The following is a 136870-nucleotide window of genomic DNA, read 5'->3' on the forward strand; positions in this document are numbered from 1 at the left end:
CCACGTCTACTAAACACTAAGAAACACTAAAGGAAAAAATACTATTCAGTAAGTACCGCGTCTACTAAACAGTAAATCAGTAAAGGAGAAAGGACTAAACACTAAGGAAAAAGAACGGCAAGACCGCGTCAGCTGCGGAGCTCAGCTCGGAGCGAAATGAAGTGAATGAAATGAGGTGAATGGGAGGGGAGATGATCACGTGACTCCAACACCCGCCTTAACTCTCCATCCCTCCACAAACACAGTCTCTTGGATCCCAACTCTCCTTTATATATATAGATTGTATTTTGGTATTTGCTCACTTCCAGGCAACTCACTTTTATTCTTAAATCAACTTTTTATGTTTGTTATTTGTGAAATACTCTTCTTTATAAAAATTCTTTTCGTGAAATCTGTCTCTTCAATCAAAAGTTTTATCACAGTTTCTATCCCTTGAGAAGCATCCAAGATGTTTTGAAATTTTAGCCAAAAACATCTTTTTTAGGCTTATGAAGGCCAAAGCCAACGAGTACATTTTGAGTTCAGGCTGCCAGAGGTGATGTCTTCTTGGTAGGCTAGGGAGTCTACTAGCCTTTCTTTTTTATTTTTTTTTGGGGGGTTGGTGGTGGTCTTCATGAGCTGTCACACTCTTTTGCCAAGTCTGAGACTCTACATCATAACAGAAAGTTTTTAATAAAAAGGATCAGGAGATGAGACAGAGTTTTTAAATTGAGCCAAGGGCAGTGCCAAAAAAAGTCAACCCAGTCTTTCATCAAATTTAAAACCCTAATGAAAAATCAAAGTCAAAAGTAACTTCTTTAATCGTGGTAAAACCAAAACTTGAAGAATTGTACACCAACACTAAGTTTATCCAAACATCAGATAATCTGGGAATGCACATGCCAGCCTTCATACTGTTGTTCTAATGATGAAATGCATCCTGCATCCCCAGGTGATTATGGGATGAATCACTGTAGCAACAATGGACTGTTATGAGATGCTGGTGCCAGCACAAAAAGTAATCAAGAGAGTTTAGCATCAAATGATGGTCAAAAGAGAAAACTGGACGAACAGGCAACCAAAACACAATGGCAAAAATGTGAATCTGAGTCAGAGATAAAAAAACGAGTTCAAAAGCGAAAATAAATCTTAGCGCTAGGGCCTACTTGTTATCCATGCTAACTATGCTAGAAAGAAAAGCACAAGAGTTTTATTCAATTGAGAGATAACGTGTGAAAAAATTGGCAGCTTGTTTACAGTGACAGAAGCCAGGATGAAATCGATGTGCAGTGTGCGGTAATGGAACACGTACTCTGTGTCATATAAGCAAACAAACAGAATGGTAACAAAACAAAACTTTAAATTTGATGTCATTTTTTTTTTATAATTGTAGTGGAAAGGTGGGGTCTGACACAGAGAGAGACCAGCTGACGTCACCTGGAGGCGCACCAATCACAGTGTCCAGAGACAAGCTCCGCACAGCTCCGCATCTAGCTGCCGACAGCAAATCCTCAAACTTAAACAAATTTCCAGTTCAGAGGTGAGCGCCTTGCAGCGTGAGCTAAACGGAGAGCTCCTTTCGTCAGAGCCCATCTCTCAGCACTGTGAGTGGTACGCCTCCTGGTGACATTGGCTGATCTCTCTCCATCTAGCGCAGCATTGCCACCGCATTAATTAAAAAAAACTTTAAATTTACATGAAAACAATAAACAACCCCCCCCAAAATTCACTATGATAAAAAACTATATTGGGAATCAAAATACAAGTATAAAAAGAGGCGATTACTACACCGGCCAGATCGTTAAAAAATGGCAGTGGCCATAACGAAACCAAATGGCTTTGTGGATTAACTAAAATTTTTCCCTTCTTTCAAAATGCCAGAAACAAATTCTTTTAGTTGTGAACTTGAACCTGGACACAGACAGACACAGACACCAAATGTCCCAAAACACACACCTTTTATTCTCAGTTCTTTTCTGCACAACACAATGAACATAGTGCACCAATCAGCCACAATGCTCAGTCCTGTCCTTTTCTTCTGCCACCTCCACTCCTCACTCACAAGCTCTGTCTTCTTCCATCCAACTCTGGCTCTCCGAGTGGAGTATGGCGGCCTCCTTTATACTGCGCCTGGACGTTCTCCAGGCGCTTCCCGCTTAACATCCGGCAGCACTTCCGGGTGTGGTGGAAGTGCTGCAAGTGAATTCAGCTCCTCTTCTGGCAGCACTTCCAGGTGTGGCAAAAGAGCTGCATGCCGAGGCTCCGGAGCTGTCCAGGCGGCCCCTGGTGGTGGCCATGAACCCCCACAGGGTTGAGCTTCTAAGCTCCAGTTCCGTGGCCCCAATGTAAACCGGGGGGCTGCCCTCTTGTGTCCCGGGAGAGGTACTGTTGGTGATATGTCCATTCCCCCGGTCTTCTCCTCAAAAGGGTGTCTCGACCAGTTAAGATCCCCGGCCGTCCATCACACAGTCAAAAATCACAAACTCCATTAATACAAGTCCACTAAACTTTACAAATGACCAATCACGTAATGAATACACATAAAGACACAAATTTGTCTAACAGACAGCAAACTATTTTGAAATTGATTAACATAAATAGAACAGAATAAAATCAGTCCATTACCATTATCATTGAACTATGGTCAGTTGACACCAGAGGAGAGGAAAACAAAAATTCCAGTCAGCAGCATCTCCTGAGAAAATACACTTCTGGGGGGTCCATGGTTAGTTATAACAGACGAAGTGAAGCACAGTCACAGTCCAGGAGAACTCGGCCAACTGGCCATCCATCTCTTCCTGGACATTCTACAGTAGTAGTCTGTGCTTGGCAGTCTGATATGACAACAGAATCTTTGTGTCCATTGATTCTGATTCCCCCCCCAGTATCTCAGATGTCTTTCCATGATTAATGCTATGTATTAACTCATGCTCATCAGTCCCGGCTTTCTCTTTTTTACAGAGGCTTCAAATCCTGCCATTGGCTGCATTCTCTCTCAAGTGAAGAGTGACAAAGCAGATGTTGTGGTAGCTTACAGCAGTCACGATGCTAGTCAACATACCTCCCAAGTCATCCCTTTAACATTTTGACAGATCACAAACCCTTACTTAGGTCTGAGAAAGATGGATTTTGATTGTGACCCAACTGGACAACAAGTAAGATGGCCACTGGAAATAAACCTTTATGATTGGACTGTTGAATACTGAGTAAGACAAACAGACACAACAATACTGACCTTCACTGACATTGTTCTGACAATGGCTAGGAGGACAATTAAATACATTGTGCTCTAAATCTGTCCAGACAGACAGAAAACCTCAAACAAAACAATTTGCATATGAATGAATCATCTGTCAGACAAACACAATCACTACTAGAAACTGCACTTCCTAAATTTAACACTTCAGCAGACTGGGCTGTTCCTCCTGATAGACTACAAACATCAAACTTCTCTCCGCTTAAGTCCAAGTTGAAATGTGCCGCAGTAGTGACGAGCCTAAACAAGCCCAAATTAAGGACTCTAGTTTGAGAACTGAAATCAGTGGGTAAAAGCAAACGATAGCCCACCTTTCTATTGCCTTAAGGGTCAGCCTGCAATACTTCATTATTACTGAGAAGAATTTTGTAGACGTACCATTTCTGATTCTATTTTGAGTCACAGAGTATGGCCTCCTCCTGGTGACTGCATTTTACAGGTTCTTGTTGTCCAAGGCAGTTTAACCCATCCTGTATTGGAAAGTCTGCCTGGTTACTCACTTTCAGGACATTTTAGCTCTTGAAAAATGAAAACAGGCAGTTTCCTGTTCTTATTGACCTTTGATGTTAGAAGACAGTAATCTTTGGTGCCGGCAATGTACAGCACATGAAGCTTGAAGGCCTCAAACATCAGTGCCAATATGCCATTTGAGAAGATAGCAGCAGACATGGCAAACTTACCACCAAGAAGACAAATCACTTCATACTATTAGTGACAAATTATTTCACAGAATTCTCTAGCCTTTAACATTAAAATTGCCAGAGCCTACGAAAAAACTTGCAGATCCGGCCCACCTTAAATCCGTTTGCACCTCTCCCTCAGCGTCTTTTGTCCTATAAATGTGCCGATTAAGACAACCAGCAAGCAGCCTGCTATTCCATCCCCCCACCGACTTAGAACGAGCACAAACGTCTCCCAGCTCATGCCTTGATTGATTATCTGAGAGTGAAGTGCTGGAGTTTTAGAGTGGAATAGATCGTTACCAGCAAGCCCGCGATTCTCGAATGAATCGCAAATCCAAGAATGGCAATCACTTTCTGTTCCCTCCGATACTTGGAGGGATGAAATATCATGGAGGGTGGTTGCGTCCTGGGAAAGTTCATTTAATTAAATAAACATATTTGTACTAAAGCGGTTTCTTTTTGGAGCTGTGACTCAGTTGTAGGCGCCTTCGTGTATTGTTTTTAGCCATGCAGTCTCGTTTTTGTTTTTCTATGGCTGTGTCGTCAGCGAGAAGTCGTTTGCTGACGGCGTCGGATTCGCGTGCTGAAGTGGCCATGGCGGCGGATCCGGGCATGAAGGGCTACATCACTAAACGAACGTGGTATATGCGGTGGTGTGGACGGTCGCGTTCGGGGCGGCTGTACAACCTGGCGTGCACGCTTTACCTCAGGTTTAGTTTATAGGTCGTAGCCATGGTAAAGTTTTCATTTAATTAAATAAACATATTTGTACTAAAGCGGTTTCTTTGTGTGGGCACCTTCGTTCATTCTTTTTATCCATACGGGCTCGTTTACAGGTCGTAGCCATATGGGCTTGTGTTTGTATTTAGTTGAGCTCTTTCATTATGGAGCCGTGACGTCTTTGCTTCTGGTGTGTCTGAAGCGTGTCGTAGGAGCCTCCGTGTATTGTGTTTATCTATGCGGTCTCGTCTTTGTTGTTCTGTGGCTGTGTCGTTAGGTAGAAGTCGTTTACTGTTAGGAAGCATACTCCAACCTATACTGACTGGTGGCACAGTGGATTATTCGTTTTGGATCTGTGCTTCTCTTGCATGTAGTGTTTCAGAAATGTGTTGTAGGCGCCTTTGAGCTCTGTGTTGTTGGAGCCGTGACTCCTTTGCGTCCGCTGTTACAGAGGCACGTTGTAGGGTTGTGGTGTTTGGGCGGTGTTTGGGCACCACCTACTGACTCTGGGAAGCCACTGCGTTTGACTCTGGGGCCCCGCGGCGCACTGCACATGCATATCAGTGCATCCGTGCATAAATTAAAACTGTGGTTTAGTAATATAGATTTAGAACACATGCATTTACAGTAGGCGGTTGATACAACAGCTTGCGTGGTGGAGTCAAGTACACGTCTTTATCTGAAAACAGCCTCAGATTAGGGGTTTGGGGGGGCAGGGATGTGTTGTGGGACTATTCTGTCCTCTGCATCTCCTGCTTATGCCCAAAACATTAACATTTATATGTTACTTACATAAAAGCCAGATCGAATGTTATTTATTTGGATTTAGTTACTTACTTCCTACAACTTAAAGTCACAAGTAGACTGCAGAGCTTCCTGTGTTTGATCAACACGGGCATGCTCAAAAAGTATATGTGAAATGTTATGAAAGTGCACGCTGACACTTCAGTACGTGAGCAATGGTGCGAGAATGCTTGTGTACTGAAGAGTCTATAGCTGCAGGTGGAAGCTGCCGTTGCTGTATTTTGTATATAAGAGCCAGATCTGGGGGTTTGGGGGGTGCAATCATGAACGCAACTGAGAGAATAAAACTGAATAAAAAAAAACAAAGCTAAGATAGTAAGAATAAGAGCAGCTCACTTCTCAAAACTGACTCGTCCGGTCTCGAACCCATGAAGTTTTGATTATCAGTCAATAGTTGATACCTTTGCGCCACTGAAGCAGTCATGGCAAATGCATACCTTTTGTGAAAGTGTTTATTTGATATTTGGACTTCAGGCTTCACATATTATATAGTTTATGCCAACATTTTGTCATTTACTGCTAAAATATAAAAAACGTTTCTGTTTTAACAATGTGTTTACACAGATTATTGTAGAAACGGAACACACTTGAAATGCATGTGTTCCAAATAACAATCTATTCCACTCTAAAACTCCAGCACTTCACTCCCAGATAATCAATCAAGGCATGAGCTGGGAGACGTTTGCGGTCATTCTAAGTCGGTGGAGGGATGGAATAGCAGGCTGCTTGCTGCTTGTCTTAATCGGCACATTTACAGGACAAAAGACGCTGAGGGAGAGGTGCGAACGGATTTAAGGTGGGCCGGATCTATGAGTTTTTTCGTAGGCTCTGGTAATTCTAGTGTTAAATGTCCTGTCAGATCAGTGAGCAACTACAGTTAATAAGTGCTTTTTTGAGGACTATATTAAGCAACATGGGTTGCTTCAAAGCCTGCACACCCATGAGGGGCATTAGTTTGGTGTGTTTAGGAATCTGACGAACTAGAAGATCTCCATATCATGCTATGTCAGAGAGTATGGTGAAAAGTGCCATTCAGTCCATGTTGAAGCAGGCAGACAATGCAGGGGCACCCCCAGCCCCAAAGAAAGCACTCGGAGTCCTCAGGACAGGTAGCAGAATCAGGCTTTATTGTATGGCGCACATACAGGCTCAACTCATTTGGAAAAATGAGCGTCCAGCCATAAGCACCTCTTACCTTTATTAGAATTCTGTCATCATTTTATCATTTAAGCCATCATTCTTTCTTATCTGACTCTTAACATTCCACTGCTCTAATCCTGCCTCTAATTAATTCTTAGTTGTCAAACCCCGCTCTGTCTATCTTATCTGTTTGATGAGGACTATTCTTGCTTGCTACCATTATTTACAGCCAAACAGTTCACATTCCCTCCCTAAGCAAGGGGGCCCATCCTTTGGCTCCCTAGCACTTCTGGCCTTTGGCTTATGAAATACTGGTGTTTTCTAGCTCATACAAAATAATAAAGAATTAATCTTTTTAATCCTAACGCTCATGTGTTTAATGTTTAGTATTAAACAATAAAACAACACTGCTCTCAGTGCCGGGTAAGGTCCTTGCTAGTGTCGTCCTCAATAGGATCCATGATCACTTGGTCACCTACCAGCGACTGGAACAGTCTAGTTTTACGCCTAAGAAGTGTACCATCGACCGCATCCTGGCACTGAGGGTTCTCATGGAGTGCAAACGCAGCGGAGTTACTTTGCAGCCTGTATTGTTTTTCGCAAAGCGTTCAACTCAGTTGATCGAGCTGCCCTGTGGGACATCCTGAGGGTTCGCAGGATCCCCTCGAGGTTGCTGGATATCATGGCTGGCCTGTATACTGGTACTGTGAGTGCTGTGCAGAGTGGAGGCAGAACCTCTGCATTTTTCCCAGTTGATTCTGGCGTTTGTCAGGGGTATGTTTTTGCTCCTACTCTGTTCAATGCCTGCATGGACTGGGTGTTGGACAAGGTCATGGAGTTTAGCGGCTGTGGGGCATCTTTTGGTGAAGAAAGATTCATGGATCTTGACTTTGCTGACGATGCTGTGATCTTCGCGGAGTCAATGGAAGCGCTGATTGGGGCGCTCAAGAAGCTGAGCGAGGAGTCTGAATGTCTGGGCCTTTAATGACCTCTTGGGCACAGCCATCAGCAGTGTGTCTGTTTGCGGAGAGAGTGTCGACCTTGTCGAGTGGTTTACTTACCTTGGATATGACATTCATGTCTCTGGTGACTCTTCCTATGAAGATTGGGAGAGCATGGGGGGGGTCATGAGGTCGCTGGAAAGGTGTGTGTGGCACTCCTGATATCTATGCAAAAGGACGAAGGCCCAAGTTTTTAGAGTTCTGGTGCTTCCTGTCCTGCTATATAGTTGCGAGACATGGACGCTATCCAGTGACCTGAGATGAAGACTGGACTCCTTTGGTATTGTGTCTCTTCGGAAAATTCTTGGGTACCATTGGTTTGATTTTGTGTCGAATGAGCGGTTGCTCAAGGAGTCCCAAATGAGGCACATTGCCTGCATTGTGAGGGAGCGTCAGTTTCGACACTACAGCCATGTGGCGCGTTTCCCCGAGAGTGATTTTCCCTGGTGCTTAAAATACTTTTTTATATCCATTAAAGATCAACTTGCCAAAGGGGATGATCACCATCACCAAGTGGAGTTGGCTTACAACACAAGCATTCATTCTAACATTAAATATATCCTTTACAGTAGAGAAGCTCGTCTTTCCACTGATGTTCTCCTTGGAGATGTTCCTGCATTATATAATGCCACCTGTAGATGTCTTGCTGACTATGTCCATGCATTACTTTGGAAGTTATTAATTTGATGCTGTATCTCGAAATATTGAGATGGGTCCAGCTACAGACCTCCACAGCTCCGCTATTCAGTAGCTCCACTGGATAGCCAATTGGACTGCAGGTTTTTGTTATGTGGTTTGCTTAACTTGTGTCAGACAACCCTCCTCCAACCCTATTCTTAATAAACAACATAACGTATAATATAAAGTGATAACCTCCTCAATGGAGAGGAGCTCTGGAGGTTCAAAGCTAGAGTCTATTGAAAATATGGCTGCTAAAGCCCAGCAAATGACTGCCAGACCTGGTGCACTCCATATGAACCTGGCGAGCTTGTTTGAGTAAAACTTCCAGCACAGGCCCAAAATAAACTTTCTCGTAGATGGAAATGCCAATAGAACCCCAACAGGGTTGCTCAGCAAAACTACAACACCTGTTACAGCCCTGCGAGTGTCCAATCAGGACCCATAACAGATGGATACTGCCACCAGGTGTACTCGGGTCACACATAGCCCTGGGAGGCAGTCACCCTCTGTCCTGCCCTCATAATGGCCTCCCAACTGGTAAAGGTACCACTAACCAACCCACTCAGGATGCCCGTCCATCTCTATCCTTCCTATATTATGGCTTCCTAGCTGGGTAAGGCCGGGGATATACTTAACAGCACGTGACGTGCCACGCAAGCAGTGTACTGACTATACTTGTGCATGTTGGGACCATGCGCTGATAGAGCGTTGCTGCACCCACCACATGCTGAACCACCTGGATTGGGACTCGAGTGTAGCGGGTGACACCTCAGCACCACATGGAACAGTGTGAGGTTTTTTACAATGGCTGGAGTGCCAATCCTGCCACCAACCCAAGTTTTCCTCGTAAGTTGGAGGACCTGCACACAGGGCAGGATGCAGATTAACGTCATACCCAGGACAGAGCAATTGCAGTTTAAGGATCTTGCTCAAGAGCCCAAAGGAGTAGAGTCACTTCTGGCTTCTTTAAGTAAATCTGGAGGATTCCACCAGGTGGCAGTGTGTTGTAAATTGAGGGAAGAACGATGTTAATGATAAAAATTCATAGTATTCTGATGCTGTTGCGAAGGTGCATAAAGGAAAAATAGACAGCAGCACAGAAGACACAGAAGATAGTATGTGAGACCTTTAAATGTATCGCATCATTACAATGGGGAATATGAGACACTTGTATTGCCTATACGAGAAATGGATGAATACTTTCGCATGTCAGCATTTAATTTTGATGATTTACTTCAGCACATTGAACCATTCATCAAATATCAAAGCACACAGATTGGTCCTGTTGGAGCTGCAGTGCAGCCTGCCATCACATGTTGATAGTAAACAACAATGCTGACATCACGTACCAAAACTTGAATGTGCATGCCACTCAGATTTTTGCTGGCACTGCAACTTGCTCATGTGTTGCGTTAATTTCTGACGACGTGTTTAGAGGACGCGTCAAAAGAACGCTGGGATAGTGTGGCAGCCATGATGTGTGCATGTAATCGTTCTGAGCGTAAAGTATAATCTGGCCCTAAGGTACCATCCAACCCGCTGGACTGCCAGTCAGCCTGTGTCTTTTATGACAAACCATATATTTCAGTGTGGACAGCTAGTTGCATATCCACTTCCAATGTGACCCCTTTTATTCTTGAATCTAAAGTGGACCCCCTCCGCAGCTTACTGACTTATCTACTTTTGATCCCCTGTAATTTTCAGTTGCAGCTTCTGTAGAAGAAAATAACAATTTGTAAACTCCACCAGTGCAAGTTACAGAGCTGCCAGCTGCAGAGCTAAACACAAGCAACTGCTAATCTTAGGTACGTGATTCATTATTAAAAAAATACAGTTAGGTCCATAAATATTTGGACAGAGACAACTTTTTTCTAATTTTGGTTCTGTACATTACCATAATGAATTTTAAATGAAACAACTCAGATGCAGTTGAAGTGCAGACTTTCAGCTTTAATTCAGTGGGGTGAACAAAATGATTGCATAAAAATGTGAGGCAACTAAAGCATTTTTTTAACACAATCCCTTCATTTCAGGGGTTCAAAAGTAATTGGACAAATTAAATAACTGGAAATAAAATGTTCATTTCTAATACTTGGTTGAAAACCCTTTGCTGGCAATGACAGCCTGAAGTCTTGAACTTATGGACATCACCAAATACTGGGTTTCCTCCTTTTTAATGCTCTGCCAGGCCTTTACTGCAGCGGCTTTCAGTTGCTGTTTGTTTGTGGGCCTTTCTGTCCAAAGTTTAGTCTTCAACAAGTGAAATGCATGCTCAATTGGGTTAAGATCAGGTGACTGACTTGGCCATTCAAGAATTTTCCACTTCTTTGCTTTAATAAACTCCTGGGTTGCTTTGGCTGTATGTTTTGGGTCATTGTCCATCTGTATCATGAAACGCCGCCCAATCAATTTGATTGCATTCAGCTGGATTTGAGCAGACATTATGTCTTTGAACACCTCAGAATTCATTCAGCTGCTTCTGTCATGTGTCACATCATCAATAAACACTAGTGTCCCAGTGCCACTGTCAGCCATGCACGCCCAAGCCATCACACTGCCTCCACCGTGTTTTACAGATGATGTGGTATGCTTTGGATAATGAGCTGTTCCACACCTTCTCCATACTTTTTTCTTGCCATCATTCTGGTAGAGCTTGATCTTGGTTTCATCTGTGCAAAGAATGTTTTTCCAGAACTGTGCTGGCTTTTTTAGATGTTCTTTAGCAAAGTCCAATTTAGCCTTTCTATTCTTGAGGCTTATGAGTGCCTTGTACCTTGCAGTGCACCCTCTGTATTTACTTTCATGCAGTCTTCTCTTTATGGTAGACTTGGATATCGATACGCCTACCCCATGGAGAGTGTTGTTCACTTGGTTGGGTGTTGCGAAGGGGTTTCTCTTCACCATGGAAATGATTCTGTGATCATCCACCACTGTTGTCTTCCGTGGACGTCCAGGTCTTTTTGCGTTGCTGAGTTCACCAGTGCTTGCTTTCTTTCTCAGGATGTGCCAAACTGTAGATTTTGCCACTCGTAATATTGTAGCAATTTCTCACATGGGTTTTTTCTGTTTTCACAGCTTAAGGATGGCTTCTTTCACCTGCATGGAGAGCTCCTTTGACAGCATGTTGTCTGTTCACAGCAAAATCTTCCACATGCAAGCACCACACCTCAAATCAACTCCAGGCCTTTTATCTGCTTAATTGATAATGACATAATGACGGACTTGCCCACACCTGCCCATGAAATAGCCTTTGAGTCAATTGTCCAATTACTTTTGAGCCTCTGAAATGAAGGGATTGTGTTAAAAAAATGCTTTAGTTGCCTCACATTTTTATGCAATCGTTTTGTTCACCCCACTGAATTAAAGCTGAAAGTCTGCACTTCAACTGCATCTGAGTTGTTTCATTTAAAATTCATTGTGGTAATGTACAGAACCAAAATTAGAAAAAAGTTGTCTCTGTCCAAATATTTATGGACCTAACTGTATATAAAAATATTTAAAAATATGTATTTTGTTCATGTTTAAAAAAACTTTGCCCTAAGACTAACATTATGTTACATTTTTTAGGAGGGAAGTCATGAGCTAGAGACATTTAATACTGTAGATGGGTTTGATATAATGGCAACAGGATTAATTCAGTTTGCAATATAGCATAGACACACACCATTTTGTTATTTTGAATAATTCAATCCATTTGATTGGCACACTGGAAATGCATTAGTTGGGTCTTGACTGTTAGACATGAGGATAGAGAGGACTGGAGGAGAGTGGAAAGTTCTGTACGCTGCATGCACCAAAGAGAGTAAAGGTCTAAAAGGAATTTGGAAGCCCTGGCTAGAGCGCCATTACTTTATTCATCTTTCTTTTAAAAACCTTACAGCTGATTTGGACTCCAGCATTGCGGATGATACTTAAGGTGGCAATGCCGGTGTGCAAGTTTTTGGAGTCTTTCTTTCAAAAATAGGTTGTTTGTGATCTTTGTATTAGGAGAGAAAGACTCTTAGAGTTACAGTCAGGACCTTTACGTTGACTTACTTGGTTTCTGATTTTTGATTAACATTTTGACTTTTTCACTCTGAACATTGCTTTGACCTACTGTAAAACAGCCTTGCTTTCATCTCCTGGTGCTTGCAACATATTAACACTTTTTTGGGCAGACTTTTCACTTGTGTCACAGTAGTTGACAACATCATGACTCCGTTATTTCAGATTATTGTTTGCTATGACACCATACTTCGATATGGAGGAGTGCCATACATGGACTTGGCCATTTCATTTAGGTGTGAGCCGCATGCTCAGTAATTGTGTGCACTTTAGTCCAATGAATACCTTTTCCCAGTAATTCTTTTCCATGTTTTGCCCCTTGTCTGATCTGATTGAGCCTGTCTGTTCCTTCAATTTGGCTGCCAATCTTTATGCCGCCAGTGTTGTGATCTGAGCTCCTCTTTCCGTTTCACTTTAAATCACCTCCACCTCACTCCTGTCCTTTCAACCCTTTTGATCCAAAGTTTTTGGAAAGTCCAACCCAGTTTTGACATCCCAAAACACCATGAAATTTGTCTTAACTTGTTAACAATTGTTTGCTTCACTTCATAACGATATGCTTATTTTGAGAACTTATTATCATTTTCTCAGTGACGTTTTAAACTAACATGATTAGTGACGTTTTGTTTAATTTTCTCAGGGTCTTTGCCATTTTATTCACTGTCACCATGTTACTCACTCAACGTGCCATCTGATATCACAACATTGACAGCATGCTATTCCAAGCTTCCACGTTTTTTGCATTCCTTCTAAAAACACAACTAGCAGCAACTTGCATTTCTTTTTTTTGATTTAGGAAATATATTTTCTAGTAATGGTTACAACGTTTGGCTTAAGTTCAGTATTTTTTGTACTTGTTATTTTAGTAATTTCAAAACCGCTGCTTATTTTTTAACTATTGTTTTGGATCTGTACTACTTCTTTCATTCTCCTGTTTTTTTTTTTCCAAACTGTGCTTTTTAGGACAACCATTTTCTTTGCCTAGGCCTTCATACCACTGCTTTGACAGTAATGATTCCTGCTTCTAGTGATACATACAGCAATTTGTCTGCATTTCTTTTAGCAGTCTCAGTGTGGCAGCTGATACAGAAAGTGAACAAATTAGGTTACACCATGTTGTCCACACTCCACAGAGCTCTCTGATGTGGCCAACATGAAGCAGACCTGTGAAAGTGCAACAATATTAGCAACCTACAGTAACTCTCTGCTGGCAGAGGCTGTTTCTCATCTTATATCACAGCTCCGGCTGATTCAAAACGCTGCTGCTAGAGTCCTGACAAGGACCAGCAACAGCAAGCACATCACACCCATCCTGCTTCGCCTTCATTGGCTCCCAGTGTCCTCCAGGATTGAGTGTAAAATTCTATTAATAACCTACAAAGCTTTAAATGGCCTTGCACTGGACTACATCAGTGACCTTCTCCATTGCTATGCTGCTGTTTGTCCACTAATGTCATCTGATTCTGGCAGTCTTGTGGTGCACACTCTAACCCTACGCTCCATGGGAGACAAGGCCTTCAGTGCCCAGACTTTGTGATCACCCAGAATTAATTAGATCAGCTGAGTCAATTCATTCTTTTAAAAAGCAACTTAAAACTCATCTGTTCAGGAAGGCATTCAACTTAACCTAACACTCTGCCCCCTCTTTCAGTTTACCTCTCTGTCCAGATGCTCAGGATAACGTATATGTGTGTGTGTTATTTTACAAGTTATGTTATTTGTTATAACCCTTTCTTTTAGTATTGAATTTAATATTTTACTCTGTCTTATTGTCTTTGATTCTATTTAAGGCTTTCTATATCCTGTATTTGTGTTTTAGTGTCCTATGCAGAAAACATTTGCATGCAATGTTACATACACCCTGCTGTTCTTTCTGAGACTCTATGAAGCACATTAAACATGGAAAAGGCGCTATATAAATAGAATGTATTATTATTATTACAATAAACAACTTACCTTTTATATGTTTCATATATTTATTCGTTCAAATTTAAGACAATGACATCTTTCTGTGGTGGCACAGTGAGCTGTTGCCTCATGGATCCGCTATGTTTAAATTCTGTTCTCTCCTTCTCTGCAAGGGTTTTCCTCTCATGTCTCCAAACACATACAGGTTAGGCTACCTGGTGATTCCAAACAGACCCCGTGTGTAAGTGCGTGAGTGGACTCTGCAATGTGTTCACTGCTGCTGTCATGGCTCCATCCCTGCACCGTCACCCTGAATTGGATCGGGCACGTTTCAGAATAAGCGGAATCCTGCTTCTGTTTTAAAGAAGTCATGGTTTAAAGATGGCAGAGCTATAATACATTAGATACAAAGAAAACAATCTGCAAAAGCATGAGTGGACCAGTGCATGGCCCCAATAAACTGGACTTGTGTTGTCAGTCGTGTGCTTTAACACAGAGCCTAACAGTTTTTAACCAGTGGTCAGCTGGCAGTGACCAAGCTCTGGTGTCCTCCACAGGACTCGCTGTGAGTTGTGCTGTAAGTCCTCCAATTTGAAGGCAGCTCAGACAGGTAGCACTAAAGATGAATGCCAAAGACATGGTGTGCACTTTTATGACAACTTTTCTGGACAACAATGCAATGCATAGATAATGTATTTGTTTTTCTATCAAAGACAGTGGAAACAAAGCAGGAATTTACTTTAATGGATACTTAACAAAAATAATGAGAACATTTGCCTGCCTTACACATTAAAATGTTATTAGTTTTAAGATTTATGACTTGTAACAACATGCCTGCTCCTTTCATAGCTTGTGGATGCCTTCCATACAGGTGTCCAAATCAAGTATATCCAGCTTAATTGCCACAAGCCATGGCCAATACAGATATTTAGAGTTCTCATCTTCTGCTGCACTGGGACACATCATCGGTAATGTACCCTGAGATCATCAGGGGTTTCGGGTCCTCAAATATTAAACACCCAGGGGACCCCATTAAGGCTGATGGGGTCCTGGCATGTGTCCCAGTAGCACTCACATTCCATGTTTCACTCCGGTAGCCATCTAGAACCGTATTTCTCAGCCTTTTTTAGATTAGATAAGATTAGATTTGATAAACTTTATCAATTTTTTGTTTCTTGATCCTTTTTTTCCTATGTAAGTGACTTTGCGATCCATGTCGGGGAGATCTTCCTTGATGAATGGAGTGCAATCATCAGAGTGGGGAGGTGGTGGTCCCCCTTGGTGAATCGAGGATGGTTGAAAACTGGGCGGGAGGAGAGAAACTAAGTGTAATCTTCACAACAATCTGCCACAACCCAATACCATTATAAACAATAGTAACACATGAACAAAAAGTGGGTCGCAACCCAGTGGTTGAGAAACAGTAATCCAGAAGAAGGTTCTGCTATCTCTGTTGCACTATTCATGGCCCTGTTCTTGTTCACCACACCACCACTCCTAGTAAACTGCAGACTTTACTGAGGAACTTGCCCACGAAACCCCTACAGCACTCCTCTACCGGCTCAAAGTGGCCCTTCAACCTCCACTGCTCCTTGTACTTAAACCATGTTCCTCTCGTGAGCCATCTCAATTCTGTCATCCAAGAGGACAAAGTTATAACATAAACCTGCCTTGTCAACTCAGACAAGAAGGAATTGTCAGGTATCAAGGTGGTCATGCAGATGTACTATGGATGTCTCAATTATTTCCCTAGGACAACCATCTGCTGACAGTCCTGTGCAGATGCAAGGATCATAAAAGATGCCCACTTCTGGGACTAGGGCAGCTCCCCTTTAGTAACAAATCAGATAATGAACTTTGTTGATTGGAGGTACCTGCTGTTAGCAATAGCATTGAAAATGGTTCCAGCTAACTTCTTGAGCACCTGGTCATGTGACACCAATAGCAACCCCTTTCCAGTGCCTTGTGGCAGCAGCAGAGTGTATGCTCCAGTGTTCCTCTTCTTTGACACAAAGGGGATACTGATGCTTCTTCAGGTAGGCTGGACTAAGTAGAACATCATAAACAACTCAGATCAGGAGAGTGAAATGCTGGAACGCTGCTTCCAGAGCTCAGGCCATGTGACCTTATGCTCCACTGTTACCTTCCATCTCATCAATCTCATGGTGAGTACCTTGCTAGCATGATCGTCTTTGACTCCTACTCACACTTCTTCCTGCACCACTCACCACTAACTTTTGCTAACTTCAGCCTGTTCATCCCACATCACCATGCCCCTACCAAGACCAGCCCTTCCACCAACCCCTATACTGCAGATGAAATTCAGCCAGCTTCACCACTTCCTGTGCTCTCCACATCCTCACCTCAATGTTGACATTAGAAACTCTATGATCACTGGAGTCCTCATACTGCAATAACTCCCTTACATGAACCACCATAAACTCCTCACACAAGTTACCAAAGGGGAGCCCACGCTTGACTGTGTGGCCATACAAGACAGGGCTGCTAATGTCCTGGGAAAGACGCAGCCACCTGCAGAGATAATAGTTTACCTTCCTCTAAAGCCCTCCACAGTTGTTAATGGGAGCTCATATCTCAGCAATGGCCAGAGGATGTGTGCTGTAATCCCACACTGAAAGAGCAAAGCAAATCTGATATGACCACCACTTCCAGCCAGGATCTGACTTTGTGTGAGGGAATTGGACATAATGTGGCATTATACATTGCACAGTACAATTACCCTTTTATGAGCATGGTTTTGTGCACATTGCTTCTCCTTGCATCATATTTATGTTTTGCCACATATTCTTTTTTTAACTTATTATTTTTGTAAAAAATAATCCTTCCAGTAAATACTCCAGTGTTAAAATTGCAATTCAAGAGAGGATGACATATCATCATTTATATTGTATGGGTTTGTCGTGTGATGATGAAACTGTAACTTGCATATTTTAAGGAGTAAATACAAGAAAATAAAACGTCTAATATAAATGATGTGGGGCATACTAATCGCTGTATAATAGCTGTAGCTACAAAGAGAGGCTTGAACTTTAGAGATATGAACAATTAAAACATGCAAATGGACTACTGTGAAATGTGCGTCCATCATGCTTACCATATAAAAAGATATTTTTGGCGACCATTCAAAGCAATTAACACAAGAGCATACACTCAGTAACATGTTATATTTGGTGCTCTAAGAAAGACTATACTGTATAAATCTTTTATCATACTCGAATGAGGATGTAATGGAGGAATAATACCAAGGTGGGTTTACCTTACCTTAAGTGTTTAAACATTATTGAGTGCATTTGTCATTGAGTGCACTTTTCCTACACACCTGTGTTGTGCATTTGTAGGTGTCCTGTGATTTTCATTATGTTACTATTGCAGAGGTTCAGTTTTCAGTTCAACTGCTCTAATGGTGAGTTCAGTGGTTTAACATACTGTATACCTTTGTGTGTGTGTGTGTGTGGGTGTGTGCGTGCGTGCGTGTGTGTGTGTGTTTTTAAAATAAGCGAAAACACATGTCAGGGTTGGTGTAGTTTCATATGAACCACAGTGACATACTTTGATAGTTAAACATTAAGTACATTAATGGTGCTATTGTAGCAGCCATGTTAGCTCCATGCAATGGTACAGCTACAGAAGAGTCATTCTTGAGTGTTTATGACTATGTTATAAACATTGTTTCATTTTATGATCTTCCATTGTGCTCAGGGTATACTCGGCACCATGTGTTGGGTTTTCTTCACGCATGGGCCTATGCACTTACGGGTGTCTCATTGATATATATATATATATAAAATCCCTATGTGCGTCCAGGTGTCCATGTGTGGGTGTCTTCTGGTGAAGTGCGCATGCGCGGGGCACAGTGCGATGCGCGATATTACTGTCAGAGAAAGTTAGAGGCGTTTTACGGAAATACAAACCAGTATTACTGCGAGAGGAAATTAAAGGTACACAATACAGTGACGCATATTACAGCCACATACAAGCCAGTATTACTGTCACAGGAGATTAAAGGCATATTACCGACGTGCATGCCTGTATTACCGCCAGAGAAAATTAAAGGTATATTACGGACGTACGGACGTATATTACGGACGTACAAGCCAGCGGACGTACAAGACTGTATCCTTCAATAAGGGCGCGCACAAAAAGGCGAGCCTCAAAAGGACGACCTCAATTGGGCGCAGCGAATAAAGGCGCACGTAAATAAAGATCTGCACCTATTGCTCTTCACATATTCCAAAGCTATTTGAACTAAATTATCTACGCGACCTTATTGAATAGAGCCGTACAAGACAGTATTACTGTCACAGAAAATTAAAGACACACAATACACGGCGGCAGCCCACGAAGAACGGTCAGCTCAGCAAGTAAACATCAACAAAAGAAAGGCTGAAAGACAAAGAAAAATACGACCAACAAAAAGAATGAGGTCAAAGTCCCTTGCCATTTAATATAGACTGTTCCTACTAATGTTTATGCACTACTGTTTTAGCGCCCGTTATTGTAACGGGCTAAATGACTAGTAACCTATAATGTTGCTTCATGTGGGATGAAGTCCGGTGGCTCCAATCTGTTCCATATGCACTTTGGGACATAATTGTTGTAAATCCAAAGTTTAATGGGTTTTATCTGTAACGTAATCACATATTCACCCCAAGTGTGTAAACCCAATGTTCTCCTGCTATGGTCATTCTGACGTGAACCCTGCAGTCACCATGACTCTACTTTAGCACATCTCTCTACATTGGTTACCTGTGTCATTTAGAATTGACTTTAAAATACTTCTTATGGTTTACTAATCCTTAAATAATCTCGCTCCATCTTATATTACAGAAAGTCTTACCCCTTACACTCCAAATCATAACCTTAGATCTTCAAATGAGTGTCTACTTATTACTCCAAGAGCTAAACTTAAAGGAAGTGGTGAGGCGGCCTTCGGCTGTTATGCACCTAAAATCTGGAACAGCTTGCCAATAGGAATTCACCAGACTAATACGGTGGAGTACTTTAAAACACTGCTAAAAATATTGGCTTTCTCATGGCTTCATCTTAGTTTAATGCTCTGTATGCTCTGTATATTCAATTAATTATCATTATCATTCATGGTGGCTCTGTGATCCGTACTAAACCCTACTTTCTCTTCTGTTCTTTTTCCAGTTTTCTGTGGTGATGATCTGCACCATCACCACCTAATCAAAGCACTGTGATGTCCTTACATTGATGGATTAAAGGCCAGAAGTCCACATGACCATCATCATCAAGTTCTTCCATGAGAACCCTGAATACCATGAGGACTGACTGAGGTCATTTATGTTAGGTAAAATGCCTAGAGGGGGCTGGGTGGTCTCGTGGCCTTGATCCCCTGCAGATATTATTTTTTCTCCAGCTGTCCGGAGTTTTTGTTTTTTTGTTTTTTCTGCCCTCCCTGGCCATCGGACCTTACTTTTATTCTGTTAATTAGTGTTCCCTAATTTTAATTATTTATTTTGTCTTTTTTCTCTTTCTTCATCATGTAAAGCACTTTGAGCTACATTGTTTGTATGAAAATGTGCTATAGAAATAAATATTGTTGTTGTGGTTACTGTGGATTGTGTATCTCCAGAGCTCAATCTACTTTTAGGCATATTATAATTTAACGCTTTACAGGGAATACTGCAAGAGTGTCTTTGGATGCAGAAAATGGACAATGCAAAGCATGTGGGAACACGACACGAGGCTCGATGCCTGGATGGGACTGCAAATGTGGGTATGGTATCAACATGATTGATAATTAGCAATGGTGAGTGGCTAAGCAGCTGGACTCTAGACTGTGTGGGTAACAATTCGATCCCACTTGCCATTACCACTTAAGCAATTTAATCAGTTAATACTCTATCACAGAAATACATTAACAACTGTTACTTTCATGTAAGTGTCACCTAAATAAAAGGACTGATGAGCCGACAGAGCATGCAGGAGAGCACGTCTCATATCTCCACCTCGATTATGAAGAGCGCTGCTCTACCTGCTATGGATAAAAATAAACGAAAACCTGAAATCTATTTATTGCTTTGCATCTAGAAGAAGCAACTCTCAGACAGACTCTAGGGATATTTATGTAAAAATACAGCTGTGCACTTTTGTGTTCTTCTTGCACGATTTTAAAAATAGTCAGCACTGTGCAGAATGTCAAAATAGAATTTTCTTTAAATAGAAGCCAAGCAGATCTCAGCCCAAGACAAGAAATTTCTTTACAGCTACAGCTACATCATTTCTTTGTTTGTGTCCACAGAGTTGCTTAGCAAACTTGCACATTTAAGGGGACTCCATGGTAAAAAGTCCACTATTACTGAATCAAAACCCGCAGTCTAGAGATCAGGCCCCACCGGACAACTGGTGGCTGGTCTCTGTGTGTGAAGTAAACAGAAGGTTTATATGGTTATTGTTGTCATGTGCAAAAAATACAATGAAATTCTGACTTGCATGTGCTAAAAAACATGCAACACGATGCCAAGATTAGTAAGTATAAAAACCAACCTTCAAAACTTACCTTCAATAACTCCTCACCTAAGTAGATTCTTGAGGATAAAATGATAACAGAGTGTTCAAATGGGCTTCAATGACCTGGGGTCTACACTGGAACGTACGACAGCTCCTGTAGCTTTTACGTGTTCATGCTTTATTTTCTCCAGCCATCTACCATCCTACTTAAACAAATTTCAGGGACTTTGTCCACTGCAGGACACCTTCACCGACACACCATTGTCCAGTTTAGACTCACCAAGTAATCTAATCTACCCGACCGTTAGAATATGAAGAGAAAACAGAGACAAAGACACTGGGAGGACAAGCAAACTTCACACTGGCTGGAACTAAGCCAGGATTTGAACCTGGACTCCTGCAGCTGTTAGGCAGGAGGGCTCATCTCTGTGCTAATATCCACCACATCAAATTTCTTCTTCTGTTTTACTTCAGTTTCTCCCAGCAAATGACATATTTGACAAAGAGTGTGTTTTAAAAAATATTGATTTGATTATTCACATATGACTAAGTGCAATATATATAGATAGATATATTGAGGTCACATTAATAAGTAATGATATTTATTAACATTCAGTATGCTCTGACCACTTAATGGTGCATCTCCTGTCATGATTTCCTTTTTATCCATTGCCAGAACCGTTGTTTCCAGTACAGGGGTCATTGGGAGCTGGAAGCCCTCCCAGAAGTAGCATCAGGCACATTCAGTCACTAATAACAGATCACTTTAGATAGATAGATAGATAGATAGATAGATAGATAGATAGATAGATAGATAGATAGATAGATAGATAGATAGATAGATAGATAGATAGATAGATAGATAGATAGAAGACAAAAGAACAAAAATGAACAGTTGGGGAATCCACCCCGTATAATATAACAACAAATTGCAACAGCAAAAAAGAGAGTAATCACAGAAGACTGAGTCAATAGTGACTGAATAGGAGAGTGAAGGCTTGGGTTTTATAGGTGGAGGACAGGAAGGGGTGGGATCTCAGATGGAAATGAGGTCTGCATGAGGGTGTGATGAAGCAGCAGAAGTGGGCGGAGTCTTAGGAAGACTTTCCTTCTGGTGGTCTGTGGAAGAGGGAGAAAAGGTGCTGCAAGTGGGAAGTGAGAGTACAGTGGACTATTTACAGGAAGGCTCCCAGGCTGAAGGCTGAGGCGAGGTCCATGGGACTGTGAGGTAGCCTGTGTGCTACCATCAATCATCTATTCACAGTGCTCCACAGCACAAAGGACTATACAAAGTGTAATAGACAATAATAATAAAAATAAATTTAACTTGCATAAATGCTGCAGATATAAACCACATTTGGCAACAGAGATGGGTGAAAAAAAAACTCTGACATGGTGTGTGTTGAACCCACAAAACTGAGTACCAGTGAAGCAGTTCAGAAGGACTCCAGTGAGACATTATAATGGCTGACAGGCTGATCAGTCAGGTAAGGGCAGTTTGGAGGAGCTTGAGTGAAGTATGTGGGAGGCGGTCGATGAGGGCAAGTAACTATGGACACTTGGGATGGCTCTGGACTGATTATGGAGCCTAATGTAACCCCATTGCTAAAAGGCAGAAGAAGAGTAGCCTTCAAATATGGAAATGAGGATGGAAGTAGTAATTAATTCAAAGATACACAAAATGTGATTTGTTTTGACAAGAATAAAGCCCTGGAGCTCAGGACGCTCTTTGTTTTGCTCTTGTGATTGCTATCGTCATATACCTAAAGCAATCACCGCATTGACTTCACTTGTTCCAGGTGTGGGCTGAAGTCCTCTGAATGTCGGTGTCAGGTTCATGCAGAAGGAAACTTTGTTCTTCACTGTCTACGCTACGTCTTTAATCTTTTCTTCTCATTTCTCACTGTGGTAACACATTGATGATTACTTTGTAAATACTTTATGCTAATTCTGTTTTCCTTTGTCCTATTTTTAATTCTTGGTGTCATCTCATACAGTGAATTCATGAATGTATACAAACCACTTCACAATCTACACATTTAATTGTGTTGTATATTTAATTTTAAATGCATACATTTGACACTTTTGGCAATCTACACCCAGTAACCCACAGTGGCAAAGTGAAAACATGTTTTCAGAATGGTTTTTCAAATTTATTAAAAGTCAAACACTGTAATCTCTCACTTATATAAGCATTCAGACCCTTAATTCAGCTACTGGAATTCATTAATGTTTTTATTAGTTTCTTTCCATCTCTTAGATTTGCAGTCTATGTTTCCACCACAAATCTACCATTTTTAGATATCAGTCTTTCTATTCACTTTCCAGAACTTAAAACCTCTGTCTATTACAAGTCAAGTGACTCCCACAGATCCCTCTCTACTGCTCCTTCCATACCTATCATACTTTTTACCTTTATCATAGCTCCTTAGACTCCGCCGCCTCTGCAGTGATGAGGATGACTTCATTAATGAAGCACTCAGAATGAGGAGTTTCCTTCTTGGTTGAGGATAATCTTATCATATTGCGGACAGGGCCCTCAGTCAAGCCAAGAGCAGATCTTGTAACATCAACTCTAGGAGATGCTCCGATAATGAAGCCCTCACCCCACTGGCTCTCCCATTCCACCCTAACATTCTATCTCTTCCACTATTTAAAATGCACAATTTCCCAGTTTTGTAGACAGATCCTTCCAAGGGAGCCATTTTTCCCTAACCAAAACGCCCACCCATCTCCTGTTGACCACATAACCTATGCAAATGTAGATGCAGATGAGAGCCACATTCCTCACCAGGCACTTTCAGTTGTAACAGGAGTCTCCTACAATACTCTTGTTTCTGGTCCATCTGGTAAATTCAACATTAAACAATGAGCCTCTTGACAATCCAAAATCATATCTACTGCATTTCTGGTAGGAAGTGTCCAGCCATCCACTTAAATTAAACAGGAAAACAGCGAGCGGACCGTTTGAGGGAGCAAGTTTGAGCCATTAAGGTCAAAGACTTCACAAAGCCTATTTCAGAACTCTTCACATCTGTTGATCATAGCCATGCTGATCTTTTGGTTTGTGTTCGTTCCCAGATCTTCAAAGACACTTTTCAAAGACAAACAGAAGATGCTAAGCTCATTCTCACCTTAGGATCACACGTTTCTCCAGGTTTCAATTACTGACTAACTTTTTAATCTCTCCTGCCATCCTCTATAAATGGCAGCTTTTTCTCACCTACTTTCACCTTTTCTCCTTTCATCTGCCCTGGCTTTGTCCCCTCCTATGTATGCTACTTGCTCTTTTCTTTTCAGCTGCACACGGAATGAGGGCTATATGGCCGAAATGTTGTATCTTTAACATTCTTTCCTTTTCAGTGTGGAAATAACGTTTTAACTTTTTTGTATTTCATGTTGATGTCCTCCCCATGTGATGCCCAGGATAATCTCACCAACATGCTGCCCAAATGCATTCACATGAATCCTTTCTGCATAATTGTGTAAGGTGAACTCCACCATCGGACTGCTCATTAACAATCTCAATGTCCTCAAGAACAGATAATCCATGTAAACTGGCTGGAAAATCCTGTGTGATAATCAGGATGGTCTCCTCCATGTCTATTACAAGGGACCTGCTTGGAGTGACTTTGCCTGCAGAGCACCTGGTAGAGCTTCTAGTTCTGTAGAAGCAGTTTAGCTGCTCATGGTTGGAGGTAAGATCTGTTTCACCAACGTAACACAGGCAAGCAAACTCATCCAATGTGCAACACACCGATGGGTTGACCAGGATGATCTCAGTTACATGCCATTTGGGTCAGAAACTTTTCTGAAGTCTCATTGCTTGGGTGATCCTGACAGAATGTTCTCCATGTGTAACGTTCAGAACAGACGCTCATGGGATTTTCACTTACATGGTACCCAGATAAGTTGCTTAAAAATCTTCTTTGATAGACAGACAAATAGTGCTACCGGGGATCCAAACCTAGAACTCCAGAAATGTCAGGCCACCGTGTAGTCTACTGATTGAATGGTAACACATTTTATTTGTTCAATTTGAATTAATTTGTTTATTTGAATGCAAGTTCCACACCCAATGGTTTCATATTTAGAGTTTGCATGCTCTCCATGTGTTTGCATGGGTTTTTTCCTCTGGGTATTTTGGTTTTCTTTCCAGATCTCCAAATACATAATGGTACAGTTATTTGGTGATTTCAAATTAGCCCAGTGTGGCTGTGTGTATGAGTGGGCCATCTGATGGACTGACCAGAACTGCTTCCTGCCTTGAACCCAGTGCTGCCAGCATAGGCTCTGACCCCACCACCATGTTCCTGAACTGGACTAAGCTGGTTTGAGAATATTATATTATCTTTTGCTCATAGCTTTGCTGTTGATAATGTCTCATCTGGTCCAGGTCATTTGGTCAGGGGGAATCACTTAGTACCCTGAACAGGTGGTTCGGGATAATCTTATTATCACTGTATTCATGCAAACTCATCTTCACATCATTGTGTGTGTGGTATCCATATTAGCTGGTTAGAAAGTCCTCCCCTATGTGATGCTCAGGTGTAATGGCCAGAATGCTTTGATCCACTTTAGAATGTCTTTGCCATCATAATGCCTAGCTGAGCTAATAAAGATGCTCTCAATGAGTTGGTGCACAAGACAGCTTCCCTCATGTGGTGCCCAAGCAAGATGAGAATTCATAATGACCACATCTACAAGCTACCAAGGAGAGTTGTCTGAATGAAATGGTAAGTCATAGGACGCCAGTTCTGCTGGTCAAGGTGACGTCACTTAATTTGGTATTGAAACATCAAGTGAGCCGTTTGAAATCTCCATGTCTGAATTATGCTAAAATGAACTAACCAGGATGTCCTCTCCAGTGTCTCTTGCCCAGGGAAATTGCTAAGGATGATCTTTCCAACAAGCTGCTATAGAATATTAAGTGACAAAAACTTCACTAGATTGAACATCTTCTTCCATGTGATTCCCAGATCACCTGTTCAAGGTGACATCATCTGCTTGCTGCCCAAGTGAGCTTTTTCAGGTCTCTTTGCATGTATTCTGCCAAGGGCAGATGGCTACGACACCCAGGTTGGCTGCTCCTCATATGTTTATGCAGTAGCTGTTTTGAGCTTTCAGTGCACACAATGGACTGAAATCAACTGGACATAATGTTCTCCACATGATATCCCCAGATGAGCTGGCTGGGACAATGTTACAAATAAACTGCCCACATGACTTGACTGAAATCTCCTTGGCATCAGCAGTCAGATTGCTCCGATGATTTGCAGAGCATGTTGTATGGGCTAGGTGTCTGCACTCACTCTTTATGTGGATACTTGCAGCAAACCTGGAGGGATCGCAATGGCTAACCCATACAATGCCTTGAACAGCTGGTCAGGAAGATCTGACTTGATGAGCTGTCTGAGAAGATCTGATTACAGGCATAGATAGATAGATAGATAGATAGATAGATAGATAGATAGATAGATAGATAGATAGATAGATAGAGTGCATCCGGAAAGTATTCACAGCGCATCACTTTTTCCACATTTTGTTATGTTACAGCCTTATTCCAAAATGGATTCAATTCATTTTTTTCCTCAGAATTCTAAACACAACACCTCATAATGACAATGTGAAAAAAGTTTATTTGAGGTTTTTTGCAAATTTATTAAAAATAAAAAAATTGAGAAAGCACATGTACATAAGTATTCACAGCCTTTGCCGTGAAGCTTGAAATTGAGCTCAGGTGCATCCTGTTTCCCCTGATCATCCTTGAGATGTTTCTGCAGCTTAATTGGAGTCCACCTGTGGTAAATTCAGTTGACTGGACATGATTTGGAAAGGCACACACCTGTCTATATAAGGTCCTACAGTTGACAGTTCATGTCAGAGCACAAACTAAGCATGAAGTCAAAGAAATTGTCTGCAGACCTCCGAGACAGGATTGTCTCGAGGCACATATCTGGGGAAGGTTACAGAAAAATTTCTGCTGCTTTGAAGGTCCCAATGAGCACAGTGGCCTCCATCATCCGTAAGTGGAAGAAGTTCGAAACCACCAGGACTCTTCCTAGAGCTGGCCGGCCATCTAAACTGAGTGATCGGGGGAGAAGGGCCTTAGTCAGGGAGGTGACCAAGAACCCGATGGTCACTCTGTCAGAGCTCCAGAGGTCCTCTGTGGAGAGAGGAGAACCTTCCAGAAGGACAACCATCTCTGCAGCAGTCCACCAATCAGGCCAGTATGGTAGAGTGGCCAGACGGAAGCAACTCCTTAGTAAAAGGCACATGGCAGCCCACCTGGAGTTTGCCAAAAGGGACCTGAAGGACTCACAGACCATGAGAAAGAAAATTCTCTGGTCTGATGAGACAAAGATTGAACTCTTTGGTATGAATGCCAGGCGTCACGTTTGGAGGAAACCTGGCACCATCCCTACAGTGAAGCATGGTGGTGGCAGCATCACGCTGTGGGGATGTTTTTCAGCGGCAGGAACTGGGAGACTAGTCAGGATAAAGGGAAAAATGACTGCAGCAATGTACAGAGACATCCTGGATGAAAACCTGCTCTAGAGCACTCTTGACCTCAAACTAGGGCGACGGTTCATCTTTCACCAGGACAACGACCCTAAGCACACAGCCAAGATATCAAAAGAGTGGCTTCAGGACAACTCTGAGAATGTCCTTGAGTGGCCCAGCCAGAGCCCAGACTTGAATCCGATTGAACATCTCAGGAGAGATCTTAAAATGGCTGTGCACCGACGCTTCCCATCCAACCTGATGGAGCTTGAGAGGTGCTGCAAAGAGGAATGGGTGAAACTGGCCAAGGATAGGTGTGCCAAGCTTGTGGCATCATATTCAAAAAGACTTGAGGCTGTAATTGCTGCCAAAGGTGCATCGACAAAGTATTGAGCAAACGCTGTGAATACTTATGTACATGGGATTTCTCAGTTTTTTTATTTTTAATAAATTTGCAAAAACCTCAAGTACACTTTTTTCACGTTGTCATTATGGGGTTTTGCGTGCAGAATTCTGAGGAAAAAAATTAATTGAATCCATTTTGGAATAAGGTTGTAACATAACAAAATGTGGAAAAAGTGATGAGCTGTGAATACTTTCTGGATGCACTGTAGATAGATAGATAGATAGATACTTTATTAATCCCAAGGGGAAATTCACATACTCCAGCAGCAGCATACTGATACCCGGGTCACAGACCAAAAATGATCTCATCAACACACTGACTAGATGAGTGGTTAATAATTCCCTTGTGGGTGTTTTGCTGTGTTAAGCTGGTCAAAATGTTCTTCGCATGACCAACTAAGTTATGCTTTTCACAATGACCTTACAGTACCTGTATGTTGCACTTCCACAGGTTGTCTGAGTTCTCATCACATGCACTGAAATGAAGAACTGGCCAAAATGTCCTCTTCGTGTGATGCCTTCATCAGCTTTCACACTACCTAAATGACCTGTTTGAGATGATCACATTACATGTGTTGAACAGAATAGAATGTCAACCGTGTGATTATCAGATCTGTTGATGAGAATCACCTCACCTACTTGCTTCCCTTGTAAGATGTCTGAAAAGATTTCATTGCATGCATTAAGCTGAACTGAAATAGAAAGTTCTCTCCCTGTGATTCCCAGATCAGCTGGTCTGGATTGGCTCACCTTCATATCATCCAGAGGGGCTGTCTGAGAAGATATCATTAGCATGCTGTGTTAAGAAGAACTGGTCAGAATGACCCCCATGTGATAATCCTTTTAGAATGACCTCAACTGCAGCATTTAAGTATGAACTCCATGGAATTCCCAAATCAGCTGCTCTGGATTGTCTCACCTTCATATTACCCATAGAGGCTGTTTGAGAAGATCTTATTAACATATTGTGTTAAGAGGAACTGAACTGGTCAGAAAGCTCCCCATGTGATAATCCAATGACCCTGTCAGAATGACTTCACCTACATGATCCCTGGTTAGATAATGTCTAAGAAGAACTTACTGCATACATTGAGCTGAATTGAACTGATCAGAAGATTCTCTCCATGGGATTCCTAGATCAGCTAGTCAGGATGGTCTCACCTTAATATTACCCATGAGGGGCTGTCTTAGAAGATCTCTTAGCATGCTATGCATCTTAGAAGATCTCCTTAGCATGCTATTTTGAGTAGAACTGAACCCAGTCAGAATGTCTCTTACCATATGATAATGCAATCAGAATTGCAGAACTGATCAGAATGACCTCCCCTACGTGATGCCTGGGTAAGTTGTCTAACGAGCATTCATTGCATGGACTGAACTGCTCAGGAGGTTCCTTCCATGGGATTCCCAGATCACCTGGTCATGGTGTTCTCCACCACATGCTAAGCAAGTCCCTGTATGTGTTCTCCTAAGGTGAATTGGCTGCAGTACTCTTTCCATTTGTCAGTTGACCTTCATGTTGCCCTCAGGAGCGAATCGACATGAGTTAAAAGTGGTTGGAATGTCCTATCCTCATGTGATTCACAGGTGACATGCTTGGGAATGATGTCACCTGCACGTGTACCGGTTTGCACTTTTGAGATTTCCTTGCATGTATTAGTTATGAACGCCCTCTCCCTGTGACAACCAGGTGAGCTGGTTGCCGTGCTCTTGTTCTTCCTGGTGTGCTGCTCTTTTAAGCTACGACCGCGAGTTTTGCTGTGTAATGAAGTTTTCAGGGGCGGGCCTCGGTTTTCCTCGCGCCCCTCATGAATATTCATACAAGGCTCATTAGCAGGCCGACTCGGTAGAACAGAACAGGGCAGGGCAGGGGCCGTCTCCTGTGCCGCGGAGTTTGGGGAAGCGGATCCTGCGAGCACTTCCTGCCGTAGAGTTAGCCGCCGCTGGCCGCAGGAGGCAGAGCCGCTCCTGGGCGGCCATCGAGCCAGGCGCAGCCGGGATCAAACGAGCGAAGCAACATGAAGAAGCAATTCAATCGCATGAGGCAGCTGGCCAACCAGACTGTGGGCAGGCAAGTTGCGGCGGGGGCGCGCGGGGCTGGCGGGGCGCGCGAACATCGAGTCGCTCGTCACCTCTCCGAGGCCGAGTAGCGCGAGCACTTTCGCTTACTTTTTTCTTTATTTTGATTACTTTGCCGTAAAGCCAAGTAGTTTGGCCTTTGCCTGGTAACTGCGGTCGTGTCACGGAGTTACAACTGTCGCGATAGAGAAAGTGCGATTGGAGCGCATTCATGGCACTGAGCTCCTCGTAGGTCCAGGTGAGGGGCCGGAAGGGTCCCGCCGTCTGACAAGCTCCTGCTTTGGCCGGGGCTCACTCTCCGTCGGAACGGGACAACTGGCCGTCCACACCTTGACCACTAGGGCTGGTGCTCACCCACTGCGGTCGATCCTGTCTGCGTCTTAGAGACGACCGAAGCTGTGCAGAGCTATATAGTGCCTTTTGTAGGAAAGAGTCGAAGGGACGGCATTTTGATGTTATATTTTGCTAATGTTGTGCCACAAAGTGGGACTTAAGTTTTGCTTTATTTTCCGTTTGTTTGTTTGTGCTGACCTCGTTTGCCCCCACTTTCTGGTAAACGGGAAACCAGTAAAAGTAAGAACATCTGTTGGGGGGGAGGGGGCATGGCTAGACATCGTGAATACAAACAAGAACGGAGCTCACATGTGTCAGATTGGGACATCTTTAAAGTTGTCAAAGAATGAGACCACCTAGACAGAGTGGAGAGGGGCAACTCAGTAACACTGAGACTGCTAGAATTGAGGGATGGAAAGTACGAACAGGCTGTCTGTGCACAAGTGAGGAGGGCAGTAAAGGGACAACAGGTACTTTGGAGGAGCGGGGTGTGGGCACACGCACATACTGAGGGGAAACTGGATGGCGGATTAATACACCTGTGAGGAGGACAATCGGGACAAAAAGTAGTGAGGAGGATCAGAGTGCAGGCCGTCAGTGTGACACGAGAGGAGGACAATCGGGGGACAAAAAATAGTGATGAAGAGCAGGCCATCTGTGTAGACCCAAGTGAGGACAGTTAGGGGAAGAGAGTGGAAAGTGCATCTCGCTAACCTTGAGACTGTGTGTGGTGAGGAAGACAAAAGTGACAAAGAACAGGCCGTCTGTGCACATCCAGGTGAGGAGGATAGTAAAAGTAGTTTGGAGAAGCTGGATGCAGGCACAGACACCAGTGAGGAGGAGATGGACGTGGGCACAGACACATAGTGAGGGGTAACTTGATGCTGGCACCGGTACCAGTGAAGAGTTGAACACGGGCTCATAATGAGAAGTAACTGGATCCGGGTGCAGACATTACTGAGGACGAGATGGATGTGGGTGCAGACACTAGAGAAGAGAACAGTTAGAGGGACATAAAGGTAGTGAGGAAGAGCACAGAGCCGTGTGACGAACAGCAGGCTGTCTTTGTGACAACGTGAGGAAAATCAGGGGACAACAAGTAGTGATAATTAGAAGGCTGTCTGTGCAGACCCAAGTGAGGAGGACAGTTGGGGGAACAGATACCTGCCTGGAGAAGAGCATCTCTCTATACTTGAGACAGTCAGTGGTGAGGGAGAGGAGGACGAGGGGATGGAAAGTAGTGAGGAAGAGCTGGACACGGACACAGATGCGTAGTGAGGACTTTCTGGATGCACAAGTAGACACCAGTGAGGAGGACAGTAAAGGGACAAAAAGTAGTAAGGAGTTGTTGGACACAAGCACAGATCCCAATGAGAAGGAGCAGGCCTTCAGTGTGGACACGAGAAGAGGACAGACCGGGGGGTTGCATGAAGTTGTTGAGCTGCAGACCACCATAGTCCTGCTCCATTGAACAGCTGCCTTTGCATTTCAGTTCTACTGAGAAATGTAGTTTTCTGTGAAGCTCCTCTCAAAAGACATTTAGCTGCATATCTCTTCATTTGTTCTTCTGTCTTTCCATGTCGGACTGATGTGACATAAACCCGCACCTCCAGACTTCTGTAACCTCAGGGTGAAGTTTCTGCTGTCTAAATCTAAATCATGACATTAACATTTAATCCAACTGGCTGATCAGCATAGGTCCACAATTGCAGAGTTTCTTCTCGAGGATGAGTGCAGACACAAATGAGGAGGAAGAGGAGCTGGACATGGGCAGGCACACGTGAGGACGACGGTCAAGGGACAAAAAGTGGTGAGGGGCAGCAATACATGGGCAGAGCCACTAAAGAGTAAATGCAGGATGTGGGCACAGCCACACTCACGAGTGAGGAAAACGGAGCCAAGGACCAGACGCTAGTGAGGTAGACGGGGGCCTCGGGGCAAAATGTACACTGACACTGACTTCAGGGAAAGAGGCACATTCTTGTACAGCCATAATTAAACGGAAGAATATTCTGGGAAGTGAGCACTGTGGGGAGAAGAAAAGCAAACTGAGTGACACAAGAACAACAATAAAGAAGAGCTGTTCCTGTGGTGGGCACAGGTGTCGTGACCTGAGTGTTGGTTCTAGTTCAGCATCACAAGACCTCCCTCAATACGAGCATAAAAATAAAATAATCAGATTGTGTAGACACACAACTGGAATAAAACGTACAGAAGAAAGTCGGCTGATTTATTGGGCATCTTCTGAGCATATGGCACTATTTAAAGTGGACTTTATGTTACAAAGCAGCACACATCCTGATGATATATGAGGATTAGTAAAGTGACGGATTTCATGTTTATACATCCTTTTTACAAGTATAAATTTAAAGAGATAAGGCCATCCACTCATCCTTTGAACCCCTTGAGTGTCATCGGTGACGCAGTTTCAGTTCACTTGTTTTCCAGATGGAGGTCCTGTGCTCATCAGGGGGCTTTTGCTGGGTTGAGTGTCGAATGTGTTGTTCACGATGGTGCGGCCTGAAGATCAGCAATGAAGAAGCAGACGATGACTTTCCTCATTTCTTTTTTTGTTATAAATCAGTGTAGCCGCTTGCAACTTATAACTTGATGACATCTTTTACTAGGGAACTGCATCACTGTTACAAAATGGCTACATGATGTTACCAGCAAAACGGATGGAAATATGATTAATAAAATGGCTGCAATAATTAATAAGAGTAATAATTGTGTTCATAAAGATTGCAGTGAAATGCAAAAGTGTTCAATCCCCTTGAAAGTCATAATTTTTAGCATGACAGAAGATTTGCACACATTCAGTATTTTTATGTGAACTCTTATGCTGTAACAATACATTTCCAAAGTCAAAATAAACCATCGTCTGTAGATATTTAACTGAAGAAGCAAAACTCCACCATTTGTGTTTGCATGCGTATTTAAACCTCTGTGCTTTGGAATGACAAATGAATCACAAACAACACAAAGGTGACAGTCATAATTAAACATCATCAGGTACTACTTGTGAGTCCTTTACATCTCTCTGGATAGAAAAAGTCCTCTTTGTAAGGGCCATAGTCTTTGTTGGACAATCACTGCAAAAATGAAGACAAAGGAGCATTCTGCTGATGTGAGAAAGAGACTCCTTGGAATGCACAAGGCAGAAAATGGCTCCAAAAAAATATCGAAGAGTCCATCACAGCACCCAAACTCTTACTAGAACAGGACAACCCCCATAACTAAACATCCGAGCAAGACATTGACTGGTGAGTGTGGCTACTCTGAAGTCTGCAAAGCTCATTGGCTGAAACTGGAGTGAAAGTGCAGGGGTCCACAATTTCAAGAGTTTTTCATAAAAAAGGCCTCTGCGGGAGGGTAGCAAGAAAGAAGCCATTCCTGAAGAAGCTCCACGTATGACATTTGCTACACAGCATGAGAAAGGCTCAGTTAAGATGTGGGAGGAAGTTTTATGGTCAGATGAGACCAAAATAGAATTTTGTGACCAGACGTGAAAGAAGTATGTGTGGCGTCAAACTAACAGTGCCCATTCCTCAAGAAACAGCACACCTACGGCGAAATATGGTGGTGGCAGCATCCTGCTCCTTGTGTGCTGGGACTGGGAGTCTTGTCAGAGTTGAAGGGACAATGGAAGGACACCAATCTTCTATATATTTCTCTTCTGGTTCGTCCTGCTTCCACTTCAAAACCAATCCCACCCACACACAGCCGACATGGCATTTCTTGATTCCTATTCATCCTCTTCCATGTCATGTACTATACTGGCCTGCTGAGCATAATACATCCAACAAGTACTCGAGGTGCTGACACAACAGTGAAGTAGCTTTACCACCCTTGCGGGAGCCATCTGTGTCTTTACAACAGCTTCTTACACAGCAAACATCAGAAGCTAAAAATTATCGTGAACACATTCGAGAATACAACTCTTCTCTAGCGTTTGATTCCACAGATAACTCAACCTCCTGGCCACGGACCATACTGTTTTAAAATACACGGGCAAATTTATCACCAAATCTCTCCACTATACGCTAACACTTCTACCTCTCCAGGATATGGACAGTTGTATGTTTTTGACACAGCGCAAGCTACTGAAGTACGCTTACAAAATAAAGCAAACTCTGCATGCAGCGAAAATGTACTTCTCTAGCTAGATTCCATGCTCAGAACCATTAACCCCTTCGCTAAATCATACAAACACATGCATGAAATCGCTCAGTCCAATCCAACAGCATCTGTACGAATGGTTTTCAAGGAAAACCCTGGGCAGGATTTACGATGATACAATGCCCCGACATTGCAGCGATTTTCGTCGGAGAAGATGGCGAAACGCCTGCCGAAAGGGACATTTGCATCTATCCCATAGGCATCCCATATCCCATCAGATTTCCACGCTCAATATGAATTGCGATCCTATGGTTTACCCACTTTTATTCCCTTATGGAGACATTGGCTGGCACAAAGATTTACAACGTTCCCGATAAAAGAACCGGCAAGCGAATAAGGCTTACTCAATGGCAATTTTACACATACAGATTAGCAATGAGGAATACATTTAGTATTTTGCACTCCAGCGGCAAAACTATTCCAACAGTACGTCATAGATGCGTATGTTAAAACAGAGGGCGCTCGTCTCAACTATCTCAGATTACATCAACAAGATCTGCACGTGGAACTATCAGCCGCACTACAAGCAAACGCTGAAAATAACGTACGTGTAGGCAAAATGATCATATTACCGTCCACATTTCAGGAAAACCAACAAACATGCAACAAAACTATCAGGATGCCATGGCCATAATACGTAAATTCGGAAAGCCTGATTGATTTATCACTTTCACATGTAATCCTGCTTGGCCGGAAATTCTACATGCACACTGCGTCTTTCAAGAAGTATTTATTTCTTCTTGATTTCTGAATTCCTTTCTCACCGTTTTCCGTTCCTATTCTTACACCGGGCGTTGGCTAGTACTGTATAATACTACAGGAGAAGTTGTTCCAGTCTGCTATGAACCTACAGCTCGGGCGAAGATTTGTCTTTTCAATATGACAATGACCCCAAGCATAAGGCCAAAGTGGCACTGGAATGGCTCAAAAACAGAAAAGTGAATGTTTGGGAATGGCCAAGTCAAAGCCCTGATCTTGGCACTATTTGAGAACTGCTGTCCAGAAGCTCCATCCCACCGCCTTAGAGGATCTCTACAACATCTGCCAGGAAGAATGGGGACAAATCACTCCTGAACAATGTGCAAAACTGGGAAATACATACTGTACATCCCCAAAAGAATGAATACTGTTATCGCAACAAAAGGGTCCTCAACTAAGAATTTATGTGTAGGGCTTGAATTACGCATGCAAACACCAACTTGGGGGTTTTGTTCTTCAGTTAAATATCTACAGAAAATGGTTTACTAGGACTTTAAAATTTATTGTTGCAGCATAAGAGTTCACATTAAAAACACCGAATGGATAAATATGTCTACAAATCTTGTGTGAGGCAGAAAACTCTGATGACTTTCAAGGGGATTGAATACTTTTGAGTGCCACTGTAAATATAACATCATGTCAGTCTTTGTGTCTGGCACCTCTTAACTCATCAGTACCAGAAAACCCCCACATACGATACACCATTTGACTCGTCTTGTTGTGTAGTTATGCAGGACATCGAGCTTTTAGGGGTCCTCCCTGTTTTTCGCCCATTAGACCCAAATAACCCTAACTTTAAATGCCATTTTTAGACCCTATTTTTCACAGGAGGTTCCAGCATTATGATAAACCAACAGGCGTCTTCAGCAGAAATGGTCAGAAGGACTTGAAGTTGTGCAGGTGGCAGCAGCGGACCCCTGGGGTACACCCCTAATGAGATACGAGGGTCCAAGTTATTCCTTTACGCAAACCTTTGGGGGAAAAAATGGGAATTGGCAATACAGGCATGTGGAGCGTCGTGTGGTGCTATTTTCGAGGTTCCAGATTGAATATAATATAACGTTCTTGATATTTCACTCTTTGCCGTTGGTCTTAGCCCTCTAAGAGCCTCTACCAGATGGTTAAAAATAACAAATTTCAAACTTTGGCATGGGGGGGATCGTGTTCGACTATTTCAAGGCATGTCATTCTGAATATATTTCTGATCCTTTATTAGGGATCTCTAACCCCCTATGGACCTCCATCAGAGGGGAGACAATAACACATTTCTGTTACAGTTGAGGATATTTAGACCTATTAAATTGAAGCACACATTTTAATATTTCAATTGTTGGACGTATCTATTCTTGTTTATTATGTACTTCTACCTCACGAAGTAAGTCATTACATTTCTTATGAGCATTCGGCTTACCCTAATTCAGACCTTTAATAATAAAATGACTACAATAGTACGATAGGTGTTCGTAGAAAATGGCTCTTTTTGATAAGATTATTAATAATTACTAATACATGGTAGTAATAATATTACTGTAATATTAAAATGGCTGTAATAATTATTCATAAAATGGCTCTAATTGATGCAATTAATAACTAATAATACATGGTAGTAGTAAGTACTGTAGTACAGTAATTTTAAAATGGCTATATTAATAAGATGTCTGGAATTATAATATTCATAAGAACTACCTGTGCTACGCATCTAAGATGTGTTAAGATCCAAGTAATCAGCATAGACTTCGGTGTTAACATTCGCAGTGCAGCATCTATTGGAATGTAATTTGTAATGCGTGTAGTAGTAAAAATTTGCTGCCTTTTTCATTCCAACAGATGGCGCATCTCAAACAGTTACATGTCTCATACCAAATCAGCATTCATAAAAGGTTCAAGTGTCTATTTGTGTGTCCTTATGAGTGCTATGTCTCTGTTATATGCTATGGATTTGTAAAAGGGTGAATGTTTGTGGTGCGCCATGTGTTGGAATGGCACATGCAATGCATTTTCTTGCAGATTTTTGTGATGCACCATCTGTTGTAATGACATGCAATACATTTTATCACAACATGCTTTGCAAAATACATTCCAACAGATGGTGCACTGCAAAGGTTGCTGCGCACTATCTATTGGAATGTAATTTGTAATGTGTGTAGTAGTAAAACTTCGCTGCCTTTTTCATTCCAACAGATGGTGCATCACAAACAGTTACATGTCTCATATGAAGTCAGCCTTCATAAAAGGTTCAAGTGTCTATTTGTGTGTCCATATGAGTGCTACGTCTCTGTTATATGCTATTTGGTATGGATTTGGAAAAGCAGGGTGAATGTTTGTGGTGCGCCATCTGTTGGAATGGCACATGCAATGCATTTTCTTGCAGATTTTTGTGATGCACCATCTGCTGTAATGACATGCAATCCATTTTTTCACTACGTGCTTTGCAAAATACATTCCAATAGATGGTGCACAGCCAACACTAACGTTGAGGTCTTAGTTGGTTGCTTAATTTTCTGCCCATTTTAGACGGGTAGCACAGCTAGTGACATAGAGCAGTGAAATGGCAGCCAGATGGATACGCAGACACACACGTATCCTTTTATTAAGATGGCTGTAATGATAAAATTAATAACCGACATGATGATGACTGCAGTAATAAGATTAATAGCATCAGTAATAATCTATAATAATAAAAGGCAAAGCCCTCACTGACTGACTGACTGACTCACTCATCACTAATTCTCCAACTTCCCGTGTAGGTGGAAGGCTGAAATTTGGCAGGCTCATTCCTTACAGCTTACTTACAAAAGTTAGGCAGGTTTCATTTCGAAATTCAAAGCATAATGGTCATAACTGGAACATATTTTTTGTCCATACACTGTAATGGAGGAGGCGGAGTCACGTATCGCGTCATCACGCCTCCTACGTAATCACGTGAACTAAAAACAAGGAAGACATTTACAGCACGAGTCACACGCGGGAACGAAGGTAAATGACGTTAATTTTTGACTGTCTTTTAATACTGTGTAAGCATACATATTAACACGTGCAATTAAACGTGTGCATTTACGGGGTGATTTCTCAGGCTTAAAAGCTCACCTTTTATCAAACGCGGGAAGAAAGGTAACTGACGTTGTTCACTGTCTTTTAATACTGTGTAACCATACATATTAACACATGTCCAATTAAACGTGTGCATTTACGGGGTGATTTCTCAGGCTTAAAAGCTCGCCTTTTACTAAAAAGGTAAATGCAAAACTATTTTCAATCAGTTTATTGAAACGCTTCCGTTAAGGATTGCAATAATATATTTGCGAGATAAAAGAACGAAGTAGGGGGAAATGGAGGAACAGCCGCAAACAGCGAAGAGCAAAAAATTAATTAAACAATTGAGAACGGAGCGAGTTAAGCATACAAGCATGTTCATAAGGGAAACAAAGCACGGTGTAAAACGTAAGTTTCAATTAAGTTTATAGAAACGCTCCCGCTGCGGATTGCAATAACATATTCGCGAGATAAAAGTTTAATGAGAAGACACGAGGTATAAACGAACCACACGCCGTGGCGCAACGTTAGGGGCAACAGTTTCAACCATTCTATGATCTGCTTCTCGCAACTGAAAGACGGCACATGGCGGATGTTAGCCGACTTGCTGACCGCAACGTTAGGGGCTTCAACTATGGCGCTGACGCCACATCTCAGTGCCAACACTTTGCAGACTGTACTTAAAAGACACGCCCTCCTCACTGGACAGTTAAAAACACCAATCAAACTAACGATGACATCAAGTATTACCCAATCAAAAGTTGGAAAGGAGGCATCTTCATAAAATGCGTGTGGGATGATTTGCATGAGACGCTGCTTTAAAAAAAAATGATAAAAAAAATACGGGATAAATCCCGTCCAGTATTGATTCAAAACGGGACGCGCAATTTCATTCTCAAATGCGGCACGATTCCGTATTTTAAAGGACGGGTGGCAACCCTACAGTGCCAGGTAACCACCCATACAATCAGATTGTGATTCAGACTAGGAATGCAATGAATGTAATTACCCCGATCTACATACAAGGCGAAAGTCTTGCAACATTCAAAGATGATGGTTTGGGATAAGTACACCATACAACATAAAAGAGCTTATGAAGCCTTGAACCGAAAAAAGCAACATCTCACAGATCGTAAAAAAAAAAAATAGGAGGCAATGTCGTTTTACTCGCTGTAGATTTTAGTCAAACATTACCAGTTATTCCACGAGGGAGACCAGCAGATGAACTCAACGCGTGTTTAAAATCCATGCTTCTCCCACGCTCGGTTATATGTCGCGTGTTCTCGGGTAGGTACACCCAAAAAATGTATACATTTAAGCATGTAATGGACAAACAAAAAATGAGGTATACCCGAAGGCACTGCAGTAGTACTTAATGTAACTTTACTTCTTAAATGTTAATGTTTTACTGTTTAATAATTTATACGCTTCTTATATGTTGTTCAAATTCTTTTATCAAAATACCAGTGACAGCGCAATGCACGATAACATGGAGTGAATACACCATACGCATCTGCCCACGGCTGCCCTGCTGTGCGCAGATACGAGTTGATTCTACAATAAAATAAAATAAACATAAAAAGACTAAAACAATCATCACCCATAAAGCGGATAGTAGACGTGACGTACTATATGTGTACCAGATTTCAAGTCAATAGGTGAAACGGTTTGCGAGCTACAGGTGATTTAAAATCCTGGACAGACACACAAATTGCCACGGTAGCAAATTACAGAAGAAGATTTTACTGTTTAATAATTTATATTTATATGAAATGTGCTTCTTATATATTACTTCATATTCTCATATGATAATGATGTTAATATTTATATTGATTTCTATGTTATTGAAACTGCATGTATGTGTGTATATGTATGTGTATATATATATATATATATATATATATATATATATATATATATATATATACTAGCAAAATACCTGCGCTTCGCAGCAGAGAAGTAGTGTGTTAAAGAGGTTATGAAAAAAAAAGGAAACATTTTAAAAATAACGTAACATGATTGTCAATGTAATTGTGTTGTCATTGTTATAAGTGTTGCTGTCTTTTTATATATATATATATATATATATATATATATATATATATATATATAATATATATATATATATATATATATTATATATATAATATACACACACACATAAACATTTATATACATATACAGTACATATATATACATATCTACATATACACATATCTACATATATATACACACATACATAAACACACACATAAGACTTATTGACTGAAACGGGCTTTCACGAAAACAGTTAGGGCTTTGCTACAGGATACACCCTCCACAAGTTAACCAAGTAAAAATAAAGGTATATATTTCTGTTTTATTTAAACCTTTTAAGTTCATATGCATAGCCCCATTTGGCTGTTTAATTTTTTTTTTCTTTCTTCAGTAATATTTAATCTCCTTAAAGAAAAAGAACATATCCATTTTACTTTTTTTGTATCTGTGTAGTAATATTTTAGTGTAAAAGAATAACCAGTATTTAAACCTTTTATGTTACTTTATACATTTATTTTACACAATGTTGAAAAATTAATAAGAAAGCTACATATTTTGGCAGCTGCTGCTTTCATTTTCAATGAAATGAAAAAAGCTCTCCAAGAGAAAACGTCAATGAAGAAGAAACAGTTTGCACTATCTAAAAAGGAGAAACCCTCATTTATAAAAGTTTGCTGCAGATGACTTAACTGAAAATAAATGAATAGTTCCTATGTGTATAATACATATTTATCTATTTTATTTATGCCTTTATTCCAGCAACTTACAACATCTGAGGTACAATTTGTTACATTACTTTTGTTTTTTGCAGTACAGGCAGGTGAAGTGACTTCCTCAGGGTCACACAGTGGTGTCAGTACCAGGATTTGAACTGACAAGCTCCGGGTTTGCTGAAATATTACTGAAGAAAGAAAAAAAACGAAAACGGGCAAATAGGGCTATGCATACAAATGTCCGTCCATCCATTATCCAACCTGCCATATCCTAAATACAGGAGCCAATAAGTAGATATGTATATATACAGTATATATATATATATATATATATATATATATATATATATATATATATATATGTGAATGTATGTATGTATATATCTATGTCTATATATATATATATATATATATATATATGTAGATATGTAAATTTGTATATGTATATATATGTTTATGTGGATGTGTATATACGTATGTATATGTAGATATGTGTATATGTAGATATGTATATATATATGTTTATGTATATATATGTTTATGTGTGTGTGTGTGTATATTATATATATAAAAGACAGCAACACTCATAACAATGACAACACAATTACATTGACAATCATGTTACGTTATTTTTAAAATGTTTCCTTTTTTTTTCATAACCTCTTTAACACATTACTTCTCCGCTGCGAAGCGCGGGTATTTTGCTAGTAATATAAATAATTGTAAGATGACTAATAATTGATTATATGATTAATGGTAAGATGACCGTAATAATAATTGTAATAAGATGGCTGGCTTTTGGTATTTCGGTTTCTTCTTCAAGTGCTGCTGTCCATCTTCACTCCTCTAGCAGATCCTGCTGCTTTCATGTCAGCCATGCCTTTCACTCTGTCGCCACGCTGTACCAGAGCACACTTGACGTCCCGAGCGCCTGCCTAACAAACCTGCTTGTCCTTCTCAGGATTCAGGGGGTTTGTTTAATGTTAATGTTATCTGCACATCAGCTGAATTTGCTTTGAAAGTGGAGTGTGACCATTGAACCTCTGAGTCTCCACCTTCAGGCTTCCCTCGACCCTCCTCTGTCTTGAGCAGCTGCAGGAGATGCTCGCCATTTTGTATCGCACTATGGAGGTATGCGAGAAGGACCAAAGCCTGTGCCTTGGGCAGGAGAGCTGATTTTGTGAGAGACACCATTGAGGCAGGGCAATGGCAAACCCTATAATGGACAATGGTGGGCATTGTAAGAACGGGATAGTGAAAAGCTGGCACAGTGGCGAGGCAGAGCCAGTCCTTTGAGTGTTGTAGCTAATGCCATAGAGAGAGACAGCGTGCTAGACAGGCACCAAGACGGGCCAAGCAGCAAGGCAGAACAGGTTCTATAACACAACACAGTGAAGAAAAGTGGGCACCCTTAACAGGTGCTGGCAATGGTAGGGATTGGCATAGATTCACAAGACAGTGCAAACTCCATTATGCACATCAGTAAAGTTAAAGATAACAAAGATGGTTGACTGGCATATTGGTGAGCAAGAATGAACCCTGTGAACGGCATACCTGCCACCCCTGACACTTAAAAGCAGTGTAGCAGATAATAAAGTGGGAAGGGATGGGCACAGGGTAGAGAAACGGTGAACCCCATGATTGGCACTGTACTGAGCAAAAGGAAACCCAACCATACACTACAGTGAGGAACAGTGGGCACTGGAACAGTTGCCAGTAACAAGGAGTGGGAAGTTGGCACAATACTGAGTAAGTGCAAGCCCCATGATAAGCAACACTGAGGAATTGTGGGTACCATAACAAGTTGCAATGATGGATAGTGGCAGACTGGCACAGTGTGGCCAACTGAATCCCATGACACACAACAGCTAGTACAAATGGCACTGTAACAGATACCTAAGAGTGGTAGTGGGAGACTGGCACAGAGGTGCTAAAAGGGAATGGGCACAGCAGTGAGAAATATCGAGCCCTGTGACACACCATGATGTGGAAAAATGAGAAATGTAACAGCTAAGAGTGGAAGCCAACTCTTTATCAAGGCAAAAGGACCAGCAACGTGATGGGTACCATGGAGAGACAGGGGGAGACTGGCAGTCGGGGATATTGGAGAGGGTATTGGTGAGAGAGAGTGAGCCATGTGACTGGCCAAAGTGTGAAACGGTGAGCTAATGACCACATTATCACTCCAGTCTGGCCTTGGTGCAGGGTAATGCCAAGTGAAGTTGGGGTGGAGCGATAGCAGAACCCATAAGGGGTACACAGGCAAGTCATAGCAAACCCTATGACCCCCAATAGCAACATAACGGGTGCAAAAGTGGGTAGACGGGTACAGAGACAGGACAGACTAAGGCACTTGGCACACCATCGCAACATAACAGTGGGACAGTGATAGACTGGCATGATGGCAAGGAAGAGCAAGATGCCAATATGAGCATAAGGGGAAAGCCCATTGATGCAAAACAGTGAGAGAAAATGGGCACTGTAACTGATACCAGGCCCAGTGGTAAGGCTGAGCATGACTATTGAGGGGCACAAGGAGAGCCCTTAGAATGGGCACTGTGTTGAGTCAGAGCAAGCCCTGTCGTATACCAAAAAAGTGGGCACCCAACCAGACAGTGAGAAATAAGCACAGTGGCGAGGCAGAGAGACTTCTGTGATGAGCACAATGGTAAATCCCCCTCATGATACTCCACGCTTTGGAGTGGGCACAGTAGCAGATAAATAACAGATTGGCATAGTGGTTAAGTGGGACAAGCCCTTAGATGGACACAGTGACAAGGCAGAGTGGGCACTATAACAGATGGCAGAGAGGGAAAGGCAGAATGGCAAAGCAGAGGGCGATGGCTTCGGTGTAAAGCACAGAGACATGGAGCAGCAAAGAAACGTGGCACTCTTAGTAGATACAGTAGGAGACTGGCACCATACTAGATCAGAGCAGGTCTTTTGAGGGGCAGAATACTGAGGAAGTGCTAATCCTCTGACAATAAAGAAAATGGGCACCATAACACATTGGAGGCAAACAGAAAATTTGTGATGCACCCGTGAGGGAGTTGAAACCCTTAAAGAGAAGCTTGGCAGGGATAATGGAGAACAACGAGGGTGTTGGGGAGTCATGTGAGTGGCAAGCTAATGACCACATTATCACTCCAGTCTGGCTTGATTGACGTGGACTTCGCTCTGGAGCAGGGTGATGCCAAGTGGAGTTGGGGTGGACACCCCTCTGGTGCAGGGTGATGCCAGGTTGTCACATATTTCCCTAGGAAGGATGTTAATGCTGTGTTCCAGGTTGGCATAGGGTCCCCTGCCATGATAAGGGGTCTTGTTTTTCTGCTGTCTGCCCACCTTGATGAGTAGAGTGTAACACGTGATGTGTCCTAACACTGGTCAAGCAGAACACTGGAGTGCTAATGATGTTGTGGTGGTGTAACTGTGCTGGGCACCTTTAGACGCTCAGAACTTGTCCATCGTTTAGTTTGGTTGGTCAGGGCAAATCACCCAGGTTTGGTTTAAGGTGGGCTTGGTTCCAGTAATATGGGTGATGCTGAGCTGGCCGGGCACTGCAGCTCCTGTCGCATAGTGGTGCAGGTGCCCTCAGTGACGGGCATGTGACAGCTTTATGTGCCTGCTGGGCGTTTATGTGGAAATCACGACGAGGTGTTTACAGAAACATTCCAGCGTGAGGCTGAAGGGAGGCATGATGTGTGGGGCGCTGTCCAGTCTGGTGTTGCTCGTAACTTCGATGGAATGAGAGGAATGCATTTTTCTGGGTTATCCTAATGCCTGATGGGATTGCTGGCCATGCTTCTAGAGGTGGAGAGATGATCTCTGACCTCAAGCTGGTAGTCACTGGACACTCCAACAGACAACAGACTGCTCTGGTAGTGAGGGCCCACAGCGGTGGGTAGAGAAGTGTGCTGTGCCCATGGTCGTGTCTGGGGTCAGATGTACTGGATGCTACAAGAGTGTGGAGGTGGACTGAAGTGGACAAGATCTTGAAGGGACAATGCCTGTAGGACTTTTTGTGAATATTGTATGGATTGAAGGTGGAGTGGACTGTCAAGCCTTAAAATTCCCCCAAACCCCCCCAACCCAAAACCTGATCTCTGTTTGCAGGCAGGTGGGCTTGCGTGGACAGGGTAAGGCCAGTAGAGATGGCCTCTGTAGCTGAAAAGCTTTGAAAGAATGGCTGTATACTGCTAGCCCCCAGTGCTGACCACCATGTCTGCCATGTTTCTTCCTCCTGTTTCTCCAGATGGTTTCTGAGTAGATTGCTGTCTGCACTGGGAGCTGCTGTTCAGGGTGACCACCCAGGAGACCTAGCTGTGTGTCCACGCTGCCCACGGCTCGTCTGTCTGCTCGGTGTCTATCTTGGCGTTTTGTTCACTGGTCATAGCCTGGGTTCTCCTTGTTCTCCTTGTTTCGGCTGCTGTCCAGTCAGATGGGGATTCTGCTTGTGGTTGCCACCACTTCCCCCTGAGGGACCTTCTGCCATTTTTAGAGCTTCTGAAACCTGCCATCTTAGCTGAGAAAGAGGAAGCCCGACTGGCCCACCACCGTCCTGATTCATTTCGTCTGACGGGAAGCTGAAGCTCACGCCGGTGTGGCGGGGGCTCAGTTCCTGTCTTAAAATGACCGGCTCCTTGCAGCCCAAGGTCCTTCCTGCTTCTGCAGCGTCTTTGGAGCCGTGCACAAGCTTGGCGGGAGGTTGCGATGAGGTTTGCCGGCAGCCACGTGCGTGTCGGAGCCAAGGTACCCGTCGGACCGGCTGTGCAGTGCGTCTCGTTAGCGTCACGTGTCCCTACTGACTCTGCAACCCTCTTCGACGTGTCATTTGGATTGGCCTCCCCTTCCTCGGGCCTTGTCCTTCTCTCACTAATGCCCTTTAACCTCCATTTTCACCCTGCAGATGTCCCTTTAGGTGCCTCTGTCTCGTATGACGGATTTCTCTTTCTCGTACGAGACCATCCCTAATTTCCACCTTTGCCTCGGGCCTCCTCTTTCTCATTTTGGCTTCATAGTTCTCACTCTTCAGCCTACTGCTCTTGTCTTGTGCCTTCTCTTCCTCGCCCTGACGCTCCACTCAGCTTCGCTTTCCTCATTCTGATGCCAAGAAGCTGCCAGTTCTGAACCCTCTTGACTTCTCATTTCTCCCTCTGCCATGTCCTGATGTTCCTCTTCCTCACTCCACCACCTTCCTCTTTTCTTCCTGTCTGTCTCCTTTTTATCCTGCAGTACCCCCTCACCCTACCCATGTCTCAGTCCTTTATTTAAATCTTTGGCCTCCTCTGCCGGCCTCCTCTTCCTCACTCTCCGCCTTTTTATTTGCCTTGCAGCCTCTTCCTCATCTGTCTCTGCAACTCCACTCAGCTTACTCCCATTGTCCTCTTCTTCCCAATTTCCTCATCCTATGTCTGCCTATTCTCCCTCTATAGTTTCTTTGTGCCATCCTCCTCTTCCTCATTTTGCAGTGCATTTAGCCTTCCTCCTCTTGTCCCTATGCCTCCCTTCAGCCTCCTCTACTCCCTTCCCTCCTTGTCCTCCTTGTTTTTGAACACTTAGGGTTGGCATTCGGGTGCTGGTTGGTGTTCAGGCCCACTCTCTGCCCATTCTCTACCCGCTGTCTTTGACCTCTACCAAAGTCTTATCAGAAGTGGAGGAGAACAAAAGGCTGGAGGCGGAGCTTCCTGTGCTGGGCTCCAGTTACAGAGCTGACTTTTGTGTGGTGGGTGTTTATACCAGACAGAGTGGGCGGGGTCCCCCTCCCCTCCCCCACCAGCATACCTTCAGCGTGAGGCACCGCAGAGCCCAGCGAGCCCACCCCACCCAGGCCAGTTACCATAACAAACAGGCCTGACGAGGTGACAGCTCAGTGCAGCGTGAGGGTGACCAACATCTGCCAGGATTAGGACGGTGCCCACTTTGCCCTCCCACTGTGCTGTAATGGGTTTTAGTCAGATTGACCCCCTCTTAGAAGTTCTGACTTTCTAGTGCCTGCTGTGCCCAGGAGGTGTCAACATGTGGGCTGTGACATCTGCCACTCCTATCTTTAGGGATGGGCATCACTCTAGATCCTCTGTGTCTTACTGGCTTGGACGGGCACCACGGTGAGGTGAGGTGGCAGGTGGGCTTGTAGTGCCAGCTGCACCTACCAAGGAGGGCTGACTTGAGCAGATGGCTTTGTGGTTTTGTACCAATGCCTGCCAAATGTGGTGCACACGGTGTGTGGCATCAGGCAGATTAATTTTTTTAGGACTTGCCAGTCACTGATTCCTGCTCTCTCGTTTCTTTCAGGGCAGAGAAGACCGAGGTGCTCAGCGAGGATCTTCTGGTGGTGAGAGCTCTCTTGCCTTCTCTGTTTTTTCTCCCAAAAGAATGTTGCCAAAACACATGACGCTCAGTGCCCTAGGGCCATGGTGTAGGGTTACCCTCCTCGGAGAGTATAGCGCCCCTTATAGAGCTAAGCGAGGCCCTCCTAGGAACCACCTGAGTGGCACAGTGCCCTTTGAACCACGGGTGCTTGTTGAAACCTCCCCAATCCAGAGTTGTGCAACGCCACACAAGCAGTAAAAATTCTTCAGGTGCTGCCAGGACCTGCCTGTGTGTGTGTGTGTGCAACTGGCTTGGATCCGCCCACTTGGGGCGGGGCCAAGTGTGTGCTGCGGTGCTCTCAGTCATGTCCTTTACTGAGAGATGCAGAGTGCTGGTCACTCGGTCCATCGCATGGCCAAAGTTCAGTCACATATACAGGTGGGCTGCACCCCTCCTCCTCAGACTGTTCACCAAGCAGCCAGAAAGAAATGTGGCCTCGGTGGGAGTGATAGGTTCTGATACTCTGTGTTTGTCAGGCAGTGGACCACCAGTGCTAAACTGGACAGAGAAGTTAACTGTGGAGCAGCTCGCACTGTCCATCCTGGTGTAATCCTGGGCGCTTTGGACTCAAACTGGTCAGACTGGCCTCTGACGTACAGCCAGTAAGAGCCCTGGCCTTGGGAAGCTGGTGGCCTCTATCCATCAGGTAGAAGTCCTCGGAGGAGGGTGGAGTGCTGGACGTGTGGGCTTATTGGCCTGCTCATATGCAGTGGTCTTCAGAGCTGGGAGACATCCACTCTGCAGTGGCCCACCCTATGCATCATTTGTTGGTCCTGCTTCCTGTGGAGAGCAGTGGCTTTAAGTGCTGGTCGCTCTGTCCACCACACTACTGAGGTAGAGCCAGGAGCCCTGGACTGGGTTAGCTGTTTGTCTGAGTAGCCATTTTGGTAACAAAGAGTTTCAGATTTCAGGACCCTACTGGCAGGCAGAAGGTCCTGAGCGATGGACAGCTAACCATCACTTCCATCATGTAGCAGTAACTGGGATTCAAAAGCAGGTCCCCCCCCGTCCAGCACGCTGCTGACCCAGACCCATTTATTTGACTAGATGATGGACTGGATGACCAAGTACAGATGAAGCACCAGATAGAGCTGTCATTAAATGGAGTGAGTGACTGCATTACAGACTGGCCTGAAAGCAGGACAGAGCTCTCGACTTACCTGCTAAACATCATGGCCTTAAGGTGCTGATCCTGTAAGATGGACAGGGCACCGAACGTATCGTGTGGTCACTCTGTCCATCAGGGATAGGTCCTCTGAGCTGGGGAGAGCAGTGAGTCCAGGCAGCCCTGGACTCCGATGGCTGCTCGATGGAGTGACCACTTGTCCAAAAGCACCTCACTCTGTCGTGTAGTTGAAAAAGTGGCCTTGTCAGCTACTTACCCTGGGCTGTGGAGAGTTTGTGTTTGGCATTGTGCCACTCTGCCCATCAGTGTTTAGTAGAGAGCAGAACGGAGTGCACTGTCCATCAAGTAGTGGACAGAAGGCTGGGCTCAGATGTGGAAGGTAAAAGGCTTCAGTCTTGTGCTGGCGGTGCCCACTAGTGGCCATTTAGTTGCCTGAGATTTGTGCCCTATGTGTTCCTCTCGAGGTGCCCATTCAAGCAGGCACACGCCAGGCTCCCTGTGCTCCTCCCACTCACCTCCAGCAGTAAACACGCACTTGAGGAAAGGGAAACTGCCGGGAGCGGCTGCAGTTGTTCCTTGTACTCGTGCCAGCATGGAGTAAGAGTTCCCAGGCTTTGTGAAGCGGGTAGCACCGAGTGGAAAATGTGACCTCAGCATGACTTTTATCTGGGGTGCCATGTGGGTGGGCAGGGATAGTCTTTTTCATGGCTGCCTGAGGTAGTGTAAACTTTTTTGCACACTAGTCTCTCGCTGCTTTTTATTTCCAGATAGAGAAAAGGCTGGAAACCATAAGGGTCGTGTGCCACAACACCCAGAAGCGTCTTGCGGCCTGTCTGCAGGGTCAGATTGGCACAGATGCTGACAGGAGACATGTGAGTAACCCGGGGAGAGGTCCGGACTTTTGTAAGAGAGCTCTGTTCACTTTGATGCCCGCTCTGCCCTCTGACCTGCAATTTTGCTCCTCGCTCTGCAGAAGAAGCTGCCGCTGACCGCGCTGTCACAATGCATGCAGGAGGGAGGAATCCAGCTTGGCGAGGAGTCTCTGCTTGGGTACGTGCCAAAGCGTCTGGTCGGTGCCGCACTGCCTCTTCCGTCTCCTGTTTCATATGGAGGCTTCAGCTACACCGAGCTTGCCCTCACCAGTCTGCTTCTTTACAGGAAGATAATGGAAACCTGCAGCGAAGTGGAGAGTCGACTTGCCATGGACCTGTCTGCCCATGAGGTCCAGCTGGAGAGGGAGGTCCTGGATCCCCTGAACCAGCTGGCAGAGGTGAGCAGGGCCAGTCTGATATGGAACCGCAGATTGGAGAGAACCCTCCGTTTGCTTTAAGACTTGTATTGTCTTCTCTGTCATCACAGAGGTCGGGGGCAAAGGGGCTGGACTGAACCAGCTTGGTATGTGCGTGTGATTGTACCCCTCCGGACTGCTCACCCCACCTTCTTAAGTTTGGAGTCTCCATTTAGTCTAAAATATACTGCTCTGCTCACCCTGACTCCCCAAGTCTGCCTCTTAGTGCTTTATGTTTTCTGGATCTGAGACTTGCTGCTTATGGCCTCCCTATCCTGTCTTCATGAATCTGCCCCCTAGTGGTGGTCACAGCCTAAATGTGTTCTCCATACTGACCTGTTCACCCTGCCTTCCCAGGTCTGCCCTCTAGTGGTGTACTTTTCTGAGTTTGCATTTTGTTTTAGTATTTGTATTGGTCTCCCATTGTGTCTTTATGAAACTTCCCCCTAATGGTAGTCGGAGCCCCCCTCTTCATGCCACATGCTGACCTGCCCACTCTGTCTTCTTAGTCTGCCCCCTACAAGTTTATTGTTTTGTATTTAAAATTTTATGAAGCTCCCTCGTTGTGGTGGTCATAACCAGACTTCATGCCCCCTACTGATCTGCATCTGTTTTCCTAAATCTGCCCCCTAGTGGTGGCTACAGTCCTGTTATTTAAATATACACTTTACAGCCTCCCCTTCCTGTTTTCATGCGTTTCTCCATAGTGTTCTGTCCATCTTGTCTTTATGAAACTGCCTCCTAGTGGTGGTCACAGCCTGACTTCATGCCCCATACTGACCTGCCCACTCTCCCTTCCTGAGTCTGCCCCCTAGTGGTATATTTATTTATTTTTTTGTATTTGAGGCTTACACTTTCCTCTTCTGTATTCATGAATCTGCCCTCTAGTGGTGACTACGATCCAGTGTGTTGAATCTGCATTTGAACAGACTTCCCTTCCTGAGTCTAGTGGTTTACTTTTTTCTATTTTTGAGACTTTTTGCTTATGGTCCGTCCATCCCGTCTTCATGAGACTGCCCCCTAGTGGTCCATCCATCCCATCTTCATGAAACTACCCTCTAGTGGTCTGTCCATCCCATCTTCATTAAACTTCCCCCTAGTGGTCTGTCCATCCTGTCTTCATGAGACTGCCCCCTAGTTGTCCGTCCATCCCGTCTTCATTGAGACTACCCCCTAGTGGACCGTCCATCCCGTCTTCATTAAACTTCCCCCTAGTGGTCCGTCCATCCTGTCTTCATTGAGACTACCCCCTAGTGGACCGTCCATCCCGTCTTCATTAAACTTCCCCCTAGTGGTCCGTCCATCCTGTCTTCATGAGACTGCCCCCTAGTGGACCTGCTCACTCTTCCTTTCTGAGGTTTACTTTTCTGTACCTGAGATGTTGCTTCTTGTGGTTTCCACGTCTATTTTCCTAAATTTGCCCCTAATGGTGGCTCTACACTTGAACAGCCTCCCCTTCCTGTGCCTGTCCTTCACGGTCTTTCCATCATGGCTTCATGAAAGCGCCTCCTAGTGGTGGTCACAGCCTCATTTGTTTGCGCCCTTCAGGTCTACTTACTCTCCCTTCCTGAGTCTGCCCCCCACCCCCCCAAACATTTACTCATATTTTGTATTTTACTTCTAGTCTGCCCATTTGTCTTCATGAATGTGCCCCCTAGTGGTCTGCTCACTTTGCCCCTTTCCAGTCACATAGTGTGTTCCAGAAATGAACAGTTTTTTTGTGTGTTTTTCATTTTAAGGTGGAAATTCCAAACATTCAAAAGCAAAGGAAGCAGCTGGCCAAACTGGTTCTGGACTGGGACTCTGCTCGTACAAGGTAGGCTGAGGTTGGCTTCTTTGGGGTGGGATGCTGTTACCCAGGGAGTGCCCTCATTCTCTCATGTGTTGCAGGTGGAACCAGGCTGCCAGGTCGATCATTTCTGGTGCCAACTATCTAGCCCAGACGGCCAAAGTAGACTCCCTTAAGGAGGAGGTGGATGAAGCCTCCAACAAAGTGGAGCTCTGCAAGGTGGGTCTCCTGGTGCCCCTGTGCCCCTTAGGAGCTGGTCCTCTGTAAACTAACACATCTGTCTTCTGCAGGACCAGCTGGCTGCTGACATGTACAACGTTTGCTCCAAGGAGGGTGACTACGTCTGTCATTTTGTCATGGTGAGTATAATGCCCTTCTTGCTGCATGGGTGCAGCTGAGCAGGGTGCCCATTCTTGCTCATCCACCAACCTCTCTTGTGTTTCTCTGTTTATTCCATGTCAGTTTCTAGAAGCTCAAGCAGACTACCACAGAAAGTCGCTGGCCGAGTTGGAAAACCTCCTACCAGTGGTGAGAGCCCAACAAGGTAGGCGCCAGCTGTCCATGCTGTTTGTGCCATCCTCCTTGTCTGATTCTGCTGCTCTTCTCCTCCTCGCTGTGGTACCTATAATAGTGCCCCTCTTCCACACCCCCTGATGTTACACGCCTTCGGGGTCTCTGACAAGCAGAGTTGGTTGGCAGCAGTCTTGGCCATCGACCTTCTTGTGAGGACTGATGGGGTGGGGCCGTCTTTGGTCTGAATGTGCAGTTTTGGGGGGCTTGTGTTTGCTGCTAACTCATGTTGTTCTGGATTTGCCAGAGTCCTGGGCAGAGCGGCCAGCGTTTGGGACAGCCCTGGAAGACCACCTAAAACGCAGCAACCGGGAGATCGCGCTGCCCATCGAAGCCTGCGTTATGATGCTGTTGGAGACGGGCATGAAGGAGGAGGTAGCGATCACCAAAGCAACTACTGTCTCATGTTAATGCATTCTGTATTTGACTTGTCTCTTGATTGGCATAAGTGACAGTCAATGTCCTTTAGGCTACCCATCAAAATGCCATAGCTGTTTGCCCAGAATGGCAGGCAGGAGCAGAAGATGGTGCTAGGATGCCAACACTTGGGCCAGGGTGTAGCTGGATATAGCGTCTCGCTCTGTTCCCAGTGTGCCAACTAGTATGCCCCAACTGCCTTTTGAACTTGTCTTTGCTTTCTGCCAGGGTTTGTTCCGCATAGCCGCTGGTGCCTCCAAGCTGAAAAAGCTGAAGGCCGCACTTGACTGTTCCACGTCTCAGCTGGAGGAGTTCTACTCAGACCCTCATGCAGTAGCAGGTATGTATCTCACCTGGGGAAAGAGGGCACACTGGTGTCTTCTTCACCCACTGTGCCAAGCTTGTGTCCAAAATCTGAAGTGTTGTCCAACTGTGATGTGTGTCACACATGTCCCTTCAGGCGCCCTCAAGTCCTACATCAGAGAGCTTCCAGAGCCCCTGATGACATTCCAGCTATATGATGAGTGGATCCAAGCGTCCAGGTAGGTGGCACAGCTCAGGCCGCCGCTGCTAAATCATTGTGCCATTGTGGGAAGATGGGCACCCACTGAGCTCCGGTGTCTTTTTTCTTGTAGTATCACTGACCACGACAAGAAGATGCAGGCCTTGTGGGTCACCTGTGACCAGCTACCAAAGGCCAATAAGGCAAATTTCAGGTGAGCCCCCCACCCCCCAACCCTCCATGCCTTCTTGTAGTCTGAGAGTTGGTGTCTCACTGGCAGTGACCCCACTGGACAGGGTTACTCCTCTCACCTGTGCAGTGGCCCATCCAGAAGGGCACTTGTGCAAGTCAAGAAGTTTAGTGCTGTGAGAAAGTATTTGCCCCCTTCTTTTATATTTTTGTGTATCTATCGCAATGAATGGCTTCAGATTTTTGTAGACAACATGCAATATTAGATAAAGGGAGCCAGCGTAAACTTATAACACATTTCAAAATTACTACTTCATATATTTAAGTAAAGACGTTATGCAGCAACTGTGTTGCTTGTGTGAAGAGATAAGTTCCCCCCTAGTTGCTCACTTAAACCAATCGACCACTGTTAATTAGCAGAGTCATCTAACTGAGCATGGCCAGCCATGTTGAATCTGAACCTCACAGTTTACTGGCCCTTATGAGAGTGAGGCAGTCGCCACAAGGTCTCTGGAGTTCCAGAAGTGACGAAGAAACAAGTTGTTGAAACTTAAACAAGGAGGAAATGTTACAATTTTAAGGCTTTGGGACTCTACCACATCACATTAAGAGCCATTACAGTAATCCCTCCTCCATTGCGGCGGTTGCGTTCCAGAACCCCCCGCGAAAGGTGAAAATCCGCGAAGTAGGAACCATATGTTCATATGGTTCTTTTTATATATTTTAAGCCCTTATAAACTCTCCCACACTATTACAAACATTTCCCGCACAATTATACAGCATAAACCCTTTGTATTCTCTTAGATATTAGGTAAGATTCGTTGAAATCATGTATGTAAACACAGTTTATATACAGTAAAACCTAAATATTATTTTAAAGATATCGAGCGTCTCCGATATCACATATGTTACAGCCATTACGACAGACAGGCCACCAGCAATAAATACGTACAATGCAAGAAAAATTGTATACAGTAAAATGTGTGTACAGTGACACTAAACTATGTACATGTAATAAGTACTGTACGTAGATAATTAATTATGGTTACTCACCAACAATGACATGACGACTGTCCGATAACGATGCGTTTAATTTTACTGCACAACAAAGGAGAGTGTTACAGTTCTTCTAAAGGAGCCTCTTCAGGCGACTGTGTAGCACCGCCGTTGTTCTTCTTCCAGCAGTCTTCAATCCAAATCCCTAAAGCAGATTCCATCCAGACTACTGCCTTATCACATCCACTTGCAACTCGTTTTGCGCCCTGGTTAAAGGACACTGCGGCTGTAGATCTTATATGCTTTTCCTCCTTTTTAAATAAAAAGAATCGTGGACTCATTGATGCTGTAATGGTGTCCTGCAGCGGTGTATCCAAAACTTTTACCTTTTCTGCAATCATTTGCATCTTCTGTTGGCGCTTGGACACGGCCCCTGAAGCAGTAGCAGGAGCACATTAATGCTGAATGAGTGAGATGAGACTTCCTGGTTAATGCAGCACTCCGTCGCTGAGCCAATCAGCACACAGGAACTTTAACTGTGTGCTCTGATTAGGTAGCTTCTCAGTCATCCGCCATTAGCGTCCCTTGTATGAAATCAACTGGGCAGACCAACTGAGGAAGCATGTACCAGAAGTAAAAAGACCCATTGTCCGCAGAAACCCGCGAAGCAGCAAAAAATCTGCGTTATATATTTAGATATCCTTACATATAAAATCCGCGATAGAGTGAAGCCGCGAAAGTCGAAGCGCGATATAGCGAGGGATTACTGTATCTCTTCAATGTGGAGCTGGTGAATCTTCTTAGGAAAGACCAGCCTGTCCAAATTACCCCAAGGGCACAGCAACAGCTCATTGAAGAAGTGATAAGAGGATCCTAGAAGAACATCCCAAGACTTGGAGGCTTCTCTTGCCTCGGCTAAGGTCCATGATAAGAAGGACTGAGTAAGAATGGGATTCATGGGAGAGAAGAAAGGAGGAAACGTCTGCTGTGCCAAGAGGTCCATCAGTGCTCAACGCACAATTCAAATAAAACACCTGGATGATACTTTGGATTAAGGTTCTGTGGTCGGATGAGTCCATATTAGAACTCTCTGGATGACACCAGTCCCGCTATATCTGGCATTTGACATTAAGAACATCGCACCTACAGTCTAATATGGAGGGGGCAGGGTGATAGTATGGGGGTGCTGTGCGACCTCAGGACCTGGGAGACTTGGCCATTGTTGAAGGAATTGTGAATTGGGCACTTGACCACAATTTTTTATGAGAATGTTCGGTCATCTGTCAGTGAGCTGAAGCTGAAACATCATGCAGCAAGACTATGACCAAAAATAAAAAGCCAAGTCCATAACTGGATAGCTCGGGAGAAACAGAAGTAAAGTTTAGGCCTGACCAAGTCAAAGTCCTGACTGGAGCACCGACAGTGACAGGACCTGACTAGAGCTTTTCACGTATGCACACCTACCAGTGTGTGTGAATACGAGTACATAAGAAGCCTGAAATAGTCATTTTGGGTGGTCTGCTTGTTGAGCGCACAATGCATTTTATTTCCCTCCTATGCCAAGTCCATGATAGATTTTGACCTGTCCAACCCAGGGGCTTGGCTCTACTGACCACTGCTGTCCAGTTTCTCCTGTCCACAAGCCCCAGAAGCACACAGATACAGTAGGATGCTTCTGGTAAGTTGAAGGTCTGACACCAAGCTTTCCCCCCCTGACAGTACATTGGCATTTTTCAGAACATCAGCTGTCCTTGGTCAGCATTGTGTGGGTGGGCTGGCAGGGTGGTCGAGTTTATCTGTGCAGCCTGATGAGACAAAGCTCCTACTTGAGATCTGTCTCCATACTTGGAACACCGTGGCCTCTATGATTGTGGTCATGTCTGTATTTCTTTCTTTCAAGGTACCTGATTAAATTTCTGTCCAAACTGGCCAAAGAAAGTGACGTCAACAAGATGACTCCAAGCAACATCTCCATTGTTCTGGGACCAAACCTTCTGTGGGCCAAAAATGAAGGGTAAGTTGGCCAGGGCTTGGCATGGAGGCTAGTGGCTTACCGTGGTGATCAGGGTGACATGTATCATGTCATGGCAAGGACATCGCCCGTTATCTCAGTGAGCATTGCTTCTGGCTGTCTCACTGCTTCCCCTCTTCTCTGTCTCTCTCAGGACTCTCGCTGAACTTGCAGCCTCCACATCAGTACACGTGGTGTCCATTATCGAGTGCTTTGTGCAACACTCAGACTGGTTCTTCCCTGAAGGTGAGTCTTGTCTTGGTGCCCCCTGGTATGTCAAGACTCCATTGTCACAATAATGAGGTGACAATGAATGCGAGTACTCGGCCTCAGGTCAGCTTTGTGGTACAGGCAGTGATGTGTACCCTTCAATCTTGGTCACTCATCCTCCATATGAGACCAGCAGTGATGGGACTCGAACCCAGGGCCTTCAGGGTACAAAGCAGACTTCTCTTGTCTCTGTACAGAGGAGGAGTGAGGGCCTGGGTTCAAGGCCAGCCTTATCTGTGTTAGGACAGCAAACACAGAGGGGTTTCTTGCTGGTGACATTTGTGGGCTAGGCGCTTGGATGAGGGGGGCTGACGCTGTGTAATACGACATATATGAGTGTGGAAGCCAGAAGCTGCTTATTCACTTGAGCCAAAGGACATCTCCATTGTGTTGATGGCTCTGGGTTCGCAGCCAGCATCTCCATGTAGGACCATGTAATGGAGAGGGGTGGGACACGGGAGGGTACAGGAGGCTTTTGGTAGTCCTTTCAGATGAGGTGGGGTTTTGAGGAGGTGGGTAATAAAGACGAGGGCGGAGCTTTAATAATTCTTTCAGGTGGGTGACAGGAGGTGTGACTTCAGAAATGCAGGAAAGGCACATACAGTAACTGGGGGAGGCAGAGCTTCAGCCCTCTTCAGGAGGGGGTTCAGATGGGGGTGGAGCTTTATGAGCCCTCCTCCACAGTCAAGGGGAGGGGCTTCAGCACTGGGGCAGGCTAAAGTGTCTGGTAACTGTCCAGACTGGGGTGGGTGGAGAGTTTCAGGACTGCATTCAAACAGATGGTACAGATGGGAGTGGCGTTTCATGAAGGGGGATGATGCAGATGGGGTGGGGGGGGGGTCTTTCAGTACCATTTCTTTTTTTGAGTCTGGTTGTTGAGACGGAGGGTGGGGGTTGTGTTAAAGCTCTGGATTCAGGCAGGTCAGTACAGGCAGGGAGGCTTCATTGCTGTTTCTCCTTTCCGTTGTGCATGGGTGGGATGGGGCTGCCATACTTGACAAGCAGGTTCTACAAATGAGGTGGGCTTTCAGCACTTTACTGCTACTTTAAAGTATGTGGTACAGATTAAGTGTGGGTTTTCAGACTGGTGGCAACATGTTATGGAATTCCACTACTCTGTTGAGGTAGGTGACACCACTTATGGTATAGGTGGGCTGGCTGCGGGGTTAGTATACCCTGGGGGTAAACTAGACCTGCAGTTTGCACTCTTGCTGATTCTTCCCCATGACTTAATTTGTTTTCCTCCACAGACATTGACTTCAACATCTCTGGAGTTTTTGCCCCTGCTGTACCAACTGTGCCTTCCAACCATACCAACCATGTGTCTCCACCAACAAATGAGGTGGAACCCAACCCAGCAGAGAAGAAGAGGCCTGTCAGTATGGCAATTTCTGAGGGCAAGGAAAGGTGAGCTGCGACATCATCTCCAGTCCTTGGCACCACCACTGGTCCGTGTCTGGGCATTAAGATTGAGAATTTGGGTACCACACTGGGTGAAGTGATTTTAATCCTCTTGGGGTGCTACTATTGCCCAAGGCAAGCAGCACTTTGCTATTGGGTGATCGGCAGCGTAAGTGGCCCCTGCCCCTTGTGTCCCATCATGCCCTGCTCCAATTTTATTGAAGAAAGAATTCCATTCTTTGCCTTGTTGGCTGTTTGATGACTCCGAGAGCCAAGTACACTCGCCAGTGTGCCCTCTGCACCCTTTAGTGGAGAAATGGACCCAGTTGTCTGTTCTTATCTCCTGTGTACCAATGCTTTCCAGGTTGCATGCCCTGCCTCTTCATGGGCAAGTGAACCTAGTTGCATGCTCTGCCCTGTGGTGGTCATGCACACAATGCTTCTTGCTTCTTGGTTCTGGTGTGTTTTGTGTTTGTTTAACCCATTGGTGGGCATATCTACCAAGCCACATATTTAGGGAATGTCTTTGGAATCCTGTTTGCCAGGCTGCTTGCTTGGCACCCTAAAGGAAATAAGCATATATGTTATAGCTGTGCCTTTTGGTGGTGTATGTGCCAGTCTGTTTAGGTCTATAATGTGAGCCTATGTACTGATCTTTGGTACACGCTGTGTTACTTGTTTGGATGTTGTTGGCACTTGTGCCAGGAGGTCTGTGTAGCCTTTTGGTGATCATGTGTGCTGGGCTTCTTGTTAGGCCTTCGGTTGGCACATGAATCGAAATGCTTACACTGTCTGCCTTTGTGTCTTCACAGTCTGCTTTGTCTTTCTCCCTTTTTCTCTCTCGGCCTCTCTTCTCTCTCTGTGTAGCCTGGGTACCAAAGGAGCTGACCTCATGCCACGCAGAAGTGGGACCCTTACTAGAAAACACGTGTCTCCTGCCTTCCAGCCCCCATTGCCCCCAGTTGAGGCTGAGCCACAACAGAATCCGAATCTGGCTCGGCCCGTGGGCACAGGTCTGGAGAGCAGCCCAGCGGGCTCGGATTCTGCCACAGAGCAGGCTCCCGAAGAGCCCTGGTAGGTGTAACGGGGTCACCCAGTGACCTTCCACTCCTCAGTGACCCCATCAGTTCCTTTCCCTGACACTGTGTGTCCAGTGGCTTGTACTGATCTTTCTTGGTCAAGTGGTGACACTGCCTTGTGCCCTCTGCTTACAGTTCTGTGAAGCCAAAGGAAACTGCTGGGACTCTCCCACTTGTGCGAAACAGCGTAAGTGGGCTACCCACAGGAAACCAGCTGACCACAGGGCCTTCACCCAGCAACCTTGGGCCGAGTCCACACATGATGCGGAGAGGTGAGTACCACTGTCCAGCCCCAGAGAGAGCTGCCACTCTTCATTGAAAACATCACTAATGCCTGTGTCTCTTGTTTCCTCCTGCAGCCACCAAGAAGCCAGCACCAGCCCCTCCGAAATATGCCCAGCTGGGCCCCCAGGTGCCACCACCCACTGCAAACCACAAGCCGCCCTCCAGCCATGGAGCTGGCCATTCACCCCCCAACTTGCCTCCCACTCAGCCACGCAGACACTCGAGTAACCAACCCCCAATCCAGGCTCCCAGCCACCCACCCCCGCAGCCTCCAGGGCAGACTCCAGGAGGGGCCGCCGGTGAGATGGGAACAGATCCCTCACCCCCCCAGACTCCCACCCCTCCCGGCACCCCACCACTGGCCAATCCCGCTGGCACAATCTCATTCCCCCCAGGCTTTGGAGGTGATAGTCCTTCCCCATCTGGTGCCCAAGCTAGAATGCGTCCTGTGCCCAAACCCAGGAACCGGCCTAGTGTGCCACCACCCCCCCCAGCCTCCGTTCCCTGGCAGTGATAACTCCAGCGCCGGCACTGGATCCAGGCTTGTCACTGGTAAGTGTTTCTTTCCTTCAGACCATTGTTAGCAAAGTATTAGGGGGTCTTCACCTCAGTTTCAAAGTGTTAGGTAGGCAAAGCCCCTATGGTGCCCTGTCCTGTCACACTTAACTTCTAAGGACTCTGCAGTGCCATGTTTGAGATGAGTGGAGTGTGTGGCACCCTCTCTGATTTATCTGTCTGCCTGGCACCTTTCCTGGGTTGCTGGTGCCTCTTGTGGCATCTTGCAGATCCGCTGCGTGTTTCTGAACTAACTGCTTGTCGTGGTGCTTCCGCAGGTCAGGAATCTGCCCACCTGTAAGGTTTGTAATGCCACCACCGCCGGTTTTGTGCCTATCGTGTGCAGACTGCCAGTTGCTTTGCTGTCCTGCTGTCTGCCATATATATATATATATATATATTTTTTTTTTTTTTTTTTCCTTTTTGTACCCGTCCAGCTCCTGTGCCACGTTCACCAGAGACCTTTCCCTGAAGCCTTTTTGATTTGAGGTCCCTCACTTTTGCATGCCAGGCAGGCAGAGTGTATGTGGGATTTAGATTTTAGTAATCTGCATGTTTGTTAATTTGTAGACTAAGATGGTCTGGCATGTGGGCATTGGCTTCACCCACTGTAGTCTTGCTGCTGGGGTTTGCTTCCCACTTTTACCTCTCCTGGTATATAGTGCCTTTTCCAGAAGCTTGACTAGCTGTACTCGTAGGAAAGCCTGACCTTCCAGGCAGCTGGCAGGGTCTCCTAATCATGAAATTTCTGTCAAACAATGCAGATGTGTGACTGGCGGGCAGCGCATGTGGCAGCGGAGATTGGGCGGCACTGGTAAGGTTCGAAGCGTGGCATGTCCTACCCTAACCCGGCTGCTTGCCTGCTGCTACTAATGGGTGTGCGTGGGGCCCTCACTTTGCTACTACTTTCATAACACGTGTGTTTGGGGACAACACTCTGGGAATTTAGGAGGAGTGAAACGGTGGCCAGTCTCGTTCATTTTCTTTCCCTCTTTTACCCCTAACACAGTTGGTTGATGATGGAGATAAACAACTGGACTGGCACATCCTTCAGGAGGCATGGGACTGAAGCACCCATTAGGCAGTGGTTGGGGGTGGGTTGGCACAGGTGCCCAGTGTGAACACTGCTTGGGGGTAAATGATAAGCGAGCGATTAGGGTTTTCAGACGGCTGGTCAGTAAGCATAGAATGTGGCCGGCTAGCGGGGGACCCCTTGGATTGTGGGTGGAGGCAGTCGCTAACGTCCATCTTGTGCGTTTCTCCTGGCAGATCTCCATGGCACTGTTCCAGCTCCACCTGTGGCCTTCCTCACCTCCCTGGATGCCGAGCGCGACACGGAGAGCACTGTACTGTGAAGACCCCACCCACCCCGCTGTATACATTTTGACTGCATGGCCACCCGGGAAGCCCTCTTGGACCAAAGTTCAGCTGTTCTGGGGCTGCCTGGGTGCGACGGTTCCAGCCAAAGACTGCTCTTCCAGAATTCTGTTCTGCCATCTGTGGTCGGCTCGTAAAGTGCCTTTTGTTTTCTCCTCCCTCTCGCAGGAACCCCCATGTGCAACCCACCCTGTTGGGTGATCCTCCCTCATGCCCATGAGAGGTGGTCTTGTCCACTAGCCTCATGGGCTCCACTACATGTGTGTGGGATTCATCTAGGGCGGGCGGAACAGCTGGGGGCTGGACTCCCTCAGCCAATGACTGACTTGTGTCACCCTCCCTGTGTGAGATGGGGTACACACCCTGAACTCCCCCCTCTCCCTGCCCGCCTTTTCTCTTCCGCACTAAGTGCCTGTGGTGTTCAGCGTGAGGGGATGGCGGAAGTGAAGAGGTGTGCACTACTTACTGTTGGGCTGGGTGGGGTGTGCACATGAACTGGGTGGGTAGCCATGTGCATTGCTCTGTGTGCCCCAGGGGGGTTTTCCCTGTGCTTTATGTATGCTCAGCTGGCTTTGGACCCTAGAGCCGGTTACAGGTGGTGACATGTTTTCATTTCTCTTTCTTAATAAAAAAACAAAAACTGTTCCGAAGACAAAAGCAGGCTCCTCGTGTCATTGCCGTTTTGTGTAAGTCATTCCAGCGTGGTGAACGTGTCGCTGGCTCCTGGAATAAAGCGTCCACAAGGAGGCGTATGGCATACTCCATCACATTAAAGATTATATTCTGCTGCCTGGACTGACCACAAACATCAGTGCACATGTATTGGTGCCTCAGGACGCTGGTCCTTGTTTTTATTTGTTTTAATTTAACACAAAGCAAATGACCATTTGTGCAGGAGTCCCCTCGCTAAGCGAAATACGCCCACAGGAAGACAGCCAGGCTCATGCAGACCAGGAGGTTGGCGTTGACCATGTGTTTCATGAGCGGGTCCTCTTCTAGCACAGCAATGTTCACCACAGGCTTTGGGGGACAGGGGGCTTTGTGCCCGTCCTGCCGTTGCAGACCACACAGCCACATGAAGGCAGCCTTCAGCTTCTGAGACCAACTTGTTTCTGGCCCTGCAAAAGGAAGGAGGTGTGAGGAATTATAACCTTACCGGACAGCAGCTTATTTGGGACAAATCTGGGAGGACATGCAGTGTGGCATTGAGTGGTGACCAGCTGGCTGTCTAAATGCTATATACGTAAAATACAATATTAAAGATGGGCCTTTTAAAATGTTATGATGGAATTAAATGCCCAAATTAAGCTGTGCTAGTGCCTTGAAACTACTGCTCTGATCTGAGACGTCCTGCCAGTCAAGGGGTGAAACTTGGGACTGTCTCATGAATTCTTTGTACCTCCTGAGAGCTTCACATTTAAAGCTGCTAATACATTTTAAAACATGATGCTCTGTTCTAAATCTCTCATTAGCCATTACTGGGTTCATGAGAAAGTAGTGCAGCAGACAGTGCCTCACAGGCTGGGCGGGGCCAGCTGGATGGGCGGGGTTAGTTATTTGAGTGGTAAGAGCTGGCTGGCTGAAACTAGATGCTTGAGTGACAGCATCCTGGGGGGCGGGGTTAGTTATTTTAGTGGCAACTAGCAAGGCAGGGCTCAGCTCTTGAGTGGCATCAGGCTGGGCAGGGTTAGTTATCTGAGTGGTTGCTGGCTAGGCAAGAGTAGATGCTTAAGTGGCAGCAGGCTGGGTTGGGTTAGTTATTTTGAGTGTCAGCCGGCTAGGCGGGCCCTAGTTATTTGTGCAACAATAGGGTGGGTGGGGGTACAAACTTGAATGGCAGCGGCTGAGGGGAAGTGCATCCATTAATAAGACTTTGAGGATTTGACTAAAAGGCTGAAATTTTAGGAGAAAATGTTAACCGGTGCAGAACACAGCTGCTCACGCAAGTTTTGGTCTCGGTGATGCTGAAGAGTGTGAAGGTGGATAGTTGAAAGTGCTGACTGTGACATTGTTCATGTTTCAGGGGGCACTGCTATGCCCTCAGTATGACCCCCATTTGTCTTCCGTGCTCTAAAACTAACAGAGCTGCAGTTTAGGTCAGTGGGCAGGGTGGGGAATCAGTTTTACATTGCATAATCACTTAATCCATTTGATGAAATGGCCATTTTAGTGTTGCACATTGTGTGTGTGTGTGTCGTAAGAAGTGCCTGTTCTGCTTGATGTTGGCCACAAGTACAATTGTGTGATGGATGTGATTTGTCTACTTAAGGCACTGATTAGCACCTCCTGTTACAATTTCACTGCACTAAATCTGTGGGACAATAATGACCTGATAAGCCTATACGCTTATCCTAACTGACATCACTCTCCATGTCTAATGTATTGCGTATTCCACAGAGCCAGAGTAAGAGTTTGTGTTCAGCCAACACTGGAGCACCAGTGCGACCCCCTGATCACCACAGGTACTGCATCTCAAAATATTTGAGTGTTTTGCACATAATAAATAATAATAATAATAATACATTTTATTTATATAGTGCCTTTCCCTTGCTCAAGGCACTTGCAGAATATAATAAAGAACGGCAGCATATACAGTATATAGCATTGTACAAACCAGATAAATAAATAAAGTAGATTAAGACAGTGAATTCTGAAAAAAAAAACAGACAACATAATTGATGGTCTCGCACACACACACAAGTTACATTAGCATCTGGACAGAGAAGTAAACTGAGAGAAGGGTAATAAAGTCAAGTAGACCTAAAAGCCTTCCTGAACAGATGAGTTTTGAGTTGTTTTTTAGAACAATTCATGGAGTCAGCTGACCTGATGAATTTCGGTAGGTCATTCCAGAGTCTGGGCGCTATACAGCTGAAGGCCCTGTCACCCATGGTGTGTGGGTTGTGGGTAACACACATGCTAGTTTCTCATTTTGCATGCTTTTATTTAAAACGATATTATTCTCATAATAACACATTTACCATTTTGGTTATCATGGCTGCCACTGCTCTGTGGACAGGCTGCTTCATTATTGTTGACAATATGCTTGCCTTGCTATCATGTGATGCCCAAAAATTGGTATGGCATGGCATTACCAGCAAAAGGTTATATATAAGGTTATATATGATGGCGATGTGCTACTTAGGGCCTCCAAGAGTCTGAATTGTTAAAAAAACCTGTAGCAGTGTTAGTTAGGCCATGCCAGGTCAATTTAGTGATGCTATATAAGCTAACACGCATGTTTGGATGATTGATGGAATTACACGTGGACACAGAGAGCATGCAGACTCCCTCACTAGGCCAGAATTTGAGACCAGACCCTTGGAGTTGTACAGCCATGATCTGAAACATGGCGACTACAAACCATCCCTCATTAGGGACATGGCATATGCCAAATGTTGACCAACTGGAGTTTTCTTTGCTTGATGTGTAAGTCTGCTGCATGCTGGTATAAAACTTTAATCAGCAGCATGTTTGGATCTGGAGCCCATTCTGAATGGTGCACTGCTTAGAAGTGATATGAAATATCACTGGGCCAGTCTGGAGCATGTCAGTACTACTGATGTGGACAACAGTCTGAAGGCCTGTCATTGATGTGGGACAGTTATATTATACATCTTCGGATGCACTGGAACACATCATCAGTGACGTAACTTGGGGTCATTGGATGTTTTAAGTCTTTCAACATCAAACACCTTTGATCAGGTGACCCTGCCGAGGCTGACCAGCCCCTAGCCTTTGTCTCATCAGCACTTGCACACCCCAGCTCACATCTCCTGTTGCACAGCCACCTCTGTTACACTCTTGATGGCCCTGCTTTTCATCACGCCTGTCACACCCAGCAAACTGCAGACTCAGCTGAGTGTAGCCCAAGTCTACTGACTCAAACCGAACCTTCCATCCAGGTCCTCGTATCTAGCCGTTTCCCTCTCGTTAGTCCCCTGCATTCTGTCTTGCCAGAGAACAATTCGGCACGTTAATGTGAATGGTCCTTGAATGTGCTCAGCACAGCAGCCCGAGGAGGACTGAGCTAATGCAGCTTGCAAAAGCATCTCTTAGGAACATAAATTACCTGTGCCACTTCTGCCTCCATCTTTTCCATCCCCAGGGACATCTGCTTCTCCGTCCTCGCCGACTGATTCATTTTCCACATGGCCCTGAGGTGGCTTGTCAAAGCGTGTGAACCAGGTTAGACGACTCGTCTGTTTAAGGTAAAAGAAAATTGAAAAGATGGAGATGCATGAATTCATGGTCTTGGCTGGCACCCGTTCTAATAAATCACCTCCTCGCCTGTGCCTACGGCTCCCTTTTAAAATGCACCTTGGGGTGCCACTGAAGTCGAATGAATTCTGCAATTGGACAACAACCTGGAAGGTAGGAAATCAGTCAAGCCTCCCAGAGGGGAGCATTTTCTCACCCTGAATCCCAGGCAAACATCTGGAGCACACTGACCATGTGTCAATGACCTAGGGTCTCGTGCCCCTGTTCTCATGTGAAGAAGCTGTCTGCTATCCCCTGGTCTCTGAGTCCAAAGTGGGAGTTTATCCAAGTAGTGCAATGGTAAAGAAGGCTGCTGTGTGAACCAAAGACCCCAAATTTACACTCGGTTGCTGCTGCCACCATCTCAAGGAGAACAAAGGAGCAAGTGTAATGCCTGGGGCAAACGCATCAGATGCAGAAAGATAGAAATTGACGCTATATAAGAGACCCTCACTATTAGAACAAAAACACCCTGATAGACTGATGGCACTCTCCAAGTGCTCGACTGGATGAGATGCCCATTCTGATTTAGAGACCCTGTGGGACAGACTGGAACGATTCTCTGAGTGACTCTCCAGTGAAGCCCTGCCTTGCCTTTCAATTTGATTAAACAGTCAAACAAAGGTTGCTAATGGTGCCACTCACACACACACAAACTGGCACTCACTCCTACCTACTTGTTGTTGGGAAGGCGGCTCAGAGGTCAAGCTGATAACCAGCACCACGACCAGTGTGAAGACAGAGACAACGATAGAGAAGTAGAGGTAGTGGACATTCCTCACGATGGCTGGCCGGGAGTCTTCTTCGTGGCACTGAGGAGCAGGGTACACCATGTCCAGCGCCATCCACACACATCCTGCCAGCAAGCCAAGTACCAGTGCACAAAACGCACCCTGGGGGAGTGAGTGAGAGAGAGAGTGAGTGAGTGAATGAGAGATCAGATGGATCCAACTAAGAATCTCAACCATCACTTTGGAGGCCTACCCTCTCGTTAGTTCTCTTCCAGAAGCATCCCGCTATAAAGACAATGGCAACTGGTGGCTGGAGGTATGAGCTGATGGACTGGATGTAGATGAAGAGCTGTCCTCCTTGGCTGGCTTTGACTAGTGGGATCCAAAGCACTGAGATGACCACTAGTCCCAACACAAACACCCTGCATGAACAGAGGGAGGGAGTCAGTATAGCTTAAAGAAGACCACAAAGTACAGTAAGTGGGTCAGTAGACATTCCTGCCTTATATTCAAGACAAACAGACACATAATTTCATTTAGCTTGGTCAGTACCCAGGAAAGGCCTCGTTCTCAAAGATGATCAATGACACTCAGCAATTCTCCCCTACCTGCCCACTATCATGAGCTCCCACTCCGAGCTGCGAGGTCGGCAGAAGCGCCAGATGTCCATGGTAAAGATAGTGGCCGAGCTGTTAAAGATGGAGGTCAGCGAGGACATGAGGGCAGCAATCATGACGGACATCATGAGGCCCCGCAGCCCTGAAACACATGAGAGGCTCATTATGTCAGGCCCAGAGTATAAAAGCCCACCCTGGCATCAACTCAGAGATAAAGTACACACCTGCAGGCAAGAGCTTCATAACCAACATGGGGTATGCAATGTCAGAGCAGCCCAGCTCATTTCCACACACTGACTTACAGACATCTGGCTCAGCGCAGGCCACCTCCTCTGTAAAATACAGTGTGTTACAGCTGGATTGACCACCAAGTAAAACTGGATTATGCCAGGATAAGATGGACTCTACCTGTGAACAGGATGCGACTGATCATGCCAGGGAGAACCATCATGAAGAATGGCAGCACCTTGAGGTAGGAGGCCAGCAGAGACCCCCCCTTGGCATGCAGCAGATTCTTGGCTGCCAAAGACCTCTGCACAATGACCTGTAGAGACAGTTGGACACACATATCAGTATTGCCAACAGGCACGCACGTGGCTGCGATACAGAGAATGATGATTTGAGATACCTGGTCAGTGCACCAGTACCAAATGGATGGGATGGTCATTCCTACAAGGACTCCGGGCCAGGGTAGGTCAGAGGTGACAGGGTCTCGGAAAATATGGAAGGCGTCCTCACGTGGCAATCCACAGCTAGTATTCACATCTCGGACTGTGGGAATGGCAAGGTGATATTTCTCCTGAAGCTCATCCAAGCCACCGATCTGGGCAAAACCTGACAGGAGGACAGAGATGAAGCACTCGTCTATAGATAAAGCTAATGTCACTGTCAACATACAGTGCAGTGACAGCCAGCGAGTACTGTTCGGATGTCATGGCATCTATTATTACAAGCCACAGCAGACACTATAGGCTATGTCACACATGTAGGAGCTGCTAGTTCCTGATATCTCATCATATCTACTGACAACACCCCCACCCCAACCCATTCCCTGCTTGCTGGCCCTCTTCACACACACTTCACTTCTTCATATATGCAGCTCAACTCTTGTCTACAGGCTACTCACTAAAACCCATCAGGATGAGACCTCCAAGTAGCATGAAGACAGTTTGCAGAGCATCAGTGTAGATAACAGCCGCCAGGCCCCCTGGGAGTAGAAGACAAAATGGGGTTACAAGACACTTATTGGCTGGCAGTGTCTAGCATCCCCCCATGGCATTCTATTCACACCTGCAACTGTGTAAACCGCTGTGATGGCCAGCAGACCCACGATGGCCAGGTAGAGGTCCCATTGTAAGGCCTGCTGGATGAACATGGCTCCAGCATAGATGTCAACCTAAAACACAGACAACATTGGTCACTCATTGACCTCTGACTCAGAGAAGTGGCATGGGGTGTCAGTTGCATTAAACTCACCGATATTTTAGTGAATATGTAAATAAACAAGTAGAGGATAGCAAGGAGAATCTGGATTCTGCTGCCACCAAATCTCCTTTGCAGGTATTCGGGCATCGTTGTCACCTGAAACAGAATATAGTGTGGGGGCAGGGGGTCACCAAAAAGACAAATAAAACCTGCAACAGGGTCCCCTCCTCATAGCAGCAGGGTGCCAGCTGCCACAGTTAGGTCTTACTGGATATCTGGTGATGTTGGCCGACCGAAACTGGCCACCTGAGTACAAGCCGGACAGAGGGAGCTGTTAGACATACCCCAGATGCCACATAGATAGGGAGGAATAGCCAGGCCAGCAGCAGCACGATGAACATCCCCTAGAGGAGCGGAAACAAAGAGAAAGTCAAGTGAACTGACTGGCACCACTGAGCTGGCTTAACCAATACTGTCTTGTAGGGTCAGCCATTTATGCAAAGCATGTCTTGCAAGGTCAGTCATTCTCACCACACTGTTCTGCACAGTTATGTGGCCACACAATGCTGTTTGACGTAGTATCTAATCTCATTCAGCATTAAGGTAGGGTCATCTATTGGCTGATTTGCTCTCACACTACTGAATATTTAGAATGTTTTGTTTAACATTTTGATTGCAACGGACCATTCAGGCCAACAAAGCTCACCAATCCTTTCCACCTAATGTCTCCAAAATAATATCAAGTCTACTTTTGAAGGTCCCTAAACTCCTACTATTTACCACACTACCTGTACTTGGCAATTTATTCCATGGGTTGTAAGTTTCAATCTGTGTCCCCATGTACTTGTTGAAGTCCTTTTAATGTAATAGTCTGCATCCACTGGAAAAACCTCAATCATCTCCCCTCTTAATCTCCATTTGTTTAAACTGAAAAATTTCAACTGCTTTCATCTCATTCTGCTTATACTTCTCAGTTCCAGAATCAGCCTAGTTGCTCTTCTCTGGACTTTTTCTAGTGCTGCTATGTCCTTTTTTGTTGCCTGGAGACCAAAACTGCACACAGTACTCCTGATGAGGCCTCACTGGTGCATTATAAAGCATGAGCATAACCTCCTTGGACTTGTACTGTACACATCATGCTACATAACCTGCCATTCTGTTAGCATTCTCAATAGCCTCTGTACATACACTGTCTAGATGTTGTAACTGATGACACCGCCGATTTGCAGTTTCTGATAGTGACGGCAGTCGCACAAAGGCAGTTCCGATGCTGCCTTTGCCCCAACCGACCTTCGAAAAACTCCCTCATAGACAGTATTTCAATGGGAAATAAGTGCACTCCTAACATTCCCTTTGCGGGATCAGCTGCAGGTTTGCAGGCTTGCCATGTAACATGCTTGTTGCATGATTTTTATAACATTTAAAGCTGAGTGCTGACCTGTCTGTTTGCTCACTCTCCCGCCCCCTTTCCTCCAGACTACATCTGCCACAGTAGGTGCTTCCAAGCCACTGACCCTGATAGACGAAGAAGGCTTTGTGTTCTTTCAGTCTAAAGAAGGGAGATTTGCCCGCGTTGCTGCTTGTAACCTGTGTGCTTCTGTGCTGAAGATAAATTCCTGTTTGGAGTAAAGCCTTGGGACTGTTTGTGCCTTCTCAGCAATAAAGTTATTTTTCCTCCAAAACCTGGTCTCTTCTTCCTTTCTCTTATTCATCTCTGCGACCCAAGCTTGGCAGTGTATATAATGATAAGTCCACTGCAACTCCTAGGTCCTTCTCATTGTCACACAGACTGCCTGAGGATCACACTCCAAGCTCTTCCCGGGTCAAGAGGGGGTGTTGCCGCTACCTGAATTGTCATTTACTTCCTCCACAGTTTGGTTAACTGATTCCACCCCTTCCGGTCTCTGGGCTTCAAAAACACAACCACCCAGAAGGAGGCCTCACTTAATAAGGAGATGACCTGAGCAGAGGAGCTCCAAATCAACAGACCCAATGGCAGAACTAGATTAGTCGCAGTCGTTCTTCTTATGTGGTGGCTGTTTTTGTTTTGATTCTTTACACCATTGAGCGTTGTTTTTGTTAAAAGACTGAAAGTAAATGGGGAGGGCCAAGTCGGCACCCCAAATTTCAAACATTGTCAGACCCTTCACTCCTTCAGGCAATCACATCATGAATATGTATTTTCAAGTTTCAGAGCTCATACTGTGCATTCAAATTTTAACATTCCTACTTCTTGCATGTTATAACTGATATTTGCTTATCTTAAATTTCATCTGCCATAGAACTGCCCGAGCCTGAATTCTGTCCAAGTCTTTCTGTGATGATACAGCTGATTCTAGCTTAGCTTCCATTCCACCTAATTTGGTATCATCTGCAAACTTAATTTATACAAACATTATTTATGTATATTAAAAAAGATCAGTGACCCCAGCAGTGACCCCTGACAGAAACCATTTTAACATCACCTAATTCTGATACAGTGCCTTACATCAAAATCCTTTGCTTCCCATGTGTTTGTTACTTTTGTACACATTCACACACTACGCCCTGAACTCCCACTTCTTTAAGCTTGATGTTCGATGTATGAAATGCTTTTGGAAAATCAAGATAAATAATATCATATGCTCTTCCCTGATCACATCCTTTTGTTACTTCCCCATAGAATTCCAGCATATTAGTAAAAGACAACCTCCTCCATCTGACCCCATGCAGTCGGCTCAGTAACATGCCTGTTCTTGCCACATTATGCTCAATCTTTTTAATAATTCCTTCCATTAATTTAGTGCTGCCTGTTCTAATACTGCTGTCTAAAGGGATTATCTGATCTGACACTACTGGTCTCTACAGTTAGTCACGTTTCTATTTGGGTCCTGCAGGCTGGTCAGCTTTCACAATGCAGCCCACCAGTGCTGCCTGTTATCATACTTGCATGTCTGACAAAGAGTTATCTGATCTGACACCAGCAACATTTAAGGATAACCACCTTCACATCCACGCTTACCTGATCTCACCCTACCACTCATTTTGAGCGAAATATTCCTCCATTCACTGCTACTGTATTTCAGTTGCTCATGCTGAGTACTGAGGATCTGTTTGCTGATTAACTATCAAAAGTGTAAAAGATAAAAATACTGTAGACAAAAACTACAAGTTGAAATTACCCCTCTTAACCCTTAAACTGCCACATATTTGGGGGTGAATGCACCCCTGTACCCCAAATACTTTTTTGCTGCACTTTTTAAGTAAACGTCACAATTCACCAAGAAAAAGTGACACATATTTATTTTCATGCAAAGAGCATCACAATTACTGTAACACTGATCATTTTACACACTGCCAATGAACTGTAAAAACTATTTAAAAAAACTACTGGAACAATATGTACAAGGTGCAACCGACGCCATTGATGAAATTCAGTAAATCGCTGAGCCAACTGCGCTTGAACTGGCTGCACGCAAGCACATAGAGGCCAGTGCTGACGCTTGCAGGCTAGTCTAGTGCAGCGGGTGAATCCCCCGGACAGTGATGCTGCAGTGCTGCAGGGGGCAGCAGTGGTCATGAGCTGGCTGCTCAACGATTATACGCCACTGACTAAACAGATCCAGCGTGCTGGCAAATTGCATTGGGAACCGACTATAGCCAATTCCAGCGATTTAAGGGTTAAGCTGATTGTCAAACAGTAAAGTAATCTGCAACTGAAATTGTACAGGATGTTTTTTCTGTCTGTTTTAAGGATTGGCGATGCGCAAAAGAGAGTTGTTTGGGGTAGGACGAATTATATTATTTGTCAATGCATCCATTTTCTAAACCAACTTAACAGGGCAGGATTACCAGCAAGCAACGGATGTGGGCAGGAACAACTCCTGATCAGGGCCCCTGCTTATCACAGGGTGAACACACACGCACACACACACACGGGCCGATTTAGAGTCACCAGTTCACCTGTCTTTGGACCATGGGAGGAAACTGAACCAAACCCATCGGGACCCACATGCAATGTCCATGTCGGGAGAACCCGGGGCCAGCAGTGCTACCACTGCATCTCTGTGCTGCATATTCATTGATTACATTGTGACCTATAGTCTTATTTTAGCAACACAGTGCATCTGTAGGGGGGTGGTCAGACCACCTGGGCACCCCTTCATCTTCGCCAAATGCAAATGAAAGGACTAATTAGTAAGTAAAGGCCTAAATCAGTGGCTCTCCAGCTCAGACCTGTGGACCACCAGAACTGTAAGTATTCATGCCACCAAAGCTGTGCCTTTAACTGGACATCTGCCGTTATTAGGCAAGCTGGAATTTCCCAGTTTCTACCATTTCATGTTGGCCTATAAAGAAGAGTGTTTGCCACATTTTTCTTTGAATGTTGCAAGCAGCTGTGTGTTATGCAATGCTTTTCTTTTTTCCTTTTTAAGATTTTGTTCTTATTTTATGCTCTGGTTATTTAAGTCTTTTCTTATCAATTAGCACTGAAGTAACTGTGACCCCTTAGCTTAGCTAGTGTTATTCGCACCTGTGTCTCATCACTAACTGTCAGTATTCAGCTACAACAAAGGGGGAAAACACCACAGATAAAATATAAAATAAAAAGAAAATATGAAAACAAAGTTCATGTTTAAAGCTATGACAAAATACACATTTCTGTTTTTAACTTATAAATATCATACTCGCACATTATTGTAAATGCAAGATAAAAAGAAACAACTTAGAAAATGGTATAACATTCAGGTGTGTTCAGCTTCTTGGTTTGAAATTTGGAGCATTTTAAATCATGTTAGTGACTTTAAAGAGTCAATTACCACATTTTTATTTATTAAATATTTTTGTTACAAAATATGTTTTTTTTTATTTTACCACTCGCTTCGCTCGCCAACCCCCCGGCCTGCACTACGCGCCAGCCACTTTGCATCTCTGCCACTCGCGTATGTGGATTTCACTTTCACCAAACAGCAAATCTTTTAATTCTCTCAGTTATGCCTCTTCCTTGGGAAGAAGCACTACTTTTCCCTGATGGCAACACAAATTAGGCAATCTACAAGTCTCTGACTTAAAGTTTAAATCCGAACAATATATTTGATCTCTTTACGCTGTTCCGTTATTTCACCGAGTAATAATTTCCGTTTGTTTGCACTAATGCGATCTTTACTATCAGTTTTTTGTGACTTTCGAATTTTCGTACTTCCATTATCTCTAACCTGCTCTGCATGTGTACCGCACCAATGTTTTTGAATTCCTTACGATGTTCTACTTTGTCATCTACTCTTTATCTTTTCTTTCCGGTCCCAGGTGTGGTTAGATCTGTTGGCACAAAGTCTCGTCTCGCGGGTCTGGAGAAATACTGAATCATTATAATGTGAATATAAAACATCAGAATGCAAATGTGGCTAAGGATGCAGGTTGTTTTTTGTGTTAACATTGTCATGATTGGTGAGTGATGTCCACATGGATTTCCTCCCACAGTCCAAAGACCTGCAGGTTCTGGGGATTGGTGGTGCTAAATTCGTCCTTGATGTGTGTGAGTGCTTGGCCTGTGTGTTTGTTCAGCCTGTCATGGACGGCCATCCTGTCCTGTAATTGTTCCTGCTCTGCATTCAATGCTCTCTGGGACAGACTCCAGCTGCCACCGCGCAACTCTGCTCGGTATAAAGCGGGTTAAGAGAATGAATGGATGCTTCTTTTACATTCTTGAAAATGTATTTTCTTTAAATGTTTTTTGGGGGGGGGTTTATAGAGTTTTTTTTATAGAGTTGATGGGTAATTTTAATATTTGTTTGCATTCTCTCACTATGCCATACACAAGTTGCTGTTTTGTGCGTTTTTTTTTTTTTTTTTTGACAGTTGCCATGTTGTTGCTTGCGTTGTCACACGTGTGTGTTTGGGGAACAACCTAAAGGCTTGCGTGAATGTAATTTGCCACCAAGACATGAGGAGGCACTGTGTAATAACATTCTCTCTTCTCCTTCCCCTCCTGCAGAAAGCAAGATTGACACCTCTCCATCTGTGACGTCACTACTGGGGACAGACCACCTGGACCCACCTCTTCCTCCCAGAATCCATCATAAGAGGAAACAACGCGATTGATTTCAAAGACGCCTCAACTTTTTACGCCTTTTGCGTAACTTTAATATATGAGGTTTGCCTCTGGGTGCTCGAGACCCTTTATGTGGTGTTCTTGTCTCTTTACAGCAGCCGTGCCAAAGGTCAAAAACTGAGTGATGTCAGAGGTCACGGGGTATGAAGTTCAGCCCCAGGGTCACTTCCTTATCCAAGTTTGTTCATTTGTGCACAAACTGCATTTGTGTGTTTAAATGTTTTTCAGAGCTTCTTTCTTTCTGGCGTTTTGACTTGGAGTTAGGTTTTGTTTAGGGTTTAGATGCTAGGTATTTTTTTAATTTTCTGGTTTCAATGTTTGCATTAATTAAGACTCCCATTTATCGCCCATTCCTTCTCTTTCCTGCGTGGCTTTTTATAACAAACATACTGTAAATCTGGAATACACATTTGTTCATGTTATCCTTACAAAATGATGCTTCCATAATTCCTTTCATTTTATATTCATTTCTACACAAGTGACTTTTTGATTTTTTTTTTACTTTTACGGTTTAATTAACTCCAGCGACAGGAGAAGTGAGCTGGTGTACAAACGGCTTTCGCGTGTGGTCCTCTCCCATTGTTTCACTAACTGTTTTGGGCAGCTGTTGGGAAAAATATACAAAATATATAAGTTGAAGTAACAGCTCTCAACCTAAATGTGAAACACTAAACTCATCCATAATTAAAGTTGCACAGAATGTTTTCTCCCGCTTTAAAGTAGATGAGTAGGGAAATTTACCAATGCCTTTTCTATGACCGGTTTTGAAACGTCAAAAATGTGTACGGCTCCTTGTATTCAAAGCATCTTCACAAATTCGGAAATTTCTTGACAAATTTGCTTGAAGAATATGTGTGCCAAAATTTCAACAAAACCTGTTCACCGTTAGTCTTGTTGTTTTGTGTGGACAGACGGACAGATGGACATGGCAATTGCAGTAGATGCTTCAAATGGTATGTGAAAAGCTCTGAAAACAATTGCAACTAATTAAACAAAAAGATCAAGTAGAAGAAAGACTGACCCACTGATTTGTGAAACTGAATGAAAACCTGCAGCCACAGTTGGTAGCAGGGCTGAACCACTCCAGGTGAGGAGGGGCACGCCGCATGGACGGGTGGGCTGCACTCACTCTGTTCTGCACTGAGCCAATGTGGGTGGCAGTGATGATCAGTAATATCTAGCAGGCCGCTGTGTATTTAGTAAGATTTGCACTCTAAATTGTACATAACTGGCTTAGGAAATGTTATCTTTAATATAAAATATACTGTATATTTTTATTTCTGCTTATTATTATGTCTCCTTGCCTGCTTTTCCTTTTTATTATACACACTTTTTGTTTGTATTATTGTGCCATATAAGTCTGTAAGGAAATGTTTCTTAAGCTCAGCCAGGAGAACACCAGAAAGGTTCTTTATTTCCAGACATTTCTAGAAGGAGCTCTTAGTTTGATTGGTTTATTGTACTAAAACAATATTATCTTAAAATGAGAAAAATGTCACCAGACCCTGACATTTGAGAATCCCACAACCACTGACCTTGTTCAACCCTGGGATTTTTTGGATTGCTGCCCTCATTAACTGTGTCCTACCCGCTATGGCTGTTATTGAAATGGAGTTCTGATGTAGACTGTACAATGAAAAAAAATGACAAGCCAAGAATAAAGTTCTAATTTGTGTCATAACTGATTTATGTTGCCATTGTGGCTCTGAGGCAGTACTGTAAGCAGGACAGCCTCTCCACAGTGCATTTGTTGAATGGTGCAGACTGAATCATTTGCAGATCAGCATCAGTAAGACAAAGACATCACAGTCTTCAGGAGGGTCAAACTTACTCTGTCTCCGGTTCTTATTGATAGTGAAGATGTGGAGACGGTGAGAAAATATAAGTATCTCGGGGTGCATCTAAAAGACAGGTTAAAGTGGAGTATCAACACAAAGGCTGGATACAAAAAGGTTCAAAGTCGTCACTATTTCCTGAGGAGGTTGAGGTTGTTTGTGTATGCAGGTCACTCTTATATGTTTTCTACCAGTCAGTAGTGGCCAATGAATATTTTTCTATGTGGTGGTGTAGTGGGGAAATGACATTAGTGCAGCTGATGCCAACAGACTAAACACACTGGTTAAAAAGGCTGAATCAATCTTGGGGGTCCGTCTGGACTCATTGAAGTTAGTGGTAGAACAGAGGTCACTCGGGACGCTGCTTACTAACTGGGACAAAGACCCTCACCCTCTGTATGAGATCTTGGCTAAATAAAGGAGCACCTTCAGTAACAGGCTGAGACGGCTGTGTCGCTCCAAGGAGTGTTAGGTGAGGTCACTCCTACCCTCAGCCATCATCTATAATGGTCTTGTTCTCCGTGTGCTGAATGTTACTGAACAGGTCTAGCAGACAGATAGTGACGCTATGTGCAATAAACTGTGCCAATGACTGACATACTGTACTGTGAAATTGTAACTGATAAGTGTGTGCAATTCTAATCACTTTACACTTTTGTTGATTTACTTATAGATAATTCTTGTTATACTGTATGTGTATTTGTACCTTATTAGAATACTTAAAATTATTATAATTCTTGTTATGAGTATCTGTGCCTTTTACTTGTCTGCTACTATAACCGTGCAATTTACTTTGAGATTAATAAAATATCTATCTATCTATCTATCTATCTATCTATCTATCTATCTATCTATCTATCTATCTATCTATCTATCTATCTATCTATCTATCTATCGTCACACGTGTGCATGGGCGGCAGTCTAAGGGCTAAACTGAGAGTAAAATGCAGAGCCAGGGGTTGATGAATGGTACTAATGCCTTTTCTCCCTCTTCCACAGACCACCAGAAGGAGAGCGCAGTTAAGACCCCGCCCACTTCTGCTGCTTCATCACGCCCTCATGCAGACCTCATTTCCACCTGAGATCCCACCCCTTCCTGTCCTCTGCCTATAAAACCCAAGCCTTCACTCTCCTATTCAGTCACTATTGAATCAGTCTTGTATGATTACTCTCTTTTTTGCTGTTGCAATTTGCTGTTATATCTATCTATCTATCTATCTATCTAGCTATCTATCTATCTATCTATCTATCTATCTATCTATCTATCTATCTATCTATCTATCTATCTGTTTGAAAGAATTGAACTTGAACCAGTTATGGAGCTAGAGCCCCCTACTGGACACAGACACTGTAAGCCTAAAAACCCTGAAAGGCGTTATTTAAATGTATGCTTTGATGGTCAGGTATCTTTCTAATGGCACTGAATGATCTGCACAAGCTCAACTGCTTTTTGTTAACTGGCACTGTAACAGAATCTTAAAAATCAAAGAGTTAAGTTATGTTTACAAAAATTTGCATCAACAAAGGGCTGAAACAAGAGCTTCATTGGAGATGTTCGGATACAAGAGTTGGATTAAACATCCATCCATCCATCAACCAACCCGCTAACTACAGGGTCACGGGGGTCTGCTGGAGCCAATCCCGGCCAACACAGAGTGTAAGGCAGGAGCCAATCCTGGGCAGGGTGCCAACCCACCGCAGGACACACACAAACACACCCACACACCAAGCACACACTAGGGCCAATTTAGAATTGCCAATGCACCTAACCTGCATGTCTTTGGACTGTGGGAGGAAACCGGAGTACCCGGAGGAAACCCACGCAGACACGGGGAGAACATGCAAACTCCACGCAGCGAACCCAGGTCTCCTAACTGCGAGGCAGAAGCGCTACCCACTGCGCCACCGTGCCGCCTTGGATTAAACAATTTATTGAAATGAACAACTGTCATCCCGAGTAGTCCTCTGGCCTACAAGTACCCATTAGCCTGAGGGGCCCCCGTTTTCCACTTACATTCCATTCATAGGCAGTGACTGCTATCCCTGAAGCTGCTCCAGAGCCAGCAAGTCCAACAAAGTGCCCGCTACCCACATTGCTAGCAAAGAGGGATGCTCCAACCTGCAAAAGAGAGGAGCGTCGGTGTTTAAATACCACAGGGAGTGTCAATAAGTGGTAACTCACAGGTAGCCACTGGACATCATACCTACCGGCCACCAGACCATGTTCTTTCCAGCCAGGAAGTAGCCATCCACCGTACTACGTTTTGTCCTGCACATGGACTAAGGAGGAAGAAAATAAAATGGCTCTTTACACAGAATTCGGTTCTGCCCCCATGTGCAAGAGCGAAAATACCCATCTCTCTTACCCAAAATCCAACTGCCAGGACAAATAAGAAGTACAAAACCAGCACCACAATGTCCACTATCTCCAGAGACGTCCTTAGTTGGGTGCCACTGGATTCAGTGGTGTAGGTGGGTACCAAAGAGGGGGTCTGTTCCAACATGGTGCTATAGAAAAAACAGATGAGTGTCTACTGTAGCATCAAATATCCTCCAATGTGACCATCATGTGTGACAAGGGTGCTTAGGTTTGATCAAATTCAGGCCTACCACTCCCATCACATATTTAGTTTAAGGCTGCCAGCCATCAATTTTCTGATGGCATCTTATTGTGAGGCGACAGAGAGCTACACCAGGAAATCGCAATTTAAATTTGACCAAGAAAGGTGAGTGCCCACCCACTGACGACTTACCCGCCTCTCCTGATCCACTTGGCCCAACCCCCTGATCACTCCAGGCTCAACTATTCTCCTTCACACAGATCGGCACAATGCAGATAATAAATTGTACCAGGCCTACCTGCTTCTGAGTGCGTCCACCCTTCGTTATGCCAGCGAGCTCTCCAAGATCTCCAGTCTTCCCATTGTGTGGCTCACGAGCAGTGAGGAATCGTGCCTTGTCTCCGCTAAATGGCCGGACTGAAGCGGTAAAAGGTCAAACTCCAAAGTGTGTGGCAAGTTAACATGTAAGAAACTGGAATGCAGCCAGCACCACACAGGAGGGCAGAAAATGGGCCAGAAGTGCTCTATGGTTACTCATTTATAAGGGCAGTCATTCTTTAAACCACCACCCCAAGCGTGTCCAAGTGTGCATACTTTGCTCTCCTTACTTTTTGTCACTTCCTCCTGTTTCTGTCTCTGTCAGTGATAGTGCCGCCACTCCCTGCCCTGCCCCAACAAGGTGGTGCACTTTACTCCATCCTGTGTCTATCACTGCCAGAATGTCCAGCTCTCTCTTATCTGAAGGCACCTCACCCATTATAGGGCATCCAGAACCCATTCCAACAGGCAGAAACCAACCCTGGATGATTCATTCCAGGGACCAATTTAGAGCTGACAAATTGAGCCATGGGGTGCAGGTTTGTTGGGTGCTGGGGAATCAGAGGTTTGTGGCAGGTGGGACGAGCGTTGACACACCTGAGAAAAGGCATTCTTTATAGAGAACATAACAGGCCAGGATTTGAACCCAAGTATGTGGAACTGTGAGGCATCAAATTCAGCTAAGGCACAACCTAGCTGATCCCCACCCCCCACCACCCAAGGTATACAAATTCACTACTCACGTTGTTCTAGCCCAAATTGTCACACATTGCTCTATCGTTGGCATCTCTGTCCCTCCAAGGCATCACACTCTACCTTCTTATGCAGAACACTTTACTCTGGTTGGCCCCTTTCAGCTTTTGTTCTCCATTTTGTATTTCACCTTCACGCTGTTACTTCCTAACGTGTCACACTTCTTTTACCATATGTTCAACTTTCTACCATTCTGTCTCTCACGCCTACTTTTCTCCTTTTATTCTTTACACTGTAGCATACCCTCCTCCACAATGTCTGTCACTCTGTACTCCAGAACTCCTCAACATGACCCTCTTCACTCACCACTGTCTTTCCCATGAGTCACATTCCCTATAATCCATTACGCTTCATTGTCAGTTTATCCAAGTGTGCCTCCAGTCTCTATGTCTCAAATGTTACACCTCACTCTTTATACTGTTTTTCACCCTGTACATCACACTTTATTGCATTTCATTTTCAGCCCAAATTTCACCTTTCCATGGTTCTGCAAGGTGTTGCACAATACTCCGAACGATATTATTCCCAATGGATCACACTTTACTCCTTACTTTGTCTTTCAGTCTCCTTGAAATGTGTCACACTTTACCTCACACACACTGTCTCTACTCCAATAGTATAGTGGTAGCTGGGGAGGGAATTTCAAGTTTGAACCCCCACTTTAAGACAATTCTCACTGAGTGATCACAGACAGAATTACCATTCATGCATTTTCTCACCAGACGACCCCCACAAAATTGTTTCCTGCCTACTCTCCTGCCCACACACCACATTCTACTCCATTCTGTCTCACACACCCACATTTTACCTCATGTGTTACATACTGTATGTGAGACACACACACCCCTCCTGCTTCGTGAAACACTCTTTTCACACTCTCTGTTCTTTCTGCAGGGCACACTTAAGATCACACTATTTCTGTCAGGATGCTTCATCTGTCATACTTCATTCTGTACAATCTGTCACAATCCCAGAAAGTGCCAGGTGTTACCTCAGCCATGTTGTCTCATTTTATCTGATCAGAATTCCTGCACTTGATAGGTTTTGCTCCACGCCCCTTGATAGATAGATAGATAGATAGATAGATAGATAGATAGATAGATAGATAGATAGATAGATAGATAGATAGATAGATAGATAGATAGATAGATAGATAGATAGATAGATAGATAGATAGATAGATAGATATTCCTCAAACACACACAAGAATGACAAAAAAGAAGAAGAAGGAAAAAAATCCCTCACATTTTCCACACTTCCCACTGGGGTGTGTCTATTGTTCTGCTGTGATTCACACTTATTCTGTATCAGTGTCTTGTCATGTATCACAGTTTCCTCCACTGAGTCTCACCAAGCTGAAGGGAGAATGGAAGCTCAGCCATACCAAACACATTCAAATTCTAACAGTCTTCTTATATCAATAACAGAGATGAAGAAAAAATATGAAGAAATCATCTTGGACAATTACCTCTATGATAATCCAGTTCAGGACACAATTAAAAATGTTTATATTCAGTAAGTAATATTTGAATCTGAATGGTTTGTAGAATATTGATGTGAGCAGGCATTCGGTTTACAGCTATCAGTAAGTCTGTTTTTGTCAGTCATGATGGCTGTTTGGCCTCGTCACAAAACACGTACCTAACTGACCTCAATTTGTCTACCACTTTGCTCCTTACCTTAAGAAGGCTGAATGTTGGCAGCCTACACTTATATTGCTATGACAAATGTTTCTTCAGGTATGGAGGACAGAGGTTTCGAGGTTATGCTGTCATACTCACTAAATCATAAAGACATGTTACATATTGATTAGCACATGAAAATCAGAATTTCACTGTACTGTATATACATGACCATAATGACCCTATATAAACCCGTATCTTTTGTTTTTATCCTACACACGATCATTATCTGAGCAACACACAGTATATCACAGTTTAAGGCCCTCATTGTCCTACTCCCATTTGTCATATTTTCCTCCATATTTTTTGTCATTGATCTTCTCTTGATGACTCTTCCTTCTGCCCACTGCCCAACCAAATAACACACACTTCTGTTTCTTCATTGTCTCTCATTGTCCAGACTGTTACACATTGCTCCATACTTTGCTCTTACCATCTTTGCCCCCTTATTTCATACATTTATTGCATCCAAACCCCAGACTTTAATGTGCTCTACATCCCTCACCTTCCTCTAGTGTTACAAATTACTCCTTGAACCCTGCTTTCTTACTTTATGTGAATTTTCCCTTGGGATTAATAAAGTATCTATCTATCTATCTATCTATCTATCTATCTATCTATCTATCTATCTATCTATCTATCTATCTATCTATCTATCTATCTATCTATCTATCTATCTATCTATCTATCTATCTATCTATCTATCTATCTATCTATCTATCTTTAAGTCACCCTTTACTCTCCACACCATCACTCTTTACAGGTATTACTAATACTCTCTAGTTTTACTCAAACATCTTTCACTCCTAGTGAAGTGTTATATATTGCTTCATACTCTGTTTCACCTTCTCTCACATGTCACACTTTCTTACATGCTCTTGTTGTTCTCTCTCCCTCAAGGGTCAGTTACACTTTACTTTTCACATTTTATTTTATTCCACATTCACTCTCTCTGTCCACACCATATACCCCACACATTATCTTCTCTCGCTCCACACATTGGGTCTAACTTTACTCCAGAGGCCTCTGTCTTTTATCCCCATACCTCCACCTTACTCTTGTCACCACGCATTACTCCCCATGTGTCACACATTACTCAGATCTCTGGTTTCTCACCTCCTGCACAATGTCTCACACTTTACTCACACTTTTTCATTCTCAGTTCTGCAATGTCAGTCTCAGTTTACCCTTTGAGTTTTGTCAAGTCAGAAACGTCTTTCCCAAGCTACAACCTTAGGAAGTGCCACAAATGCTGCCATTGTCACTGGTTTTGCCCAACAACCATCTTGGCACAAGACAGAAGCATGTGTTGCATTATACAAGGATTTTATTGGTTGCATTCGCTGCAATACACACGATACAAACCATATAAGCGCTCGTCACCGCACAACAGACAGAGCAGAGGCCATTGCAGTCTACCCACAGACAAAAGCCTGAAATCAGGGTTTTGTGATCCCAATGGTCAGTGAGGCTTGGCAGGTGCTCACTCATCCATGATTCCCGGACTTTGTTCTTGTCAGAAAAGTATCACCCTACAGGCCCACGCCTCACGAGGAAAGAGCGTGCTGCTGGCAGAAAGGGAACGTTTGCCGTCACGTACTCAGAAAGCTTGAGATACCCTTCTGTGGTTTGTCTGAAAGAGGCATTTGACCAGTGGTCAGAGGTGCACAGATTGCGTTCAGCACAGGGAGGGACAGCCCAACCTGACAGCCTAGTGTGTACTACACCAGTGCACAATGGGTCAGCATTATGAGATTCAATTTCTATACGTGGGTATGTGATGCTCTGCTGACCTCTTCCTGCCTAAATGGTTACAGGCATTCAAAGTCTAATGTGTATTTAGGTGTAGAGGTCAGCAATTCCGAATACATGCACTTTATACTGAGGTCCCCTGGGTTGGTATTTGGGTATGTGCTGCTGTATGCTACACAAAAGCCATTTGTATTTTGGCAAGGATACATCTCCAAGTCCAAATGTGTAGTCACCTGATCCCATGAGTGCTTGTGTAATCCTATGGGGGAAAGAGCATTTGTATGAGATGTATGTGCGCATGCATTTCTACTAAGCAAGTGTGCCCAGGTTTCCTTCTGTGTGCTAATATTTAAACATGTGGCTCTGTATTTCACGTGCATGCATGCTGTCACTGGAATCTGTTGGTGACAGTAACAACACAAATCAAGGAGGTCAGTGTCCCTCAAAGCACCTTTATTAATTGCCCACTTAAGTTTAAAGAAATTTCCTTATGGTCAGCTCCCACAGGACCATCACCCACAGGGGCATTCACATGAAGGCGGTCCACTTTGGTGCATTGTGATTGTGTTTGGAGAAGAGATGCTGCCCAGATGAGTCTAAAATGACAAAGAGACGTGGCCAGCCAGTGCCTAATGTAAGCAGTCGAATAAAAGAGGGCCAAGCTGCAGCAACCATGCTCAGAAGAGCACACAGGATCCTACCACTGCTGTTATCAATGACAACATGAGTTTACATAGCACCCTTCACATTGTCAATCTGACATACTTTACAGAATTCACACCAATCAGCCAGCACACTGGGCACATTAGTAGCCATATGTGACCCCAGAGTGTGGCCCTACTGCGTCTTAAGCAAGCAGCACTTCATACTGTGCTTATTTCAAGACCTTGGCCACTGATCCCTGTGTGTTGTGTATTTGTGTGTCTGTGCGCATATGTTTGGTGAACACAGCTATCAGCATGTTGTATCCTGAACAACTTCACGACTCCTTCTTCCTTATCTTTGTCTTCTATCTTCATCTATCCTCTTCCTCTATCTTGTTCTTCTCAGAGAAGCAGTTTGCTAAAGCAGGCTTGGTGCTGATTTTGGCAATGAAATGGGCATGTGCAGAAGGTCACCAGGCCAAGGGGGACACCATGTGAGGGCTGCGCTGGGCATCAGACATCTGAATCTCATTGACCACCCTCTGGAAAACAAAAAGAAACTGATGAAGCCAGAGAAGGAAACCACATTGTGTTCATACAAACACCCTCACAATATCTAGCTGGCACAAACTAGTGGGGGCTTCACCTCAAACTTGCTTATGAACTCTGCAAAGATGCCAAAGAAGGCCTCTGTAGTGGTGGACTTTCCATCCTCCCCAAAAAATGAGGCCACCTTGCTAAATTCCTCAATGGCACGCTGCTGCAGGGAGTCCAAAGACTGGATAGTGGGATGTGTGTTCTCCAGAAACCCCTGGGTGCTGTCTGTCAAGAAAATGACTGTAGTGAAGTTGGAAAAAAACAAAAGGTTGGATGTCGTAGGATTTAGCTTGTGGGTTAATAATTACTTAGAACAGTGGTTCTCAACCTTTCTAGTGCCGCCACCCTTTAATACAATGTCCCATGCTGTGGCGACCCCAACCGTAAAATTATTTTCGTTGCTACTTCATAACTGTAATTTTGCTACTGTTATGAATCGTAATGTAAATATTTGATATGCAGGATGTATTTTCATTGTTACAAATTGAACATAATTAAAGCGTATTGATTAATAACAAAAACAATATGTAAGTATATAATTGTGAAATATTTATTTCTAATTACAAATAAATTAAACTTTGTCTTTATGGCTTACGTTTATTTGTTTTTCTTCATTGTGTATTGAACTGTATTCACCGTATTCATGTTGTATACTTATGTGAAAATGTGAAAAGCATGGCGTAGCATGGGTAACAGTCTTAATATGTCTTAATATAACAACAGTAAACTACATTGCTACAAAATTGTTGCGACAGTACGCGTAAAAAGCCAACGTCAGTGCGAAGGTTGATGCTGCTTCTTTCTCACCAGATCAGAAATTCTCGGGGCAGTCTTTGCAAGAGCACAACGAAGATCCTCTTCTGCAACAAGTCTACTTCTGTATTTAGACTTGATAACCAACAAGCTGGAAAACCCTGTTTCGCAAAGATATGTTGTTGGAAATGGAAGAAGAAGGCGCAACACAGTCTCAGACAGAACAGGATATGACTGCAAACACTTGATCCAGAATTTTGTAACTGACATTGAAGATAAATCATTTCTCGCTGCATTGCTGTTAATGAGTTCAATGAACTCCTCTTGTGCTGTCTCGGGAACATCTTCAACTTTGACTGTGAATGGACTTCTGGCAAGGGCAAACGGGGTGTCAGGTAGATTTGGAAAGTACGATGAAATTTCGTCCGCAAGCATGTGCAAATGTTCTTTCACAGAAATTATCGTTGTAATCCTTTTGTCAGGTTCAATGTCATTTTCCTCAAAGTAAGCAGATAAAGTGGGGCAACATGTAAATTTTATTTTCATCCAATTTTTTTTTTTTTTGCCAAAGCTGAAGTTTCATTTGGAATGACCGGATCTTTTCAGACAAATCGAGGCATGTTGCATTTGGTCCTTGCAGTGATAAATTTAACTCATTCAAGATGGCAAAGATGTCCACCAAGTAAGCTATTTTCTGCAGTTCACTTTCATCGCTGAAAAGTGCTTCGAACTGTGGTCTTGCTTTCTGATTAAGAAACATTTTTAGCTCATCACGAAGATCAAAAACACGTTTTAAAACTTTTCCTCTCGACAACCATCTCACTTAAGTGTGAAATAGCAGAGCATTGTTGGACGCATCCAACTCATTACAAAGTTTCGAAAACAGTCGACTGTTTAAAGCACTCGCTTTTACAAAATTGACGGAATTTACAACGCTTTTCATTACTTCTTGTAACTCTTGTGGCAGCGTCTTCGTTGCTAATATTTGTCGATGAATCATATAGTGAGTTCCGATGACTTTTGGTGACTCATTCAGTACCAAACGTTGAAATCCAGACCAACATCCTAGCATAGCTGGAGCACCATCTGTGCAAACACCACAAACCTTTTCCCAAGAGATCTTATGCTCTTTCAGAAATGAACCAATTGTGTCAAATACATCACGTGCAGTAGTTGTCGTTTCAAGAGGTTTGCAAAAAAAGAAACTCATTTTCAAATTCGGCATCATTAATATACCTCACATAAACTAATAATTGTGAACAGTTTGCAACGTCTGTAGATTCATCAAGCTGGATGTTAAATATTGGAAGTGGAGCAGATTTCATTTCCTGGATTACCTGATCAATAATATCAGCAGACATGTCACCAATTCTTCTGCGGGCAGTGTCGTTAGATAAGGAAATTGCACTCAATTTCATAACAAATTCGGCTCCGATCATAACTCGAACAATGTCTTTGGCCGCTGGCAACAGTAAATCTTCAGCAATGGTGTGAGGTTTCATAGCTCTGGCGATTCTGAGAGCCGCCAAATATGAAGCTTCAACAGCTGCTACGTTTTGTTGGTGGTACTTGCCGCCAGTGTCAAGTCTGGCTTTCTTGACTCTATCAGCTTTGCTTCTAATATACTAGGTATCCTTGCCGGTAAAGCTCGGATGCTTGCTATCAAAATGACGTTTCAGTTTGTTCGGCTTCATAGATTCGGCTGATAGAACTTCATTACAAATAACGCATTGCGGTTTCTCAATTCCTGCTGTAACTATTGAAGTAAAACCATATTGTAAAAAATCGTCACTATATTTTCTTTTCTTAACGTTCTTCTCTACATGATCCATTGTCATGGGTTGGTTCGCTAATGAAAATATTATATAACAATAGCTTCAATAACACGGACTATAAAACGTTTGTTTATGCTTTACTAATTAGAAACGGATGTGATTTCAATTACGTCACGAAATGTGCAAATCCCCGCAACGGCGTGGCGTTACGTAAAACTGTGTACAGTAATGTAAACAGTTAAAAATAATAAAGTTACGACAATTAAAACGTTTGAAATTATTCTGATTCAATTGTCTGCAACATCTATCATCGAATGACAATTATAGTAAAAAACTAGTAACTACCAATGGAAAAAAAATTGTATAATAACAAGTTTTACACATTAGAATATCCATCCATCCATCCATTATCCAACCCGCTGAATCCGAACACAGGGTCACGGGGGTCTGCTGGAGCCAATCCCAGCCAACACAGGGCACAAGGCAGGAACCAATCCTGGGCAGGGTGCCAACCCACCGCAGGACACACACAAACACACCCACACACCAAGCACACACTAGGGCCAATTTAGAATTGCCAATCCACCTAACCTGCATGTCTTTGGACTGTGGGAGGAAACCCACGCAGACACGGGGAGAACATGCAAACTCCACGCAGGGAGGACCCGGGAAGTGAACCCAGGTCCCCAGGTCTCCCAACTGCGAGGCAGCAGCGCTACCCACTGCGCCACCGTGCCGCCCACATTAGAATAGACAAAACCCATATTTCCAATGATCTTAGGTGACCCCTGGCAAATCGTTATTCGACCCCCAACGGGGTCGCGACCCACAGGTTGAGAACCGCTGACTTAGAAGGATACACTCATGGCATTGCTGAAGTGGTCCTCTGCTGTGGTGACCATGCTCTGGCAGGCTGTTCGGATATCCTGGATGGTTGTGTGAAGGTCATGAAGGTCAGCTGTGATTGTTCTTTGATTAACTGGAGAAGGCAGATGGAAAATAAGGTATAAAAGTAGATATACATGCTGACAAAGAAACTTTACATAGCAGTGTCCTCAGCCGCCACATACCGTAAGATAGGGTTCACATTCACACCCTAAGAGCAGAACAACATCAAAACAAGAAACTTCCACTTAAAACAAGACCTAGAGAGCCCATATCATAACACAGTCTTCAATAAAACTTGAAATACATCTAAACCAGAAGCCCTCAGGTTCAGACCTGGAAATCAGAGTGGTAGCAGGTTTTCAGTTTCCCAATCAATAAGAGTTTTTTTCCACCTGATGTCATTCTTCAATTAGCTCGTCTTTTTTCTTTTCTTATTATATACTCATAAAAGCACAGTAGTCTGAGATTAAAATTTAGAAAGTAATTTAGAAATATTTGTGTTTTTCTCATAGATTTAAATGCTTAACACTCTTCTGTCACTTTCCTGTTAAATTATATTGTTTATTGTGATGTTTTCTCCCATAATCGTAAACTAATAATAACAATGATGAGTGGGCAAATGCCACTGAATGCTAAAAGGCTGCAGCTACTTCACTGTCATACTTGTTAGTGTGCTCATTAACAAATAGAAGCTACACACTTAAGAAAAGTTGAATATAACTCTTGATAAACAAAATACAAAACAGTAAATTATCCCTAAGTAACATAAATAAATGCTTACAATAATAATGCTTTCCAACACAACTCAGTTTTATAATTTGAAATTTTGACACCAAAACATATAAACAGGGAAATAACCGTCTGCTTATTTAAAGTTGGAGTCTAATTAAAAGCAGAAGTTAGTTGGAATAAACACCTGCAGGAAGAGGGGGCCACTGAGACTAAACTTAAGAAACTTTGATCTGAACTGAAAAGGCTGAGTATCAAATAAAACAAACTTCAAAGCTGCAGGGCAACAGCATTGTATGAGATCTATTAATAAAACCTACTATACCTAGGAGGTTTCCAAATAACAAGGAACTTAATAATTAGCCACTTCTTAATAAATGTTTTACATAATGCAATGGGTTCTTTAAATTAAAAGGGCCAATAGTTTAACAATGGCAATTCTACATAAAACAAAAGCAAATATAAAACATAAAAAAGCAAAAACAAAAGCCAATTATAGTTCTAAAAAATAAAAACTATAAAACTATAATACAAAAACTATAAAAACAAAAGCAACTATAAACTATATACTAAATCAGTGGTTCTCAATCTGTGGGGCACCCCCCCCCCCCCAGGGACCCAGGGGGGCGCGAAGTAACAAAAAGGGGGACGTGAAGATGTGAAAAAAAGAAAATAAGAATCAAAAATATGAAAAATTCATCTATTGAAACCAAAACAAATTAACTTAAACTACATTCTGATGCTAGAAAAATAAATATAGAGTTAGATAAATGTCGACAAAAGTTAAGTAGGTATAACAAAATATCCATCCATCCATTTTCCAACCCGCTGAATTCGAACGCAGGGTCACGGGTGTAACAAAATATGCATCTATTATATCATAAATTAAAAAATAACAAATTGGTACTAGTGGGCTCCTTTCAAAAAAACATTAGCGGGGGGGGGGGGGGGGGGGCGCGATTAAAACTGTTATGACAACTCGGGTCGCAAATACTTAAAGGTTGAGAAATGCTGTACTAAATGCAGGTTCTTTCTATCTCATTGGGAGGTACAGCTGATGAATAAAATGGAGGACTCACATCCTAACAGAGCTTCTACATTAAAATAAGGCCCACATACTAGTTGCAGGAACAGCTTCTAAATTGGAGTCTATTAATAATATAGTTAAATTAGGCTTCTACATTTCATCAGAACACAACGTTCATTAAAAGAACAAGAACTTTCTCTTAATAATGGAAATCTCTGCTGCCTGGGACTCACTAACACAGCAGTGCCTACACCTTAAACGAGGTTTCCAAATAATATGAGGTCAGTTAACAAAAAAGGACTATGGCTCCTATGTAATAACAAGATACTAATTCTAACAAAGAGATTTATTGTATATGCAATATACAATACCATCCTAAAAAATGGATGTTCTATTCTATTTTAAAAAAGGACCCATAACCTAACAACTGGGTTTCAGCATTACACAAACTTCATTGATGAAACTGAGCCCACATCCTAATGGGGGATTCTAAAATGTATGTAATCCATAAATAAAAAAGACTCCTACTGACAACAGGAATTATTAATTTATGGTGGACTTAGAGAGCATTCAGACCTGTTCACTTTTTTCACATTTTGTTATATTGCACCCTTGTAGTAAAAGCACTTAAATTCATTTTCCCCACTTCAAGCAACACTCAATATTCCAGAATAACAAAGCAAAAACAGGATTTTAGATTTTTTTTGCAAATAAATAAAAAACAAAATCAGAAACATCACATTAACACAAGTATTTAGCCTCTTTGCCATGGCACTTGAATTTGGCTCAGGTGGATTCCATTCTCTTTGTCATCACTGACATGATTCTGCACCTTGTTTGGATTCCAGTTGTGGTCAATTCAATTGTGCTCGATTGTAGAAATGGTAGCCACTTATCTACAATATATGAGGTCCTACAGCTGACAATACGTAACAGAGCAAAACCAAGCCATGAGCCTGAAGGATTTTCCTGCAAAACGTGGAAACAAGATTGTGTCAAGGCACCACTCTGGTACTCTAAAGACTGAGAGACAAGATTCTCTGGTGTGATGTAACCAAGATTAGCAACATGTTTAGAGAAAACTAGGGACCAATCATTATATGTGTAATACAATTCCAATGGTAAAGCATTGTGGTGTCCATATCATGCTGTAGGGTTGTTTTTTTTAGCAGCAGAGACTATGATACAAGTCAGGGCTAAGGAAAGGCTGAAAGGAGCTAAGTACAGAGATGTCCTTAATGAAAATCTGCTCCAGACTGGGCCAAAAGTAAGCCTTCCAACTGGACAATGACCCCAAGCACAAAGAAAAGGCAACACATGAGTGGCTTCGGGACAACTGTGTTAATGTTCTTGAGTTTCCCTGCCTGAACTTGAACTTAAACCCAACTGAACATCTCCGGAGAGATCTGATAATAGCTGCCCACTGACTATTTCCATCAAACCTGACAGAGCTTGAGATGATCTGCAGAGATGAATGGCAGAAAATCCCAAATCCAGGTGAAGATTGCTGTCATACTCAAGAATACTACAGGTTGTAATCACTGCCAAAGGTACGTCAACAAAGAACTGAGGAAAGGGTCTGAATACTGGTGTCAATGTGATATTTCAATATTGTAATGTTTAATAATTTTACAAACATTTTTAAAATCTTGTTTTTGTTTTGTCATTCTGGGGTATATTGAGTATTGCTTGATGTGGGGAAAAAGCATTTAAGTGATTTTAGTACAAGGCTGCCACATATGAAAATGTGTAAAAAGTGAAGGGGTCTGAACTTTCTGAATCCACAGTATGAGGCCCATTAACAAAATTGAGTCCATATCATAACAAAAGGGTTTGCGGTTTATAAAGAGCTAAAATAATAAAATTGGGTGAACAGGCTAAAGGAAAGGGGCTCAACTTATATGGATCTCATTAATAAAACAAAGTCCAAAAGCTAACGATTATGCTTTTGCATTGCACAAGGCCCACATCCCAATGGGAGGGGTGTTTAAATTATTCCGAGTTTGTACACAAAACAGGATCTACATCCTAATGATTAGGCTTCTAAATTATTAAAGAGGCCTTCTATATTACATATTACAGGTAGTCCACAAACAAAACAGCGTCTATTTTCTAACAACACTTGTAGTTTCTTGGGGTTCATTACTAGCATAGAGCCAATATCTTAATAAAATGGCCTTTTTTCTAAAAATGGTTACTATTGTTATTCATATAGCACTACTTATAGGGTTTGCTTTATTATGTTATGTTACAGTTCATTATTCAATTAAACAAATGGTCCTTGTCCTAACACTAGGCTTTAAAAATACCAGATTGTTCATTTTAAAACACAGAAGTCCTTTTACTTTACATAGGAATCCCACCGCCTTTTAAAAAAAAAAACAGCCTTCAGTTTTGGGAAAGTATTGTTTCCAAAAAAAGCTGCAAGTTCCTATCTTGATAGCATCAGATACAGAGTTTAATCCAACCTGGATGGAATGTAATCAACTACAATCTTCTAAAAATAAATCTCCTGATTGAAAAAGTAAAAGCAGGAGTAATCCAAAGTCACAGAGATGTTCCAGTACATAAACAGAGACCATTTGTTAAATTTGGAAGTTCTCAACAAAGATGTATTTTTACCAATGTGCTATACCACTTGGGGGCTTATTTGAAAATGCACATTTACAGATGTATTTATCACAGTACTGAACCATCCATTTATTTTCAGCATTTTTGTTTTCATAACAGTGATGCAGGGATTTAGAGCCTGTGCTGGCATGAAGCAAGTTAGAGTGCCAGTCTCACAGTGACAGGATACTCTCTCCAAGGTAAATTAATTTCCATCAGACTTATTTAGATCAATACTCACCTTAACTACATACTCAAGAGGAAACAAATGTAAGCACAGAGAGATCTGTGCATCCTCCAGGCAGAAAACATCCCATGTAGGATCTAATCTAAGGTTTAATTGCTGAATAATGAATAATTCACTCCTAAAACATGGATAGCATACTACAGCCACACTCACCTTTAGCTGCCAATTGAACAGTGGGCAGATCTTTAGCAAAGTCAAGCAGCTCTGGGAAGTGCTGTCCCAATGACTTGGCAAGAATATGCAGAAAGGTTGACTTTCCATCCACGGTCTTGGTTGTGCTGAGCTGAAAAGCAAAATGTGTGTACTCAGAGATCTCTCTCAGCCACCTAAAATCATGAGGTCTCTTTTAAAGCCAGCTGTGCCACATGATTAGAACATAAGCAGCGCCAAAGAAACTGAGCAGGAAGACCAACCTGCAGAAAGTCCTGTTCTTTGGCTTGTCCTGTCTTGTTGGCTGATCCTGTTACTTACCTCAGTGAGGAAGTTAATCTTGAATCCAGTCGTCTTAGTGGTTTTCGGCTGCCCATTGTTGAGGTAATTGCCCATTGCCAAGACAAACTGTTTGGGCAGAGCAGAAAGCAGACATTTAGAATGAGCAAATAAGATTATGGAAACCCTCGATTGATCTCTTCATCCTAGCAATAATAGGGAAGCCAGCATATCAACATTAACTGACTAGAAGTCAAAGGCTTAAAGCACAGAAATCTAAGCATAAATTGGTCCAACATGACAGTGGATCAGACAACTAGGCACACTAACACATTTGGTCAGAACATTTTGATTCGTTAGGGTCTCCAACGTAATTGAAACCCCATTTTAGAGAATGTCATCCTTCTGCAATCAGGAAAAGTTTTCACTTCAAAAAAAGCATTGAAAAAATTTGAAGATAATGCAAGTCATCCCAGGTCCTGGAATTAAACCCATGCATCCATTTTCATAGAATGAACCCCTTGAATACTTTACCTCTAGTATCTTGGCCAACTTTTTGCTGCTCTTCAGCTCCAGGGAGGCATTGTAAATGCACTCATAAGCTGCCCTCATCTCATCTGTCCTCTCCTGAAGTGTTGTCTTGAAAAGGAGGCTGCGAAGACGCACTTTGTATTCGGGCACTGAAAGCATCTGTGGGTAGAACAACATGTATGGAGATGTACAACAGTGCCCCCTCTCTGCCAAATGAGATTTTCAAATTTCCTCTATCTGATGTGAACTGTATATTGAACTCTTAGTGTATTAAAAACTATCCTCCTTTTGTAAGAAAAAAATTGGTACCTTTTTCACAGCCATAATGATTGGCTCAAGCAGTACCAGATGTAATGCATTTAACATCCTACATGGTCATACTAACATTAGGGATGGGGCAACATTTCATCCTCGAAATGTAGAATGGCTTTATAACTCCATTCCCCATGCACAAGTTGAGTGAATACCGCTGCATCCCTCTATGGGGGTTGAGAGCTTCACCTTCAACATTACACAGTCAAAATGGAAGGAGCTTTAAAGGTCTCATAGGTCACTGGACCCATACAGCATTCAAGTGCCTTCATCAAAGAATCACACCTTAGGGGACCTACTATACCATAGATCAGTTCCTCAGATATGATATTTGGCCACAAAAACATGGCACTTATACTGGTTGAGTCCTGAGGCAATATACCATTGATGTACATTTGCCAAAACAAAAGGACCTGCAGTGTGTGCCTGCATAATCAGGTAAGCCATGAACAAACTCTTCATCTCTATACCCCAGTCATATGTTACAAGGCCAGTTCCACATCCCTATAGGGGATGCGCCCTCAACAACCACTTACATAAATATATACCACTTGACAGCTCGTCTTTAAAGCCTCTCAGCCACAGGGACACTTCCTAAGCAACTATCTATCATACCTACAGTGGATTCAGAAAGTATTCACAATAAAGTATGCAAAAATTTTTAAAAAGCTCTAAGAATTGAAGGGATCTGTTGTAGATTTCATTTTAAATGGATACATTTAACTTTCTTGCTTATCAATCTACCCTCAATTACCTATAAAGACAAAGTGAAAACATATTTTCAGAAAGATTTGCATATATGCTAAAAATCAAAAATTAAAATCTCTCCCTTAATTTGGTACTTTGTAGATGCAACTTGACAGAAATTACAGGTTTCAGTCTTTGTTGGTAACCCTCTATAAACTTTGCATACCTGGATTTGAGCAGTTTAACCCATTCTACTTGGCAGATTGGATGGGATTTTACTTCTGTAATATGCCATCGTCATGTCTTTCCATAGGTGCTGTATGGTGTTTACAATAATTGTGGGCTTTGCCTCTTCATTTCAAAATTAAATATACAACACAATAAAGGTTTCGGAAAGTGAAGATGTCTCAATACTTTTTGAGTCCAATGTATGTTATGCATCAGTTTATTGTCAATAGCTACTCTAGACATGGAGATGTACCCTAAGGAACTACCCATATGATTTATGCCATGGCTCAATACTGTACTTGCTTTAAACAATCACCACCAATACACCTATGCCACAGGACAGTTCCATATCCATATGCCCCAGTCTGTAAAATGCACCCTGAGCAACCACTAATAGCATCTCTTCCATGGGCCAGGTCAAACTCTGTGGACCTCAGCTACAGATATATGAAATAGACAACTCTTGTTTGGCTGTTCTGTATTATATAGTCCCACCATAAACATGCACCCTAGCCAACCACTAACAACACCCATGCCAGACACTGGCCTTGGACCAACCTTCAAGACCAATTAGACAGCCTATGCCTAACTGCTATGCCTACTCATGTACTGTAAGTTTCTTTTCCTGGGTTCAAATTTTAAATTTTACATGCAAGCTTACCTGCATTACAAACTGGTCTGGCTCACTAAGCTTGTTGAGATCCTGTGTGTACTGCTGGTATTGATGAATTTCTTCTTCATCAGGGGCATACAGCAGCAGCTGTTTTATGTGTGGGGGCTCCAAGCGATCACAGATCATTGTCATCAGGATTTGCTGCAGTTCAGTTGGGGACAGCTTCAAATGAGCAATGAGGATGGCTGCAAAGAACAAAGACAGCAATACTATAACAGAGCTGGATATCTTAGGTCTGCCTTAGCCTTACATGTGAATGCTGAGTGCCATTCAACAACCTTGATTACTGACTAGCTTCCATCTTTTAAAGATGTCCACAGAGGGACATGCTGCCCATTCCAACAACTCTCTTGTCACTTACATGTGTTGTAGGCCTTCTTGCGAGAAAGAATTTCAATCACATCTTTTTTTTTAAATGTCTCAGTGAAGTAGGCAGACTCTGGAAGAGAAACTGGGAGAAAAGTGAGAGAAAAGACATCAGTATGAGACCAGAGAATTTGACAACAATTGTGCAGCTTTGAAAATAGTATAAATGAGAGTGCCTGGACACTGTTAGACATGGATAAGTCTTTGATTCAATAAACAAGTGAAGATGACTCAGTGTTCACTTTGTATTCTGGTTTCTTACTGGAAGCAGAGGCACTGGCACTCACTAGTATTTTTCTGTGTTCCAAAATGCAACTCCAAGTCCAGGTATTTCACCATGTCTGTCAGCTTGTCATAATCTGAATCTTCACCAAGCTGCAGATGGAAAAAAATAACAGTTACAAAGGTCCATTTTATTCTGCAAGCTATTTGATCTCCCTCAGAGACTTGTCAATAAGACCAGCATGACTAACTTTCCAAAGTTCCATTTATTGACTCTTTGAAGCTGGTGTTTTCAATAGTCTGACCCAGTAATATGCAGTTTTGTGTTCCAGACATTTCATGGAAGCACATCCAGTTCAGATCTAATGTTGGACACCCTAATTCTATATCCAACACCCCACAATAACATGCTAAACACACAAAGACCAAAGACAACCTGGGCAATTGCCCTGACATTACATCCTTACAACTCTAGACCTGCTTATGACCACAGATCATCGTTCTAAATTCTAATGGCAGAGATTTCCCATTAACATTCCAAAGCACACTGACCTGACCCCAGATAGTCCCTTCCGAGTTCTCCACCTGCTCCCAGCGCAGGCGCTTCACACTCATGTGACTTGACTCAGCACGTCTGTGAATACCACGTGGCAAAGGTGGGGGTCCGCAGGGTGGAGGTGGCGGTGGCGGCGGTGGAGGTGGTGGAACTTGGCGAGACTGACTGGGGTGATGGGATTGATTGAGGTGGCTAGTATGGTGAGGAGACTGGTTATTAATATGATGGGACTGATTGGACTGACTGGTGTGAACAGTTTGGCCAGCTTGACCAGAGTGTGAAGTCCTTTGATACTGATTAGAGTGACTAGGTTGTATGGGGTGATGGGAATGTTTTGCGTGGCTGGGTGGTGAGGACTGATGTGATTGGGTAGGATGACTGGATGGTGATGTATGATGAGGGGTATTAGGGTGACTGGGTTGTGGGGGATGATGGGAAGGGTTCGAGTGACTGGGTTGTGATGGGTGATGGGATGGATTAGGGTGATTGGTTTGTGATGGATGATGGGATTGGCTTCCATGACTTGGATGTGATGGATGATGGCTTTGATGAGGCTGACTCACATGTAAGGAGTGATGGGGTTGATTTGCATGACCAGTGTGTGTGGGGTGATGCAGCTGGCTTGTGTGACTATGATGGGAGGTATGATGGGATTGATTGGCATCTCTGGGTTGCTTGGGATAGAAAGGTTGATTGTTGTGATCAGGGTGTGTAGAATAATGAGACTGGCCTGAATGGCTGGACAGTGCAGTATGATGGGATCTTTTGGCATCGCTGGGGTGTGTGGGGTAATGGGATTGGTTGACTTGATTAGACTGATGCATTTGGCTGCCATGGTGAGATTTGCCTACAGTATGCTCCAAGGGCAGGCAGGCCCTCATAGGAGGTGGAGGCACAGGAGGCAGGCGACTCCGGCTTGGCTCTGGAGTCAGAGTCACAGGAATAGAGTCATAAAACTGTATGGGTGGTGGAGGAGGGGGGCTCTGTGGAGGAGGTGGGATATCTGAGCAGGATGAATAGGTCAAAGAGCTTCCATCGTCACTGCTGCTTGCATACTCGCTAGCACTGCTAAACTCGTGACTGAGGAATCCAGCTTCTTGCTCATCTTGGAAGCTCATCTGGAAGAAGAAAACAAGAGGTTACCTCCTTTGCCATGATTCCAGTCTTCTTAAGAGTTGTCTAGACATTCACCTCCTCATAATCATTCTCAGGTGAAAGGAAGTCATCAACAATTGTGACCCGATGTCCAAGCTGCTCACTCAGGGCATCGAGAAACCTGTCAGTGTCTCTGCTCCGTGGTGGACGTGAGAAGGTGAAGAGCTTCCTGCGTCGGGACTGGGGGCTGTGGACAGGCTGAGGGGATGGCAAAGGGCTGTCCAGGCTGATGTAGGGGTTGGATTCTGCACTCCCAGGGGAAGGAGCTCTGTGTGGAAAACAGCGGCACTGAGGGGAGGACACGGGTTCCTGCCAGGAAAGAGACAGGCCAGACTTGCGGCTTCCTGTAGAACACAAACCTGCTATTAATCCCAGAATGTTCGGTGCATTGGCTAGTAAAGCAGTTTCAGGGATCTCACCTGATCGAGACTTCTGACTGGGCATGGGAGACACCTGACTATGGATTGACACCTGCATTTTCCCTGAGTAGGTGTTCTCTAGCTCTGCAAAGCCTGCTGATATCTGTAAGGGAAGAAAATCACTTGAACAATTACCTAAAGAAATGTTACGAGGAAACAAACCAAACACTTAATGAAATTCAGGATGAACTGCAATTTTATTACTTTGTATAAGGACTTGCTTTGTACTGTGCTTTTTCAGATTTTGCATGTGATTTGATTAAGGAAGTTCACCAATTAGATGGGTGGACAGATGTAAAGATGGATGGATGGATATGAAACTGTAATGAGTTACTTTAAATTTAAACCCATGCATAAAAATATACTGCAACTGTTAAACTACAGACTCATGAATCAATGAACCTTTACGGAAAAACCCAGGAAATATGTGTGAAATCACCAAGAAAGTAAAAACCCTTAACATATGAAATCAAAAAGACATTCAAGAACTCTCATAAAAGCTGTGACTAGTACACCAAAGATTTTCTTAAAAGTGGAATACCAAGCAAATTACCAAAGGATGGGATGGGAAATCAAACAGACATTACACAAATGATTTTCTGAAAAGATGTGGCTGATGGAACAAAAGAAAACAAAGTCTTAACTGATAAACCAAATATTCTGCTAAGAGATATCTATCTTACTAAACCACAGTTAATTTATGCACGGCGCACGCACCGAGGCACATGAGCACTGCGGCCTTTGCGCCCGCCCCAGAGTCCAGAGTCAAACGCAGCGGCTTCCCAAAACGCGGCGGCGCCCGCCCCAGAGTCAAATGCAGCGGCTTCCCAAAACGCGGCGGCTTCCCAGAGTCAGTAGGTGGCGCACAAATACAACGTTCTGCGCCATGGCGCCCGCCCCAGAGTCAAACGCAGCGGCTTCCCAAAACGCAGCGGCTTCCCAGAGTCAGTAGGTGGCGTCCAAACAACACAACCTGTGAGCGCCCCCGCCCCAGAGTCCAGAGTCAAATGCAGCGCACTACACTTGCTCTAATCCACTGTGCCAGTAATATACATCACATAACAGTCACAGAATCTAACCCAGCGGCTTCCCAGACTCAGTGGCTGGCACGCGAACACCACAACCTGTAAACTAAACCTGCTGTGCTCCACTCTGCCAGCAGTCGGTGTCAGCAAAGGCAACGGAATCACGTCTCCACAAAACGAAACCGCCTTACTACAGATATGCTTATTTAATTAAATGACATTTCCCCAGACGCACCCACCCTCCATCATATGTCATCCATCCAAATAATTTATGCACAGCGGACGCGCCGCAGTGCGCGGATAAACACAATGAACGAGCGCACCCACAACGCGCTTTTGACACAGCACAGGCAAAGGAGGCACGTATCCAAATGGAGGGAGCTCAACGATTAGTAATACAAACACGAGCCCATATGGCTACGACCTCTAAACGAGCCCGTATGCATACAAACAATGAACGAAGGCGCCCACACAAAGAAACCGCTTTAGTTCAAATAGGGTTATTGAATTAAATGGAAAATTTACCATGCCTACGACCTGTGAACTATACCTGAGGTAAAGCGTGCACGCCGGGTTGTACAGCCGCCCGGATGCGACCATAACTAAACTTGCTGTGCTCCACTTTGCCAGCAGTCGGTGTCAGCAAAGGCAACAGAATCACGTCACCACAAAACGAAACCGCTTTAGTACAGATATGCTTATTGAATTAAATGACATTTCCCCAGACGCACCCACCCTCCATGATATGTCATCCATCCAAATATCGGACGGAACAGAAACTGCCATTCTTGGATTTCCGATTCGCTAGCGAATCGCGGGCTTACTTGTGATCACTAAAACAAGCATCTTCTAAAAAAGATAATCACAACAAACCTAGAAGATCTACAATGGTCATGTCTAGGACAGTTTCCTACATTGTACCAATCACCACTGGGATAGGCTCTGGCCTTATATGACCATGGGTTTGAGAATGTTATGTTAAAAAAATTAGGATCTTCCCAAGATTCAACTATTGACCTTTCTAAGACACATAATCAATAAAGAAAAGACATTTTGTACTCAAACCCTCTTAATGCAATTTAATGTAATAGGACCCCAGATGCAAAGTCAGTACCAGATACTGGACCAGGGCACCAGTATATCCAAAGGAAAATAAAGAAATAGTTTTTTCCAAAAAATGGCATTGATAAATTAAAGAAGCTTTACTTGAAGTATGCCATGTGAATTAAGGAACCTTTTTTTCAATTTAGTAAATTCAGGGCCTACCCTAGTGATCTAATGGATAAGCAAGAAATTTTTGACCTTGTCTGGATGGCACTAAAGCTCTACCTCCACCTTATCTTTTATGTGCAGTTAACCTCTGTCTCCACACTTTTCTGTCTGTTACTGGGCAGAGCTAGCTGTGCTGAAGCCGCATGATAGGAAGTGACCAAGGAATGGCTCAGAAACAAACTGTAAACTATGTGATTCACAGATCCAGTCTTTAAAATACATTCTGTCTGGCCACAAGCCAGCACTAACCCTGTGTCGGTATGGATGGTGCCATGATGAGGTTCTTCAAAAGATTGCAGTAACAGAGCATTACATTGGCTGAACCACTTTGTCATGCAAGGTAGGGAAGGGGCCTAGAACATTATCTAAAAGCAGTGGCCCAGGCTAACACATGGAAATAAGTGCAACTGGAGAGCCAACCTAGACAGGCAGTTGAAGTTTCCACTTGAAATCATAACTGCTCCCCACTGACCAGCTGTTACCCTGTGGTCTGTTCCATCCAGGACAGTGATCATGACTTAGATCACCATACTGTGGGAGGAAAGAATGGAGGCAGCCTTTGAGAGTAAGAGGGAGAAATATGAGTAGTTGGCAGAGCCCAACCCAATGACTTTGGAAAACTGTTGGAATTACCAGTTCCAGGCAAAAGAAAGTAGTCAAAGAATCGGCAGAGTAAGCAGAGCAAGGGAGTTTTTGGTTTTGGTTTAGAAGAAACAATGAGAAATGGGGATAGTAATGATCCTAGGGCTTGCTGTAGGGAGTGGTAGGTTGATGTTCCTACTTCTGCCCCACCATCCTGAGATGTTCTGTGATTAAAGAAGCAAAATATTAGGGAAGGATGGCTTCTGGCTGAGGATCCTCCAGATAGCCCATCGGCACTAGTGGAGGTGTATCAGCCAATATCTAGCAGGCAATGAATACCTATGTTTCTATGCAACATTATTGTCTGTGTTTTGACTGGCCTGTTTTTAATTTTTTTTTAAATCTCCTGGCCATTTTTTTTTGACCCACACATTTTCTTTTTTTTTTTTGTGACTTTAATGGATTCCCTTCATGTACCTGCTTGTCTTGATTTGCATGCAGGCTTTGACACACACTGTCTACCCTAAGCACAGTGAAGCATTACCCAGTTTCCAATTCCTGTGGCTCAAGTCTATGTATTCCACTGAGAAAATGACCGTTTTGGATGGTGCAGCTAAACAATGAGGACATAACAGATCTGCAATGACTGCTAACTACAGTTCAACTTGGGTTGACTTCTTCTTTGACCTGATTCTGTTGGGATATGTTTTGTCCATCCCATGCCCCCAAATTTGATTAAGATTGTTACAAAATTGATGGATGGACTGGTAAACTAGACAAACTATAATGGGCCTCTTTAATTTTCCAGTGTTTTCTCTAAGCAAAGTCAGGAAATGGTATTGCTTCCTGTTCTATTACTAAAAAGACTGAATACTCTGAATGTTTTTAGGTACTTACTTAAACAATTTAAAAAAAATGATTGTGAAAAATCATAAAAAATTAAAGGCATGAAAAACATAATATACTGTTTAATGCTAAAATACCAACAGAAAGTGCATACTATGTATAGTATTTTATATATTCATGTGTATATATTTGTCACGTGCATGCACTTGTTAGGCAGCTTAAGGGATCTGGTGATTATAATTACCCTCTGAACCAGGGGGATGGCACTGTGTTCTAATGCCATCTCTCTTCTTTCTCTGCAGTACGGATGACTAACGGCCACTCGACTGCTAACACCACTTCCACTGCCCATGTACCTGGACCTGCCCCTTCCTGCTGACAGCACTTATAAATCGGGGAACCTACCATTTCCACTCAGTTCTGTATTGGATTCGTGTCTGAAATGATGTTACAAATATCTTTGTCAAACCTTTGCTCCAAACCGTTTTCTGTGTTCAGTCTCCTCTAAATACTCACAATGCCTATAAAAAGTATTTACCCCTTGAACATTTCAGATTTTATTATTACTGAATCACAGTGGGTTTGATTTTCCTTTTTTGCTAAAAAGAAAATAACTCTTTAATACCAAAGTGAACACAGATATCTGCATAGTTTCCTAAATTAATTACAAATATAAAACACAAATTCTCTTAAGTGTTCACCCCTGTTAATATGACACAACTAAATCCTCACTGGTGCAGTCAATTGGTTTTATAAGTCACCCAGTTAGCTCCACAGAGGTCATCTGTCTGTGGTTTCAATTGATTGTAGTTCAGGTGCACCTTATCTGGGAGGTCCAACTTGGGGCGGGTTAGTATGGTGACCTAACCTACACAATGAAAACGAAAGAACACTCCAAGCAACTCTGTGAAAAGGTGGCTGAAAAATACAAGTCAGGTTGGAGACAAGAAAATTATCCAAGTCACTGAATATCCCTTGGAGTATGAATAAATCAGTCAATTCAAAACAGACATAGTATGTCACATCTATAAATCTCTTTAGAGCAGGCTGTCCTCAAAAACTGGAGTGGCTGAGATTGGAGGGACTATGCAGATAATAACTGCCCAAGTACTTAACCATTCACATCTTTATGGGAAAGCAGCAAAGAGAAAGCCACTGTTAGATAAAACACACATAGCATCTTGGCCAGAATTTACTAGAAGGCATCTGAAATAAGGTTCTATGGTCTGATGAGACCCAAGTAAAACTTTCTGGCCATAAGACTGAACAACACATTTGGTGCAACACTGCACATTATCAAAAACACTCCATCTCCTCTGTGAAGCATTGTAGTAGCAGCAGGGCTGCAGTAGGGCTGCTTCTCTGCCATAGTCTCTGAAAGGATTGTAAGGCTTGAGAGTAAAATGAATGCAGCAAAATACAGGGAAATCTTGGTGGAAAACGTGCAAGACACCAGCACCATAAAGTCAAAGCTATACAGGAATGGCTTAAAAACAACAATGTTAATATCCTGTATTGGCCGAGTTACAGTCCAGATCTCAATCCAACTGAGAATGTGTGGCTAGACTTGACAAGGACTGATTACTCACCATGCCCATGAAACCTGACAGAGCTGGAGCAGTTTTGCAAAGACGAATAAGGGAAAATGGAAGTGTCTGCATGTGTAAAGCTGATATAGAGCTGAGCAAACAGACTCAAGGCAGTCATGGCTGCCAAAGGTGCATTTACTAAATACTGACTTGGAGGAGGTGAATACTTACGTGATCAATTATTTTGCGTTTTATATTTGTTAATTATTTAGATCACTTTGCAGAAGTGCAGAAATCTTTTACATTAAAGAGTCTTTTTCTATTGTTCAGTGTCAAAAAATTCAGGTTAAATCTACTGTAATTCAATGTTGTATAATAATAAAATGTGAAAAGTTCTGAAGGGGCCTATGGCTTTTTATAGGTGCTGTATATAGTTAAAAAGGGTTACATTATAGCATCCATCTACTAAATTAAAGAGCTGAAAAAAGAGAAATACTTTTATAGGAGTGCACAAACTTACAGATGTGACATTAGTCTTTTCAAGTCAATATATGCCCTAATGACAAATATGTTTTTATGTTTTTCAGGAAAGAAAGACAATTTTTTTCTAGGTAAGGTACTGAATATTGATTAGCACATGCAAGAAAGAATTTCAATATACTCTGTACATGTGATAATAATGATCTTATAAACCTATAAAGAGGTGAGAAATAAACAAAGATGACCTTTTGAAGAGAAGAATTAGGAGGAGCAGCACTTATTCTCCTGAAATAACAGGTACCACTGGAAGGATAAATCCAACCTACTTTCATTTTGTCTTCTACTGTATATCCACTCTGAGAAAAAGAAAAATATGGTCCAGTACCATCATCTCAGATAGGTGACATGTAAGTAACAAATCCAAAACTAGAGTAAAGGAATTATTTTTGGTTCAGAAAGGGGAGCACATTTGGGTTGTTGGTGTCAGGCTAGTGACAGGCAATTCAAGCAGCTATGCACTGTGAAATGGCCTCTGTTGTGGTGTGAAATGTTGTATATAAGTTGATGAATATGCTGTATGCCTTTACTTGTAATTTAGACAAAGCAAATGTAATATTAGTGTTTCATTGGTGAGAAGCTTTCATGTTAAAAGAACCCATCCCCCCCCCCCAAGTTGAGAAGCTTTCATGTTAAAAGAACCCCCCCCCCCCACAAACACCCAGTCTTTAGGACTGAATTAGAAATTTATGGCACAGTTGGGGGAAGTGCCTTAAACTGATTTGGCAAGTGATTCTCTGTTGGACAGGAAGCTACGGTCATATGAAAAAGTTTGGGAACCCCTCTCAACCTGCATAAAAATTTACTCTACTTTCAACAAAAAAGATAACAGTGGTATGTATGTCTTTAATTTCCTAGGAACATCTGAGTACTGGGGTGTTTTACAAACAAAGATTTTTAGTGAAGTAGTATTTAGTTATATGAAATTAAATCAAATGTGAAAAACTGGCTGTGCAAAAATGTGGGTCCCCTTATAATTTTGCTGATTTGAATGCATGTAACTGCTCAATGCTGATTACTTGCAACACCAAATTGGTTGAATTAGCTCGTTAAGCCTTATACTTCATAGACAGGTGTGTCCAATCATGAGAAAAGGTATTTAAGGTGGTCAATTGCAAGTTTTGCTTCCTTTTGACTCTCCTCTGACGAGTGACAGCATGGGATCCTCAAACAACTCTCAAAAGATCTGAAAACAAAGATTGTTCAGTCTCATGGTTTAGGGGAAGGCTACAAAAAGCTATCTCAGAGGTTTAAACTGTCAGTTTCAACTGTAAGGAATGTAATCAGGAAATGGAAGGCCACAGGCACAGTTGCTGTTAAACCCAGGTCTGGCAGGCCAAGAAAATTACAGGAGAGGCATATGCGCAGGGTTGTGAGAATGGTTACAGACAACCCACAGATCACCTCCAAAGACCTGTAAGAACATCTTGCTGCAGATGGTGTATCTATACATCGTTCTACTTGCACAAAGAATATCTGTATGGCAGGGTGATGAGAGGTTTCTGCACTCACTCCACAAACAGAGTCGCTTGTTGTATGCAAATGCTCATTTAGACAACCCAGATTCATTTTGGAACAAAGTGCTCTGGACTTATGAGACAAAAATTGAGTTATTTGGTCATAACAAAAAGCACTTTGCATGGCGTAAGAAGAACACCACATTCCAAGAAAAACACCTACTACCTACTGTCAGATTTGGTGGAGGCTCATCATGCTGTGGGGCTGTGTGGCTAGTTCAGGGACTGGGGCCCTTGTTAAAGTCGAGGGTCAGATGAATTCAACCCAATATCAACAAATTCTTCAGGATAATGTTGAAGCATCAGTCACAAAGTTGAAGTTACGCAGGGGTTGGATATTCCAACAAGACAATGACCCAAAACACAGTTCATAATCTACAAAGGCATTCATGCAGAAGGAGAAGTACAATGTTCTGGAATAGCCGTCACAGTCCCCTGACTTTGAATATCATCGAAAATCTATGGGATGATTTGAAGCAGGCTGTCCATGCTCGGCAGCCATCAAATTTAACTGAACTAGAGAGATTTTGTATGGAAGAATGGTCAAAAATACCTCCATCCAGAATCCAGACACTCATCAAAGGCTATAGGTGTCTAGAGGCTGTTATATTTGCAAAAGGAGGCTCAACTAAGTATTGATGTAATATCTCTGTTGGGGTGCCCAAATTTATGCACCTGTCTAATTTTGTTATGATGCATATTGCATATTTTCTGTTAAATCAATAAACTTAATGTCACTGCTGAAATACTACTGTTTCCATAAGGCATGCCATATATTAAAAGGAAGTTGCTACTTTGAAAGTTCAGCCAATGATAAACAAAAATCCAAAGAATTAAGAGGGGTTCCCAAACTTTTTCATATGACTGTATCTAACTGGCAAGCTTCACTCAACAAATGGTTTTTGGGGGCAGGTGTGAAAATACTGTAAGTCAGTAACTGGGGGATGTGTCGCACCAGAATTCTATTGGTCTAAAGTTAGCTGTTCGGTTTTGAATCAGAAGTCATTCTGTACCACAACGCCTTATTGGTCGTAGGATTTGGACAAAGAATATATACATTTGCTTGCTTTACCAACCCCCTCTTTCACTCACACCATCACCATGAAGGAACATCTCTCACACCATTACCATGAAATGGACAGCACAATGAAGAGCACAGCTTAGCAGCCATACTGAGACATGCATGCAGCCTGTCCTGAACAAAACTAGAAACGATGACTTAACTAAATACATTTAAGAAACTAACAAGTCTGTGTGCCACTTGAAACTACAAATCAGCATTTATCAGGTTGCTATGATTGCCAATATTCACTTGTACTTTGCTTATTGTTATTATTTTACGAATGTTATCAATAATACATTATTTAAAGTTCTAACTTAACTCCTGCTTGTCTTTTACTCTATGTAATTGCCTGAGGTTGTAGATGTAAAAGGGAAGGTGGGGAGAAGTTATAAAGTACAATACCTTATAAACAGTGGTAAGTCTATGAGATTTGAGGCATTCTGACAAAGGCTACACATTAAAGAATACAAAAGGGGAAAGTAGAGTAATGTAGAACTCTACCAAGACAATACAGAATCAAACAGGCGGCAATGGTTTTCTGTGGTACATTCAGTCAAGCACTTTGCAACTGCTCTTCCAGCATGTCAGTGATTAATAAAAAGTATGAAATAAATAACACTTAGCCAACCTACACATACTCTATTGAAGACAGGGCAGGGAGGTGACATCACTTAAGTTTTTATGGGTATTATCCTGTTGTAAAGTTCCAACAGATATAGTAAGGGCACCACAAAAGGCTCTACAGTGGATGACTGAACCTATACTGCCTATTACAAGTCAAAGAGGCAACTGTATCTGATAAACAACGCAACCATTAAGAATGTTCTCTAGACACCATTGTCATATTGTATTTGATGCCATTACATATAACTCTAGAGGTAATCATCCCCAAGAAAGAAGTGGGGCTTATCACTGAAAAAATATTAATGTCAGCCTATGGCAGTTGGCAATGGTGAGTGACTAGTGCCAGACATTGCAATCAAGACTGTGAATGGACTCCTACCTCAGCAAACTACCAGTCTATGGTCTAAGAAATTACTCATTAATTGATGGAGGAAATCAGCTCAACTGATGGTGGAAAGCACCAAAGTAGGAGCTGTGATGGTCTATCACATCATCTACTGGTTCGTGCATGGAGTTGTTGCTGTGAACCTCCTAATACCCTGTTGTAGACATCATGGCTTCAGTGATCCCATTGTCAAATCTGTTAGCTAACATGTATCACGCAGCTAAATGAAAGCCAACAGACAATCCTCTGTCTAACTGACTTGTTTGTTTGACACATCATTAAGGCACTCTTCTTGGGCTTAATCAGCATTTGAAGCTTGCCATAATCTAAAGGTGGTCATGAACGTAATGCACATGCAGGCCTGACCATACTGATCTTCCATGCTGGTTTCCATGCCAACTATACCACTTCTTCTGGGTGCAACTATTTATCATCATAGAGAGTAATTTTAGAAAGCCACCAAAAGCAAGCCCACGTATTCACTCCAGAGAGTGATCCTTGGCAATACTAAGATAGAAATGATTTACCCAAAGGAAAATTTTAACACAATTATGTTTAACTTGACTGGTTATGACTTAATGTAAAGAACAAAAGTTCCTTCTGCCCACTCACAGGAGGTGGAGGAGTAGGCTGTACCTGGGGTCAACAGAAGTTTAATTGATTTAAGTTATGCCCATCTGGAATTAAGAGCAATTGGATATATTGCTTCATACATCATAATAGTAAAGTGGTACAAATTCACACCCACTACCCAACACTTTACATGTTGTGTGACACTTGAAAGAAGGGCTACAAATTCTTTACACATTGTTCCCTTTGATGCACACTCAATCTGAAGACACAGCTTTTGTGCATCCCTCAAAACATCACTATTGCTCTTGCTTTTGTTCCTGTCTGCTTGGCACAGTAGAACCATAGTCGAGGCTACCAGTCTACCTGATCCAATTTCACTTCCCCCAGTTAGCAGAGGTCCACTCACGTTCTGGAGGTTCGGCGTCTCAGGGATGGATGTCCCATCTCCTGACTGCCGCTCACCAGGGGTCAGGGTCATTCCTACTTCACCAGAATCACTGTAAGCCCCTGTCAAAGAAAATAAAACAGAAAAAAGTCACCAAGATGGTGTCCACTAGCTAGGGAAAAAAGACATGAGTTAAACTTGTGATTAGCTGTAGCCATACAAAAAATGCATGTAAGATTTAAGTCTGTGCTTATAATCAGTCCTTGGTCTCTCACATAAATGACCACTCTGTTGTTTACTTACAATTATCGTACAGTTCCTGATCTGTGTGGTTCGTTCTCACGCATGCACATTCTGACATCTTTTCAACACTCTCTGAGACATGCTGTCATGGCCCAATTTATGTCTTCTCAGTGCTGTTTAGAGTCTACTATCTACATGCTCCTCATCAGCTGTCTCTGGGGTCCATTCCCAGACTCTACTATATCCATAACCAATGTTCCCCAGATCCTACTCATGGATTCGGTATATCTATTCCCACTGCTCTCTGTATTTTACATATTTGTTAGCAAGTACCTGACTGCTCCCATGTATGCCTATTTTCAGGGATTCACATACCCCTGACCAACACACTCTAGTTACTTTATATCTTTGATCAAATGTGCTCTGGGATTCAGTCTAAGACTCTGATAGATCACTGATCTTTGCACTCTGGAATCTACACAGGTCTGGCCGGCATTCTCTATGGTTCACTCTAATGCTCCTATATACCTCCAACAATGCTCTTTGAAGTCCACTACCCACATATACTTTTCCTCACCAGCTCTTTCTGGGTTCCAGTCTCAGCTGGTATATCTGGCTACTACTCTCTGTGGCTCACATATATTTTGTATATTTCCCAGGATAGTTTGGGGTAACTATTATGCTCCTGCATATCTCTGTTAACTACTCTCTGGGGTCTATTCTCCAATCCCTGCATATTTCTGACCACTGCTCTTTAATAATAATAATAATAATAATACATTGTATTTATATAGTGCCTTTCCCATGCTCAAGGCACTTCACAGAGTCTTAGAAAAAACAGCAGGGTATATGTAACATTGGATACAAATGTTTTGCTGAATAGAACAATGACACAGATAACAAAGCATTAAATAGAATAAACAACAATAAACCAGAGTAAAATACTAAATTCAATACTAAAAGAAAAACCTAACAAATAACCTAATTTGTGATATAACAGACTGAAAGAAAGGGCAGAATGTTAAGTTAAGTTAAAAGCCTTCCTAATTAGATGAGTTTTAAGTTGTTTTTTAAAAGAACGAATGGAGTCAGCAGATCTAATTAATTTCGGGATGTCATTCTAAAGTTTGGGGTGCTATGGAGCTGAAGGCCCTGTCACCCATAGAGTGCAGGTTAGCGTGAGGCACAACAAGATTACCAGAATCAGAGGACCTTAGTAGGCAAACAGGAGCATAGTGATTTAGAAGGTCACTGATGTAGTCCGGTACAAGGCCATTTAAAGCTTTGTAGGTTATTAATAGAATTTTATATTCAGTCCTGTAAGACACAGAGAGCCAGTGAAGGCGAAGCAGGCTGGGTGTGATGTGCTCACTGTTGGTGGTTCGTGTAATGACTCTTGTAGCAGAGTTTTGAATCAACTGGAGCTGTGATATAAGATTAGAAGGGGCACCTGCCAGCAGCGAGTTACAATAATCGATGCAGGATGTGATAAAAGCATGGACAAGTTTCTCAGCATTAGAAAAGGAGAGGAATGAGCAAACACTGGATATGTTATGGAGGTGAAAGTAAGAAAGTTTCTTAATGTGATTTATGTGGGCGGAGTAAGAAAGAGAGGAATCAAAAATGACACCAATCCACATATTCCTAACAAGCAGCATATGAGTTCTGTTCGCATGATCCCATATATTTCTCTTCTGGGATCCATAAATGCCCCTAACCAGCATGTGATGAGTTTCTCTCTCAGACTCCAGTAAATCCATGATCTTTTTCCCTAGAGTCTACTCTAACACTGATAGACCAATAATCACTGCTCTCTGGGGTTTGCTTTCAAGTCCCCACATGTCCTTTATGTGTCATTCAGTTCTTATAAATCCACAGAAAATGTGGTACCTCTGCTCCCATCTTCCATACCGTGATCTCGGATACTTGATCTATAGCTGGGTGAAAGTCTTACAGAACTGCTACGCCGATGAAGCTCAGGAACAACATCTGTCTCAATTGCTGCAAATAAAGCCAAGAAAGAATTCACTATTAAAATATATGCCTGGTAAGGGTGATCATTTATTACATTAGCAGTCTACAGCATTTCCACCTCTACATGCCAATCCACCAAAACCTTTGGATTCTTATGTCAGTTGACTGCATTCTTTTCTTGACTTTTCATGTCTACTACTCCACATCACTGCATTCTACCTGGGGCTGACTTGTATCCCAGAAAGCGAGCAATCTTCTGTTGGCAGTGCTCCTGCTCTTCATATGTCAGTAGCTGGTAGATGAACTGCCAGATCACCTGTTTGGCTGGTGTGTCCAGCACTGGATAGACATCTACAATGAGTGTGTCCACATTCCTGTATGGAGAGCACAGATCACATGGCAACAAAACTCTCCAGATATTTCAAGAGGATAATGAATTTGCCACTGTCCTATACCCATTCAAATATAATTTCCATTTTAGAGACTATGGTCAGATTTCAGAACTCTTCTCCAGAGTCCTTCTGTCAAGAATTTCAATCAAAATCAAATGTAGCCTGTGTAGGTGCTTCTCACAAATGCCAACCTGCACTGGCAGAGAACAAACAACCAACAGACCAACAGCAATATGTTTTGAAATCAATACAAAAGACTTACCTATGCTGGAAGAAAGCCTCAAGTGACTTGCAAATAGCATATCTCTCCTGGTGTGTGAGCAGATGTTCCAGCTGTTGGCTGAAGGTCCTTCCCTGTACCTTGATACTGGAAGGCAGAATCTCCGCCACCCATTGCAGGGAGCTTAGTGTAGGAGAGCGGGAGCGTATGGGAGAGTTTTCAGGCTCTGCATCTATATGTGCAGAAAAGGAGGGTATTTTAAAGGAGAGGGAGATTTGAATCTGGCAACTTGTCATCCGCCACTGAAAGCTACATTAATCTTGGTATGAAAGTGAAGGCTGCCACGGACACAACTTGTCACTTTTAACCCATTAACAATACCAAGCTTTTATCTATCCCGATTACAGAAATGAAATTGTGGCACCCATAAAATAAAGGATTTCACAGTGAAGCCTATAGGCCCAGCCCAAGAAACTGGAGCTGGTCAAATCTCAACAGCTTGCAGCTCCACAAACTGAAGTCAAACCATAACAGAGCTCCTGCAGAGTTACACACTGGAGTGGAAGCCTGCTGTTTTTCAGTAACATATCGCCTACCAGCATTTTAGCATGATTGGATCAGATCTCAGATGCCAGCAGATTCCTAGCATGAGCATATTATGACCCCCACCTCCAAACCAACATGCAGAAAGCAGAATCTGATAAGGGGCTGAGTGTCTCACCCATCACAAAGCCTGGGGGTCCATCCTCCACTACAAGTGTTGGCATTGCCCCACTGCCCTGCAGCATGGAGACCACCTTCTCATGAGAGCAGTTCCTGTAGTAGACAACAGCAGAACAATCAATTAGCCTCAAACATAACTCTTTATTGCCATCAGCCAGGCTAACAAAAACCCTAGTGTAGAAAACATAAGGCAGAGGCCATAAACCAAGTGCTAATCTTTAACCAATAATGAGAAGGTCATACGGACACATGTCTTCTTACCTCATGTCAAGCCCATTAAGGAAAAGGATACGATCTCGAGTTTTGAGGCCAGCCTTCTCTGCTGGGCTGCCTGTAGGAGACACAGAAAGGGAGGAGAGCATTTACCACATGACACTGATATATGGCTGGAAGTGTGAGTGGACTGTGGTGAATTCAAGAAGGACCTAGCAGTAGCAGTGGAAATGGAACCGTGAGACATACACTGGTACTTCAGACTGAGAGACTCACTTATACCTTACCTTATACGTATTATTAGGCTGACTTCTGGGCCCAAATCCCACAGAGTTGAGATCTGACAAACCACTGTTGATATGCACTCACACACTGCCCACCCACGCCTAGGCAAAGCAAGCTCTATCCTCGTGAGACACCCACATAAGCATGGCGTCTGAGTCAGTGTGGTGCAGAGGTGGGTGTGACCTACCAGCTCAGCATGGGGAAGATTTCCAAGATGAAAATGTGGCGTGGGGTGGTTGTGGGTGAGCCAATCTGACGTTGTGAGTGGGCAAAAAAGAAGAGGAATGGGTATTTTGATTGGTATGCACTTCAAAGGTAGTGGACACTTCCATTGTTCATAACTTTCTCCATGCAAATCTCCCTTAAAGGGGCCTATAGCCCGTTATGAGTACAGCAAATGTCTGTGTTAGCGAGACAGTAAAACATACCTGCAACAACAGAGTCAATCCACACAGGTGCATGGCCACGAAGCGTAAAGCCAAAGCTCTTGTTGCCTTTGTATACTCTGACTGTCCTGCAAAAGACAAACCAATCATAAATGCTCCATTTTTTATGGAGTTCCCTCTGGCATCCTGAAGTAAGCAGTAAAGGTGCCTTCTTATGCCATTTGATTTCTTGTATACATAAGCAGAGTTCACAAGGCCTGGGCAATGCCAGCCTGGCATGCAAGGCAATCAGAACTGTAATATAAACTCTCAAAGTTATGTGTGCCAACTGGCAATGGAATGAAAAGAAAGATGAAGAAATGGTAGATGGGGTAACACTGAAAAACATGTTTTGGATCAAGATGCCTGTTAGTGCCACTGCCAATGTGTGTACACTATCTCTCTCTGCAGATCTAGCAAAATACTGATTTACACAAACTTGACAGAATAAACAAACAAACAATATTTATGTTATATAATTCTCAGGGAATTTTTGCCATGGTTCTTAGTACACGATTTCCACCCAAGTTTACCACATCTAATTAATCTAAATTTGGGTGACTGGGAGTCAGAGCCTAACCCAGCAGCACTGAGTGCTAGGAAGGAACCAGCTTTGGATGGGATGCCAGTATATCACAGGTATCCTACTAGTTTAGAGTTACCATTTAATCTAATACTCATGTCCTTGAGGGGTGGCAGGAAACCCAGAGCACCAAGAGAAAAAAAACATGGACCATACACACATGGTCACAATGTGCAAATTACACACAGTAAGTGACTACTCTGGGATTTCTACTGAGGACTCTGGAGATGTGAGGCTGCAGTGCTAATCACTGTGCTACCATGTCATCCAGTACAGAATTATAATAAATACAATGGAGCATCGGCTGGATGAATGACTAACCTAAAGAAAAGGCAACTTTAACCAGTTGGGGGGTATGTTGTCTGGAAGAATGTTCTGGACTAGTGCCATCAGTGTTTCTGTAGACCCTCAAAATCCTGGCAGTGGAGAGTGACAAGATGCTGCAGAGGCCCACACAGGCTCGGTCAACAACTTTAGTCATTCACTTATCTCCCAGGTCAATGCATACCTGGCAGGCTCGCTTTCAATTTATTGCAGACCCACCCTCTCCTGAGCATGCATCACTGTTTATGGGTCATCACTCTGAACATATTCCAGAAGCACACAGGCATGGTTCTTATACCACATGCATTCTATTTGAGCAAAATAAATGAATGTGCCACTTCAACCACTTAGAGACACCTGGAGGTTTTAAGCTTACCTGCGGTTTGTAGCAGTTCCTGAGCTCCCTGCAGTAAGAGATGCAGATTTCCTGAGGCCCCTGCCAGCAAAGTCTTCCTCTCCTGTCCGTGGCACAGAGCTGGCACGTGTTGAAACCATCAGCCGCTCATGGTGGTCTTCACTGCGGCTACGCCGTAGCCTGTTTTGGGTATGCTCATTGAGGCTCTTGCCACGGCAGATCCGATTAATAAGGCTCTGCGAAACAACTTCATCGAAGCGCTGCCGATGTTTCTTTGGGATAAAAATCCTGGAAAACATTACAGAATGAGAAGAAACATTACAGAAGGTACTCTAGTCCAGAATCTCAAAGTTGTCAAGAACAGTCCTGGAGCTGCCAATGGCTCCCCTGTCAGTGTTAAAGGTGCCAGCAGTACAAGTCTGGACTCTTGAGGAAACAAAAGTCTCCCATCAGCAGGGTGCACAGTTAGAGGAAGGGCATTCAGAGCACTTGATGGATGTCCTTTAAGGCCAGTCTAGCACCAGGCTTCCGAGTTCCGCCTATTCCTGTTCCAGACAGTTAAGTGTTCCACTTACGACAGTCTGTGCCAGTGAGCATTTGGGTATAGCACAGCCCTAAAAACATATGCAAAGGTGAAGTGATCACAGAGTGCTAGTGATGCAGTACTCTACAAGTGGTCAGCAAATTCAGACAGCTGGCTACTTGGGTTCCTTGAGAAGGTGCCACCTTCGTATTCCTGGCGCTGTTCTATCTGCAGTGAAGCAGCTCACTCTGCCACCTTGCTATATTAAGCACAAGCTGTAGGCAGCAAAGCGCGGGAGCGAGAGAGAGAGAGAGAAAGAGAGAGAGGGAGACAGACAGAGAGAGAGAGTGCAAGAGAAGGGACAATTGGCAACACACCTATCTACCTGAACCCAAAGAGAGAGCTGGTTCAGATTTATGGCCAGGACCCAGCCAGAGGGTTCAACTGTCACCAAGTGCTTTGGCACATCTTTTGCTTCTAAAATGAGATTTTGGGTCAGGTAGGGTCATCCTCCAGCATACCTGCCTCAGCCCTTCGAATGATCCTCAGCAGGTAGTGCATTTAGCAAGGTAGGCATGGTGTGGGGAATTTACAGCTTAGCCAACTTTAAAGGAAACCCCACCAAAAACATGCATTTCCCTTAAGGAGCTGGAGTGGCAGGGCATTCACACGATTAAAGAAATGAAAAAAAAAAAAACTCTCAACTGTCAAAACTCTTGTTTCCATGACAACGGGCTCATGAATTACTGCAGTATGCACCTCAAGAGGGTCCATCAAAACCAAAACACATGGGAGTTGTCAACTCTGCTTCTCCATGAACAGCATGTGGCGTCACTCTTGTCCGAGGAGTCTGAGAATCTGAGGGCTGCCACTGGTTACAGTTTGGAGGTAGGGGGTGGGGGGTTTGCCTCCATAGAAAGAGTAACAGAGGCTTTACAGATGCTGCCATCGAGTGCCAGTTTAGAATTTGATGCCATATTACACAGGATAAAGAGTCCCGATGTTAAATAAAACAGAGTGGGGATTTGATGTAGAGCAGAAAATCCTTAAAAGGGTTTACTTATTCAGATTTATGCAAATCCCAGTACGTTTAATTCAAAGCATCCTCACAAATATTTGCACATTCAAAGATAACAAAGCAATCAGATCCAGAAAACCAAACAGCTTAAATTACACCAGGATTTTCCCTTCTAGGCGAGCCACGATTTATTCAGAAAACATGGATCTGGACTTCCCAGTGGAGGAACAGGGCTAGCAGGATTCCATCCAATTCAGCCTCAGACACCCAGGCAGACCCCTTGAACATCTTCATAAATCCAACTCTTTCAATTTTTGGTGTGTACTTTCTGATGTCAACAATGAGCTGTGCTGCTGTGAAAAACAGGAAGCAGGAAAGTCTGCACTGAAATCAATCCACGATATCTCAAAATGTACAATTCAAGGTAAGCCATCCAGGTGATTATGGGAAACGAAGGTTCTTTTCTTTCCACAAAGGCGCTATATATATTAGTCACACTATTCAGAACAATGCCCTCCGAGGACAGAGCATCTGAAATAGCTTGGTTCATCTGTGGCCTCATTTAAAATGAGGACATAAGCCTAAAATTAACCGAGGAGCGGCTCAAGGACAGGCAGCAGCCACCGCAGAGGTGGCACACGAGCTGCAGAAAGTGCCAAACCAATTAACAACCCAGTCGGGAGAAATGAAGAGGATCTTAAAGTGCCACAGGCATGCCTGCCAGGCTAATAACAGCATCCTGAGCCGACATTCTCAAACCTACAAGTGCTGGACCTTTCACCTCATGCAGAAGTGCCCTCAGCATCACACCACTAACACCCTTAGGTTCACAGTGGTAGTAAATTGTAAACTCAGTTTCATAACAGAAGCACCCAAAGCTTCATCCCCTGGGACAATAGTTTTAATATCAGTAACATCCAAAACTTCAATTCTGCAGCACAATGAGCAATACTCCAACAACATTCTAAGCTTCACTGCAACCGCACACTCAGATCACTCCTATTGCAGACAGAACTACACTACCACAGCACAATAAGCTTCATACAATCAACATCAAGAACATCACTCTAGCAACATCTGGAACTTCATTCTAATAGTAGCCTGAGTATCACACTAGTAGCAGACTAAGAGACACATCAGTATCACATTGATCTTTACTCCACAGCATTATCTTTGTAAAGTTTACATCAGGTGCATAGTGAACATCACTCTAGCAATACACTGAGCTTCTGCAGTCACCTGAACTTTACATGAATACACCCCTGAGTGTCACCTCTACAGCTTCCTGATGTTCATTCCATCGGCACTCTGATTTCAAACAAGTAACATCATTGAATTTACACCAGTAGCATCCTGTATTTTACAGGCAAAATACTAAGCTTTATAATGGCAACACCAAGAATTTCACTCCAATATCATACTAGTCAGTCAGTCATTTTCCAACCCGCTAAATCCTAACACAGGGTGACGGGGGTCCACAGGAACAAATCCCGGGCAGGGTGTCAGCCCACCGCAGGACACACACACACCAAGAACACACTAGGGACAATTTAGGATTGCCAATGCACCTAACCTGCATATCTTTGGACTGTGGGAGGAAACCGGAGCACCCAGAGGAAACCCACGCAGACACGAGGAGAACATGCAAACTCCACACAGGGAGGACCCGGGAAGCAAACCCAGGTCTTCTAACTGTGAGGCAGCAGCACTACCACTGTGCCACCATGCCACCAATATCATACTAAGTATCAATAAAAAACAATCAGCATCACAGCAGTCATACCCCAGGTGTCACACTAGTAGCACAATGAGCAATACCCATACAGCTTTCTGGTCTTCACTCCAACAGTGTCCTCAACAGTTGTGCCCTGAGCTTCATGACAATAGAAGTTTGAGCATCATATGAGCTGAGCCCCGAGCCTCACTTCAATGACACTGTAAATTTCACACCAATCGTACATAGAAGCTGACAGTGGCAGCACCCCACACTTAATACTACCTGCACCCTAAGCTCTTCATACAATTAACATATTAGATATCACGCCTTAAATTTCCACCTCCGAACATTACTGCAGCAGTGTTCTGAATTAGAAGTGAATTTACACACATGTAAGCCTGCTGCCCCAACTTTGCATTGTACTGCCCCATTCCAAGAATATTAACCCCCCCATTACACATTCCCTGCTGAAATGTATGCACAAGTTCACACATGCAGATACTAAGAAACGCTCACACTCACATACATGTGCTGCCATGTACACGTTAGCTAAATTCAGACATACAGTTGCACTGTAAAAGAGCAAGACACATCTGCAGACCCGGCACACACTTGCATACGCACACACACATACATATACCTGCAGCCACAGCCCCCTTCCCACTACAGCCTCCTTACTCCTTTGCCTCCCAGTTCTCACAACATATAGGTCCTTTCAGTCAGGATCACGGGACAGTAGATGGCCAGCAGTAGCATTACCGAAAACGGCTGGAGAAGCTTTTGCTTTTCCCCATCTTGACACTTTGTGAAGATTACATCCGATACAGACTTGATCAGAGGTCAAAGGTGAGTAGCAGGAGCAGAGAGTGGCAGCACAGCCTCGTTCAGTTGGGCTTCCCCAACGCTTTCCAGGAGGCGATTGAGACTATGCTGCTGCCTCCGATCAGAAGGGACATGACGCGTGCAGAAGAAAGCGGAGCAGCAGGTCCCCACTGAATTTAAAGGCGTGCAGAAGCAAGCAGCCACTATAGCAGAAATAATTAGACGAGCTGCAAAGAGGCCTGGTCGGCAGCACAATTAGAAGACAAGGTGCTTCTACTCACATGGGACCACAGGATACAGGAATCAGCAAGTGGAGCCCACTGCTCGACAAACCAGGATCCCACCACACAGCTGGCTATCCCACATTCATCTGATACTCCCAGAGGAGTGACCCAGCTTCCACGACTTAGCATTACTAATGACGACTGTAAAAATGAGTCCCCCTCTGCCTTGATCAAGAGTCTCAAAGTGTTCACCCCTTTAGGAAGAGCTTCATAACAATAAAAGTCTGAGCATCATATGAGCTGAGCTCCAAGCCTCACTTCAATGACACTGTAAATTTCACACCAATCGTACATAGAAGCTGACAGTGGCAGCACCCTACACTTCATACTACCTGCACCCTAAGCTCTTCATACAATTAACATATTAGATATCACACCTTAAATTTGCCACAGAGAGCTCAACAGCTGCAAATGAACAGGGCATAAAACTGGGGTGAATGTCAGTACTCTACTGATAATGGAAAGAAAAGAAAAACTCCACAAGGTGCTGGTGAGCAGGGAGGATGAAATTGGAGGTCTTGAGGCAGTCTTCAGTCATATCACTTGGATCTTCAGGGAGGGTGAAGTGGGTCAATGCATCCACAACACAGATACAGTTCCAACCTATGCTTATTAATGCTGAACCTTGATCCTATAAACATGTGAATTCAGCATGAAATGAGGTGACCAAGACACTGGACAGAATGGACTGGCAAACAGCCAGGTGAGGACTGGGAGCAAGGGATAAATCTGAAACACAGACTCCTGCACCAGCAGAGGGCCCCTAGAATGTAGCCAGCAGCTCCTCTACTCACCCAAGACAGCTCATCTTAGCATCCCTCCTTTAGTCATCCTTGTCCCACTGAAAGATGCCTGTGCAGAACGGAGGGCAGTCGACTACTCACCCTACACTCCAGAGAAAGCGACAGCGAACTGAAATCTGCAGAGGCTTAGTGATGGATAAGCAACAAATCCATCTAAGCCACAAATAGCAACAAGCAGACAGAGTGACCAATCGGCCAAGTGACCCATACACTGAGGAGCAAAGGCGGGCAATAGAACTGAATAAGATTGGGTGCAGGGTGCAATCCAAAAGAGGCTGGGGAGAGTCCCATCCTTCTCATGGTCAGGGGGAGCTCACTTCAGTGAGCACAGGGGTCAGCTTAGCAGTGCTCTCTATTGGGTGATAAGGAGGGACTGAACTGTGTGGGGGTGGGAGTTAGTGACAGAGCTCCCACTCTGCTCAGTGATGGGGGTCTAACTCTACTTAATGTTAAATGAAACTTCTGCCTTATGTATTTCAAAAATTGATTCCCTCTGCTCTCTTTATGGAAGCAGTTCATTTTGCTCAATGTTGGAGATGAGGACCTCACCTCATGCTAGAGGATCTGACTACACTTTGTGGCAAACTGGCACCTTTAACTGCACTGAGAAGTTTAGGGAAAGCCAAGTCAGAAGTGAAACTAAAGAAGACCCCTAGGTTATCAATTCTTATCACTTTTCCTGTAAACCAGGGTTCTCATTCAAGCAGCACTAGGCAAAATGCTACAGTATTTCATTCCAACCATTCTTCAAATCATATGAGATTCCTTGTTTTCCTGTATTTCTGCTCAATCAGAGGGTTCAATATAAATTTGAGTTTTATCAGGATTTTCCCACAGAATTCTTATTTAAAGCAATCCTCCACCCAAAATATTTTTTAATGTTATTTACCCATTATAGTTTGCAGTGATGGCAGCAAAAAAATGTAGTCTCATGCTTTCATGGATAATGGAGAGAGAAATGTTTATGATAGAATGGGAGCCTACGGTGACTAGCACTGGACCACAGCAAACAACACAAAACATCCATGAAAAAATTTCACGTTACTCATGTCACATAATTCACTTGTCAAGTCATCCAGTAAATGCTCACAATGGGCAAAACAGATGCATTTTGTGCTGAAATATTGTTCCATTAATATTCCTGTAAAATAAAAGCACTGCATGCAGAGGAAATGCATTCACAAGGGATCAAATTTAAATTGAAGACCCGTTAATTCCACTCATTCCTTGGTCAAAAGTCCTCTTGAAAGCAGTGGCACCTATACATCACCATTGCCCATTTTTAATTGGATTTCTATTTTAATCGAACTGTCACTGAGTCTCTGCTATTTTATGTCCACTTTTCAAAAGAATTTAGCAAAGTCTTATGAATTGTGTTTTTTTTACCTCATTTTAGATTTCGCAGTTTTAGAAGAACAGAGTGATTAATTTTATTGACTGTTTTTATTCAACTATTCATTTTCTGAGCATGCTTTTTCTAACACTGCATTGAAGACCCTGTTCCTACAGTATCTTGTTCAAGGCACAAACCAGCCTTAGATGGGATGCCAGTGCATCATACACACAAAGGGCCAGCCAAAGGCAACCCTAAGAAAAGTCATATAGATAACGGGATAGTTTGCAAAATGCACACAGAAAAGGACAAAGGCTAAGATTTGAACCCAAGTCACCAGCCAGCAACAATAACCACTGTGCCCCCATACTTCCTTACATTTTCACAATTTGGATTCAGTTTTACATAAATGTGAAGTGAATGAACAAATTATTCATTTCCAATGAACATAAATGACACATTACAATAACTGCCGAAGGAGAATAGAAATGAAATGGCTAATTAAGTAAGACTCCATATTAAAAGGGTCTATGAAAAGAAAATTGGATGGCGCAAACATCTGCAGCCACAATCCACACTAAACACCCCATCCATTTTCCATGGCCACATACAGTTGGGGGTGATAGCCAATCCTATCAGTAGAGAAAAGCACTCTACAGTTCACATCAGGAATACTAAGAGAGTCTCATATGGCAGCATGGTGAGAGGTTGCATATAGTTTACTGAGAAATAGAAGGTGCCTCAGGAACTCTGGGTGGGATGCTAGGCATTTAGGTAAATCTCTTTCTCTGAGGAGTGGCATCACCAACCTTTTTTTATTATAGCAACCTTTGTAATGCCTCATGAATGCCAAGCTACTGTATACTGTAGTTGTTTATATATGTCAGAAAACAGACAGGTTACTTGGCTCGCTCATGGTTATAGTGAGGGGCCTGATTTGGCATCTTCACTGTTCACATTATAGTAGCCTACACTGCTTAATACTGTTGTTTGATTCTGTTTTGCCCAGTCGTGTTGCAAATCTAAAAGCCTAAAACATTTCCAGTGACCCAAATTGAAAAGATGTGATATATGCTATGGATTCAGTCCATCATTTTCTGCAGAGTGAAGAAGAGGATTTGTTTTAAATCAACAAAATGCAAAAAGATCCTAATACAGTACAGCTGTATTAAGCTGCAAAATGAAAAAAATAAAACTTTAATACTTGAAGAAATAAGATGCAGCAGGGGCACAAATCCATTTACTGCCATTGCTCAAGCGGCATGCCAGCATGACACATGGGGTAGTGGGGGGAAGGGTGGGATTAAGCCCCTTGCCCGCTCTCTGCTATGCCAGATGGACATGCAGATTTCCTAACAGAGGTTCTAATCCTTGTAAACATTTGCTGTCTGCATTGGGCAGTGCCAGGGCCCGTGAAGCCCCAGGATTGACGCTGTTCCTTTGGGGAAGGAGCATAATGTGGGTAGAGGTGGTTAGAGATATGCTTCTGCAGCAAAGGCCATTTTGAAATTAATGTGATGGATTAGAAGATATCAAGCGGCTCAGGGCCAAAACAGCAAAAAGAGAGCAGCCATTGGAAGTGATAAAAGCAGAAAAACAGAAGTAGGGCAAAATTGCTGAACTGATGTGAACTGGCCACAGGGGAACCACACTCAGCTCATGATCTAGACACTCTAAAACATGCAGATGTGACTGAAATTTAAAGGTCCCCACTGACCCTCATACCAACACCCTCAAAGCCTGATACCTTATGCTGTCAATCAGCTGAAACTGATGGTCTCCATTTAGAATCATGGGCAGAGCATATGCCAGGTAATCCACCCTGCGTTCTGAGGCATACTGCTTGAGGACCGTGAACAGTTTCTCCTTGACATCTGGATGGTCTCCAAGCACCTCTTCGATCTGTAAGTGGGAGAAAAGATCACCTTAAACCAGTGGTGACAATGTCAGTCCTGGAGGGCTGCAACATGTCTGCAAGACTCTGTACTTCTGTCTGCAGGTTTTTGTTCCATCCCAGTTGCTTAATGATAAGTAAATTATGCTGATAAAGCACTTATTGCTCAAGTGACATTTTTCTGCTTCATTTTAGTTGTCTTGCTTGTTAAGATTTCAAACACTTAATTGCTTATTTTAGTCTTAAACAGCTGCAGTTGCTGTTTTTAATGGCTCCTTATAAGCAATAAGATACAAATGACAAAGGAACCAGCAGTTTTCCATCTAGCATGTTTCCATTTATACCTGTGTGTATTGATGGTGTACTATCAGGTTTAATTAAACAGTTACAGAGAAACTGAAGAGAAAAGATTAAGGACTGAAAACTACTCATTCATTTTAGGCTTCAAATCATTTGGACAATATTCTTAGAAATGAAAATATCTGCAATATAAGAATGAACTGACACTGCAGAGATAAAACACCACCAACGTGACATTAAATTCCATAAGAACTGTTATTGGCCAGGACTGTTATCTAATTAATCAGCAGGGTTGGAACAAAAGCCTGAAGCCACTGTGGCCCTCCAGGACCGACATTGCTCACCCCTGCCTCAGCCTTAGACTATATCAGACTTCTGCACTACATACCCAACCAAGCTTCACTAGTTGCCTCTTAGGAAACACCACCATAGAACTGAAAAACAAAGCACCAAAACTGATGCTTCATTTTCTCGCCCATGTTTTATTTATAACGAATACTATTATCTATCCATTTCTTAAGCAAGCTTAATTCGTAACAGGGACACAGGGTGTTAGAGCATATAGTGACAGCATTAAAGCAAAATGAGGTTTGCCAGGCACATTCACTCACACACACACCCACACTCACACACAGCAGGTCATTCTAGATTTGCCAATTAACAAATTCTCTATTCTTTAGGGTGTGGGAAGAACCAGAGCATACAAAACACATTACAAACAGCAACACAGACATGGGGAAGGTCTGTAAACTCCACACAGATACTGATTTGGTTGGGGCTCAAACTGATGAGAAACTAGTAATATCTGAGCTGAAATATAATCATGTGAGATACCCTCCCAGGCAATGACTATCTATGAAACACGTGGCCTACACTAATAATCCTATGTCAGACAGGGCTGACAACACAGATTAAAGATACCTGAGCTCCTGCTGCTGCATGGCTGCAGCCATAATCCTCAGAGAGAAGCATGGTGAAAGTGACCCAAGAAAAACCAGCAGGTCTACTCAAGTGACCTAGAGAGAGTTTGGGTCAGAAAGTGAAGGAACATATGCACTGGTCTGGAGAGTTAGGGCCCCAATATATGGTTCAATTACTTAGACTGTATTACGAAAATCAGCCAGAAAGTCAATCTGGTAAGAGTCTGGCAAATTATTAGTGACCGCCCAGTGAGATGCCACGTAGGTACACATAGGCATAAAGCAATGAAACAGCCATCTTGGGCAGTGATAAACACAATTAAATGGTGAGGAAGGAGACTAGAGAGAAATAGCATAAGTGAAAATTTCAGCAGGACACAGAAAGAAGAGGGATACACAGAAGGGACCCAGCACTATTACTATACTCAGTGCCTTGAAAAATATTCAGCTTTCATCCCCATTTTTTACATAAATGATTGTCCCAACCTGAGATTTTGATCAATTTGACTAGGAATTTTTATATGTAAATGAAACACTCTATTGACGAAAATAAATAATTGTAATTAGTATTTAATAATTGTAAACTGAGGTCCACTAATTACGCTTATGTACAATTCTCAGAAGCTTAACTCCAAAACCCCATGCTCCTTCAATTATCACTTTACAGCAATTTTTAAATGGAACAGTCACTGAACAAATGCAGTGTCTCAAAGTTGTGACCCATTTGTAAATCAAACCCATTTTTACCTATAAAATCCAAAATCGGTAATTGTTCCCTTTCTCATTCCCTGTCCCCAGTTACTGTATACTAGACAGGTTGAACTTTTGAATTGACAAAGCTGTCATCTATTATTGTCTGTCCATAAAATATCTGAAATATGAAGTAAATTGTGCTTGGGGGTGCAGCAACAACTGAGAGGATATACTGTATGCTACTTTGCTCTACCTACTTAGTAATACAACATGCAGTGCCACAAATGTGCACATAGGCATAATGCATGGTGAAGATTCTTAGAGATCACACAGATGATCTGAAGGTACATGGCTTGCACTGTTATAAAATGGCACACAGGGGAACTGCAGAAAATTGGTATGGTGAGTGGGGCTAAAGTGTCAATGATGTGCACATGTAGGATCTGAAATGTCCATTTAAATAAGATCCAGTGAGTCAGCATAAAAGATGCCCATCACTGTTAAGGACTTGTATACAGGACAGCTTCAAAGATTATTTATGAGACTGGGACAACACTATTAGTGATGTGCAAAAACCCAGAATATAGAGAGACAACACTATATATTTTTAAAATGAACATGTCGGTAGGCTTCACAGCTTTGCTGTAAAAAGACTGCCTTCACTGTTAGCAATTTGCACACATTTGAAATGCTTGGAACTGTAATATTGAGTGGGGCTATAGCATACTGTAAATGAAGTGCAAAATCCCTCCAGGGATGTGAGTGAGATAGCATTCAGCATTGGCAATATACAGTGGTGTGAAAAACTATTTGCCCCCTTCCTGATTTCTTATTCTTTTGCATGTTTGTCACACAGAATGTTTCTGATCATCAAACACATTTAACCATTAGTCAAATATAACACAAGTAAACACAAAATGCAGTTTTTAAATGATGGTGTTTATTATTTAGGGAGAAAAAAAATCCAAACCTACATGGCCCTGTGTGAAAAAGTAATTGCCCCCTTGTTAAAAAATAACCTAACTGTGGTGTATCACACCTGAGTTCAATTTCCGTAGCCACCCCCAGGCCTGATTACTGCCACACCTGTTTCAATCAAGAAATCACTTAAATAGGAGCTGCCTGACACAGAGAAGTAGACCAAAAGCACCTCAAAAGCTAGACATCATGCCAAGATCCAAAGAAATTCAGGAACAAATGAGAACAGAAGTAATTGAGATCTATCAGTCTGGTAAAGGTTATAAAGCCATTTCTAAAGCTTTGGGACTCCAGCGAACCACAGTGAGAGCCATTATCCACAAATGGCAAAAACATGGAACAGTGGTGAACCTTCCCAGGAGTGGCCGGCCGACCAAAATTACCCCAAGAGCGCAGAGACGACTCATCCGAGAGGTCACAAAAGACCCCAGGACAACTTCTAAAGAACTGCAGGCCTCACTTGCCTCAATTAAGGTCAGTGTTCACGACTCCGAGACTGGGCAAAAACGGCCTGCATGGCAGATTTCCAAGACGCAAACCACTGTTAAGTAAAACGAACATTAGGGCTCGTCTCAATTTTGCTAAGAAACATCTCAATGATTGCCAAGACTTTTGGGAAAATACCTTGTGGACTGATGAGTCAAAAGTTGAACTTTTTGGAAGGCAAATGTCCCGTTACATCTGGCGTAAAAGGAACACAGCATTTCAGAAAAAGAACATCATACCAACAGTAAAATATGGTGGTGGTAGTGTGATGGTCTGGGGTTGTTTTGCTGCTTCAGGACCTGGAAGGCTTGCTGTGATAGATGGAACCATAAATTCTACTGTCTACCAAAAAATCCTGAAGGAGAATGTCCGGCCATCTGTTCGTCAACTCAAGCTGAAGCGATCTTGGGTGCTGCAACAGGACAATGACCCAAAACACACCAGCAAATCCACCTCTGAATGGCTGAAGAAAAACAAAATGAAGACTTTGGAGTGGCCTAGTCAAAGTCCTGACCTGAATCCAATTGAGATGCTATGGCATGACCTTAAAAAGGAGGTTCATGCTAGAAAACCCTCAAATAAAGCTGAATTACAACAATTTTACAAAGATGAGTGGGCCAAAATTCCTCCAGAACGCTGTAAAAAACTCATTGCAAGTTATCGCAAACGCTTGATTGCAGTTATTGCTGCTAAGGGTGGCCCAACCAGTTTTTAGGTTCAGGGGGCAATTACTTTTTCACACAGGGCCATGTAGGTTTGGATTTTTTTTTCTCCCTAAATAATAAAAACCACCATTTACAAACTGCATTTTGTGTTTACTTGTGTTATATTTGACTAATGGTTAAATGTGTTTGATGATCAGAAACATTTTGTGTGACAAACATGCAAAAGAATAAGAAATTAGGAAGGGGGCAAATAGTTTTTCACACCACTGTATGCAAGGGTAGGCTGTGAAGAGATGGCCTATAAAGTAGGCTTGTGTAGCCAGTTATTTGGCATGAATAGTCAGGGCTCTATTGTCAGTTACAAGAGCTAAGCTTCAGCGGTTTGATTTATCAAGTTGGGTTGCAGCTGGAGAAATGTGCTCCCAGGTATGTTGTAGCATGTATGTCTAGAAAGACAGTCCACACTGCTAGTAATTCAAGAACAGGTGAACAGGGATGTACAAATTAGCTCTAAGGATAGCATGTAAAGTTTTCAATGTTTTCTTAGATGGCATTTAGACAGTTGGCCTAGAAAAAGACAGCCTGCACGGATAGAGCTTCGTGCATATATGTGCACTGGGAAGGTGGAGATTATTGTATCATAGATGTGCACACGTTAGCTGAAGTGAAATGGTATGCAAAATCAGAAATGTGCAGCCAGGTATGTTGCAGAGAGCTAGCCTACAGAGAGCTGCACACAGATTAGATGGATGAAATTAGTATGGGTATCTAGATTAAAAAACCTAGGCTTCAGGATATTAAAAGGTGATCTTCATGATCAGATAATTATAAATAGATTACCCAAAGCCCAGAAGTTTGATGCAGAGAGAAAGCATGGAGAATGTGGTTGTTGTATCAGTGATGTGCACATGTTTGCTGCAAGAGCTTGGCTTATGGAGCTGGCATGCAGAATCAGAAACTGCACACACACATTATCAGAGATGTACAAACATTTCAGCTTGGGGTGACAAACAACATGCAGGTCACTTGCAAGAAGTCAGCCTATAAAGGCAGCCTTCAGGGCTAGAGATGTCAACAGAGGCAAGATGAAGACAGATGGCCTGTAACACCAGTGATGCACAAAAAGACGAACATAAATAGCTGGCATCCTTAATCCAGACATTTAAAGTTATTATAAGTAAATAAGAATAAAATACAGCATTAGGTAAGTTATCATATGGGGTACCTTTCTGTTGAATTCCAGTGCCTTGTTCTTACGGTCCTGGTGCACATCACTGCCACTCTGATCACCTTCTCGTATGCTGCCACTGGCTCTCTTCTGCCTCCGGCCAAGACACAGAATGCCAAGCCTAAGGTTGCGGCCATGTGAGGCCTTGATCATGGCAGCTGCTACCTCATGTTGCTTAACTGGAACTCCATTAACCTCTAGCACATAGTCGCCAACCCTTAACCCACTTTCATAGGCAGGTGAGCTAGCAGTGCAGTCTTCAACAAGGAGGGGGCTGTCTCCTACAATGGTGAAGCCAAAGCGACCATCTGCACCAGGAGGGATGTCCACCTGCAAAATCATTTGATAATTGTTAACATTTTAACTCAGCAATTATCATCCTGTGAGGAACATAAAAACAACCACCAAGTAAATTGTGGGCTGCCATTCTGAGAAGCACCAAAATGATAGCTGGGCACTGAAGAGCTAATGCACATCAGGCACTTGGTGTGAGTGAGTCGTAAGCTGGAAGTCTAGTACTTCTAGTGCCTTTTACTCAGCCTCAGCACAAGGTTGGGTGGGGAGGCAAGGACATCTCCAAAACATATTGCAAGAGTCAGTTTATATAAACACTTTTGGACATGTGACGTAAGAGGCTTACCTGTTGGATACGAGAGACCACTCCAATGCTTGGTGGTACAGTCTTGCAGTGGCGGGCCACATCAGTCAGTGCCTCAGCAGTCATAGAAGAAACATTCTGGCCTTCAATTTCCAGAATCTGGTCTCCCGGACGCAGACCTGCCACATGAGCACTGCTCCCCTCATCCACTGAAAGGATGTAGCACGGCCCACCACCACTGATGCGGAACCCAAAGTCCTCCGGCCAACCCTGGTTTGATGCTGGCATGCTTAAATCTGCAAAAGAGTAGAAAGATACTTTAGTGGAGAGCTGTGGTCAGTTTTAGTTAGCCCAGGCAAAAAAACTGTATACTGCAAGGTAGTGCTCCTCACGGTCACCAGCCTTTTTTGCTCAACTTTAATAAGAATAAGTTCTGGAATCTTGATTAAATGCTCTGCCCATTTTCACATCAGGATCGAGACTGCACCCTCTTTGCACAATCACCCCAAATGGTTGGCCCAGAAAAATTTAAATGCAAGCATCAGCCCTATTCTCCCACCAGATCACCCCCAAAAGCAAACCCCTAAAAGCACTTACTCAGATCATTGCCTACCATCCGGGACTCAGAGATGTCTAACTGAGGCTGCTTTCGAACCTTGCGGTTCTTAAGGAACTTCTTCATAGTTAGCTCTTTGCAGATATTATAGAGTTGGAGCCCCTTAGGTGAAGCACTGAAGCAGTTTAAACCTGATAAGTGAGGCACAGAGGTGGTCTGAGCAGCAACCCATCAGAGCACTGAGACAGGTCACAAAAATCCCTCATGGTGCACTTGCTGAAAACCAGTCTGTTCTGGTAGAGCCGAATGGTGTCTCTGAGCCGCACCTCTCAAAGTAGGACAAATGGGGGGGGGGGGGGGTTGCGCGCTAATTATTTCATGTGAGGGCTCCCCAAAGACCTAACTTCAGAACTCACACCTCTGCCTCTCAATGGTGCGGCCCTCCAAGGAACGTCTGTCCCAGAAAGAAGATGGCCACACAAACCACTTCGGTGTTAATTGCAGTTTCCATTTAAATGTTGTACAAATTTGGGGGGGGGGGGGGGTATTAAAGAAACAGACTAAAGTGCAAATGTGATGTGGGAATGAAGAAGAGGGGCATGAAGATTGGCTGGACAAAGGCAGAGGAAAGAATGTCTTACTGTTTGGGTAATTGTGAAGGTCATGCTACAGAGAACAGTTGTGAGAATTGTGAAAGGAAACTAAGGAAGGTGGTGATGGCATAAAGGAGAGTGACGGTGGGGAAGTAGGAGTGCTGAAGGGCGGAGTGATTGAGGAGATATTAGGAGGTCAGCTTACACTTTACAGGGAAAGGCAACTTCTTTATGCAGTCTACAAATTCAGATTGACGTTGCTGACAACTGTAAAAATTCTAAGATCATTAATGTCACATGTACAGAGTACAATGAAATTTTTACTTGCATGTGTTCATCAAAATTCAACACATCATCACTCTCCAGTATTTTGATTAGTGAGTATAACTAATTTACAACTTTTGTCTTCTTTACCAGTAAAATCTCAGAACACAACTTACAACACATAAATATATTTGCTGTATTTTGACTCCTGCTACAAACTCTTAAAATTATGAGATGCTAGGGAATATTTCTCATTCCTCAGTACTGACAGTAGGTGGCTATTACACTAAGTCATTCAGTCATGCCAGTCATTAATCCCATTAAAATAGTCCACCCACCTCTGTTTCACAGTCCTCACTCTCAATCCTCCTGTTGCTTCAGGGTTTTCTCATATTGTACATACACAGTGCAATATAAACTTTACAGAAACCCTCCATCACCTGGCCAGCAGCTGGCCACTTATCAAAAGCTGTCATATATAGGACTGACTGGTGCTGCTGGGATAAAATTATTAGAGATGTGAGGAGCATTCCTGGCCCTCAGCCAGCCACAGTGTGTACCAATCCAATCCCAATGCCTGGTGTACATGGTACCACTCCCAAACAGAGGACAGATGCCTCTTACCTGTGTGGGCAGTGAGCAGCGACCTGGAAAGCTCCACATAGCCACGGTATGTGCAGTCTGTAGACACCTGCATGCAGCCTGCTGACCTGATCTCCAGCGCTAATTCAATCCTGCCTCTGTAACCTAATAGGGCCTACCTGTCATTTCTGAGGCCCGATAGAGGTTTCATGTTCTCTTGCACCCAGCATAGGGATGGGTCGTAGCAGTGCAGCGGCCCACTGTATTAAATTGTCAGGTATAGGTAATAGGAGGGAGCATGGAGACAAAGCCAAACCGAGCTTTATGCCTAATGTGGTCTGAAGGAAGCCACAGAACCTGGGAGAATTTAAAGGGAGTGCAAAGGCCACACTTGGAAACTGAAATATCTAGCTTAAACACAAATTGTCTGGACAAGGGTGTGAAAAATATGCAAAAAATTGCCAAAAGCATAAATGTTAAGTTGTCAACCGCACCTCTCTTTGTGAGTTACTATTACATCAGAGCTCTTTAATTCACCCAGAGCTGCCTCTGCACCTGCTGCCACGAGGTTTCTCAGATCTTTGGAGACTCTGTGTGAGCATTCTCTTCTTATCACACAGACATAGCTTATACTGTGTTATGGAGCTCATAACTTAACAGGAATTGAACATCTGCACAGTTGGCAACCTATCACAAAATGAACCCCAGATCTACTTCTTGACTCCTCATCCAAAGATTCAGATCATTTACAATCTGTCTGTTCATTCCCTCTTTTCTTTTCTTTTCCATTAAGCAGGCTCAATGTTACTGGTCTGGTTAAGGGATCCTCTCCTAATGCTTTCATGCTCTATAACTATAGGCCTGGCTGAATAAAATCAACATAAACATTTCAGACATTCAAAAGAGGTCAGACTAGAATGACTTCTTTATTACCCAAAGTGAGTCAAATAATTAATGGGCAAAACAGGATGTATTGTCATCACAGAACAGGGGTCGAAACACGAAAGTCTTTAGATGGATGTATGGACTCAAGATCAAATTCAAAAAAAGAGTCAAATCCATAACACAGGTTTAATTCTATTCATGGTGGGCTGGAGCCTATCCCTGAGCACTGGGTACAAGGCAGGAAACAGCTCTGTAGAGGACATCAGTCTACCACAGGTTCTACTGAAGTACATATTCACACTTCACGTAGGCAACAACTCAGCATGGGATTTAAACCAAAGAAATTGAATCCAAAAAGTCAAAACCATGCTTGAAAGGAAATTGGCAGAGAAACTCTCACTAAACAAAAATTTCACCTTTTATTAAAATGAACTTCTGACAATGATTGAACATGTGGCTTTCTCTTAAATGAAATGGCTGTCATGACCATATGTGCATGCAGAGCACACTGGGATTACATCTAGTAATGCTTGGCATCACAGCAGCCAAAACCCAAAATAGTAGAGCTGATGAAAATAGTAAAAAATAACAAATTAATTATTAGAAAAAAATTAAGAGAATCAATCTCCAGTTAAAATGTAACAACTGCCCTTCTGCTCAAAAAACCTAGAATAGGTTCATACCTTCTTTTGCAGAACAACTTCTTGAGGGTGGAGTGGTGGCTCTGAGGCTAAGGATCTGCACTGCCATCTGAAAGGTTTGATTTTTTTGTCTTCAATGTCTTCAATGGATGACTAAGCTCACTTCTTGACAAAGTCAAGTCAAGTCAAGTCAAGTTGGGGAGCATGCACTGGTACAGTGATTTGCTGCACCCACTACACAACGAAACTCGGCATCCTGGTTTGTAACTCCCCAGTCAGACACGCGGTCCAGTCCCACCCTCCGGAAATGACCCTCTATCTGCCGCAGCCAGGTGTTATGTGGGTGACCCCTTGGTGTGGTCCAGCCACTTGGGTCCCCAACAATCAGGATCTTACGAGCCGGATCACCCTTAGGGAAATGCGCCATATGGCTGTAGTGCCGTAACTGACGTTCCCTCATAATGCAGGTAATGTGCCTCATTCAGGACTCCATGAGCAACCATTCCTTCGACTGACACAAAGTCAAACCAATGGTACCCAAGGTTTTTCCGGAGAGACAAAGTACCAAAGGAGTCCAGTCTTCGATAATGAAACTTGGTGTTTAACTATATGACTTGTTAGCACTTTCATTCATTAAAATAACTAAAATTAAGCCCCAAAAATGTATTGCTTTAGTAGTAAATAAATGGGTTCTAATGAAGAAATTAGTTTAAGTGGAAACCTGCAGCCACTGCGGCCCTCAAGGACTGTAATTGAGGACCTCTGATCTACAATGTAATTAAATTTGCCTTTGATGAATGAAAGTGCTAACAAGTCATATAGTTCAACACCAAGTTTCATTATAAGCAAGGACCTAATTCTAATTGGGAAACTGGCTGGAATGAAAACCTGTAACCACTGCAGCCGTCCAGGACCATGATTGAGGACCCCTGCTCTAGAGCATCCAGTGGATGTATTCCTGTTCTGCACATCCTCACTTTAATCACAAGTTATTCTTTTAGCAGGACTGTGTCATTAAAATATATCAGTTTAACCTTTTATCAGATTCAATCATTACACCACTTCCTCACCTCTGTACTGGATTTAAAACTCCAGTGCTGGACTGGCAGCACCATAGAACTGCAGACCTCACCATTCACACCAGTTAGACCTCTTGGTTTGCTTCCACTGTTCACCAGATGATACCAGTCCATCTTGATTAGTAAAGTCTTCGGTGAAGTGGGTGAAAAACCTACAAAATCCCAGATGAAATATCACTCCCATTATCCATTGTCAGGGAGTACACACACGCTCCACACAGACAGTGACTTTGCATGGGTTTGACCTAGGGCTCTGTAGCTGTGGGGCAGCAATGCTAACCATCTGTGATGGTATTTCATATGAACTACAAAATGGAGTGCTTTGATAAGCTTTGATATGCTTTGACTTCTTCATGGACCTTTGTCTGATCTAAATAGTATTCATGGTCAGTAAGATAACATGCACACTGCAATGGTTAATAATTGTTTTAAAGAATTTTTAAAGGCTGTGGAGCGACACTAAGTAAAAAAAGTAGACAGAGGTGCAGACAACAGTGAATATTAAATAGGAGCAGCAACTTCTCTGCCATCTCCACTTGTTGGATTACTAGTTTGCTGCATTTTAAATAAAATAAGTATCAGTTTACCAGTCTGGTTTGCACTACACCAGTCAAACAATTCAAGTCAGCAAAGCTATTAATTTCAGGCAGAGCTTTTTTGTCAAAGTTTGGAATTTTTTTCATTCTTTAAGTGATAAGAAGGAGAGAAAGACAGTGATAAAGAAGGACTGATAAGTCTTCAGGAATTTGTGTATGTATGGTGTGGGGGAGGTGCTTGGGGTTCTTTCTAAATATTAATACATCCACAAATTCCTGGCCACTGTAAAAGGGTTATCACATTCTATCTTCAGAGCTAGAGGTGCTAGTGAAACTAGACCGTATAGATCCTCTTTGTTTCTTAAATATGCAGCAAGGTGCAACATTGGTTCATGCTTCATCAGTCATGGATGGAGTTCCTCATCTTCTTCATTAGCCTCACAAGGTAACCAACTACTGTCTTGTCTATTTTTTGACATATATAAGCTTGGATATACATTTGGGAAGCACTCTATTAGGCACAACTGCTTGTTAACATACATAGAAAGTAGTCTAAACAGCTGACCATGTGGCTACAACTCAATATATGCAGACATTCACAATACGTTTAGCTGTTGTTCAATCAAATATTCGACTAGGCGAAACATGTGATCTAAGTGACTTTGACTGTGGTATGAGTGTTGGTGTCTAGGCATATCAAAAGCCATGGAGCACCTAGGACTTTCACATACTACACTGTCTACAGTTTAAAAAGAATGGTGTGATATACAAAAGCATCAGTAATTTGTAATTCTCTGAAAAAAAAACAGATTGTAAATAAAAGTGGCCAGAGGACAATGACCAGAATCATTTATGTTGATATAAATGCCACAAATACTAAAATAAGAGATCTTTAATACAGTTGTGTGCCTGAATCAATAAATTAATGGACCTTGAAGTGGATGGGCTACAGAAGCAGACAACCATATCAGGCTCCTTGCCTGTCAGCTAAGAAAAGGAAGATGAGGCATCAGTGGGGCCAATACCTGGACTATTAAAGACTGGACTTTTTTCAGGTCTGACAAATTCTAACATCTGCTTTAACACAGAATGCTACACATGGGCAAAAGGAATGTCAATTATAAACACAAGATGGAAGACGCTATCCTACAACAAGCAACATATGAGATGGACTTAAGGGTTGTGGAAAGCAGCCCGGACACAGACAGGTAGACATCGGTTCAAGCACCACACACGTTTATTTACAACTATTATTTACAAGTGAAAACACACACAACCCCAAAACTCCCCCAAAGTTCAGGCCTTTCACAATGATGCCTCTCATGTCCGCCTCCACTCCTCTCCTCCAAGACCTCGTCTTCTCCACTCCCTACTCCAGCCCCTGAACGGAGGGAGGCGGCCCCTTTTATAATCACCCAGATGTGCTCCAGGTGCCTCCCGATAATCTTCTGCCGGCACTCCCCAGTGTGGCAGAAGTACCGGCCGCGCACCCGGAAGCACTCCGGGTGTCCCAGGTCGTCTTCCCTCCAGCACTTCCAGGTGTGGAGGAAATGCTGAGGACCAGGGCTTTCCAGGCATTGGGGCGCCCCCTGGTGGTGACAATGGGCCCCTATAGGGTTGAGCTTCTAAGCTCAGTTCCCATGGTCCCCAAAGCCACCAGGGCGGTTGCCCCCTCATGGTCTGAAGGAGAAGTAATCCCTCTTCCGGTCCTTCTGGGCATCCAGGCTGGGTGCCAGTCCCAGCTGCTTGCCACAGGGTTTATGTTGAAATAACATTTTCATTATGTGAGAAATATATAGAAGCTATTAAAAGGCAAATAAAACATTAGGTTGTATAGTAAAAACTGTTGAATATAAATCAAGGGATATTATGCTCAAACTATATAATGCATTAGTGAGGCCCCATCTCGAGTACTTTGTGATGTTCCGGTCACCACCCTACAAGAAAAACATAGTAACATTTGAAGCTATGCACAGTAGAACAGCCAAGTACATCCCAGAACTTAAGGACTTCCTATTCTGACAGACTCAGAGAATTATTGCACTTGTTTAGTCTTGAGCAGAGGTGACTTGGTGGGGCCCTAATCCAGACCTTTAAAAATTCTGATAGTCATTGACAAAGTAGATCCAATAGAATTCTTTCAATTTAAAGTTGAATAACATACTCAAGGACACCAGTAGAAATTAAGGGGAAGTGCATTTAGGACTGAAGCCAGTAAGCACTTCTTTATACAAACCATTGCTGGAATCTGGAATAGAACTACCAAGACATGTAGATGAAGCAGAAACCTTGAAAAGCTGAATGAGATATTAAGAGCTGGATGAATTGAACTATCTCCTCTTATTTGTCAAATTTATTATGCTCTTCTGTAGAGATAATAAGGTAAAAAATTAGTGTAATCAGCCTGAATGCTTTGATTCATACTGCACTGTGTTAAATGTACAGGCTGGCTATAGTAATATAATCGTGTGAGGGATGCTCTGTGGGTGCACATTGGGCCTCTTCTTTCTAACTGAGAATCATTCGAATGTTATAGTGTACCTAAGCATTTTTGCTGACCATTTACATCCTTTTACTCCCACAATCTACCCTTTCGCAAATGGATATTTCCAACAAGATAATGCACCATATTACAAAGCACACATTATCTCAAAAAGTTTCATAAACATCACAGTGACATCAGCTTATTACAGCAGCCTTCTATGTCCCCAGGTCTAAAACCAACAGATCAGCATTGGGGTGAGACAGAACTGGAGGTACATAACATGCATGTGCTGCAAAAAAATCTGCAGAAACTGTGAGACACCATGGACAAAAATCCCTAAGTAAAGTTTTAAACGGCAAGTTGAAACAATGCCTTAAAATATATGCTGTTCGAAAGGCAAAAGGGAGCCTGTTTCAGCAATGGTCAGGTTGACCTAACAAAGTGTTCCCTGAGTGAATATTTACAGTATATATGTTGAGAGAGCATGAATGGCCTATTGGCTGAAGTTTTGACCTGTAAATTAAAATGCTGGCAGTTCAGGTGACACACTAAACCAAACAATAGTAAGATGCAAAGTAAACTAAAAGATGACCAGATAACGTGATCTCATTTGCACCTATGTGTCCACACAATCTTTGTTTTATTACTATATTTCAAAACAAAACAGTGAAGATCAGAAAAATATTGTTCTGCTCTGGCTCACTAAAGATTTTGATGCACTCTCTGTAAAAAAAGTAAAAACAAGTTTTGGAAATGTCTGGTGTTGTAGACTGAGAGTACTAACATGCAGTAGGATTAAATAATGTTTTTCATTAAAAGTGAGAAATAGCTTTTAATTAAGAAAATGGTGAGAGAGAAAATGGGGATCCTCCAGGATCTGAATTTGACACCCCAGCTGTAAAAATTCTCTTACAAAATATGTTAATATCCAAAGTGCTAAAAGACTTCATCTCTATATATAGAGGGGGTAACTGCCAGCTGTTTGTTATGTGTTATGTATGAGAATGATGAAGAAGTGTATTTCTGAGATCCTTGTTCATCTAGTTCCTTGGTATCTTCTAG

At 43.3% G+C, this 136870-nt stretch overlaps 4 protein-coding genes across 5 annotated transcripts; 1 reads left to right on the forward strand and 3 right to left on the reverse strand.

Annotated features, from left to right (window-relative positions):
* The first annotated feature begins 29478 nt into the window (after positions 1-29478).
* Positions 29479-61634, forward strand: LOC114660851 (rho GTPase-activating protein 17-like). The gene is given in 22 exon segments (XM_028813810.2): positions 29479-29691; positions 47045-47084; positions 49016-49120; positions 49222-49298; positions 49407-49518; positions 51276-51352; positions 51427-51544; positions 51616-51684; positions 51788-51869; positions 52143-52270; positions 52541-52652; positions 52773-52854; positions 52948-53028; positions 55900-56013; positions 56165-56256; positions 57531-57687; positions 58549-58755; positions 58896-59032; positions 59120-59529; positions 59531-59597; positions 60365-60414; positions 60870-61634. Coding segments are annotated over 21 exon segments (2328 nt in total). The 5' UTR covers positions 29479-29638; the 3' UTR covers positions 60373-60414; positions 60870-61634.
* A 143-nt stretch (positions 61635-61777) lies between these two features.
* slc5a11 (solute carrier family 5 member 11) lies at positions 61778-78959 on the reverse strand. The gene is made up of 16 exons (XM_028814582.2): positions 78796-78959; positions 78303-78444; positions 78145-78216; positions 77951-78055; positions 68355-68414; positions 68062-68166; positions 67876-67981; positions 67712-67792; positions 67214-67419; positions 66994-67129; positions 66810-66917; positions 66577-66727; positions 66222-66390; positions 65915-66130; positions 65050-65179; positions 61778-62095 (listed from the first exon to the last, which is right to left on the reverse strand). Exons 2-16 carry the CDS (start codon positions 78438-78440, stop codon positions 61884-61886), a joined length of 1995 nt encoding a protein of 664 aa, XP_028670415.2. The 5' UTR covers positions 78441-78444; positions 78796-78959; the 3' UTR covers positions 61778-61883.
* Positions 78960-82559: 3600 nt separating this feature from the next.
* Positions 82560-119185, reverse strand: grid2ipa (glutamate receptor, ionotropic, delta 2 (Grid2) interacting protein, a). 2 transcript variants are annotated; one of them, XM_051933457.1, is made up of 21 exons: positions 119084-119185; positions 113947-114213; positions 112667-112752; positions 112002-112071; positions 111739-111833; positions 111060-111249; positions 110625-110779; positions 110322-110432; positions 108210-108310; positions 97851-97953; positions 97468-97775; positions 96273-97394; positions 95786-95873; positions 95494-95583; positions 95121-95317; positions 93236-93391; positions 92744-92830; positions 92426-92555; positions 87632-87750; positions 84293-84457; positions 82560-84188 (listed from the first exon to the last, which is right to left on the reverse strand). In XM_051933457.1, the coding sequence occupies exons 1-21, from the start codon at positions 119095-119097 to the stop codon at positions 84117-84119; spliced, it is 3726 nt and encodes a 1241-aa protein (XP_051789417.1). In that variant the 5' UTR covers positions 119098-119185; the 3' UTR covers positions 82560-84116. The 2 variants fall into 2 exon arrangements, with proteins under 2 accessions (XP_051789417.1, XP_028669648.2); XM_028813815.2 differs by lacking the exon at positions 119084-119185 and adding an exon at positions 117943-118044.
* A 2959-nt stretch (positions 119186-122144) lies between these two features.
* On the reverse strand, positions 122145-128993 carry LOC127529730 (delphilin-like). Its single transcript, XM_051934322.1, has 4 exons — positions 128785-128993; positions 128230-128483; positions 127587-127919; positions 122145-122327 (listed from the first exon to the last, which is right to left on the reverse strand). The coding sequence occupies exons 1-4, from the start codon at positions 128867-128869 to the stop codon at positions 122145-122147; spliced, it is 855 nt and encodes a 284-aa protein (XP_051790282.1). The 5' UTR covers positions 128870-128993.
* Between the last annotated feature and the right edge of the window lie 7877 nt (positions 128994-136870).

The sequence above is a fragment of the Erpetoichthys calabaricus genome, chromosome 11 (genome assembly GCF_900747795.2).
Source record: "Erpetoichthys calabaricus chromosome 11, fErpCal1.3, whole genome shotgun sequence".
Lineage (NCBI taxonomy): Eukaryota > Metazoa > Chordata > Cladistia > Polypteriformes > Polypteridae > Erpetoichthys > Erpetoichthys calabaricus.

Coding starts and splice junctions, on each gene's coding strand:
- slc5a11 (XM_028814582.2), bottom strand. CDS start 78,440: ATGTTGGAACAGACCCCCTCTTTGGTACCCACCTACACCACTGAATCC. Junction 68,415..77,950: donor TCACTGCCTATGAATGGAAT/GTAAGTGGAAAA, acceptor CCGCTCCTCTAG/GGGATGTTCATCGTGCTGCT. Junction 67,420..67,711: donor TCTCATCCTGATGGGTTTTA/GTGAGTAGCCTG, acceptor TCCTCCTGTCAG/GTTTTGCCCAGATCGGTGGC.
- grid2ipa (XM_028813815.2), bottom strand. CDS start 117,977: ATGGGGAAAAGCAAAAGCTTCTCCAGCCGTTTTCG. Junction 112,753..113,946: donor GGAACTGCTACAAACCGCAG/GTAAGCTTAAAA, acceptor TGTCTTTTGCAG/GACAGTCAGAGTATACAAAG. Junction 97,954..108,209: donor AGACGCCGAACCTCCAGAAC/GTGAGTGGACCT, acceptor CTTCCCTTACAG/ATATCAGCAGGCTTTGCAGA.
- LOC127529730 (XM_051934322.1), bottom strand. CDS start 128,869: ATGAAGAAGTTCCTTAAGAACCGCAAGGTTCGAAAGCAGCCTCAGTTA. Junction 128,484..128,784: donor GATGGTAGGCAATGATCTGA/GTAAGTGCTTTT, acceptor ACTCTTTTGCAG/ATTTAAGCATGCCAGCATCA. Junction 127,920..128,229: donor TGGTCTCTCGTATCCAACAG/GTAAGCCTCTTA, acceptor ATGATTTTGCAG/GTGGACATCCCTCCTGGTGC.